Source organism: Taudactylus pleione, unplaced genomic scaffold, assembly GCF_031769625.1.
Source record: "Taudactylus pleione unplaced genomic scaffold, aTauple2 ptg000073l, whole genome shotgun sequence".
Classification (NCBI taxonomy): Eukaryota; Metazoa; Chordata; class Amphibia; order Anura; family Myobatrachidae; genus Taudactylus; species Taudactylus pleione.
This window is the reverse complement of record NW_028284475.1, coordinates 488,767-592,500: the sequence shown is the minus strand read 5'-3', so window position 1 is coordinate 592,500 and position 103,734 is coordinate 488,767. Positions and strand designations below refer to the sequence as shown.

General features: G+C 46.5%; 2 protein-coding genes across 2 annotated transcripts in view; both read right to left on the bottom strand.

Annotated features, from left to right (window-relative positions):
* The window catches only part of CHRNB2 (cholinergic receptor nicotinic beta 2 subunit), a 30,116-nt gene extending 26,759 nt beyond the window's left edge, over positions 1–3,357 (bottom strand). The window contains exon 1 of the mRNA XM_088467526.1: positions 3,077–3,357. Within this exon, the coding sequence (XP_088323652.1) occupies positions 3,077–3,125 (49 nt within the window). The 5' untranslated portion in view covers positions 3,126–3,357. The remainder of the gene's footprint in view (positions 1–3,076) is intronic.
* A 44,518-nt stretch (positions 3,358–47,875) lies between these two features.
* TDRD10 (tudor domain containing 10) lies at positions 47,876–85,853 on the bottom strand. Its single transcript, XM_088467509.1, has 18 exons — positions 85,840–85,853; positions 83,702–83,754; positions 83,180–83,229; positions 80,762–80,832; positions 79,191–79,335; positions 78,110–78,161; positions 77,967–78,022; positions 77,415–77,475; positions 72,355–72,422; positions 68,330–68,400; positions 61,253–61,415; positions 61,125–61,164; positions 53,751–53,808; positions 52,553–52,700; positions 52,327–52,472; positions 49,250–49,404; positions 49,102–49,169; positions 47,876–47,917 (listed from the first exon to the last, which is right to left on the bottom strand). Exons 1-18 carry the CDS (start codon positions 85,851–85,853, stop codon positions 47,876–47,878), a joined length of 1,461 nt encoding a protein of 486 aa, XP_088323635.1.
* Positions 85,854–103,734: the final 17,881 nt, after the last annotated feature.

Genomic DNA, 103,734 nt, shown 5'->3' with positions numbered 1-103,734 from the left:
TTTAAGTAGTATTGCAGCCATGTGTGATCAGGACATGTCACAAGAATTATATACATGTGGGAACATAAATACAGGGATGCTGTATATGGGGGGAGGCGGCAATACAGGGAACATGTACAAGGAGGAACACTATAATACAGGGATGTGGTACAGGCGGGACATCATTGTAATACAGGGATTATGTACTGGGGGGGGCACTGTAATTTAGGGACGATGCACAGGGATGATATACATGGGGGGGCACTAAATAATGTACAGGGAGACACTGTAATACATAGATAATACGGGAGACTGTAATACAAAGATAATGTACAAGGGGGAACATTATGATAGAGGAATGATAGAGGAATGATGTACGAGTATGCTGTACATGGAAGGGGGGGCACACAGGGATAACATACATGGGAGAAGGAGGACACGGAAATACAGAAATACAGGTATTATGTACAGGGGGAGACACCGTAATACAGGTATTATGTACAGAAGTGGATAACTGTAATAAAGGTTTGATGTACAGGGGGGAGACAATAACACTGTAATACAGGTATAATGTACAGGAGGTACAACACTAATACAGGTATGCTGTACAGAGGGGACAACATTGTAATACAGGTATGATGTACAGGGAGGACACTAATACAGGTATAATGTACAGCAGGGGGGGTCACTGTAATACAGGTATGATGTACAGCAGGGGGGTCACTGTCATACAGGTATGATGTACAGCAGGGGGGACACTAATACAGGTATAATGTACAGCAGGGGGGGTCACTGTAATACAGGTATGATGTACAGCAAGGGGGTCACTGTAATACAGGTATGATGTACAGGGAGGACACTAATACAGATATAATGTACAGCAGGGGGGGTCACTGTAATACAGGTATGATGTACAGCAGGGGGGTCACTGTAATACAGGTATGATGTACAGCAGGGGGGACACTAATACAGGTATAATGTACAGCAGGGGGGGTCACTGTAATACAGGTATGATGTACAGCAGGGGGGGGTCACTGTAATACAGGTATGATGTACAGGGAGGACACTAATACAGGTATAATGTACAGCAGGGGGGTCACTGTAATACAGGTATGATGTACAGGGAGGACACTAATACAGATATAATGTACAGCAGGGGGGGTCACTGTAATACAGGTATGATGTACAGCAGGGGGGTCACTGTAATACAGGTATGATGTACAGCAGGGGGGACACTAATACAGGTATAATGTACAGCAGGGGGGGTCACTGTAATACAGGTATGATGTACAGAAGGGGGGTCACTGTAATACAGGTATGATGTACAGCAGGGGCGACACTAATACAGGTATAATGTACAGCAGGGGGGGTCACTGTAATACAGGTATGATGTAAAGCAGGGGGGTCACTGTAATACAGGTATGATGTACAGAGGGGGGAAACTGTAATAGAGGTATGAAGTACTGCAGGGGGGTCACTGTAATACAGGTATGATGTAAAGAGGGGACAACACTGTAATACAGGTATAATGTACGGGGAGGACACCGTAATACAGGTATTATGTACAGAAGTGGGTAACTGTAATAAAGGTTTGATGTACAAGGGGGGACAACAACACTGTAATACAGGTATGATGTACAGGAGGTATAACACTAATACAGGTATGCTGTACAGGGGGAGACACCGTAATACAGTTATTATGTACAGAAGTGGATAACTGTAATAAAGGTTTGATGTACAAGGGGGGACAATAACACTGTAATACAGGTATGATGTACAGGAGGTACAACACTAATACAGGTATAATGTACAGGAGGTACAACACTAATACAGGTATGCTGTACAGGGGGAGACATCGTAATAATACAGGTATTATGTACAGAAGTGCATAACTGTAATATAGGTTTGATGTACAGGGAGGACACTAGTACAGGTATGATGTACATCAGGAGGGTCACTGTAATACAGGTATGATGTACAGCAGGGGGGTCACTGTAATACAGGTATGATGTACAGAGGGGACAACACTGTAATGTAATACAGGTATGATGTACGGGGAGGAAACTAATACAGGTATGATGTACAGCAGGGGGTACACTACAATAGAGGTATGATGTACCGCAGACGGGACACTATAACAGAGGTATGATGTACAGCATGGGGGACACTGTAATAAGAGGTATGATATACAGTAGGGGGGACACTGTAATAAGAGGTATGATGTACAGAAGGGGGGACACTGTAATAGAGGTATGATGTACAGCAGGGGGGACACTGTAATAAGAGGTATGATATACAGTAGGGGGGCACTATTACAGGTATGATGTAAAGCAGGGGGGACACTGTAATAGAGGTATGATATACAGTAGGGGGGACACTGTAATAAGAGGTATGATGTACAGCAGGGGGGACACTGTAATAAGAGGTATGATATACAGTAGGGGGGCACTATTACAGGTATGATGTACAGAGGGGAGACTAATACAGGCATGATATACATGGGAGGGGGACACTGTAATACAGGTATGCTCAACAGTGGGACACACACACACACACACACACTACTAATACAGCAGGGATTATGTAGGATTATGTAGGAGGACGACGACACTGTAATACTACAGCTATGCTCTACAGAGAGGGGCGGGTACTAATACAGGTATGATGTACAGGGGGACACTGTAATACAGGTATAATGTACAGGGGGGGACACTGTAATACAGGTATGATGTACAGGGGGGGACACTGTAATACAGGTATGATGTACAGGGGGACACTGTAATACAGGTATAATGTACAGGGGGGGACACTGTAATACAGGTATAATGTACAGGGGGACACACTAATATATGGGATGATGTATAGGGGGGACAATGTAATACAGCTATGCTCTACGGAAGGTGGGATACTAATACAGGGATGACGTACGAGTGTAATGCTCTACGGGGGGACAGATACACTGTAATACAGGGATGCTCTAGGGGAGGGGGGCACTAATACAGGGATGACGTACAGAAGAGTGGGGGGGGGGTGGGTCTCAGCGCTCGCCCTCCCCGGGGCAGTGTCAGGGTGGGATGATGTGGCCCCCGGTACTCACTCCTCAGGAGCCCCAGCAGACACAGCCGCATGAAGAGAGGAGCCATCATGCTGGGATCACAGCCTCATGTCCCCGGTCCCAGCGCTCAGTACAGGGGCTCCCGTGCTCGCTTCCAGGGGGCTATGCTGCAGCCAGCCGGGGGCTCATACTCGTTGCTGCTGCTGGACGGGGGCTGCCCCTGTGCGATGCTACAGTGCTGCGGGTATCCGCCTCCTCCTCCCCCAGCCCCCGCTGCTGTCACTGGGCGCTGCTGCCGCGCAGACTCCGAGCCCGGCCGCCGGTCACTCTCTGTACCAGGGGGGGTGGGAGGCCTCCTCTATATACACTGTATGATATATACCCCTATAGGAGATCTGTACTGTATGTACATTATATACCCCATATAGGAGATCTGTACTGTGTGTATATATATATATAACCCCTATAGATCTGTACTGTGTGTATATATATATATAACCCCTATAGATCTGTACTGTGTGTACATTATATACCCCATATAGGAGATCTGTACTGTGTGTATATATATATATATATATATATAACCCCTATAGATCTGTACTGTGTGTATATATATATAACCCCTATAGATCTGTACTGTGTGTACATTATATACCCCATATAGGAGATCTGTACTGTGTGTATATATATATATAACCCCTATAGATCTGTACTGTGTGTATATATATATATAACCCCTATAGATCTGTACTGTGTGTATATATATATAACCCCTATAGATCTGTACTGTGTGTATATATATATATAACCCCTATAGATCTGTACTGTGTGTATATATATATATAGTATAAAATGTATACACACATTATACATCCCTATAGGAGGTCTCTGTACTGTGGGTGTACTATATATATATATATATATATATATATATATACACACACAGTATGTATCATATATCCCTATAGGAGGAGACCTGTACTTTGTGTATATACATTATATATCCCTACAGAAGGAGGCCTGTACACTGAAGTGACAAACGTCATGGTATAGATGCCCAGTATTGTGTAGGACGCTCTAGCCAGCAAAGTGCAACAACTGGACGTGGCATGAATTACACAAGTAGACAGAAGACCTCTGGAGAGCTGCTGGCCCATGCCGCCTGGATAGCTTCCCACAGCTCTCAGATATTTGTAGGTGCAGGATCTTGGGTGCAAATGGATCTCTCCACCACGTCCCATGATTGCGCGATTGGGTTCCTGTCGGACGAATGTGGCGGCCACACCATTCTTCTGAATTCTCCTCGACCAATTCTGGACAAATTGGGGCCGATGACACAGTGCAATATCCTGCTGAAATATTCCATGTTGTGAAGGTACATGACGTCCAGGAAAGGCTGAAAATGGTCATCAAGCAATGCAACGTAACAGTTACTGATCAATGACTTGTTCTGGTGGACCAGCGGACCTAACCCATGCCACGTAAACACACCATTATAGAACCACTACTAGCCTGCACATGGCCTTGTTGACAACGGATCCATGGCCTCATGGAGGCTGCGCCACACCTGAACCCTATCATCATCCCGAAACAATTGGTACCATGACTCATCATACCACGCCACGTTGCCAATCCTCCAGGGTGCATTTAGCGATATCACGAGCCCAGGTGAAGTGCTGTGTCTGGTGTCATAGTGCTCACAGGGTCATTCTGGAGGGTCTTCTGCTCCCATATCCCATGGAAGCTAAGGAACGCTGCCCTGACCAGATGTGAATGTGCCTGGCACCTCCTGCATTTAATGTGGAAGTGATTGGAGCCGATGTTGCTTGTCTGTTGCCACGGACAATTCTGGCCAGATGATGGTCATGATAATTAAGCACCCGTGGTCGGCCACTGCGCTGTCCATGGTGGGTGGTACTGCCGTCCATGAGGTATTCCCGGAACACACATAACACTGTAGATTGAGGAATGTTGAATGTCCGCACAACTTCGCAAATGGAATGTCCTATCCGTTGGGCACTCACTATCATGTCCTGTTCAAACGCCGATAATTCACGGCGCCTGCCATGAGCAGCCAAGCCGGTGTTCAAACTGACTAATTTCAGATTACAGCTGCTGCAGGTCTGGGCATTTCCAAGACATCACAGTACGGTGATGCCATCTACCATGACCTTTACATACGGATACCCAATGACTTTTGGCACTTTAGTGTATATCTCTATAGGAGGAGGTCCTGTACTGTGTATATATACACATTAGACTGTATATCCCTATATATATATTCCCATAGAAGGCCTCTGTACTATATATATATATATATATATATATATACACACGTGTGTGTATATATATTTACACATACAGTATGTACTATATATCCTATAGGAGGATGCCTGAACTGTGTATATATAACATCCCTATAGGTGGAAGCATGTACAGTTCGGGGGTTGGGTAGACAGCTGGGATATAAACTACATCCCCAGTGCAGTATATACCCCACCTTCCCATCTCTCGCCCCTTATTCCTGCCCCTGTTGCTTCTGTCTCCAACCTTCTCCTACTGCTCCGCCCATAGCTTCTGTCTTCCTCTTCTCCCAAGGCTCTCGTCTCCCCCCCCATAGCTCCCTCCTTTCCCTACTCCTCCCATAGCTCCCATCTTCTATTGCTTCCTTCTCCCCCCATAGTTCCTTTCCTACTCCTCCCATCTCCCCTCATAGCTCCCTACTCCTCCCATCTCCCCCCATAGTGCCCTCCTTCCCCTACACCTCCAGTCTCCCCTTTAGCCCCCATCTTCCCCATTCTTTCCTTCTCCCCCCAAAGCTCTTGGTTTCCCCTATTCCTTCCTTTTCCCCCCATAGCTTCCATATTACCCTACTCCTCCCGCCTTCCCCTTTTGCTTCCTCCACCCGTAGCTCTCGTCTATCCCTACTTCTCCCATATTACTCTACTCCTTCCTTCTCCCCCCATAGCTCCCTTCTTCCCCTACTCGTTTCCTGCCATAGCTCCTGTCTTCCCCTACTTCTCCCATATTACCCTACTCCTCCTGTCTTCCAATTTTGCTTCCTTCACCCCCCGTAGCTCTCGTCTATCCCTACAACCCATAGCTGATATCTTCGCTACTCATCCATTTCCCCCATAGTGCCCTCCTCTACTCATCCCATTTCCCCCATAGCTCCCTCCTTCTCTACTCATCCCGTTTCCCCCATAGCTCCCTCCTTCTCTACTCATCCCGTTTCCCCCATGGCTCCCTCCTCTACTCATCCCGTTTCCCCCATAGCTCCCATCTTCATTACTCATCTTGTTTCCCCCATAGCTCCCATCTTCATTACTCATCTCGTTTCCCCCATAGTTCCCTCCTTCTCTACTCATCCCGTTTCCCCCATAGCTCCCATCTTCATTACTCATCTCGTTTCCCCCATAGCTCCCATCTTGCCTACTTATCCTGTCTCCCCCCATAGCTCCCATCTTCATTACTCATCTCGTTTCCCCCCATAGCTCCCATCTTCCCTACTTATCCTGTCTCCCCCCCATAGCTCCCATCTTCATTACTCATCCCGTCTCCCCCCATAGCTCCCATCTTCCCTACTTATCCTGTCTCCCCCCATAGCTCCCATCTTCATTACTCATCTCGTTTCCCCCATAGCTCCCATCTTGCCTATTTATCCCGTCTCCCCCATAGCTCCTATCTTCATTACTCAGCTCGCTTCCCCCAAAGCTCCCATCTTCCCTACTTATCCCGTTTCCCCCATAGCTCCCATCTTCATTACTCATCTCGTTTTCCCCATTGCTCCCATCTTCCCTACTTATCTCGTTTCCCCCATAGCTCCCATCTTCATTACTCATCTCGTTTCCCCCATAGCTCCCATCTTCATTACTCATCCCGTCCCCCCATAGCTCCCATCTTCATTGCTCATCTCGTTTCCCCCCATAGCTCCCATCTTCCCTATTTATCCTGTCTCCCCCCATAGCTCCCATCTTCATTACTCATCTCATTTCCCCCATAGCTCCTATATTTCCTACTTATCCCGTCTCCCCCCATAGCTCCAATCTTCATTACTCATCTCGTTTCCCCCATAGCTCCCATCTTCCCTACTTATCCCGTCTCCCCCCCCATAGCTCCCATCTTCATTACTCATCTCGTTTCCCCCATATCTCCCATCTTCCCTACTTATCCCGTCTCACCCCATAGCTCCTATCTTCATTACTCATCTCGTTTCCCCCATAGCTCCCATCTTCCCTACTTATCCCGTTTCCCCCATAGCTCGCATCTTCCCTACTTATGCTGTCTCCCCACATCTTCATTACTCATCTCGTTTCCCCCATAGCTCCCATCTTCCCTATTTATCCCGTCTCCCCCCCCCCATAGCTCCCATCTTCATTACTCATCCCGTCTCCCCCCATAGCTCGCATCTTCCCTATTTATCCCGTCTCCCCCATAGCTCCTATCTTCATTACTCATCTCGTTTCCCCCCATAGCTCCCATTTTCATTACTCATCTCGTTTCCCCCATAGCTCCCATCTTCATTACTCATCTCGTTTTCCCCATAGCTCCCATCTTCATTACTCATCACGTTTCCCCCATTGCTCCCATCTTCCCTACTTATCCCGTTTCCCCCATAGCTCCCATCTTCCCTACTTATGCTGTCTCCCCCATCTTCATTACTCATCTCGTTTCCCCCATAGCTCCCATCTTCCTTATTTATCCCGTCTCCCCCATAGCTCCTATTTTCTTTACTCATCTCGTTTCCCCCATAGCTCCCATCTTCATTACTCATCTCGTTTCCCCCATAGTTCCCTCCTTCTCTACTCATCCCGTTTCCCCCATAGTTCCCTCCTTCTCTACTCATCCCGTTTCCCCCATAGCTCCCATCTTCATTACTCATCTCGTTTCCCCCATCTTCCCTACTTATCCCGTATCCCCCCATAGCTACCATATTCATTACTCATCTCGTTTCCCCCATAGCTCCCATCTTCATTACTCATCTCGTTTCCCCCATAGCTCACATCTTCATTACTCATCCCATCTTCCCTACTTATCCCGTCTCCCCCCATAGCTCCCATCTTCCCTACTTATCCTGTCTCCCCCCATAGCTCCCATCTTCATTACTCATCTCGTTTCCCCCATAGCTCCCATCTTCATTGCTCATCTCGTTTCCCCCCATAGCTCCCATCTTCCCTACTTATCCTGTCTCCCCCCATAGCTCCCATCTTCATTACTCATCCCGTCTCCCCCCATAGCTCCCATCTTCCCTACTTATCCTGTCTCCCCCCATAGCTCCCGTCTTCATTACTCATCTCATTTCCCCCATAGCTCCTATATTCCCTACTTATCCCGTCTCCCCCCATAGCTCCCATCTTCCCTACTTATCCCGTCTCCCCCCATAGCTCCAATCTTCATTACTCATCTCGTTTCCCCCATAGCTCCCATCTTCCCTACTTATCCCGTCCCCCCCCCCATAGCTCCCATCTTCATTACTCATCTCGTTTCCCCCATAGCTCCCATCTTCCCTACTTATCCCGTCTCACCCCATAGCTCCTATCTTCATTACTCATCTCGTTTCCCCCATAGCTCCCATCTTCCCTACTTATCCCGTTTCCCCCATAGCTCCCATCTTCCCTACTTATGCTGTCTCCCCCCATCTTCATTACTCATCTCGTTTCCCCCATAGCTCCCATCTTCCCTATTTATCCCGTCTCCCCCCCCCATAGCTCCCATCTTCATTACTCATCCCGTCTCCCCCCATAGCTCCCATCTTCCCTATTTATCCCGTCTCCCCCATAGCTCCTATCTTCATTACTCATCTCGTTTTCCCCCATAGCTCTCATCTTCATTACTCATCTCGTTTCCCCCCATAGCTCCCATCTTCATTACTCATCTCGTTTCCCCCATAGCTCCCATCTTCATTACTCATCTCGTTTTCCCCATAGCTCCCATCTTCATTACTCATCTCGTTTCCCCCATAGCTCCCATCTTCCCTATTTATCCCGTCTCCCCCATAGCTCCTATCTTCATTACTCATCTCGTTTCCCCCCATAGCTCCCATCTTCATTACTCATCTCGTTTCCCCCCATTGCTCCCATCTTCCCTACTTATCCCGTTTCCCCCATAGCTCCCATCTTCCCTACTTATGCTGTCTCCCCCATCTTCATTACTCATCTCGTTTCCCCCATAGCTCCCATCTTCCCTATTTATCCCGTCTCCCCCATTGCTCCTATTTTCTTTACTCATCTCGTTTCCCCCATAGCTCCCATCTTCATTACTCATCTCGTTTCCCCCATAGTTCCCTCCTTCTCTACTCATCCCGTTTCCCCCATAGTTCCCTCCTTCTCTACTCATCCCGTTTCCCCCATAGCTCCCATCTTCATTACTCATCTCGTTTCCCCCATCTTCCCTACTTATCCCGTATCCCCCCATAGCTACCATCTTCATTACTCATCTCGTTTCCCCCATAGCTCCCATCTTCATTACTCATCTCGTTTCCCCCATAGCTCACATCTTCATTACTCATCCCATCTTCCCTACTTATCCCGTCTCCCCCCATAGCTCCCATCTTCCCTACTTATCCTGTCTCCCCCCATAGCTCCCATCTTCATTACTCATCTCGTTTCCCCCATAGCTCCCATCTTCATTACTCATCTCGTTTCCCCCATAGCTCACATCTTCATTACTCATCCCGTCTTCCCCCATAGCTCCCATCTTCCCTACTTATCCCGTCTCCCCCCAAAGCTCCCATCTTCCCTACTTATCCCGTCTCCCCCCATAGCTCCCATCTTCATTACTCATCTCGTTTCCCCCATAGCTCCCATCTTCATTACTCATCTCGTTTCCCCTATAGCTCCCATCTTCATTACTCATCTCATTTCCCCCATAGCTCCCATCTTCATTACTCATCTCGTTTCCCCCATAGCTCCCATCTTCATTACTCATCCCGTCTCCCCCATAGCTCCCATCTTCCCTACTTATCCCGTCTCCCCCCATAGCTCCCATCTTCATTACTCATCTCGTTTCCCCCATAGCTCCCATCTTCATTACTCATCTCGTTTCCCCCATAGCTCCCATCTTCATTACTCATCCCGTCTTCCCCCATAGCTCCCATCTTCATTACTCATCTTGTTTCCCCCATAGCTCCCATCTTCCCTACTTATCCTGTCTCCCCCCATAGCTCCCATCTTCATTACTCATCTCGTTTCCCCCATAGCTCCCATCTTCATTACTCATCTCGTTTCCCCCATAGCTCACATCTTCATTACTCATCCCGTCTCCCCCCATAGCTCCCATCTTCCCTACTTATCCCGTCTCCCCCCAAAGCTCCCATCTTCCCTACTTATCCCGTCTCCCCCCATAGCTCCCATCTTCATTACTCATCTCGTTTCCCCCATAGCTCCCATCTTCATTACTCATCTCGTTTCCCCTATAGCTCCCATCTTCATTACTCATCTCATTTCCCCCATAGCTACCATCTTCATTACTCATCTCGTTTCCCCCATAGCTCCCATCTTCATTACTCATCCCGTCTCCCCCCATAGCTCCCATCTTCCCTACTTATCCCGTCTCCCCCCATAGCTCCCATCTTCATTACCCATCTCGTTTCCCCCATAGCTCCCATCTTCATTACTCATCTCGTTTCCCCCATAGCTCACATCTTCATTACTCATCCCGTCTTCCCCCATAGCTCCCATCTTCATTACTCATCTTGTTTCCCCCATAGCTCCCATCTTCCCTACTTATCCTGTCTCCCCCCATAGCTCCCATCTTCATTACTCATCTCGTTTCCCCTATAGCTCCCATCTTCATTACTCATCTCATTTCCCCATAGCTCCCATCTTCATTACTCATCTCGTTTCCCCCATAGCTCCCATCTTCATTACTCATCTCGTTTCCCCCATAGCTCCCATCTTCATTACTCATCTCGTTTCCCCCATAGCTCCCATCTTCATTACTCATCTCGTTTCCCCCATAGTTCCCTCCTTCTCTACTCATCCAGTTTCCCCCATAGCTCCCATCTTCATTACTCATCTCGTTTCCCCCATAGCTCCCATCTTCCCTACTTATCCTGTCTCCCCCCATAGCTCCCATCTTCATTACTCATCTCGTTTCCCCCCATAGCTCCCATCTTCCCTACTTATCCTGTCTCCCCCCATAGCTCCCATCTTCATTACTCATCTCGTTTCCCCCATAGCTCCCATCTTGCCTATTTATCCCGTCTCCCCCATAGCTCCTATCTTCATTACTCAGCTCGCTTCCCCCATAGCTCCCATCTTCCCTATTTATCCCGTTTCCCCCATAGCTCCCATCTTCATTACTCATCTCGTTTTCCCCATTGCTCCCATCTTCCCTACTTATCCAGTTTCCCCCATAGCTCCAATCTTCATTACTCATCTCGTTTCCCCCATAGCTCCCATCTTCATTACTCATCTCGTTTCCCCCATAGCTCCCATCTTCATTACTCATCTCGTTTCCCCCATAGCTCCCATCTTCATTACTCATCTCGTTTCCCCCATAGCTCCCTCCATCTCTACTCATCCCGTTTCCCCCATAGCTCCCATCTTCATTACTCATCCCGTCCCCCCATAGCTCCCATCTTCATTGCTCATCTCGTTTCCCCCCATAGCTCCCATCTTCCCTACTTATCCTGTCTCCCCCCATAGCTCCCATCTTCATTACTCATCCCGTCTCCCCCCATAGCTCCCATCTTCCCTACTTATCCTGTCTCCCCCCATAGCTCCCGTCTTCATTACTCATCTCATTTCCCCCATAGCTCCTATATTCCCTACTTATCCCGTCTCCCCCCATAGCTCCCATCTTCCCTACTTATCCCGTCTCCCCCCATAGCTCCAATCTTCATTACTCATCTCGTTTCCCCCATAGCTCCCATCTTCCCTACTTATCCCGTCCCCCCGCCCATAGCTCCCATCTTCATTACTCATCTCGTTTCCCCCATAGCTCCCATCTTCCCTACTTATCCCGTCTCACCCCATAGCTCCTATCTTCATTACTCATCTCGTTTCCCCCATAGCTCCCATCTTCCCTACTTATCCCGTTTCCCCCATAGCTCCCATCTTCCCTACTTATGCTGTCTCCCCCATCTTCATTACTCATCTCGTTTCCCCCATAGCTCCCATCTTCCCTATTTATCCCGTCTCCCCCCCCATAGCTCCCATCTTCATTACTCATCCCGTCTCCCCCCATAGCTCCCATCTTCCCTATTTATCCCGTCACCCCCATAGCTCCTATCTTCATTACTCATCTCGTTTCCCCCCATAGCTCCCATCTTCATTACTCATCTCGTTTCCCCCATAGCTCCAATCTTCATTACTCATCTCGTTTTCCCCATAGCTCCCATCTTCATTACTCATCTCGTTTCCCCCATAGCTCCCATCTTCCCTATTTATCCCGTCTCCCCCATAGCTCCTATCTTCATTACTCATCTCGTTTCCCCCCATAGCTCCCATCTTCATTACTCATCTCGTTTCCCCCATAGCTCCCATCTTCCCTACTTATCCTGTCTCCCCCCATAGCTCCCATCTTCATTACTCATCTTGTTTCCCCTATAGCTCCCATCTTCATTACTCATCTTGTTTCCCCCATAGCTCCCATCTTCATTACTCATCTCGTTTCCCCCATAGCTCCCATCTTCATTACTCATCTCGTTTCCCCCATAGCTCCCATCTTCATTACTCATCTCGTTTCCCCCATAGCTCCCATCTTCATTACTCATCTCGTTTCCCCCATAGCTCCCATCTTCATTACTCATCTCGTTTCCCCCATAGCTCCCATCTTCATTACTCATCTCGTTTCCCCCATAGCTCCCATCTTCATTACTCATCTCGTTTCCCCCATAGCTCCCATCTTCATTACTCATCTCGTTTCCCCCATAGCTCCCATCTTCATTACTTATCCCGTCTCCCCCCAAAGCTCCCATCTTCCCTACTTATCCCGTCTCCCCCCATAGCTCCCATCTTCATTACTCATCCCGTTTCCCCATAGCTCCCATCTTCATTACTCATCTCGTTTCCCCTATAGCTCCCATCTTCATTACTCATCTCATTTCCCCCATAGCTACCATCTTCATTAATCATCTCATTTCCCCCATAGCTACCATCTTCATTACTCATCTCATTTCCCCCATAGCTACCATCTTCATTACTCATCTCGTTTCCCCCATAGCTCCCATCTTCCCTACTTATCCCGTCTCCCCCCATAGCTCCCATCTTCATTACTCATCTCGTTTCCCCCATAGCTCCCATCTTCATTACTCATCTCGTTTCCCCCATAGCTCACATCTTCATTACTCATCCCGTCTTCCCCCATAGCTCCCATCTTCATTACTCATCTTGTTTCCCCCATAGCTCCCATCTTCCCTACTTATCCTGTCTCCCCCCATAGCTCCCATCTTCATTACTCATCTTGTTTCCCCTATAGCTCCCATCTTCATTACTCATCTCGTTTCCCCCATAGCTCCCATCTTCATTACTCATCCCGTCTCCCCCATAGCTCCCATCTTCCCTACTTATCCCGTCTCCCCCCATAGCTCCCATCTTCATTACTCATCTCGTTTCCCCCATAGCTCCCATCTTCATTACTCATCTCGTTTCCCCCATAGCTCCCATCTTCATTACTCATCCCGTCTTCCCCCATAGCTCCCATCTTCATTACTCATCTTGTTTCCCCCATAGCTCCCATCTTCCCTACTTATCCTGTCTCCCCCCATAGCTCCCATCTTCATTACTCATCTCGTTTCCCCCATAGCTCCCATCTTCATTACTCATCTCGTTTCCCCCATAGCTCACATCTTCATTACTCATCCCGTCTCCCCCCATAGCTCCCATCTTCCCTACTTATCCCGTCTCCCCCCAAAGCTCCCATCTTCCCTACTTATCCCGTCTCCCCCCATAGCTCCCATCTTCATTACTCATCTTGTTTCCCCCATAGCTCCCATCTTCATTACTCATCTCGTTTCCCCTATAGCTCCCATCTTCATTACTCATCTCATTTCCCCCATAGCTACCATCTTCATTACTCATCTCGTTTCCCCCATAGCTCCCATCTTCATTACTCATCCCGTCTCCCCCCATAGCTCCCATCTTCCCTACTTATCCCGTCTCCCCCCATAGCTCCCATCTTCATTACTCATCTCGTTTCCCCCATAGCTCCCATCTTCATTACTCATCTCGTTTCCCCCATAGCTCACATCTTCATTACTCATCCCGTCTTCCCCCATAGCTCCCATCTTCATTACTCATCTTGTTTCCCCCATAGCTCCCATCTTCCCTACTTATCCTGTCTCCCCCCATAGCTCCCATCTTCATTACTCATCTCGTTTCCCCTATAGCTCCCATCTTCATTACTCATCTCGTTTCCCCATAGCTCCCATCTTCATTACTCATCTCGTTTCCCCCATAGCTCCCATCTTCATTACTCATCTCGTTTCCCCCATAGCTCCCATCTTCATTACTCATCTCGTTTCCCCCATAGCTCCCATCTTCATTACTCATCTCGTTTCCCCCATAGTTCCCTCCATCTCTACTTATCCAGTTTCCCCCATAGCTCCCATCTTCATTACTCATCTCGTTTCCCCCATAGCTCCCATCTTCCCTACTTATCCTGTCTCCCCCCATAGCTCCCATCTTCATTACTCATCTCGTTTCCCCCCATAGCTCCCATCTTCCCTACTTATCCTGTCTCCCCCCATAGCTCCCATCTTCATTACTCATCTCGTTTCCCCCCAAAGCTCCCATCTTCCCTACTTATCCCGTCTCCCCCCATAGCTCCCATCTTCATTACTCATCCCGTTTCCCCATAGCTCCCATCTTCATTACTCATCTCGTTTCCCCTATAGCTCCCATCTTCATTACTCATCTCATTTCCCCCATAGCTACCATCTTCATTACTCATCTCATTTCCCCCATAGCTACCATCTTCATTACTCATCTCATTTCCCCCATAGCTACCATCTTCATTACTCATCTCGTTTCCCCCATAGCTCCCATCTTCCCTACTTATCCCGTCTCCCCCCATAGCTCCCATCTTCATTACTCATCTCGTTTCCCCCATAGCTCCCATCTTCATTACTCATCTCGTTTCCCCCATAGCTCACATCTTCATTACTCATCCCGTCTTCCCCCATAGCTCCCATCTTCATTACTCATCTTGTTTCCCCCATAGCTCCCATCTTCCCTACTTATCCTGTCTCCCCCCATAGCTCCCATCTTCATTACTCATCTTGTTTCCCCTATAGCTCCCATCTTCATTACTCATCTTGTTTCCCCCATAGCTCCCATCTTCATTACTCATCCCGTCTCCCCCATAGCTCCCATCTTCCCTACTTATCCCGTCTCCCCCATAGCTCCCATCTTCATTACTCATCTCGTTTCCCCCATAGCTCCCATCTTCATTACTCATCCCGTCTTCCCCCATAGCTCCCATCTTCATTACTCATCTTGTTTCCCCCATAGCTCCCATCTTCCCTACTTATCCTGTCTCCCCCCATAGCTCCCATCTTCATTACTCATCTCGTTTCCCCCATAGCTCCCATCTTCATTACTCATCTCGTTTCCCCCATAGCTCACATCTTCATTACTCATCCCGTCTCCCCCCATAGCTCCCATCTTCCCTACTTATCCCGTCTCCCCCCAAAGCTCCCATCTTCCCTACTTATCCCGTCTCCCCCCATAGCTCCCATCTTCATTACTCATCTCGTTTCCCCCATAGCTCCCATCTTCATTACTCATCTCGTTTCCCCTATAGCTCCCATCTTCATTACTCATCTCATTTCCCCCATAGCTACCATCTTCATTACTCATCTCGTTTCCCCCATAGCTCCCATCTTCATTACTCATCCCGTCTCCCCCCATAGCTCCCATCTTCCCTACTTATCCCGTCTCCCCCCATAGCTCCCATCTTCATTACTCATCTCGTTTCCCCCATAGCTCCCATCTTCATTACTCATCTCGTTTCCCCCATAGCTCACATCTTCATTACTCATCCCGTCTTCCCCCATAGCTCCCATCTTCCCTACTTATCCTGTCTCCCCCCATAGCTCCCATCTTCATTACTCATCTCGTTTCCCCTATAGCTCCCATCTTCATTACTCATCTCGTTTCCCCATAGCTCCCATCTTCATTACTCATCTCGTTTCCCCCATAGCTCCCATCTTCATGACTCATCTCGTTTCCCCCATAGCTCCCATCTTCATTACTCATCTCGTTTCCCCCATAGCTCCCATCTTCATTACTCATCTCGTTTCCCCCATAGTTCCCTCCTTCTCTACTCATCCAGTTTCCCCCATAGCTCCCATCTTCATTACTCATCTCGTTTCCCCCATAGCTCCCATCTTCCCTACTTATCCTGTCTCCCCCCATAGCTCCCATCTTCATTACTCATCTCGTTTCCCCCCATAGCTCCCATCTTCCCTACTTATCCTGTCTCCCCCCATAGCTCCCATCTTCATTACTCATCTCGTTTCCCCCATAGCTCCCATCTTGCCTATTTATCCCGTCTCCCCCATAGCTCCTATCTTCATTACTCAGCTCGCTTCCCCCATAGCTCCCATCTTCCCTATTTATCCCGTTTCCCCCATAGCTCCCATCTTCATTACTCATCTCGTTTTCCCCATTGCTCCCATCTTCCCTACTTATCCAGTTTCCCCCATAGCTCCAATCTTCATTACTCATCTCGTTTCCCCCATAGCTCCCATCTTCATTACTCATCTCGTTTCCCCCATAGCTCCCATCTTCATTACTCATCTCGTTTCCCCCATAGCTCCCATCTTCATTACTCATCTCGTTTCCCCCATAGCTCCCTCCATCTCTACTCATCCCGTTTCCCCCATAGCTCCCATCTTCATTACTCATCCCGTCCCCCCATAGCTCCCATCTTCATTGCTCATCTCGTTTCCCCCCATAGCTCCCATCTTCCCTACTTATCCTGTCTCCCCCCATAGCTCCCATCTTCATTACTCATCCCGTCTCCCCCCATAGCTCCCATCTTCCCTACTTATCCTGTCTCCCCCCATAGCTCCCGTCTTCATTACTCATCTCATTTCCCCCATAGCTCCTATATTCCCTACTTATCCCGTCTCCCCCCATAGCTCCCATCTTCCCTACTTATCCCGTCTCCCCCCATAGCTCCAATCTTCATTACTCATCTCGTTTCCCCCATAGCTCCCATCTTCCCTACTTATCCCGTCCCCCCCCCCCATAGCTCCCATCTTCATTACTCATCTCGTTTCCCCCATAGCTCCCATCTTCCCTACTTATCCCGTCTCACCCCATAGCTCCTATCTTCATTACTCATCTCGTTTCCCCTATAGCTCCCATCTTCCCTACTTATCCCGTTTCCCCCATAGCTCCCATCTTCCCTACTTATGCTGTCTCCCCCCATCTTCATTACTCATCTCGTTTCCCCCATAGCTCCCATCTTCCCTATTTATCCCGTCTCCCCCCCCCATAGCTCCCATCTTCATTACTCATCCCGTTTCCCCCCATAGCTCCCATCTTCCCTATTTATCCCGTCTCCCCCATAGCTCCTATCTTCATTACTCATCTCGTTTCCCCCCATAGCTCCCATCTTCATTACTCATCTCGTTTCCCCCATAGCTCCCATCTTCATTACTCATCTCGTTTTCCCCATAGCTCCCATCTTCCCTATTTATCCCGTCTCCCCCATAGCTCCTATCTTCATTACTCATCTCGTTTCCCCCCATAGCTCCCATCTTCATTACTCATCTCGTTTCCCCCCATTGCTCCCATCTTCATTACTCATCTCGTTTCCCCCATAGCTCCCATCTTCATTACTCATCTCGTTTCCCCCCATTGCTCCCATCTTCATTACTCATCTCGTTTCCCCCATAGCTCCCATCTTCATTACTCATCTCGTTTCCCCCATCTTCCCTACTTATCCTGTCTCCCGCCATAGCTACCATCTTCATTACTCATCTCGTTTCCCCCATAGCTCCCATCTTCATTACTCATCCCGTCTCCCCCCATAACTCCCATCTTCCCTACTTATCCCGTCTCCCCCCATAGCTCCCATCTTCATTACTCATCTCGTTTCCCCCATAGCTCCCATCTTCATTACTCATCTCGTTTCCCCCATAGCTCCCATCTTCATTACTCATCCCGTCTTCCCCCATAGCTCCCATCTTCATTACTCATCTTGTTTCCCCCATAGCTCCCATCTTCCCTACTTATCCTGTCTCCCCCCATAGCTCCCATCTTCATTACTCATCTTGTTTCCCCTATAGCTCCCATCTTCATTACTCATCTTGTTTCCCCCATAGCTCCCATCTTCATTACTCATCTCGTTTCCCCCATAGCTCCCATCTTCATTACTCATCTCGTTTCCCCCATAGCTCCCATCTTCATTACTCATCTCGTTTCCCCCATAGCTCCCATCTTCATTACTCATCTCGTTTCCCCCATAGCTCCCATCTTCATTACTCATCTCGTTTCCCCCATAGCTCCCATCTTCATTACTCATCTCGTTTCCCCCATAGCTCCCATCTTCATTACTTATCCCGTCTCCCCCCAAAGCTCCCATCTTCCCTACTTATCCCGTCTCCCCCCATAGCTCCCATCTTCATTACTCATCCCGTTTCCCCATAGCTCCCATCTTCATTACTCATCTCGTTTCCCCTATAGCTCCCATCTTCATTACTCATCTCATTTCCCCCATAGCTACCATCTTCATTACTCATCTCGTTTCCCCCATAGCTACCATCTTCATTACTCATCTCATTTCCCCCATAGCTACCATCTTCATTACTCATCTCGTTTCCCCCATAGCTCCCATCTTCACTACTTATCCCGTCTCCCCCCATAGCTCCCATCTTCATTACTCATCTCGTTTCCCCCATAGCTCCCATCTTCATTACTCATCTCGTTTCCCCCATAGCTCACATCTTCATTACTCATCCCGTCTTCCCCCATAGCTCCCATCTTCATTACTCATCTTGTTTCCCCCATAGCTCCCATCTTCCCTACTTATCCTGTCTCCCCCCATAGCTCCCATCTTCATTACTCATCTTGTTTCCCCTATAGCTCCCATCTTCATTACTCATCTCGTTTCCCCCATAGCTCCCATCTTCATTACTCATCTCGTTTCCCCCATAGCTTCCATCTTCATTACTCATCTCGTTTCCCCCATAGCTCCCATCTTCATTACTCATCTCGTTTCCCCATAGCTCCCATCTTCATTACTCATCTCGTTTCCCCCATAGCTCCCATCTTCATTACTCATCTCGTTTCCCCCATAGCTCCCATCTTCATTACTCATCTCGTTTCCCCCATAGCTCCCATCTTCATTACTCATCTTGTTTCCCCTATAGCTCCCATCTTCATTACTCATCTCGTTTCCCCCATAGCTCCCATCCTCATTACTCATCTCGTTTCCCCCATAGCTCCCATCTTCCCTACTCCTCCCGTCTTTTCCCATACCCCTCCTGTCTCCCGCCATAGCTCCCATCTTCCCCTACTCCCCCGTCTACCCATAGCTCCCATCTTCCCTACTTATCCCATCTCCCCCCTTAGCTCCTGTCTTCCCCTATTCCTCCTCCTATTCCATTTTTACTACTGGAACTGCTCTTTTCACAGCTCATTATTGGTTTCCTCCTCCTCTCTCCCCTGCATTTCCTTTTCTCACTGCAGTTGCTGGGGGTAGTGAATGTGCAAGGCTGGTCGTCAGCTGTTGTGGCCAGCATTGCCATTCTCACCCCATTTCTCTGTACCCATTCCACGTCCGTCCCAATATTTCCCCCGTCTTGGTGTTTCTCTCCTCCTACCACATTTCCCTCTCTCGCTGCCTATGTTCCCCCATCACTCTCTCACCTTGTGCCCCATTTACTCCATACATGGCATCTGACATCCCCACTTACCCCAAACATGGCATCTGACATCCCCACGTAACCCAAACATGGCATCTGACATTCCCATGTACCCCATACATGGCATCTGACATCCCTGCGTAACTCCTGACATAAGATCTGCTTACATCCTCCTTTTATGTGAATTTATGAGCCCCCCCAATACCGGTAAATCTTTGCTATTATTATACCATCCTGGTTATACTACCTCACACTTACTGTTTTGGCTGGACTTGGATGATAGTCTGTTGCTGGAGCCCACGCCAAGGGGCAGGAGGGCACACTTACCTCCTACAGCCCTATTGTAGTGTTCCCGATAGGCTGTATTGAGATGCACATTTTTGGGGTGCTGAAGGGTGCCCTGCACTTCTCCAGGTTATACCACATTGGAACCACCATGGAGATGAGTGGAGCAAAGGGTTGAGGACCCTGCCACAATCCAGCCCCCAGGAGGTGCACACCAATTACAGAAGAGGAGGGTGGACCCTCTGGGCTTCCACTCAATGCCGCCTGCCGAGGTCTCGCTGTGCCTTCACCCTGGTATCACCTGACCTTGCAACGCGGGGTGCATCTCGGCCATCCGGGAGCCGGATCATGCTCCCCCATCACAAGGTGATGGAGATCCACATTGAGGTTGCGACCCACAGTTTGAGAACTTCTGTTGTGGTTCAGACTAAACACCAGAATGGGGAATAAATGTGACCTAAGTCACTTAGATGGTGGAGTGATTGTTGCTGCCAAATGAAGTGGGATATCCTGGGATATACAAACCCCGATATTTGATCAGGGAAACAATGCCTAAAAAGTATATTTTTAAACTTCAGCAGAGGACTGTGGGATTATCAATTGTCAGCACTTCGGATAAATAAAATGACGTGCAGGAAAATGCCACCTTACTGATCCCTTAATAAACCTGGTTCTCGGCGAGGCTGTGTTAAGTCATTGCACTAAAATAAAACCCTGAATGTCATACTGCGACCGTTATCACGCCAAGTAGCGCAGCTAACCAGGGGCCTTTCATCTGACAAATGATAGGAGAGATGTTGTGTAGCAGGGACACTGATCAATACGAGGGAGTAATTGCTCAGTCACTGGAATGTTGTAGCAACTAAACCCAAAAGGTCTAACTCCCATCAATCAATCCCAGTCTATCGGTAATCACTTGATCTGACGGACCAGCCCATCCCGCGGACCTCATTCTGTGTTGCAGAGACAAAAATGAAAAGACGTCGTCCGTTGTGTCCGCACAAATCCAAATTGGTTTTTTCGCTCAGCCTGTTATCTGCAATGCCGTCTTAACATGTAATGGAATTAAAAGATTTAAGCTACAGAAGATGCAATTTAATGAGAATATAAATAGGTTTTTCTCGGTTCTTTAGTCTCTGAAAATCATTTGAGAGCTTCGCCAGCGAGGACTGCTCTTGCGGAATTAGCTTGTATAAAGAGTAAATGGCTGTGCTTTCATGTGCTTATAAATTGCATCTCCTAATACTTGTGCCCTTGCCCTCCTGGCATCAGCCCTCATGCCATGTGCTGGAGGTAGAGGGGAAACAGAAGAGGAGATATGGAGGGCCAGACATTATTATTTGGCTGTCGCAGTGCGTGGGCCTGTTCACTTATTCCTGGCAATGTAAAACCAAAGTCTCACTAGAGGCCTGAGGCGCACGCAATGCCGATGCTCGCGCAGTTGGCCGATGTCATAAGTACTGTGCATGAGCGAGTTGCACTGTGCATGTGTACCGATGGTTACCACAGAGAGACGTAGAACGAATTTGGGCACAAGGATAGTGGATTTTAGTGGGTGTACCTGGGGGGCAACAGAGGGGTGGTTATTCAGACGCGTTTCGCTGACAGCAGCTGCGTCCAAAAATGCAAAGCCGGTCACACAGTCCCTACTCATTCGGCGTAGTTGCACCCACCATAGGGCTGGTGTAATATTCTATGGTCCGCCTAAAGACGCACCGAAACGTTCTTCAACAGGGGCAAGGCGTTGCAAGTGGGCGTCTCAGTTTTGAGGAAATCGGCCGCGGCACTAGCATCAATACGCGTCTACGTCTGTATGAGACTCGGAATCGGGCTTTTAATGTGATACAACACATCGTAACTAAATTCCATATTGCGGGATAGGATTGTGTTGGAGAGGGCTCATGTACAGGCTTTCCCAGTCTTGTAGGAGGGCGGAGAGCGGTTCACCCTCCGGCCCCCATGTCTATAACGTGACGCATTTCACACCTTTCAATTGCATTTTGGTGGAAAAATCGCATTTCTACCACTGCAATGTGAACCAGCGTGCCACCTATAATGCCCAGGGTTCTGATGTCCCCTCTCATGAATCCTGGAATATATTAGTAGTATTTTAGGAGTAAAACACATTGCAATAAAGAAAAAGGATCGGCTCTAATGTGGAAAATGGATTAATCTCTGATTTCTCGTTTTCGCTATATCCCACCTGCGCACTCTCCTGTAACATCTGCCAACCTACAAAACTAGGCGCAGAGTTAGACTCAGGACAAGATACTGTTGTGCCCAGGGCCGATCCCTATGTCTGCACCTCGGGAGGTAGATTAGTGGGAGACCATGTCGCTGTTACCCAGGGTGGATCAGTGACTATTGCATGGCGTGCATGAAAATGCCTATATATTAGCCTGTAGGAAGAGGCGTGCACATTCTGACCTATGGCAGATGCAGTTCCCTGTCCGGGTATACTCTGGACGCAACCCGCATTCCCGGACACTCCCATAAGACGCAGCATCTTGGTGCTTGTTTATAGCCCGCCATCATTACCTCCCTGTCCCAGCATTGTTGGTAGGAGTGCGCTCCTGCTCTGCCTTCCTCCAGCATCCTGTTAGAGTCGGCAGTCACTAGGACCCACCGCAGCTCAGTCCGAAAGGGTCCGACCTCTGACAAGAGCTACTGCGCAAGCTCGGCGCCTGCGCACGTCTTTACTGCATTGCGTCCATAAGTACAGGCTGGACACGAAGAGTCTCACCACAGCCAGAGCTATTTCAGTGCCCAAACATAACCGTAAGTACCTTATATCACCACCGATATATAGTGGGATTCCAGGGGTACCATCCGCCAGTGCGTTTGCCCAGCTCACGCCTGGCGCACTACAACGCCCATCATTGACCTAAGCTCTAGGCTGCTATATTGCACACAGATTGCCTAACGCTGTTACACCTGTGATATCCCTGTTATTTGTTACTTGCTGTTCTACCAGATTACAATAAATCTAAGAGCTGAATAAACGTTACCACGTGTGGCCTAACCGCCACCTATCTAACAGATACATTCTGCAGGATAAGATATCTACCAGTCTGTATTTGGAGCATGGGAGGAAACCGGAGCACCCGGGGGAAACTCAAGCACGGGAAACGAACTCCACACAGAAAGCTCAAGGTTGGGAATTGAATTCCTGAACTCAGGACCTCATTCAGAGCCGCACACAAAATGCGAGCGCTCGCTCTGTATGAGGGTGGCCGCGTGTCAAAAGTGATCCGGACTCTTGGCCGCTTGCTTGGCTGTGGGTTACCACCCACAGCCTTAGCGAGCGACCAGGTTGATGGCCGCGATGGTCTCGAACATCGCGGCTTGCAACGAGACCCTTGAGGTAGAGTCTCGCCTGCCGCAAGCCCCAGAGAGCCGGAAGCTCTCCCACTGACATCACTGGTGATGTCAGTGGGGTCGCCCACAAACGGCAGGTGTTCGCTTGGGAACGCCTCCGTTTGTGAAACCACCCCCCCTGCCACGCCTACAAAACGGGGCGAGCTGTCGATCAACATCGACAGCCACCCCTTTTGTAGTGAGCCCCGGAGCGAGAGAATTTCTCGCTCCGGGGCATGCACACGCGCAGCGCGGCCGCTGCGCGCGCACAGCCAAACATCGACCCGCTTGCAAGCGGGTCTAAATGAGCCCCTCAGTGCAGGAAGGCATTAATGCTGACCACTAAGCCACCGTGCTCGTTTGCAGCCTCTGCAATCTTTAAACAAAACTTATTCACAGCTGTATTAATAATGCTTTCACAGGACGGATGGTATTTAGTGATACCCCAGAGTGTGTGTATGGGGGAAAAGGTTAATGATGAGGAATACCTGACTCTGGACCTGTAGGACCCCGTGGCTCAGGCCGATTCCCTGATAAGGGTATTGATGCACTGTGAATTACATGGTGTACGTTACACCTCTGGACACGCGTGATGGATATTTGATGGATGAGGCCATCTGCTCTCTCTCTCGGTCACCCCCTACTCCCATCCTGTCTGCTGCAAGTCATTATTTAAAGTAATGGAAATGTGCTAAAAAAAAAAAAAAAAAAAAGAGGAACAAATAGTTATAATGACCAGAATCTGTAATTATAATGAGGAGTAAAATGTTTGTCATTTGCTTACGGATTAACAAATGGGGGGTTATGTAGCAGGTTCCAAGATGAAGGAACCAGGGGGATTTCGGGAAGTTTGCAACTAAATTTAAAGCGCCAATTCGTTATTAGGCTAGTTACGCCTTATAACTGGTTGCCACTTTAACTTTAGCGAACTCTCCAAAATCACGCCAGTTCCTTCATCTCAGAACGTGTTCCATTACTCGCTTGGTGGGAGGTGGGGAAGACGATCTGTAAAGGTGAAATTGGTTACACAAAACAAACAGCAGGAGTGAAGTTGAGTACACACTTGATATATATATATATAGCTTTGCGCCCCCTGCCCGCGGCCTCTGCTGCAAGTGTACATGATGCACCAATATATCTGCAGATACATTGGGCATCGGCTGTGCAGCACACAGACATATTGCCAGTACACACTGGTCGACGGGCACGCGGTATATTAGCCGATCAATTGATCAGCCAATGTATCTGCCAGTGTGTACCCAGCATGACTCACTTGTCAGCATAGACCATGTCTTGTCCTCAGCCATCTCATTGTACACCTGCCATACACAGTATATCAGGGGCGGGCAATTACTTCTGCTTGGGGAGGCTAGTTAATAAGTGTAATTAAATTGTGGGGGGTCACTGGTGACAAGTGAAGGTGAGTCAGGTAGACAGAGGTACATATACAAAGCTTGAGACAAAGGAACAAAAACAGACGGGGAAGATTTACTAGACGTTGATTTTTGTAAAGCTGCCGATGATTGATGGCTTTGACCAATGGATTTAAAGAGGCAAATTATATAAATGCTAAAACTGGTTTGTTTACAGCTTATTTCTGTTTCCACTTTAAGTAGTCATGGGAGGCGGTGGGTATGGAAGAGCCAAGGCAGATGGTACAGCAACAGACTATGGCTGTGCGCTCCCGCACTATGGTAATAAGCAGTGCGCGGCCCGTGTCCCCCACTAGGGGCAGGGGGAAAAGGGCCAGCTATATTTTGCCCAACCATGCAGTATACGATCAATGCCATTGCTGCCCAGTATCCCTTCTATATGCTAATGCTGTGTGCAATGTTTTATATCTGTCAATTCGGACCAATGCTTATTATCACGCTTATGTTGTATGCAATGCTTGCTTATCCATTCACGTACGCTTATATATTGTACCTGGAATTGGTTAGGAATGTTGCCAGCTACACACTCCCAAGTGAGAACTAGATGTCATTGGCAAACACATTGTGTATTAGGGAAATGTGCATTTGTGTGTAGACTCCCACCCTTCACCTCTGCTGAGCACAGTCACCCTTTACTCTCTCAGCTCTCAGGTACACGGGTCCCCCGGGGCCCACCGTGCAGGCCTGTGAGTGACACATCCAGTGATCGTGTCAGACTGACCTCAATCCTTCCTGCACTCCCAAAGCTATCACCGGGATTCACTAACACGTGACATTGTCACAGGGGGTGGAGGTCAGGAGGAAGCCTCCCAATGATCAGGAGAGAAGTCCTGGCCCAGCCTCTGCAATATCTCATATAAATAGCACACACTGCCCGCTGCATGATCCTCTGACCCCAGACATGCATGAATATATATATATATATATCTCTCTACACGCCTCCAGCACTCATCTGTATTAGAAGGAATAACACACCGACTACTGCTGATTATCAGTATACTGTCAGTCTCCTGGCGAGACGAATGGCGACAAAAACTTTGGGTCTGCTTCAGAATATCACGTAAGGCGAGCGCAATTGCGGCTGCTTTCCGTGTGTCAGCACTGGCCGCATCTATGTGACCACTGCAGGGATGGGCGCCGAAGATGGATCTTTCAGAATGATCAGCCCCCGATTTATCAATAGGATCAATCCTGAAATCACGATGCTGGCGGCAAGCTTACCTGTTCCTTCACTGCGCACGATCGTTTTTATATTTGCATAACGGTGGGTTTCGTTCTGATGGAAATGAAATATCACACACACGTGACCAATATGAGTGAGTACAAATGAACACACTTTTATTTACAAGTAACAAACAACATACAAAGTATACAGTATACTCAACTTTTGTCTATGTATTCAGATGACACCGGTAATTCATCATCTTCAGCATAAGATGTACTTCATCTTATCTTCTCTCTGGGGAGCCCATCGTTTTCCAACACCCAGATAATTCAATATACATTGCAGGCACCTCTACTGCAGAGTCTTAGGTCCATACACGAGCTAAAGGGTCCTTTGTGTACCTCTGGTTTATATACCCTAAAATGGGGTGTTGGCTTTCCGGATATTAAGCCCATATCAATTACATACAGTGCTAGGTATCAAGCACTCATTGGTCCAGCGTAGCATTGACCAAGCTTATCTCTCCTGCACATGCTCTGTAAGCACTAAGATATATACTACCAGACAAAGGGCTACAGTAATGACGTATCCTAGTATGTTTGGAGATGAACTCTTTCAAAGCTCCTTTGTGTGTAGAGTCTGGACATCACTGCTAATTACCCATAATGCTTAGCATCTCTACACAGCTTACAATGGAATGTGGCTAACTGATAAGAACATAGAAGCTATGAATGGCTCATTATACTTCTAGTTGCAATAGAAATGACAGGTAGAGCTAGGCCTCAATATTTATGGCTTATTTGACCCCAAAAGGTCATTTGACCATTCTATGGAAAAACAGCAACTGTATTAAGACAATCTCATTCTAAACGTCAAGAGGCCTAGCAAGGGGTATATGTGTTTGTAACTTATATGCCTATGTAGAAATTAACTATTTGACCCACTGATTACAATATTTGAACTGCGCATGCCTGAAAATATTATCTTCACAAAGGGTTGGGTATGATATGCCGGTGGCTGAGAAGCCACCGGTCCAAATCGCAATGGCGGAAGCCTGATGGAGTGAAATCCCGACAGTGGTGGTAATTACCCTAACCCTCCCTCTCCCTTGGTGATGCCTAACCCTAACCGCCCCTTCCCGCACCCTCCCCCTGGGGGGGTGCCTAACCCCCCTATCCCCGGGCTGAGTATCATACTTACCTTCAGGACGGTGCGGGGGTCAAGATACCAACGTCGGTCTCCTGATCATCGGGATATCATGGTTGGCATTATGCCGGGCATCGGGACTCCGGCGTTGGATATATCGACGCTCGGGATCCCGTCCGCCGGCATATTCAACATATCCCCTTTACAATTTTTCTCTATATTAAACACATAAATGCCGATCCCGTCCCGATCCACAACATTGATACAGGACCATCGCTAGCTCCTGGGAGCTCCCAATCTAGAGAGAGGGGGAAATGCTGAGACAACGCGATGCCGATATGCACTCAGTTGACCAATGTTTTTTGTACTGCGAGTGCCTCTGAGCCGCACCGCACATGCTCCCCAATTGTCTGCGCACAGAATCGGACACACGGCCTGAGAATTATAGTGTGCGTTCCTGGGAGCTAACGGGGGAGGCAAAGCTGATGCTGGCGTGTAGCTGAAAGTAGCTTTGTTCAAAGACGCACAGCCGTTCACACAGGAGGCCATAGGGCTGGTGCAAGTTACGGCCGATGGTGCGACTAAACACATTGACAGAAACACATTTGGCTTAAGGCGCTGCAAGTGGGTGTCTCAGTTCTTTAAAAATTTGACACGGCATTAACATAAAGACTGCAGCAATATCAGCAGCTTCGGCCACGTCTAACTCTAAATCAGGCCCAATAGGAGCTAGTGCGACTCGGAGTGGTTAAAGGACTCCCGCTGGTAGTACACCCAGGGGGGATCCAGTCACATTGTCGACAGTTACCATGTCGACATATAAAATGTCAAAATGGTTCAACATGTTAACAGGCACAATGTGGGCAATTTCTGAATGCCACCGGTATGGGATGGACGCTGCGGGAGGGTTAGGAACTAGGAGGAGATTAGGGTTAGGCACTAGGGGGAGGGTTAGAGATAGGCAGAAACCCAAACATGCCGCTCCGGTAATCCGCTGTAGCCTTCGGGACAAGGTAAGTGACTGCTGGGCCCCGGGGACATTAGATCAACGTTCTAATCATGTCGTCCAGATATCCATGTAGACATAATGAATGACAACATGGTCACTGTCAACACGCTAAATATGTAGACTTTTTCAACATTCTCATGTCAAGATGATAACAGTTGACCTAACATGCCACATGCCACCCAGAGGTGGGGGTTCATACAGCACGTGAGAGAACGACAGATGGGGGAAGAGTCTGGCCTGGCGTGGGAGAGAGCACCATAAGTGAGGAGATGCAACACAGGAGAAGTCTTGGAGGTGGGAGTGGGATGGTTATCATGGAGGAGGCAGATCTAGGAGAGTGACCAGGTGATAGCTGGATGTAGGAGAGGGGTTGGTGAGAGCTTTGAGGGTAAGTAGCTAGAATTGAATTTTACAGGGAATGTGAGAGCCAGTGCATGGATTTCCAAGCACCTAATGTAAAGCGGTGAGAGAGATTGGCATTTAAGCTGGATTGTAGAAGGGAAAGACGAGCGAGGAGGAGGTCACATAGTGGGAAGTTACAGTAGCCAAGATGGGAGATGAGAGAGTGGATATAGTTTTTTGTATCCTTTATCTAAGGCGGAGGCGACAAGCAAGCACAGTGGAGGTAATCTGGGGAGTTGAGGAGGACACTCAGGCAGCAGATCTGGGGGACAGTGGAGATAGAGATATTGTCAACCGCATGGGAGACTGAAGGAGGCTTTATAACACTGGATAGGGGAAGATGACAGACATATTGATCTTTAGGTAGCATTGAGACATCTAGGTGGAGATGGAGGAGGAAGCTGGACACGTACATTTGTCTGCATAGAGGTGGTATTGGAGGTAAGAAAAGCAGGGGGCCTAGAACAGAGGAACCTCAAAAAAGGCGTGGAGACAGAAGGAATGTTCAGAAGAGACGAGAGAGGACAACACAACTGTATAGAAAACAGAAGAGAAGCCAGGGAAGATGAGTAGGAACAAATGACCCTTCTACTTCTCATAACTATGATGGAATGTCCTGGGCCAAAATGTACTTTCCATAAGATTAGTTTTAAAGGCCCTTTTGAGTACCTTCTTTACTGCATATATATATATATATATATATATATATATAAAAAAATAGTTTTTCTATAGCTCCACCCCCAGTTCCTAAACCTAATATCCCATTAAAATAGCCCTGGTCACATGTAGGTCAGTGAGGGCAGTCTCTGTGGACTGTATGAAGAGGGCGGAAGCCGGATTGGAGAGGGTCGATAATAGAGTCAGGGAAAAGAGGATTAGGCGGCTGTCCAGCAATCCCCCAAGTAATTTGGAAGCCACGGGGAGGGGAGAAATGGAGCGTTAGGTGGAGAGCGAGGTAGGGTTAAGAAATGGCTCCTTGAGAAGAGAGAGGATCATCTGTTTGAAGATGGAAGATAAGCTGACAGTGGAGAGAAACAGGTTGAAAAGACGAACAAGGTTACGGAAAGTTTAGGGTTGAGGGGCAGCAGACACTGGGCGAGTGGTTAATACGCTCTGAAATAGGGACCCATAGCCCAGTGATGTTCCTCCACCGCTCTACCAAGGTCTACTGTTCCTACACCGCTCTACCAAGCTCTACCTAGCCGGGGTGTCCTCAGTGAGGTCCAATTCTCAAAATAGCAGATGGAAACATCACCTGGAATCCCCTCACCACCGCTACCCACCGCTATAGTTCCACCCCTGATCTGCAACAATTCCTGTAGCTGGACGCTCGTACCAATGTGAGCCTTATAGAATGAGTTGTTGCTACCAATATCGTGCAAAAAATAAAAAATTACCATGATGGATTACTCATTAATACACATTAATATTCATAGCTGCCCAGATGATGAATAGCCTCCTGCTGAGGTGGGAATGTAACATACAATCACTTATATGTGGTCTGTGCAGACATATGTGTAACTTGCAGCCGTGTGTAAGTGATCATTATTAGCAATGGCGGCAATCAGACCTGATTGGGGGTACCAGCATTTTCAGCAAATGGAAATGGCATTTATGACGTTAGAGAGAGGAGACATTTCTCCTTCACAGACGACCTTCTGTATGGGCTGCTCATTAATAATGAAGTATCCTCATTTCTCCCATACAGCTGCTGTTGATGAAAGCGTCTCACATCGGCAGCTTAAAGGTGTCTCAATGGGCTAAGCTGCATTATCATCAGTATTACTGTCACAAAGGTGACCATCGGTGGTGGTAACACAGCGCTGCACAACCCAGGCCCCCGGGGACTACACAGCCGTACAAGGGAACCAACAGGCTAATGCAAGGTCTCAGGCTGTGTGCAATGAGAGGAATATTGCAGTGTTTCCTTAGAGAACGTTGCACAGGGTTCCCTCTCACTACATGGCTATCTTCCCAGCTTCCCAGAGAGTGATGCAGAATCTGATACACCTGGAATGTAGAAATGGCTGCCATGCTTCCTGGTAGATTACTCAATTGTCTCTCAACCCCCGACATCCATTGACTAGACACATAGGACACTATCCGCTAACATCCCCCTGGTCTCTTCCATTGATGCATTCAGCCCTTGTCCCGAGACAAGGAGACGTAGCAGCTACTCTTTAGGTTTGTTTCCTTATATTTTAGGAGAAAATATAAAAATAGCTTCACTACCGTTACAGGGGCTCCTGTGTAATCAAGGCCGACGTGACCACTGCAGTTAGTAGTATCTCTGTTTCTGACCTAAGTTCCTTTCATGCAGGCAGCAGTGTGTAATAACTGTACACTATATACTGTACATGGTGTAGGAGGCAGCAGTGTGTAATAACTGTACACTATATACTGTACATGGTGTAGGAGGCAGCAGTGTGTAATAACTGTACACTATATACTGTACATGGTGTAGGAGGCAGCAGTGTGTAATAACTGTACACTATATACTGTACATGGTGTAGGAGGCAGCAGTGTGTAATAACTGTACACTATATACTGTACATGGTGTAGGAGGCAGCAGTGTATAATAACTGTACACTATATACTGTACATGGTGTAGGAGGCAGCAGTGTATAATAACTGTACACTATATACTGTACATGGTGTAGGAGGCAGCAGTGTGTAATAACTGTACACTATATACTGTACATGGTGTAGGAGGCAGCAGTGTGTAATAACTGTACACTATATACTGTACATGGTGTAGGAGGCAGCAGTGTATAATAACTGTACACTATATACTGTACATGGTGTAGGAGGCAGCAGTGTGTAATAACTGTACACTATATACTGTACATGGTGTAGGAGGCAGCAGTGTATAATAGCTGTACACTATATACTGTACATGGTGTAGGAGGCAGCAGTGTATAATAACTGTACACTATATACTGTACATGGTGTAGGAGGCAGCAGTGTATAATAACTGTACACTATATACTGTATAGTGTAGGAGGCAGCAGTGTGTAATAACTGTACACTATATACTGTACATGGTGTAGGAGGCAGCAGTGTGTAATAACTGTACACTATATACTGTACATGGTGTAGGAGGCAGCAGTGTATAATAACTGTACACTATATACTGTACATGGTGTAGGAGGCAGCAGTGTATAATAACTGTACACTATATACTGTACATGGTGTAGGAGGCAGCAGTGTGTAATAACTGTACACTATATACTGTACATGGTGTAGGAGGCAGCAGTGTGTAATAACTGTACACTATATACTGTATAGTGTAGGAGGCAGCAGTGTATAATAACTGTACACTATATACTGTACATGGTGTAGGAGGCAGCAGTGTATAATAACTGTACACTATATACTGTACATGGTGTAGGAGGCAGCAGTGTATAATAACTGTACACTATATACTGTACATGGTGTAGGAGGCAGCAGTGTGTAATAAGTGTACACTATATACTGTACATGGTGTACGAGGCAGCAGTGTGTAATAACTGTACACTATATACTGTACATGGTGTAGGAGGCAGCAGTGTGTAATAACTGTACACTATATACTGTACATGGTGTAGGAGGCAGCAGTGTATAATAACTGTACACTATATACTGTACATGGTGTAGGAGGCAGCAGTGTATAATAACTGTACACTATATACTGAACATGGTGTAGGAGGCAGCAGTGTGTAATAAGTGTACACTATATACTGTACATGGTGTAGGAGGCAGCAGTGTATAATAACTGTACACTATATACTGTACATGGTGTACGAGGCAGCAGTGTATAATAACTGTACACTATATACTGTACATGGTGTAGGAGGCAGCGGTGTATAATAACTGTACACTATATACTGTACATGGTGTAGGAGGCAGCAGTGTATAATAACTGTACACTATATACTGTACATGGTGTACGAGGCAGCAGTGTATAATAACTGTACACTATATGCTGTACATGGTGTAGGAGGCAGCGGTGTGTATTAACTACACACATACATGTTACAGGAGGCAGTGGTGTGTAATAACTGTACTCTACATACCTGTTATAGGAGGCAGCAGAGTGTAATAACTGTATATTACATAGATGTTATAGGAGGCAGCAGTGTGTAATAGCTGTATATTACACAGATGTTATAGGAGGCGGTGGAGTGTAATAACTGTATATTACACAGATGTTATAGGAGGCAGCAGTGTGTAATAGCTGTATATTACACAGATGTTATAGGCGGCAGTGGAGTGTAATAACTGTATATTACACAGATGTTATAGGAGGCAGCGGAGTGTAATAACTGTATATTACATAGATGTCATAGGAGGCAGCAGTGTGTAATAGCTGTACACTACATACATGTTATAGGAGGCAGCGGTGTGTAATAACTGTACACTACATACATGTTATAGGAGGCAGCGGTGTGTAATAACTGTATATACATACATGTTACAGGAGGCAGTGGTGTGTAATAACTGTATACTACATACCTGTTAGAAGAGGCAGCGGAGTGTAATAACTGTATATTACATAGATGTTATAGGAGGCAGTAGTGTGTATTAACTAAACAACATACATGTTATAGAAGACAGCAGTGTGTGATAACTGTACATACATACATGTTACAGGAGGCAGCGGTGTGTAATAACTGTATATTACATAGATGTTATAGGAGGCAGCAGTGTGTAGTAGATGCACACTACATACATGTCGTAGGAGGCAGCAGTGTTTAATAACTAAACTACATACATGTTACAGAAGACAGCAGTGTGTGATAACTGTACATACATACATGTTACAGGAGGCAGCGGTGTGTAATAACTGTATATTACATAGATGTTATAGGAGGCAGCAGTGTGTAGTAGTTGCACACTACATACATGTCGTAGGAGGCAGCAGTGTTTAATAACTAAACTACATACATGTTATAGAAGACAGCAGTGTGTAATAACTGTACATACATATATGTTACAGGAGGCAGTGGTGTGTACTAACTGTACTCTACATACCTGTTATAGGAGGCAGCGGTGTGTAATAGCTGTATATTACATAGGTGTCATAGGAGGCAGCAGTGTGTAATAGCTGTATATTACATAGATGTCATAGGAGGCAGCAGTAATAGCTGTATATTACACAGATGTTATAGGAGGCAGCAGTGTGTAATAACTGTATATTACATACGTTACAGGAGGCAGCAGTGTGTAATAACTGTACACTACATACATGTTATAGGAGGCAGCGGTGTGTAATAACTGTATATTACACACGTGACAGGAGGCAGCGTTGTGTAATAACTGTACACTACATACATGTTACAGGAGACAGCGGTGTGTAATAACTGTACACTACATACATGTTATAGCAGGCAGTGGTGTGTAATAACTGTACACTACATACATGTTATAGGAGGCAGCGGTGTGTAATAACTGTACAGTACATTTATAGGAGGCAGTGGTGTGTAATAACTGTACACTACATACATGTTAAAGGAGGCAGCGGTGTGTAATAACTGTATATTACACACGTGACAGGAGGCAGCGTTGTGTAATAACTGTACACTACATACATGTTACAGGAGACAGCGATATGTAATAACTGTACACTACATACATGTTATAGCAGGCAGCGGTGTGTAATAACTGTACACTACATACATGTTATAGGAGGCAGCAGTGTGTAATAACTGTACACTACATACATGTTACAGGAGACAGCGGTGTGTAATAACTATACACTACATAAATGTTATAGCAGGCAGCGGTGTGTAATAACTGTACACTACATACATGTTATAGGAGGCAGCGGTGTGTAATAACTGTACACTACATACATGTTATAGCAGGCAGCGGTGTGTAATAACAGTACACTACATACATGTTACAGGAGACAGCGGTGTGTAATAACTGTACACTACATACATGTTATAGCAGGCAGCGGTGTGTAATAACTGTACACTACATACATGTTATAGGAGGCAGCGGTGTGTAATAACTGTACACTACATACATGTTATAGGAGGCAGCGGTGTGTAATAACTGTACAGTACATTTATAGGAGGCAGTGGTGTGTAATAACTGTACACTACATACATGTTATAGGAGGCAGCGGTGTGTAATAACTGTACAGTACATTTATAGGAGGCAGTGGTGTGTAATAACTGTACAGTACATACCTGTTATAGGAGGCAGCGGTGAGTAATAACTGTACACTACATACATGTTATAGCAGGCAGCGGTGTGTAATAACTGTACACTACATACCTGTTATAGGAGGCAGCGGTGTGTAATAACTGTACACTACATACATGTTATAGGAGGCAGTGGTGTGTAATAACTGTACAGTACATTTATAGGAGCCAGTGGTGTGTAATAACTGTACACTACCTACATGTTATAGGAGGCAGCGGTGTGTAATAACTGTACAGTACATTTATAGGAGGCAGTGGTGTGTAATAACTGTACACTACATACCTGTTATAGGAGGCAGCGGTGTGTAATAACTACACTACATACATGTTATAGCAGGCAGCGGTGTATAATTGTGCAGACATGTTCTCTGGAATACACTTGGAGAACCAGTGGTGTGTAATGTGAGGCTCCTATATCACCTGCACTACTATAATGCAGCCGTGAGTTTCGTTATAAACATACAATAAAAGCAGCGCTGCGTCACCGCCACGCCGAAGATTTGTATGTGACAGGCCGCTAAAGTTCCTGCACTCGTCAACTTTTTTTTCCCATTTGTTTCATTTTTTTTGCCAAAAAATTAAAAGGTCATATGGGGAATTTTTATGAAAACTGTGCCACAGGTTCCTGTGCAGAAAACGTTACTGTAACCTATAGCAGAAATATCTATCAGTGTTACTGTAACCTATAGCAGAAATATCTATCAGTGTTACTGTAACCTATAGCAGAAATATCTATCAGTGTTACTGTAACCTATAGCAGAAATATCTATCAGTGTTACTGTACCCTATAGCAGAAATATCTATCAGTGCTACTGTAACCTATAGCAGAAATATCTATCAGTGTTACTGTAACCTATAGCAGAAATATCTATCAGTGTTACTGTAACCTATAGCAGAAATATCTATCAGTGCTACTGTAACCTATAGCAGAAATATCTATCAGTGTTACTGTAACCTATAGCAGAAATATCTATCAGTGTTACTGTAACCTATAGCAGAAATATCTATCAGTGTTACTGTAACCTATAGCAGAAATATCTATCAGTGTTACTGTAACCTATAGCTAAATTCTCTATCAGTGTTACTGTAACCTATAGCAGAAATATCTATCAGTGTTACTGTAACCTATAGCAGAAATATCTATCAGTGTTACTGTAACCTATAGCTAAATTCTCTATCAGTGTTACTGTAACCTATAGCTAAATTCTCCAGCAGTGTTACTGTAACCTATAGCTAAATTCTCTATCAGTGTTACTGTAACCTATAGCAGAAATATCTATCAGTGTTACTGTAACCTATAGCAGAAATATCTATCAGTGTTACTGTAACCTATAGCAGAAATATCTATCAGTGTAACTGTAACCTATAGCAGAAATATCTATCAGTGCTACTGTAACCTATAGCAGAAATATCTATCAGTGCTACTGTAACCTATAGCAGAAATATCTATCAGTGTTACTGTAACCTATAGCAGAAATATCTATCAGTGCTACGGTAACCTATAGCTAAATTCTCTATCAGTGTTACTGTAACCTATAGCAGAAATATCTATCAGTGCTACTGTAACCTATAGCAGAAATATCTATCAGTGTTACTGTAACCTATAGCAGAAATATCTATCAGTGTTACTGTAACCTATAGCAGAAATATCTATCAGTGCTACTGTAACCTATAGCAGAAATATCTATCAGTGTTACTGTAACCTATAGCAGAAATATCTATCAGTGTTACTGTAACCTATAGCAGAAATATCTATCAGTGCTACGGTAACCTATAGCTAAATTCTCTATCAGTGTTACTGTAACCTATAGCAGAAATATCTATCAGTGCTACGGTAACCTATAGCAGAAATATCTATCAGTGTTACTGTAACCTATAGCAAAAATATCTATCAGTGCTACTGTAACCTATAGCTAAATTCTCCAGCAGTGTTACTGTAACCTATAGCTAAATTCTCTATCAGTGTTACTGTAACCTATAGCAGAAATATCTATCAGTGTTACTGTAACCTATAGCAGAAATATCTATCAGTGTTACTGTAACCTATAGCAGAAATATCTATCAGTGTAACTGTAACCTATAGCAGAAATATCTATCAGTGCTACTGTAACCTATAGCAGAAATATCTATCAGTGCTACTGTAACCTATAGCAGAAATATCTATCAGTGTTACTGTAACCTATAGCAGAAATATCTATCAGTGCTACGGTAACCTATAGCTAAATTCTCTATCAGTGTTACTGTAACCTATAGCAGAAATATCTATCAGTGCTACTGTAACCTATAGCAGAAATATCTATCAGTGTTACTGTAACCTATAGCAGAAATATCTATCAGTGTTACTGTAACCTATAGCAGAAATATCTATCAGTGCTACTGTAACCTATAGCAGAAATATCTATCAGTGTTACTGTAACCTATAGCAGAAATATCTATCAGTGCTACTGTAACCTATAGCAGAAATATCTATCAGTGTTACTGTAACCTATAGCAGAAATATCTATCAGTGTTACTGTAACCTATAGCAGAAATATCTATCAGTTACTGTAACCTATAGCAGAAATATCTATCAGTGCTACTGTAACCTATAGCAGAAATATCTATCAGTGTTAATGTAACCTATAGCAGAAATATCTATCAGTGTTACTGTAACCTATAGCAGAAATATCTATCAGTGTTACTGTAACCTATAGCAGAAATATCTATCAGTGCTACGGTAACCTATAGCTAAATTCTCTATCAGTGTTACTGTAACCTATAGCAGAAATATCTATCAGTGCTACGGTAACCTATAGCTAAATTCTCTAGCAGTGCTACGGTAACCTATAGCAAAAATATCTATCAGTGCTACTGTAACCTATAGCAGAAATATCTATCAGTGTTACTGTAACCTATAGCAGAAATATCTATCAGTGCTACTGTAACCTATAGCAGAAATATCTATCAGTGCTACTGTAACCTATAGCAGAAATATCTATCAGTGTTACTGTAACCTATAGCAGAAATATCTATCAGTGTTACGGTAACCTATAGCTAAATTCTCTAGCAGTGCCACGGTAACCTATAGCAGAAATATCTATCAGTGTTACTGTAACCTATAGCAGAAATATCTATCAGTGCTACTGTAACCTATAGCTAAATTCTCTAGCAGTGCTACGGTAACCTATAGCAGAAATATCTATCAGTGTTACTGTAACCTATATCAGAAATATCTATCAGTGTTACTGTAACCTATAGCAGAAATATCTATCAGTGTTACTGTACCCTATAGCAGAAATATCTATCAGTGCTACTGTAACCTATAGCAGAAATATCTATCAGTGTTACTGTAACCTATAGCAGAAATATCTATCAGTGTTACTGTAACCTATAGCAGAAATATCTATCAGTGTTACTGTAACCTATAGCAGAAATATCTATCAGTGTTACTGTAACCTATAGCTAAATTCTCTATCAGTGTTACTGTAACCTATAGCAGAAATATCTATCAGTGTTACTGTAACCTATAGCAGAAATATCTATCAGTGTTACTGTAACCTATAGCAGAAATATCTATCAGTGTTACTGTAACCTATAGCTAAATTCTCTATCAGTGTTACTGTAACCTATAGCTAAATTCTCCAGCAGTGTTACTGTAACCTATAGCTAAATTCTCTATCAGTGTTACTGTAACCTATAGCAGAAATATCTATCAGTGTTACTGTAACCTATAGCAGAAATATCTATCAGTGTAACTGTAACCTATAGCAGAAATATCTATCAGTGTAACTGTAACCTATAGCAGAAATATCTATCAGTGCTACTGTAACCTATAGCAGAAATATCTATCAGTGCTACTGTAACCTATAGCAGAAATATCTATCAGTGTTACTGTAACCTATAGCAGAAATATCTATCAGTGCTACGGTAACCTATAGCTAAATTCTCTATCAGTGTTACTGTAACCTATAGCAGAAATATCTATCAGTGCTACTGTAACCTATAGCAGAAATATCTATCAGTGTTACTGTAACCTATAGCAGAAATATCTATCAGTGTTACTGTAACCTATAGCAGAAATATCTATCAGTGCTACTGTAACCTATAGCAGAAATATCTATCAGTGTTACTGTAACCTATAGCAGAAATATCTATCAGTGTTACTGTAACCTATAGCAGAAATATCTATCAGTGCTACGGTAACCTATAGCTAAATTCTCTATCAGTGTTACTGTAACCTATAGCAGAAATATCTATCAGTGCTACGGTAACCTATAGCAGAAATATCTATCAGTGTTACTGTAACCTATAGCAAAAATATCTATCAGTGCTACTGTAACCTATAGCTAAATTCTCTATCAGTGTTACTGTAACCTATAGCAGAAATATCTATCAGTGCTACTGTAACCTATAGCAGAAATATCTATCAGTGTTACTGTAACCTATAGCAGAAATATCTATCAGTGTTACTGTAACCTATAGCAGAAATATCTATCAGTTACTGTAACCTATAGCAGAAATATCTATCAGTGTTACTGTAACCTATAGCAGAAATATCTATCAGTGTTACTGTAACCTATAGCAGAAATATCTATCAGTGTTACTGTAACCTATAGCAGAAATATCTATCAGTGTTACTGTAACCTATAGCAGAAATATCTATCAGTGCTACGGTAACCTATAGCTAAATTCTCTATCAGTGTTACTGTAACCTATAGCAGAAATATCTATCAGTGCTACGGTAACCTATAGCTAAATTCTCTAGCAGTGCTACGGTAACCTATAGCAAAAATATCTATCAGTGCTACTGTAACCTATAGCAGAAATATCTATCAGTGTTACTGTAACCTATAGCAGAAATATCTATCAGTGCTACTGTAACCTATAGCAGAAATATCTATCAGTGCTACTGTAACCTATAGCAGAAATATCTATCAGTGTTACTGTAACCTATAGCAGAAATATCTATCAGTGTTACGGTAACCTATAGCTAAATTCTCTAGCAGTGCCACGGTAACCTATAGCAGAAATATCTATCAGTGTTACTGTAACCTATAGCAGAAATATCTATCAGTGCTACTGTAACCTATAGCTAAATTCTCTAGCAGTGCTACGGTAACCTATAGCAGAAATATCTATCAGTGTTACTGTAACCTATATCAGAAATATCTATCAGTGTTACTGTAACCTATAGCAGAAATATCTATCAGTGTTATTGTAACCTATAGCAGAAATATCTATCAGTGCTACTGTAACCTATAGCAGAAATATCTATCAGTGTTACTGTAACCTATAGCAGAAATATCTATCAGTGTTACTGTAACCTATAGCAGAAATATCTATCAGTGCTACGGTAACCTATAGCTAAATTCTCTATCAGTGTTACTGTAACCTATAGCAGAAATATCTATCAGTGCTACTGTAACCTATAGCAGAAATATCTATCAGTGTTACTGTAACCTATAGCAGAAATATCTATCAGTGTTACTGTAACCTATAGCAGAAATATCTATCAGTGCTACTGTAACCTATAGCAGAAATATCTATCAGTGTTACTGTAACCTATAGCAGAAATATCTATCAGTGTTACTGTAACCTATAGCAGAAATATCTATCAGTGTTACTGTAACCTATAGCAGAAATATCTATCAGTGCTACTGTAACCTATAGCAGAAATATCTATCAGTGTTACTGTAACCTATAGCAGAAATATCTATCAGTGCTACGGTAACCTATAGCTAAATTCTCTATCAGTGTTACTGTAACCTATAGCAGAAATATCTATCAGTGCTACGGTAACCTATAGCAGAAATATCTATCAGTGTTACTGTAACCTATAGCAAAAATATCTATCAGTGCTACTGTAACCTATAGCTAAATTCTCTATCAGTGTTACTGTAACCTATAGCAGAAATATCTATCAGTGCTACTGTAACCTATAGCAGAAATATCTATCAGTGTTACTGTAACCTATAGCAGAAATATCTATCAGTGTTACTGTAACCTATAGCAGAAATATCTATCAGTGCTACGGTAACCTATAGCTAAATTCTCTAGCAGTGCTACGGTAACCTATAGCAGAAATATCTATCAGTGTTACTGTAACCTATAGCAGAAATATCTATCAGTGTTACTGTAACCTATAGCAGAAATATCTATCAGTGTTACTGTAACCTATAGCAGAAATATCTATCAGTGCTACTGTAACCTATAGCAGAAATATCTATCAGTGTTACTGTAACCTATAGCAGAAATATCTATCAGTGCTACGGTAACCTATAGCTAAATTCTCTATCAGTGTTACTGTAACCTATAGCAGAAATATCTATCAGTGCTACTGTAACCTATAGCAGAAATATCTATCAGTGTTACTGTAACCTATAGCAGAAATATCTATCAGTGCTACTGTAACCTATAGCAGAAATATCTATCAGTGTTACTGTAACCTATAGCAGAAATATCTATCAGTGTTATTGTAACCTATAGCAAAAATATCTATCAGTGCTACTGTAACCTATAGCTAAATTCTCTATCAGTGTTACTGTAACCTATAGCAGAAATATCTATCAGTGCTACTGTAACCTATAGCAGAAATATCTATCAGTGTTACTGTAACCTATAGCAGAAATATCTATCAGTGTTACTGTAACCTATAGCAGAAATATCTATCAGTGTTACTGTAACCTATAGCAGAAATATCTATCAGTGCTACGGTAACCTATAGCAGAAATATCTATCAGTGTTACTGTAACCTATAGCAGAAATATCTATCATTGTTACTGTAACCTATAGCAGAAATATCTATCAGTGCTACGGTAACCTATAGCTAAATTCTCTATCAGTGTTACTGTAACCTATAGCAGAAATATCTATCAGTGTTACGGTAACCTATAGCAGAAATATCTATCAGTGTTACTGTAACCTATAGCTAAATTCTCTATCAGTGTTACTGTAACCTATAGCAGAAATATCTATCAGTGTTACGGTAACCTATAGCAGAAATATCTATCAGTGTTACTGTAACCTATAGCAGAAATATCTATCAGTGTTACTGTAACCTATAGCAGAAATATCTATCAGTGTTACTGTAACCTATAGCTAAATTCTCTTTCAGTGTTACTGTAACCTATAGCAGAAATATCTATCAGTGTTACTGTAACCTATAGCTAAATTTTCTATCAGTGTTACTGTAACCTATAGCAGAAATATCTATCAGTGTTACTGTAACCTATAGCTAAATTCTCTATCAGTGTTACTGTAACCTATAGCAGAAATATCTATCAGTGTTACGGTAACCTATAGCAGAAATATCTATCAGTGTTACGGTAACCTATAGCAGAAATATCTATCAGTGTTACTGTAACCTATAGCAGAAATATCTATCAGTGTTACTGTAACCTATAGCAGAAATATCTATCAGTGTTACGGTAACCTATAGCAGAAATATCTATCAGTGTTACGGTAACCTATAGCAGAAATATCTATCAGTGTTACTGTAACCTATAGCAGAAATATCTATCAGTGTTACTGTAACCTATAGCTAAATTCTCTATCAGTGTTACTGTAACCTATAGCTAAATTCTCTATCAGTGTTACTGTAACCTATAGCAAAAATATCTATCAGTGTTACTGTAACCTATAGCTAAATTCTCTATCAGTGTTACTGTAACCTATAGCAGAAATATCTATCAGTGCTACGGTAACCTATAGCAGAAATATCTATCAGTGTTACTGTAACCTATAGCTAAATTCTCTATCAGTGTTACTGTAACCTATAGCAAAAATATCTATCAGTGTTACTGTAACCTATAGCTAAATTCTCTATCAGTGTTACTGTAACCTATAGCAGAAATATCTATCAGTGTTACTGTAACCTATAGCTAAATTCTCTATCAGTGTTACTGTAACCTATAGCTAAATTCTCTATCAGTGTTACTGTAACCTATAGCAAAAATATCTATCAGTGTTACTGTAACCTATAGCTAAATTCTCTATCAGTGTTACTGTAACCTATAGCAGAAATATCTATCAGTGCTACGGTAACCTATAGCAGAAATATCTATCAGTGTTACTGTAACCTATAGCAGAAATATCTATCAGTGTTACTGTAACCTATAGCTAAATTCTCTATCAGTGTTACTGTAACCTATAGCAGAAATATCTATCAGTGCTACGGTAACCTATAGCAGAAATATCTATCAGTGTTACTGTAACCTATAGCTAAATTCTCTATCAGTGTTACTGTAACCTATAGCAAAAATATCTATCAGTGTTACTGTAACCTATAGCTAAATTCTCTATCAGTGTTACTGTAACCTATAGCAGAAATATCTATCAGTGTTACTGTAACCTATAGCTAAATTCTCTATCAGTGTTACTGTAACCTATAGCTAAATTCTCTATCAGTGTTACTGTAACCTATAGCAAAAATATCTATCAGTGTTACTGTAACCTATAGCTAAATTCTCTATCAGTGTTACTGTAACCTATAGCAGAAATATCTATCAGTGCTACGGTAACCTATAGCAGAAATATCTATCAGTGTTACTGTAACCTATAGCAGAAATATCTATCAGTGTTACTGTAACCTATAGCTAAATTCTCTATCAGTGTTAACTATAGCTAAATTCTCTATCAGTGTTACTGTAACCTATAGCTAAATTCTCTATCAGTGTTACTGTAACCTATAGCTAAATTCTCTAGCAGTGTTACTGTAACCTATAGCTAAATTCTCTAGCAGTCTACAAAATAAAAGGTAAACATCTAGTTGTTACAGGTTATTTTGTGGCAAGTTACCTGTGCGCTGGCTTTATAAAGGTCTCTATGGCTACAGGATGGTTACGGGTTGTTGGGGTAACCTGCTGTCAATGACCGCAAGTGCCAACTGTGTACTAGCTGTAGGAGAGTAGAGTCACCGTCACCAGCACCTGGAGCCACTGACACCTGGGTGCCTGGTTATATAGCTGCTGCAGCACCTCTTTCCTGGGTAGCAGTCAGAGCGGTGACTCAGGGCACTGGGTTCAACACAGGACAGCCGGGGCTGAATTAGAATGTCAGCTCTTATGGTCCAGACCACTGGCCTGCAGCCACAGCACTGAGCTTAATAGTGTAGTGCTCTCTGGAATCCCTAGGGGGCAGCACACTATCACGATTCATTACAATCCGTCCTGTGATACCAGAGAGGTCTCTGGTGCTGCTGACCTTTGATCCAAGAAGATTGGCACCAACCACTGGATCACCTGGTTAAGTTTTTTAAATTAAAAAAAAATCTTGAAGTATATGTAAAATAAATGTTAAAGCTACATATATGAATATACATAGCGGCATTGCAGGAGTATTACATGCAGCACGTTTGTGTGGGTACTAGGGCTCGCTACAGTCCACCTTGGCATGTACATGACTAAGCCAAGGTTTAGGAGGAAATACATCAGGTCAAACCTTCCACATGGGGACACCTTTAAGCTGCTGGGGTGAGACGCTTTCATCAACAGCAGCTGTATAGGAGAAATGAGGATACTTCATTATTAATGAGCAGCCCATACAGAAGGTCATCTGTGAAGGAGAAACGTCTCCTCTCTCTAACGTCATAAATCCCATCTGCGCTTGCTCGAAACGTTGGTACCCTTAATCAAATCCGATTGCCGCCATTACTAATAATAATCACTTACACACGGCTGCACGTTACACACATGTCTGCACAGACCACATATAAGTGATCGTATGTTACATTCCCTGTGTAGTGTCTCCTATACACACCCTCTTACACCTCAGCAGGAGGCTATTCATCATCTGGGCAGCGATGAATATTCATGAGCATTAATGAGCCAAGATCATTTTTATTTATTGAAATTTTGCAAAACAAAGTTGTAAGGAAACGAGGTACAGAAGGGAAGAGAGAAGGGGTGGGGTGGGGGCTATGCAAAGTGCAACACCGAAGATGCCGCCGAGAATTCAAATAGGAGTATCTGCTGGGCGAAGGCACCTCATCCCCTCATCCTGAGATAGATACAATATTTAACAAGGAGTAGTTATCTCGTGATTTAATGACTAATGAGGATGCATAACATGTTGAACAGTCCCGAGTCACAGAAGGAGCAAAGAACACTCCAGACCAGGGCGGTGACCGGTAGTTGCAGGTTATGGAGGACCGTGGTCTTCTCAACATTGCTGTCCTCAAAGGTATTCCTGGAAACCTGAAAAAGGATGCAGATAAAAAGCCGTAACAATGCACGGTGTTCTTCAGGTCTTCAACAGGCACGATGAAGGAGGAGACTGTGGGAGTACTTGGGCGCAAAGGCCAGTGACTTGGGTGAATAGTACAGATGGTTCCACCAACTCCAGTACATTTCTGCTCCGAAGAATTCTCCATCAATTTTGCAGAGCTCATCACTCCTGTTCAAAGCCCATTAATGCGAGCACCTATAGATGCGATTTCGGATTTGACCCCCTGGGTGGCTGGCCCGAGTTCCAACTGGAATGTAACAGTCATCTCCTTCAGGACATCGTAGAACTGGACTCTTCAGCTGATGAGCCCTTGTGGAATTCTTCCAGTACAGGCGGAACAGATCCAGAGTGCACGGAGGAGATCTCAGATGGTTTCCGGTGACCGAAAAATGATGCAGGATTTCTATAGATGGACTTGTGGTTCCTCTGTACCATGATTGCTCACCCCAATGAATAAGATGCAGATCAAACATGATGATCGCATGCTGGCAGCATAGCTGGGCTGTGACCTAGGCTGCCTTCTTATTAGTCAAATGAAAACAATATGAAGGAACAAATAGCAGGGTCAGGGACCCCAAATACACGAGGTCACAGGGCCAACTTGGGAAACCCCTCATGCAGGGAGGTAATTAATTACTGCACTGTTGGCCGTCGTGATAAACGGAAGGTTCCCTTGGATACTGGAGGACAGAGTTTATGCTGTGGTTTATGTCGCAGATAAATTCGCAGAGAAGAAAAGACCCCTGCCTCTTGGTATCACAGGGGAAATGGCACAGAAGCAGCCTAGCCAATGACGCCCTTTTGTGGTGGAAGGAGAATCTAGCAGGTGCTGATGCTGTAGGAACCAGGAGCAGCGTAGAAGTCACATTAGGGGTCAAAGTAAATGGAACCAGCAGCTTGAAACTGAACCAGAAGCGGAGAAAGTCCACCAGGAGTGAGAATTGCAGATATCAAGACAGTAGCTGTCACAACAAGATGTATGCTCCAAAGAAAAATAAAATATCCTGAGCGCTGGAACAGACTGGCAGCCTGCAGGCAAGTATACAGCAACAAGGTGATTCCAGTATCCACATGATTTCTATGCTGTTAACGACTGGGCAGAACTAAAGAGCAGGGAGTACCAACGAGGGTCACCAGGAAGGAAGAGGGAACCGGCAGAGGCCACCTGGAAAGTGAATAGGAGGCTGCGATCAGTGGGAAGGACGAGTACCAACGAGGGTCACCAGGAAGGAAGAGGGAACCGGCAGAGGCCACCTGGAAAGTGAATAGGAGGCTGCGATCAGTGGGAAGGACGAGTACCAACGAGGGTCACCAGGAAGGAAGAGGGAACCGGCAGAGGCCACCTGGAAGGTGAATAGGAGGCTGCGATCAGTGGGAAGGACTGCTGAGCGGCCCAGCAGGGGTCTACGGGGAATGTGCTAATGGCAAAAGGCCAAGCCCCACTTGGCTGGGTGAAGAATAAACTATGAAGGGGAGATGTTGCAAGCCCAGGACATCTGGGATGAAAGTTTGAGCACAGACTTAAAAGTACCTACTGCCGGTGAAGGATGATTTAATGCACACTGTGGCAGAGCCGATGACGTCTACTATCAGCAGCCGCTAAGGCAAGAGCCACAACACTTTACACATAGCTGCCAACTGCTTCCAATTCCACAAGGACTTTACGGTGAATAAAGTATGCTGGTGAAATGGTGACTGAGCACCTTGCAGCACGCTTGGCGGACCACCCAGGGACACTGGTCCAAGTTAAGGTGATTTGCTGTGTGCACAAGTTACGGTGGGTGACTCACCTCCTCGGTGTATAAACATGTAATAATAGTGGTGCCAGCAACTGCAGTCATTTCTCTCCTGAGAGTAAAATGGCAGACTATCCAAGATAATGAAATCAGCAGACCAGGCCTGGCCAACCTTTAGCCCTCCAGCTGTTGTGAGACTACAAGTTCCAGCATACCCTCCCATCGATCAGCTGGCAAAGCGTGGGACTTGTAGTTTCAGTTTGCGGCTGGAGGGCCACAGGTTGGCTGGTTCCTGCAGTAGACAATGTGACGTAATCAACGTGGGAGTGATCTTGTAGTTAGAGGGGTGTGTCAGATAACCCGAGGGGGAGGAGTCAAAGCTGTTGCTGGCAATGCTGCCCTCTTGTGGTGACTGCTATAAAATACCTAGGTTAAGTATCTATATTTTAATGAAAATTGATGGAAAAACTTGCTTGACGCTTCATCTTTAATTATGTAGAAATTCCCTGGAGTGTTTCCCTAAGATGATGTCTCCTTTTTCTTACAAATGTATTTAATCTACAGAAATGACTGTATTGGACTTCCGAGGTACAGCTACCATTCAGAATCTTTACATGGCTTCCCCTCATAACCCGAGCATAGTGTACCCCTTGGGCTAAACATGACAGACAGAACCCCAGTAACTGCTATTTACACAAGGTCACTAAATGTTACAGTTCTACATGGAAGTTTTTGGCCCTGGGGAATAACATATCATATGTACCCTATCAGCGGTTCGTAGCGGAACCAGATAGTATTGATGTGCAGTAAGTGATGTATGAGAAGAATGAATCCTGGAGGGCCGGCAGCATTTCCAAAACATTTTATTACGTTAACAGACAAAATTAATGTTCCTTCCTCATGGACGCTCAACAAAATATACTGCAGGGTCCTTGTGGGGAAAGACAGAACATATCAACACAAACGTCTTCCGGAAATGAAAGCGATATTCCAATACAAGGTAAACATGTCCCCCTGCATAAATGCATCAACGAAAGAACCAGGGGCTTTGTACATCCGCAGAATCTGCGTCTTGCTGAAGAACGTCGCCAGCTAATCCTCCTGGATGAATGCGCGGAAATGTAGGATGTGCCGCTGGTGGATAGAGAACAGAGAGAGGCATAAGGGGGTGAGAGCCACAGGCAGCTACTTTCTCAAGTTTGAGGCTTCAAAAAACGCCCGCAAAAACAAACTTTGAAATATAGTCTGCCATGTTTACCCACGTCAGCGAAATGCCTAATTGTGATCCGCATGTTCAAACTGAGCAACGACCTATTGTCTCGTTCCAAATTGGCCATATGCAAAGTGTATAAACTTGTACGGTGACACCGAGACCCGGCCTCTGGAGCAGTCAGGGGGACTGGCCGGTGCAATGGGGAGCTGGGGAGTCTGCGACAGAACCCCTGGCATTATATATCTGCCACACTGACTTCAGGACATCCCCTGTAGCTTACTACACCCTCTCTGCTAATATGATTTACCTAAACCCACTATCATATTTGTGTTGCCTAGTGCCAGTAGGGTCACAGTTACCCACAGCGATGCTGCAAGTATCAATGTATCGCCAAGTCCTAGGACCTTCTTCACTACTTTAGCAAATATTCAATAACCGCACTAAGAGATACTATTTATTTTTATATAATAAACAGCCTATTAAGTTTTCAATGTTGTCCTTGTTGATTGCACATAGACATATAAGGCCCGATTCACAGTTGCAGTCAATTCCATTTAGGGAGGGATCTCGCAGTGTGTACCAGGGCGCGCCAGAGCCTGCACAGACAACGAAGGGTGGTTCCGAGTTGTCGGCGGCTCGGCTGCACCCTCCACTCTGTAGCTTGATGGGTGTTACTTGGCGGCAATGAATACAGGCAGAAATCCGCATTTGTTTCTAAAAGAGTAAAGTGGGCGCCAATTACGGTTGCTTTACATGCAATTCTAAATCGGTCACAATGTATGCAACTACTGCACAAAGACATAGGCCCTTATCTTATCGCCTGAGAGTCGGGATTCCTGGCGAGATAACGGGCGCGAGTCCGGCGAGGTAGCCCATATTTTTAAAAATACTTTGTCAGAATTGCGCGCCTGTGCCTGCAACTCACAGGCGCTTAAACAAGGGTCACAGTGATTAAAGGTCTCCTATAGGGCCATATGTGACTCGCTGAGTGGAACACAGGCATGAGAAAGGAATATCATCTACGCTGGCAGACAGGTGGCATACTTGGGGATTCGTCCTCTGTGACATTTACAGGATAAAAGATATCCGCCACATTTGTAATCACCTGTCTGTAGCAACTGCGGTAGACTCGGCCTTTGACAACGGCTCCTGCCAGGTCAGCGGTGTCGTGCCCTGTAAGAGATAAAGCAGGAGAGCGTCAGGCATCGTGACTCGGTAGTGATACTACCAGGTATAGAAACCCACTGTCTCACCTTGAAGTAAGAGGAATGGCCGAGCCAGGGGAGGGGTGCGCCAATACTGGGCATCATCAAGGGGCTTCAAGATCTCCATGGGCAAGACGTCAATCAGGCCGTAATCCACGAAGAACACTACAGCGTCGTCTGAATCCACATTGTTCACCCAACACCTGTGTGGACAGCAAACATTTACTTTTTTAAAAATAAAATGGCGGATTTTACGTTATACTTACCCATGTTCTCGCCCACAACATGAATGAGACTCAAGAAAGGAGACAACAGGACGGATGTATTTCATTTTGTTAAAAATGTTATCAGACCTTTCAGGTTCCTGAGCGATATGCTCCCGGGGATGATTCAGCTGTTGCACGCCAGTTAAGCCACAGGGTATTGCGCTATTCGGGGCCCGAAGGGACAAACGCCCTGCAGATGCTCTGCGTCACGTCATCCCCTTTTACGCAGCACTATCACACGCTCTGCAAATCTAGCTGGACAAGAAAACTACTACCTTCCCATCAGGTGGCTCCCTCCATCGCTAAACAGGTTACACAACACAGCCTTCCATTGCTCATGTATTGGGTGGGTGATATCACATCCAAAAACAAAATCAGTCCTCTGTGGGAAAATGCTTCTATTCGGATATCAAATGACCCCTCCCATGGTGCCCTTTAATTCCATTCAGTACTAACCAGAATGCTCTGACCACAGCCACAATCACAGGGAGTCATCCTGGGGAGCCTCAAAGTCAATTTCACAATAGCTCCAGAATATCTAGTGTTTCAGCCATTGAACTCTTAGAGCACCCTGTGACAGACAAGTAACGCAGCTGGTTGGATGCCTGTAAGTAGCGTTCTTGTCATTCTGCACCACAGGTTACTCTGCTGGCACTTCAGACTATACTGGTGGGCTCTCTTTAATCACACAGATGTCCTTCGGGCCTCCTGCTTAAATTCGGTAAGATTTGGATGGCACCAAAAATTGCAGTGCTGGGTGACACGCCGTCACACATCCGAGACCTCGGTGGTCTTCATTCCATGATGAATTAAAAGATAAAATATGGCTCTTCCCACAATGGTGAGCCCACGGAGCCCAGCAAAGAAGCGCACTCCCATTCCTGCATGGCAACAGAATTGTTTATTTTCTTGACTGACTGGTGCTAGAATCTCCAGAGCATCCCAGGCTCAGCTGCCAACGCTCTGCCTCACACCTCAATGTGAGTTATTATGGGTGATCATTGCATCCGGACAGGAGGGTTAGGATACTTTCCAGGCGCCTTCGGGATCTTCATCTGCCGGACTTCCGGTGTCGGTATTTCATCTGCTCCGGCGGTATGTTATACCGATTCCCCAAGAAATCCTGAAGCTCAGATATCAGCATTGCCAATCCCCTGCCAGCGGCAGCAGCTAGATGGGCATCCATTCGCTTTACCTTCAAGGACGTTCACCATATTTAAATCTGCTCTACCCACTACTTGATACGGTTTACTACCCTTCTTCTAATTCTAGATGGATACCCAACGGCTGAACGGACAGATCGCCACTCTGAAACGACAGCAGGGTGAAGGAGTGAGCAGGCGGCAGACCGCAAGCCACAGTCTCTCGATCACAGTCTGGGATTAATCCTCCTGCTCACACTCTCTCGTCTCCCTGGAATTGGCTGGTGCTTGGAGAAGAGCCAAATGAGCCCATGGGTAATAGCAGCTAGGGTAGGGAGAAGGTTAGTAAAATGTATCCACGAGATCAGTTTTCTCGAACACGGTCCTTGTGGAACCTTAACAGTGCGTGTTTTCAAGGTATCCCCGGGAATAATTAGCACGAGCTGTAGATCTATTGTGTTAACGCACCTGTGCTCCAGCTAGATGATCTGGAAAACATGCACTGTTAGGTTTCACGAGGACCAGGTTTGAGAAATACTGTACATCCATAGAGCCTGCTCCCTCTGGGGAGCTCAATTCCTTATCCCATATACTGCAGGGCCACCTTGTGAGCCTCCCACTGGAAAGCAGCCTCCTCTTCTGTGTCTGATTGCTGAACTAGGAGCCACGCACAGGCAATCCTTATGGACCTGTCACCTGGATAAGAAGAATTACCTTCTATTTTGCTAAGTTGCCTGTCAGTGTTATGGTGCGTACACACGGGACGATTAAAGTGCACAATGTGGATCATATTATTATCGTTTATATCGTAATTTTTTTTGTCCCTTTCAACCCACTAACGACCTGCGATACACGGGCACGTATGGAGGATAACGCCTATCGCCCGTGCATGCAGGTCAACCTGGTCAATATCGACCAGGTTACTATAGGGACCTGAAATCGTCATCAGTAATACATTTTGGTATAAAAAGGACTAGTAATACTTAATAAAAGACCACAATGAAGCTGTAACTACCGCTGGTGAGCACACGGCTGGGAGACCTGTAAGTAGTCTGTGGTGGAGTTCTCTGTACCCTGGTACCGACACTAATGTGCAACACATTGAAGGCTGGGATAATAAATGCACCCTGTCACAGCCGAGGCAGGTCCTGCTTCTAAGGGGGATAACAGAGCAGCCTCTGTGGAAATATTAAACATTCCAATGCAAAAACAAGAGTTCATTTAGTGGTAATGGGGTTGGAGCAGGCACATTTAGTGGTAATGGGGTTGGAGCAGGCACATTTAGTGGTAATGGGGTTGGAGCAGGCACATTTAGTGGTAATGGGGTTGGAGCAGGCACATTTAGTGGTAATGGGGTCGGAGCAGGCACATTTAGTGGTAATGGGGTTGGAGCAGGCACATTTAGTGGTAATGGGGTTGGAGCAGGCACATTTAGTGGTAATGGGGTTGGAGCAGGCACATTTAGTGGTAATGGGGTTGGAGCAGGCACATTTAGTGGGCTGGGGGGGATTATGCATTGCACAGGGAACATACAGGCTTATGCTCTTTATTAAAGGAACTTTATTTTCTCACCAGCTCTGAGATGGTGCAAAATCCACATTGATTAGCGATTTTCCAAGAACATTCTCAGATGGAGCAAAGAAAACAAAATAAAACCCGTAAACACAAGTGCCAACCGTAAATGTTATGGAGTTTGGACTGTGAAAACGACACCCACCTGCCCAATGTCCCGTTCTCTCCAGAGGTGGTGTACCGCGCCAAGCATCGCATACCATTCTGCACGTTGTTCTTCTTTAGGTATGGTAGCTGCGGTTCTACCTGTGCCAAGCTGTTGCAGAGATCGATCAAAGTGGCATACATCTCCTGTTAGGGCACGAAGTCTCATCACTGACCTGGCAACTGATCCCCTGTGACACCGCGGAACACCAATGACAGCCTCTCACCTTACACATGGGCACAGCCCAGAAGTACGCTGTACCCGGGTGAACGTTGGTGACAAGCAATGCCTGCTCTCTGATCAAATTCATGGGGGACGTCAGCCAGCTGGCATCACTGTAGCAGTCTTTCAGCATGCTGACGAGGAGAGCTCCACTGTATAATAGAATATTGGGTGCCAGTCAGCATACAGAAATTATTCATCCGAGATGCCAAGGTTAAAAACTGCCCTTCCCCACCGAATGGGCAAAATAAAATGAAAATTACAACATATCAAAGCAGTAATAGCAAGAAATAATTATTGTTAATGAAAAAGTCCTCGAGAAATGAGTACCTCTGACTGAGGAACCAGAAGGCATGCCATTATAATTGTCCAAAATTAGCTTTCTCTGGTGGAGATTTATCAAACCTTCTAAAGTGGACCGTAACCAATCAGAAACTAGCTATAATGTAATAGAATGTACTAGATAAATTATAGCTAGGATCTGACTTGTCCTCTTAAAGCTGGGTACAGACAGACCGATATATCATCCATTCAATGGAACGGGCGATATATCAGTAGTGCATCGGCGGATGTGTACAAAGGATATATCTGTGAGCGTCGTCTTTCACAGACATATCGCATCTGCCCCGCAGCACAGCCGATACCAATATATCTGGTTACATGTACAGGCGTCCCGCCGACCACCTGTACACTTGCTGCAGAAACCCACCTGTGACTGACATCTCAGCTGGGCGGGCAAATTTAAATGGCCGTCCAATTGAGATGACAGCGCAGACACATCAGCCAAACAAATGGTAAGTGTGTATGCAGTTTCCAATCGTTAGGTAGGTTGGCTGACCCGTCGACCTGGTGTGTACCCAGGCTTTAGAAGGTTTGATAATCTCCCCCTGACTAACAATCTGAAAATAATTACTTTCTTGCACCCAGTAGGTGGCGCTGTTGTAACTTATAGCGTTTCTGTTGCCCCTATCATTTTCCTATGGGACGTGCACATGACGAAACTGAGCAATTTCGTGCTGCTGGTGAACCAATCGGCAGCGATCTCCTGATCTCCGCACAGTAAGGTGAAATCGCAAGTGAGACATTTTCCAATGAAGAGGAACATGAAGACATTGCACAGGCTTGTGACAAGTCTGCACTCCCTATGTGTATAGACATATATATGTGTGTGTGTGTGTGTGTGTGTGTGTGTGTGTGTGTACCTCATCTCTGGTGGAACAAAGGAGTTTTTGGTGGCTCTCCCATCGGCTGGTCCTTCACCTGATGACAGAGCAGACAACTGTCCATTAATGGCTCCATAAGATTCCATTTATTGCTTATATCCGCTTTCCCGATGCAACTTAGCCATTATTAGCATTTATTAAAATAAGTTTGAAGAATTCCCATGACTCATCCCCATGCATTACTTGCTCCCATTCACGGTTACAGGACTTTCTTCGCGCTACACCCACTCTACGGAATGAACTACCTCGCACAATAAGACTTTCCTCTAGTCTCCAATCCTTCAAGCGTTCCCTGAAAACTCACCTCTTCAGGCAAGCTTATCAGATACCAGAACTTCCCACATAACCTTCATAGCTTCCATATCTAATTACATCCCCTTTTACAGTCCACACACAATCTCACACAGTCTTTCTGTCACATCCTCATGATATTTGGCCGACATTCCGGTGTGACTGGATCATGCAGCCAACCAAGAAACTCTGCATTCTGGCTGGACCAAAATACAATATATAGCACCTATCCTTGTGTATCAATGCCTATTTCCCTATAGATTGTCAGCTTGCGAGCAGGGCCTTCCTACCTATATATCTGTCTGTTATTATCCAGTTTTGTTTTATTAATGCTTACAATTGTAAAGAGCAACGGAATATGCTGCGCTATATAAGAAACTGTTAATAAATAAAAAACAAGAGATATGGTAAGAACTTACCTTTGTTATCTCTGTTTCTACGAAGTCCATAGGGTCCACAGGGTTGACCTTGGGGTATAGCTGGATCTGGATCCATGGGCACCACGCAGTTAAAGCTTTAGCTGCTCCCAGGATGCACTTGGGTCCGTCCTCCTCTATACCCCGCCCCCGGCCACAGCACCTCAGTTGGTAAGCAGCCAAGGCCGGAGGAGGAGACTAAACAGAGAGAAGGAAGACTGGAACACACAAGAAACCATACTCACAGAAATGGGAGACGGAAAACGGGTGACCAGCCACACAGCCCATTTGAAGCCAGGTGCGTCAGGGCGGGCGCCCTGTGGACCCTATGGACTTCGTAGAAACAGAGATAACAAAGGTAAGTTCTTACCATATCTCTTGTTTTCTACTTCAGGGTCCATAGGGGGTCCACAGGGTTGACCTTGGGGATGTCCCAAAGCAGTACAACTAAGGGCGGGGACGCTCCTGTGCTGAAAGGAGTACCCGGCGCCCAAAGGATGCATCCTGAGAGGCAAAGGTGTCAAACGCATAGAACCTCAAAAACGTTTGAATTGAAGACCAAGTGGCCGCCTTACACAGCTGAACAGCAGAAGCGCCACGTCTAGCAGCCCAAGAGGGACCCACAGAACGAGTGGAATGAGCCTTAACAGAGGCTGGCACAGGTAAGCACTCCTGTGCATAAGCCTCACAAATAACGGAACGAAGCCAACGGGCTAACGTTTGTTTGTTGGCAGGCCAACCCCTCTTGTGAAAACCAAAGAGGATAAACAAGGAATCAGACTTCCTAACCGAAGCCGTCCGGTCTACATAAATTCTAAGCGCCCGGACCACATCTAAGGAAGTCTCACCAGCTGAAAGATCAGGGGACTGAAAAGCTGGCACAACAAGTTCCTGATTAATATGGAACTTCGAGACCACTTTGGGCAAAAACTCAGGACGAGTGCGGAGCACCGCTCTGTCCTGGTGAAAAATCAGGAAAGGAGGGCGACAGGAAAGCGCCCCCAATTCAGACACCCTCCTGGCCGAAGCAATTGCCAGGAGAAAAACCGTCTTAAATGTCAGCCACTTGAGCTCCATCGCCTCAAGAGGCTCAAACGGAGGACCCTGCAGGACCCGTAGCACCACCGCCAAGTCCCAAGGAGCCACAGGAGGCACAAAGGGAGGCTGGATCCTGAGAACACCTTGGAAAAAGGTGTGAACGTCTGGTAGTATTGCAATCCGCCGTTGAAACCACACGGACAAGGCGGACACATGAACCTTCAGAGATGCAAGGCGTAAGCCGAGATCCAATCCTGACTGAAGAAATTCCAAGATCCTAGAAACTCGGAACACCTGAGGATCATAATGTCTGGACTCACACCACTGAAAGTAAGTGTGCCACACTCTGTGATAAATCCGTGCTGAAGCAGGCTTGCGTGCCCTGAGCATGGTACCAATAACCGAACTGGAGAAGCCCCGAGACCTCAAGACGGCTGTCTCAAGAGCCACGCCGTCAAAGACAGCCGACCCAGATCCGGGTAAAGGCAGGGCCCCTGAGACAACAGGTCCCGACGCTGAGGAAGAGGGTACGGAGCGTCGATGGAGAGGCTCCTGAGATCGGAGTACCAAGGACGTCTGGGCCACGCCGGAGCTACCAGCACGAGCATGCCGCCGTCCTGCTTGAATTTCCGCAGAACCCGAGGAAGCAGGGATATCGGAGGAAACAGATACGCCAGGTGAAACGTCCATTTCACCGACAGCGCGTCCACCAGACTTGCACCTGCGTCTCTTGTCCTTGACCCGTAAACGGGCAACTTGTGATTGTGACGGGAGGCCATCAAGTCCAGCTCCGGCAGTCCCCACCTGTCCACGAGTAGCTGAAACACCTCTGGGTGAAGCGACCATTCCCCGGGATGCACGTCGTGACGGCTGAGGAAGTCCGCCTCCCAATTGAGGACTCCGGGGATGAAGACCGCCAAGATCGCTGGAATGTGACCCTCCGCCCAAGTCAGGATACGAGACACCTCCGACATCGCTGCCTGACTGCGAGTTCCGCCTTGGTGATTGATATACGCCACCGTGGTGGCGTTGTCGGACTGCACCTGTACCGCCCTTCCGTGAAGAGCGGGGCCGGACGACTGCAGGGCCCTGAATACTGCCCGCAGTTCCAGGATGTTGATGGGGAGAAGTGCTTCTTCCGCTGACCAACGACCCTGAAGCGACAAAGAGCCGGTCACTGCCCCCCAACCCCGGAGACTGGCATCCGTCGTGAGCAGGACCCAGTCCGGGATCCAAAATGGGCGCCCCTCGACCAGATGAGCTGTCTGAAGCCACCAAGCCAAAGATAGCCGAACGTCCGGAGACAACACCAGCACCTGAGAGCGGATCCGGTGAGGTAACCCGTTCCATTCTGATAGAATCAGCCCCTGCAGGGGCCGGGAATGGAACTGGGCAAATTCCACCATGTCGAATGTCGACACCATGGACCCCAGAACTCTCATAGCCGAATGGACCGACAGGCGGCAACGGCTCAGGCAACTGCGTATCCGCAGCTGTAGGGAGGCGACCTTCTCCGGAGTCAGGAAGATCCTTTGCTGACGCGAATCCAGCAGGGCTCCCAAATGAACCATCCGCTGTGATGGAATCAGGGAGGACTTTTTCCAATTTATCAACCACCCGTGTGCTTGCAGGCAAGCGATCGTCAGGTGGAGATGTTGAAGCAGTACCTCCGGGGAGCTCGCCAGCAACAGGAGGTCGTCCAGGTACGGCAGCAGCCGTACATTCTGGTTCCGAAGATGTGCGGCCATGACCGCCATAATCTTCGTGAACACCCTCGGTGCCGTGGAGAGACCAAAGGGTAGCGCCCGGAACTGATAGTGGTGTTGAAGGATAGCGAACCTCAGATACCGCTGGTGTGAAGATGCTATCGGAACATGGAGGTAGGCGTCATGGATGTCCAGGGACACCATGTAATCCCCCGGTTCCATCGCCAGAATGATGGAACGTAACGTTTCCATCCTGAACTTGGGAACTCTGAGGAATTTGTTCAGAGACTTCAAGTTGAGGATAGGGCGATGAGAACCATTGGGTTTCTGCACCAGAAACAGAGACGAATAATACCCCGTCCCTCGTTGTGATAGAGGAACGGGAACAATGACCCCTGCTTTCAGCAAGGACTCTATAGCCTCCTGAACCTGTAACGCCTTGGTCTTGTCCTGAGAAGGACTTGTGCAGAAAAACTGGTGGGGTGGTCTGTGCCGAAAAGACAGGGCGTACCCCTGGGAGACCACTTCTCGAACCCAGGCATCCGTGGTGGTATTGTGCCAGCACTGGGCAAATAGAAGAAGTCGGCCTCCCACTCTGAGGTCCCCCAGAGGGAGGCCCGTCCCATCAGGCCGCAGGTTTATCTTCCTGCTTGGAAGAAGGGCGCCGAGCACTCCAGGCTTGCTACTTGGGTTTAGAGGCCGTCTTACTCGCAGACTGTCTCGGGAAGGACTGACCTTTCGCCTTACCCTGAACCCGAAAGGAACGAAAAGCCGAACTCCGAACCTTAGCAGGCAGTGCCGCCGAAGGGAGGAAGGCCGACTTGGATTTAGCCAGGGTGTCCACTATTTTGTCCAAGTCCGGACCAAATAGTAATTCCCCATTGAAAGGTAAGGCCTCCAGACCTTTCTTTGAATCAGAGTCCGCTCTCCAGGACCGCAACCATAAGGATCGGCGGGCAGACACCGCTGCAGCCGATACCCGCGAGGTCAGCAGACTAGCATCTAAAGAAGCTTCTCCAATGTAAGAAGCAGCGTCCCTCATTTGTCCCAACAACGCCCGCTGGACATCCGGAGCGTCGTCCGGGAAGGTATCTTCCAATGCATTGGCCCACCCCTCAATGGCCTTGGCCACCCAGGAGATGGCCATGGACGGTCGGGCCACCGCCCCGGAGAGGGAGTAAATAGACTTTAAGCAAGTCTCAACTTTCCTGTCCGTGGGATCCTTCAGCGAGGATATCGACGGTAATGGTAAGGTGGCGCCCCGAGTTAAACGGGTGACATGGGAATCCACCGCCGGTGGAGTTTCCCATTTTTTACAATGTGCCTCAGGGAAGGGGTAATTAGAAGCCAACCGCTTCTGAGGAAGGAATCTCTTACTGGGCGCCTGCCAAGCTACCGCCATATGATCCGTCAACTGATCCGACAGGGGAAACACCGCAGAAGCCACCTTAGTTTTTTTGAAACTAGGAAACTTCGACTTAGGAACCGGTGCCTCATCCTCTATAAGAAGAATAGCTCGCACCGCCCTAACTAGTGCTCGCACATTAATGGACGACTTGGTATCCATTTCCTGGACCGAGGCGTCCGAGTCAGTGTCATCAGGGACCTCCCCATCATCTGAGGAACCCTCTGAGTCCGATACCTGAGCAGCCCGTGTCATGAGTGGGCGTTTTGAAATCCTAGAAGGCATGTCAGTCTGCAACATTGACTGAAAAGCAGAGGAAGCGGCCGCCAAATATTGCACGGAGTTGGAGAGCACATCCACCCAGGGTGGAGGAGTCACCATAGGGGCCTGAAAAGGTACCACAGGCTGCTGCGGCACAGGGGAAGCCTGCATATACATAGGCAACCCCGCATAGGGACCCATCGACTGAGACCCAGGAGGACTCCGCAATAACTGCGGGACACCCGAGGAATGGGGGATGGTCGGCTGGGACAACGACCTAGTAGGGAGAGCAGTCGGGACCGACAGACGGTCCGCAATAGACACCAGCACTTGAGAAAACATCGCCCACGGTGGTTCCTGCGCCAGAGAAGGTCTGGATGGGCCAGGAGCCACCTGGCATCGACTACACAGGCCATCCTGTGACAAATCCTCCCTATCTACTCCTGCAGAACAGCGTCCGCAGGAGGCCAACACCGGAGCCACTGAGCGCTCAACCTCCTCGTCTGACATGACAGAATATATTATATATCTGGCACCAGGGTAGAAGTAAAACGCACTCACCGGTGTGCTGAACAACAGCCCACAATATGGCACTGAGTAGCACACAACTGTATGTGACGGACCTCACAAATACGTGATCTATATAAGTGAGGTCAGTAGAAACGCCCCTCCCCCACACACCTGTAGGGCTTGTAGGAGAAGTAAAGGGATAGGTATAAGCTGACAGTAAGTAGAAAATAAGCACAGACAGGCAGCACTAGCAAAAGTCACATACCATGCAGGAAGATATACTCACTGCACCTTTCCACTACAATCAACCTGCCCAGATTCAGTGTCTGGGAGGGCTATAGTGCTGTGTACGCTGTCCTTAATCAGGGGAGAGGTACACAGGGGGACCGGTCCGCGTGCTCCCTGAAGATCTGCGCTGCCACTGTGAGAAAATGGCCGCTGGAGACCTCAGAGGAGGAGTGGCCGAGTAGCTGCAGCTCAGCGACGCCAGACTCCGTGCTGAAAGGCGCGCTGAGCTGAGGGGAGGAGCCGCTGACAGGGAAGGCTTCCTCCCCTGGCTAGCATATTAACCCCAGGGCTTGCCGGCATCCCGCTTGCCATATATCCCTGGTGGTCTAGTGGTCCCACGGGTTATTCCTCCTCAGAGGGGGAGCCCGCCGCCACCGCTAGCGGCCCCCGGTCTGTCCCCTAGGACCGGGGGCAAAGGACTGCATCTGCAGGCAAAACCCGCGAGCCGCCGCTAATCGGCGACTCGCGGCTTACCTTGTCCCCGGCGACTCCGGCAGCAGTCCAGGGAGGGACCCAGAGTCCGGCTAGTACGGACTCTGGCCTCCCGCCGCGATCCCCAGTGCAGTACTGGCGTCGCGGCGCCAGCGGGGAAGGAGAGCGGCAGCGTGGGCGTCTGCATAGACAGCCCGTCGCTGCCACACTAGAGCCTCTGTTTTAAAATAAAAATCTAACAGGCTCTTTTTTTTTTTTTCAAAAAATAGAAAGCTTTTGGGGGCTGCTCCTGCAGCCCCCCTGCGCAGGTGACCCGACTCCGGCCGGGCACCAACTCAAACTGAGGTGCTGTGGCCGGGGGCGGGGTATAGAGGAGGACGGACCCAAGTGCATCCTGGGAGCAGCTAAAGCTTTAACTGCGTGGTGCCCATGGATCCAGATCCAGCTATACCCCAAGGTCAACCCTGTGGACCCCCTATGGACCCTGAAGTAGAAATAAATAAATAATGACTGCATAGGAGACATTAAAGGGAATCCTCTCATGTGGGGTCTGAGGATATTTGGTAGAATATGGAATGGTGTGGCCTAAGATGGTTGCAGCCATTGGCCATGTAAGTAAGCCAAAGCTTATTTAGAATGACCGCCGGAACTGCTCAGCCCAGACCCTGGCCTCGCCACTCCTAGCAAATGGGAACGACACCCCGTTTTCAGGAATGGCTGGCCAGCCCTGCCCAATCCTCATCCCCACAGCATGTGGATCGTGCTGTGGCCGAGGGGTCTTGGGAGCGTATTCGCAGATAGAGAGCTGTACATGTGCCGTGCAGATCCTGAACTTGCGCAAATCTCTAACAAACGGACCGTTTGCGTACAAGTCTGAATCAGACCCATGGTTACGTAAAGCAGCGTAGCAAATGACCCGTGAAGTCCCATTATGAAGCTTTGCCCCAGACGTTATTTTAGCTGGAACAAAGATCAGTCTTGAAGTTCCAGGTAACCTCTAACCTACCTCCATCACCTCCTTCAGGTTGCGGCACAAGCTCCAGAGCCTGCAATGACAATAAGACAATTAGTGATGTGACACACTCACAGTCCTGCCACAATGAGAAGAGCATAGAGAGGAGGAGATCTGGTTACCGGCATCGGGGGAAGCTCGGTTTCCATGTCACTTTCCATCACTCCATTCAGCTTGTCAACCATGGACAGCACAGTCAGACAGGACCCCTTAAACATCGTCCCATTAAGATGAGTCAGTGCCTGGATTACATCCTCACTGGAATTCACATCCACAACGGCACTACTAGGGCGAAAACAAATAATATAAGAATAGTCCAACAGCAGAAAATTAACCAAATTGGGGATAAAATAAAGCATGGACTAGGTTTGACCAAATAATGTGTCTATAGCGCTCTGTAGTGGAGGGCAGCAGTATGTAACAAGTATAGCACCTACAACATGAGTCCATTTAATAGGGTCACACTGTAAAATATTCACAATTATCCACAAAATAATAGTAATGATACCAATGTAAGAAAACAAGTCTTTGCACTGGCTATCGAGCCCCTGGCGTGTCTCGTTCGCTTAGATCCAGCTATTCATGGTCTGCGGGCAGGCCGTATAATTGACAAGACAGTTCTCTATGCGGGCGATATGTTGTTGTTCCTTGCAGATGCTGGCTCTTCGCTAGAACATTTCATGAGCGTCATTGAAGATTTTGGTTGTTTTTTTCGAGACTTTTGATGAACTGGTCAAAGTCTAGCCCTTTTTCCCCTAAATGGTCCCCTATTTCTTTCCCCCTACAATGGACTCTCTCCTTTAGGTATATTCTACTGATTCGGATTTTAGTCGGATTAATTTATTTAAAATGTTTAAATCAGCCTCAATATGTACTACAACATTCCCCTGTATTTATCCCCAAAAAGATTGTTCCCCATATTGACTCTATTCTTTCCTCTTTTGTGTGGGGGGATAGAAGACCTCGGATTGCACTTCAAACTCTTTGCAGACCTAAACTCGCGGGTGGTCTGGCTCTTTCTAATGTAAGATTCTATTATATGGCCTCACAACTCTCACATCGGGTTACCTGGCTGACAGCTGATACTTATACCACTTTGGCGAGTTTCCTTGGTGAGCAGACGGGGTCCTCTTTAGCCCCCTTACAGCTTTTGCTTTAAGTTAAAACTCCGGGTAGATCTCCTCCTTTGCTCCGACAGGCCCAGCTGGTCTGGCGTTATGCACAAAGGTCATTTGAGGATGAGGGTTGGGATCCTGATGTCCCGCAGAGCGTCTCTCTGAGCTGGGCATGCTGGGATCAGAGACCTTTTGGATTTCTCATGGTACCAAAACACTAGGACATCTGTTTCAAAACAGTGTCCTCCATTCCTATGAACATTTGCATGTGGAGTTTGGCTTTCCTCATTCCACCTTCTTTTGATATCTCCAGCTCCGTCATGCCCAGTGTGCCCAGTTTGGATCTGACCCTATATTGTTATCCCATGGCACTCCTTCTCGTAAGACGGTCTCCTTGTTAGAAGTCACCGGTGCGATTTGTCACATTCCAACACTTCGGTGATCTCTCCTACCACTTCCGCCTGCCGAGCGGGAAATGCGTCAACTGTTGCTAGGCGATCGGGAAGCCGCATGACATCACGTATTATTGGGAACACGTGATGATTGTTTGTGGCCCTGATTGGTTCTTCACCTTTTTTATGTCTAGCAGCTTCCTCGCGGCTTTGCCGGCTATAGCGTCTCCAACACGTGTTTTCCGGTTCCTGCGGTATAGATCCTGTCTCTGCATTGTTGTCCCAGCCGCACCACGGTAATTTCAAGCCGCATCACGGTCATTCCAGGCCGCAGCAAAAACTACCAGATGTATCAGTAGCACCAAGTTCACTCCAGGCCGCATCAAAACCACCGGCTGTACCAGCCACATCATGGTCTCTTCAGGCCACCTCCAATTTCCGGCTGTACCAGCCCAATCACGGCTCACCTAGCGCCACCACGGTCACTACAGGCCGCATTCATACTACCGGCTGTAGCTGCCACAACACGGCTCACTTAGCCGCACCACGGCCATTCTAGGCCGCATCAATATTACCGGCTATCAGCCGCATTACGGCTCGCCAAGCCGCATCACAGTCACTCCAAGTCACATCGCGGCGGGCTAAGTCGCATCGTGGCATTAGCTGCATTCCAGCTCTCATCACCATCGCCCGACTCCTAAGTGCACCCAGGCATTACCATCAATACCTGCTCACCTATTACCCCTTTTTATTAGGTGTCACGTTAACCCTGATCTTCCTAAGGACATCTGTGTAAACCTCTCATACCCCGAGTTGAAGTCCAGGTCGGCCACCTAAGTACCGGTGGACGTATTCAGGTCAAAGGGAACAGCGGGTGGCTGTTATTAGCAGAAGACCTCGTTTTTATGGTTCCGAGGGTTTACACGGTGAGTCTTAGGAGACCGTAACACTCCTACCTTTACAGCGATCTCATCTCTCGTAATTTGCCAGATGCCCTTCGTCCCCTTCTAAATACATGGGAACTAAACTTGGGTCTTCTCCAGGATGAGCAATGGACTCAGATACTGGGCTCTGTAAGGTACACTTCCACCTGTGTCCATCTTCAGCAGATCCATTACTTTATTAGGCATAGGTCTTACCGTTCTCCTGCACATATTGATATCAACGCCCCAACTAATTGTCCCAAATGTCAGGCATCTGGCTGTGATTTTTGGCATTTTTATGGTCAATGAATTTTGGAAGTTAGTCTGGTCGGATATTCAGTCTACACTTCCATCATTAGAAGCTAATCTTTGTTTATTTGCTTTAGATTTAGAAGAATTGTTTCATGTTACCATTTATCGTTATGTCTTAGGCCTCTCTACCTTGGCTAAAGTGATTATTGCTCGCTCCTGGTGTGCTCTGGACCCTCCAGATATACACATATACACAAATGGCGAGCGCTGGTGAATGATACAAGTGACCATGAAAGATATGTCTATACTAGCCGTAAGGCTCTTCCTAAATACCATAAACTGTGGGACCGATGGGCTCTTTCGCCATTCTGTCTTCGTGGACCAGCTGGAGATCCCCCCCGGATTGTGTCTTTTCTTTGCAAAAAAAAAAAAATTCTCTCTCTTGTGCTCCGGTATAACTTTCCTTTTTGTGTGTTTCTTCTTACCCTCCATGCGCTGGTTGGGTATGTTCCTGCGCTGGTCTCAGGCTTGGCTTATTCAGGATATCCCTCTGAGTGTATACTTTATTTTATGATGTGTTCTTTGTTGGCACCATATGTATATTAACTATTTTGTTTGTGTATATTATTTTTTTTTATGTTATGTTTATAATTTGTGAAAAATGTAAATAAAAATTATTTGATTTTAAAAAAATCCATAATTTGCCTGCCCGCAGCGCTGGCTCTGTATACTGTGTGATTATACAGGTGTACATGTTATTACCCAGAATGCCTGCCCGCAGCGCTGGCTCTGTATACTGTGTGATTATACAGATGTACATGTTATTACCCAGAATGCCTGGCTGCAGTGCTGGCTCTGTATACTGTGTGATTAGCGCTGGCTCTGTATACTGTGTGATTATACAGATGTACATGTTATTACCCAGAATGCCTGGCTGCAGCGCTGGTACTGTATACTGTTTGATTATACAGATGTACATGTAATTACCCAGAATGCCTGGCTGCAGTGCTGGTACTGTATACTGTGTGATTATACAGATGTACATGTAATTACCCAGAATGCCTGGCTGCTGCACTGGCTCTGTATACTGTGTGATTATACAGATGTACATGTAATTACCCAGAATGCCTGGCTGCAGTGCTGGTACTGTATACTGTGTGATTATACAGATGTACATGTAATTACCCAGAATGTCTGGCTGCAGTGCTGGTACTGTATACTGTGTGATTATACAGATGTACATGTAATTACCCAGAATGCCTGGCTGCAGCGCTGGTACTGTATACTGTGTGATTATACAGATGTACATGTTATTACCCAGAATGCCTGGCTGCAGCGCTGGTACTGTATACTGTGTGATTATACAGATGTACATGTAATTACCCAGAATGCCTGGCTGCAGCGCTGGTACTGTATACTGCGTGATTAGACAGATGTACATGTTATTACCCAGAATGCCTGGCTGCAGCGCTGGTACTGTATACTGCGTGATTATACAGATGTACATGTTATTACCCAGAATGCCTGGCTGCAGTGCTGGTACTGTATACTGTGTGATTATATAGATGTACATGTTATTACCCAGAATGCCTGGCTGCAGTGCTGGCTCTGTATACTGTGTGATTATACAGATGTACATGTAATTACCCAGAATGCCTGGCTGCAGTGCTGGTACTGTATACTGTGTGATTATACAGATGTACATGTTATTACCCAGAATGCCTGGCTGCAGTGCTGGTACTGTATACTGTGTGATTATACAGATGTACATGTAATTACCCAGAATGCCTGGCTGCAGTGCTGGCTCTGTATACTGTGTGATTAGCGCTGGCTCTGTATACTGTGTGATTATACAGATGTACATGTTATTACCCAGAATGCCTGGCTGCAGCGCTGGTACTGTATACTGTGTGATTATACAGATGTACATGTTATTACCCAGAATGCCTGGCTGCAGCGCTGGTACTGTATACTGTGTGATTATACAGATGTACATGTAATTACCCAGAATGCCTGGCTGCAGCGCTGGTACTGTATACTGCGTGATTATACAGATGTACATGTTATTACCCAGAATGCCTGGCTGCAGTGCTGGTACTGTATACTGTGTGATTATATAGATGTACATGTTATTACCCAGAATGCCTGGCTGCAGTGCTGGCTCTGTATACTGTGTGATTATACAGATGTACATGTAATTACCCAGAATGCCTGGCTGCAGTGCTGGTACTGTATACTGTGTGATTATACAGATGTACATGTTATTACCCAGAATGCCTGGCTGCAGTGCTGGTACTGTATACTGTGTGATTATACAGATGTACATGTAATTACCCAGAATGCCTAGCTGCAGTGCTGGCTCTGTATACTGTGTGATTAGCGCTGGCTCTGTATACTGTGTGATTATACAGATGTACATGTAATTACCCAGAATGCATGGCTGCAGTGCTGGTACTGTATACTGTGTGATTATACAGATGTACATGTTATTACCCAGAATGCCTGGCTGCAGTGCTGGTACTGTATACTGTGTGATTATACAGATGTACATGTTATTACCCAGAATGCCTGGCTGCAGCGCTGGTACTGTATACTGTGTGATTATACAGATGTACATGTTATTACCCAGAATGCCTGGCTGCAGTGCTGGTATTGTATACTGTGTGATTATACAGATGTACATGTTATTACCCAGAATGCCTGGCTGCAGCGCTGGCTCTGTATACTGTGTGATTATACAGGTGTACATGTAATTACCCAGAATGCCTGGCTGCAGCGCTGGTACTGTATACTGTGTGATTATATAGATGTACATGTTATTACCCAGAATGCCTGGCTGCAGCGCTGGTACTGTATACTGTGTGATTATATAGATGTACATGTTATTACCCAGAATGCCTGGCTGCAGTGCTGGTACTGTATACTGTGTGATTATATAGATGTACATGTTATTACCCAGAATGCCTGGCTGCAGTGCTGGTACTGTATACTGTGTGATTATACAGATGTACATGTTATTACCCAGAATGCCTGGCTGCAGCGCTGGTACTGTATACTGTGTGATTATATAGATGTACATGTTATTACCCAGAATGCCTGGCTGCAGCGCTGGTACTGTATACTGTGTGATTATACAGATGTACATGTTATTACCCAGAATACCTGGCTGCAGTGCTGGTACTGTATACTGTGTGATTATACAGATGTACATGTAATTACCCAGAATGCCTGGCTGCAGTGCTGGTACTGTATACTGTGTGATTATACAGATGTACATGTTATTACCCAGAATGCCTGGCTGCAGCGCTGGCTCTGTATACTGTGTGATTATATAGATGTACATGTTATTACCCAGAATGCCTGGCTGCAGTGCTGGTACTGTATACTGTGTGATTATACAGATGTACATGTAATTACCCAGAATGCCTGGCTGCAGTGCTGGTACTGTATACTGTGTGATTATACAGATGTACATGTTATTACCCAGAATGCCTGGCTGCAGTGCTGGTACTGTATACTGTGTGATTATATAGATGTACATGTAATTACCCAGAATGCCTGGCTGCAGTGCTGGTACTGTATACTGTGTGATTAGCGCTGGCTCTGTATACTGTGTGATTATATAGATGTACATGTTATTACCCAGAATGCCTGGCTGCAGCGCTGGTACTGTATACTGCGTGATTATACAGATGTACATGTTATTACCCAGAATGCCTGGCTGCAGTGCTGGTACTGTATACTGTGTGATTATATAGATGTACATGTAATTACCCAGAATGCCTGGCTGCAGTGCTGGTACTGTATACTGTGTGATTATACAGATGTACATGTTATTACCCAGAATGCCTGGCTGCAGTGCTGGTACTGTATACTGTGTGATTATATAGATGTACATGTTATTACCCAGAATGCCTTCCCGCAGCGCTGGTACTGTATACTGTGTGATTATACAGATGTACATGTTATTACCCAGAATGCCTGGCTGCAGTGCTGGTACTGTATACTGTGTGATTATACAGATGTACATGTTATTACCCAGAATGCCTGGCTGCAGCGCTGGCTCTGTATACTGTGTGATTAGCGCTGGCTCTGTATACTGTGTGATTATACAGATGTACATGTTATTACCCAGAATGCCTGGCTGCAGCGCTGGTACTGTATACTGTGTGATTAGCGCTGGCTCTGTATACTGTGTGATTATACAGATGTACATGTTATTACCCAGAATGCCTGGCTGCAGTGCTGGTACTGTATACTGTGTGATTAGCGCTGGCTCTGTATACTGTGTGATTATACAGATGTACATGTTATTACCCAGAATGCCTGGCTGCAGTGCTGGTACTGTATACTGTGTGATTAGCGCTGGCTCTGTATACTGTGTGATTATACAGATGTACATGTTATTACCCAGAATGCCTGGCTGCAGCGCTGGTAGTGCTTTATAACTAGACATTTCCTATAGGCCCTTTGCATCATATACAGAGCTAGTCAGTAAGAGCAGTAAATGACATTACCATTTCTCACTGTTCTGGGGTCTCCACACACACAGGGGGTTGTAACTTGCAAACAGCTGTAACAGATCGTCCTGAAATCAGAAGGAAATAAGTGCGAGGTGACGCTCAGACCACACTGACAACCAGTTCATTAGTGAAAAGTGTGAAATCATGTGACACAAGGGTGGGGCCTGGTTACTGAGGGCCGATTAAAGAACTATTCATTAAATGGCCACAAATGGATAATTTAGTATTTTTGGGGAAGGGGGATACATGAAATACTATTGTCAAAGATAAGCAGCAGAACTGTGTATGTCCGGTCATGCCTCTGCGGTCACCTGTCAGTATTTATTCCGCAGAGGTTTGAATAAATCATAGGTCGCAGTGGCCCGGCGTGGCACCCAGAGCTGTATACAGGGAGCCATGACTATAGACGCTGAAAGGCTAAAAGGTGGGGGAATCTCTTGATTGGCTGCCTGGGTTGTATGCAGAAAGGATTATGTCCTAGGTATAGTATATGCACAGTGGTACACACGTACGCCATTCCCAGTGTATATAGGCAGGAAAGTCTCTCTGTATAGGGGACCAAATAAGCCACATACGGAGTCATGTAAAGAGTCTGTGCACCCCTGCCTGATCTGCATGGTGCCCATCGCACGTGATAATGCCATATGTACCATCTCAGCTGTGGCCCAGATGTAGTTATAGCGGATAATTCTCAGAAGGTCATTATACAAGCTGTGCCACAAAACGCACTGTACCAGCAGTGACCCCAATGACATTATGCCAGCTCTGCCCCAGGAATGAATTATGTCAACAGTGCTTTACGTTCAAGGCAACAATGTACAGTACATGATCCTTTCTCACTGGATGCAGAGAAATCTATCAAAGCCCTATAATAACTATGGACACACTCCGCAGAACGCTCCATATAGACACCGTACATAACAGGTTACCCCTATCCTCTAATGTACTTGGCAATCTGCACCCGGAAGACACAGGACACAAATGGAGAGGGAAACCTTGTAGATTAGATCCCTCTCCCCAGTGGTACTGAGGCGGAGGTGACCATATGCCTGTCTGCGGAGCGCTTTCTGCACGGTTTTGCGCTGCGTAAAGGTCAGTGAGGGCTAATGAAACTGCACTGTGGAATTATGTCTGCAGCAGAACAAATGCCATTTCAAAATGATACATATTATAATGCTTTCATGAAGCACCTTTACTCACATACATGTCATAAGTCGTTATATAAAACTACTATGAATAACTAAGTTGTCTTGAAATTCACAGTGAACATAAATATTGCTGTAAACAGAAGTTCATTTTCAATATTAGAAGTCGTGACAATGTCCATGTTAAATTTGGAAAAAAAAGTCACGTACGATAGATCTCTAGCTGAAACAATGGCTAGGTACAAGCTCACGGACCAGCTGAGGAAAGGCTAACGTACACAACGAAGGAGATCATAAGGGGCACTTTGTAGGACTTTCAGAACCAGGACACATATAGAACAGGATAATGGATGGGTTGTCGAACATGGAATGAAATAGCCAGGACAGAATGATTCATGCTGCTCAAAGCCTGGGGGGCTGCAAGTGTCCCCCTGATGGTCCCATTAAGCCACCGCTGCGACACAGTCTATCTGATCCTTGCGGAGCAATGTCTTCGTGCTCAGGCCCAAAATACAGCCACGTTTTCCAAGGACCAGAGCAGGAATGGCCTTAAACCATCGATGATTCAAAATAATAGATTATTTATGGCCGATGTTGAATACCTTTACCATTGATGGCAGAGAGCCAATGGTTCTCTGCCATCCATGTATGAGTGGGAGCTGTTTTATTCTGGCGAGACGGAGCTTAGCCTCGCCCCCCGGTCTGCCTTTGTTTTTTTTTTGACCCGCCGTTCCCCACTGCAGAGGTGGCCATTGAGGGGTGAAAACCATCAATAGCTCACCATAGATAGTTTTTAGGCCATCAATGGTAACCACTGATGGACACCTCTCCAATGGCCATCCCTAGACCATAGTGACCGTGCAAGCAGTGATGTAGAAAAGCCCAAAATACTCCACTACACCAGAATGGAGAAATGCCTCCACACCATCAGTTCCATCCACCACCTTGAATGCACGTCACACGGGTCTTTCGAGTTGAGCAAAGTCTATTTCCACCATACTAATGCAAAACCAGATTGGCCAGAAATCAGCTCCTGAAGAGAGAGCAAACCTTATCCTAGAACAGTCTCTCTCTTATGACGATGGGGACAAAAAGCGGAAGACTGTTTAACACATTTTGTCATTCCATTATTTCTGTCCATTATTCATCTCTTTTGATATTATCAGGAAATGTCTCTTTGGGATTTACAGATATACTAAGCGAAAAAAGTTGAATCCTTTTACCAGTGCCTGGATTTGACAACACAGGAACCCTAGTATCAGAAACATCCCAAAAACAAACAAAACTAACATTTTAAAATAATAAAGTTTTAAAACCTATGACAAGAGGTCGAAATTAATAATTATAATACTGTTAGAATATTAACATGGACAAACATTTTATATAGCATTTGTTTCAGCAATTCTGTAATTAAAACTTTTTAATAGCACTCATATTTTTGCCGCCCAATCGTATTCAATTATAGGAAGTTGAAACATGTATAAGGCTGTGCACCATAGAGAAAGGACAGGACTTCCGAAAAGGTATAGTGCAAGACGGTTACGTTTAGTGCATGCTGACCACACACAAATGATCCTGGAAAGAAACACTATTCATTGTCATTGGTCCACATCAACTGCACACTCAAGGTGGTAGTCTAAAGGGGATATTTGCACAGATCTGTCCACTTCCTTGTGTGTCGCCATCTTGAAATCCAAGGGAACAGGAACTCACCACTCCAGCTAGTCCAGGCTTTAAAAGAAGCCCCTGACCTGTTGTCTTCTAGAAGAAAAGAGTGCAGAAGCCTTGAAGGCCTTCATGTCCAGTACACTATGGTAACTTGGACAAGTAAACTGGCGATCTACTGTACCAGAAATCTGCAGTGAAGAATGACCTTAAAGCACCGTCGGCAGCCGGGGGTCCACTTGACCTGTGGCTAAGGCCGGGGACAGAAGTGTGGTTGGATGGAGCGTGTGTAATATACAACACAGGGTCACACTTTAGAGGACTGTGGAAGCTGCCATTCTTGTAGTCCCAAAGAATACGATACAATGTAGACCAAAGGCAGGCGGTCCTGTGCAAGACAATGAAAAAACCCAGAGGAAAATGGAGAAGCATATGTGGCCATAGGGTGGAGGAGAAATTAGGTTTCTAGGGACATAGATGCACTTCTATGAAGAGTTTGAATTTTGGCCAGTGCTTAAAGGTTTGATGGCAGAGGTGGCCACTAGCTCAATGAGGAGAGCAGAGCGTAAGAGGAAAGTATTGGAGACAGATCCATGGGATAGGAACCGACGTTTGTGAGCCTCAATCGGGTACAGTAGTTAAAGGATTGGTAAGAAGGAGCAAAAGTTCCCATAGATCTGTCTCATCCAATACTTTACTCTCACGCTCTGCTCTCCTCAGTGTTGAGCTAGTGCCCACCTCTGCCATGTGGACACTACATGGCAGAGGTGCAGACCAGATGGGCTACAGCATTGGAGGACAGATTAGGGGAGATGTATCAAGCCTTCTATATAGTGGAAGACAGCTTCTACCGATTATTTTGCAGAATGTACTTTAGAAATGGCAGCTAGTATCTGATAAATTGCTATGGGCCACTTCTCAACTCTCATGACATCTCATAGTCTTGGCAGGGGAAGGCAGCTTAGAGCAGCTCCTGATAGCTCGGCACACCACCATCATGGGCAGGACCTCCCGTCCACATGGCAGCTTAGAAAGGTGGTAAGACAACGAGGTTCTCAGTTCAAACCTTACAAAGAACGGGGGAAATCCTAGCGTTCATAGAAATGTCCATCTTTACAATTGCGAACTCTAGTCATGCCCAAGTGAAAGCGACACGAATGGAGAAGATAACAAACGTGGGTCTATCAGATGCAATAGGATAAAAATTACCTTAGTGACATCTCTTGAGAGGTTGTCCACGTAGAATTTATGCTCCATCTTTCCTGCAGGAAAATGTCCTGTGGTCAGAGAGAACAGCCAGTTAGTAACATTAGGCGTTTACTTCCATATCCCATCACATGGGTAATTGTTACTAGCATATAGTATGGAGTCTGCTGTCAGACAGCTCAGTACATACACGCAGAACCTAATACCTGCAGTGCCTCACCGTAGATGTTAAAATAAGATTTCTGTGCGTAAGTGAAATCCTATTCTCGTAGTCCATTGAGCGCAATGGGACCAAGAGGCACAGAAGCTTGGGCACTTTAAAGCTAACTAAAAGCTCAAACTCCTCCCCCTCTATGCTCCAGGGGCTGCCTTGGAGTCCAGTATTGTTCTAAAAAGATCCTATGAAACAACACTAGTGGTAGCGAACAAGTGGGAAAAACTACTTTCTACAACAAAGATAAAGAAAGAAACAAAACCAAAGAAAGACTATAAAAGGGATTATGTCCAGTATCCCCCTAATGGACTATGCGAATACAAAATCTTATTTTCTCCTTCCATTCATTCACTGGGGGGCACTGGGTTAACATGGGGACGTCCCAAAGTTGTCCCTAAGGGAGGGTTGCCTCAGAACCTTAACTCCAAAAATTAGTGTTACTGGATGCAAAGCTAATGGATCTGTAAGAGATTCTGATGGTATGTACCGAAGACCAGGAGGTCCCCACCGATATGGCGGAATGCGCCCTCACAGTTACAGAAGTAAACAACCTGCTCAGGGTCTGTCAAGACCAACTGCGTGTGGACACTGCAAATGAACCTCACCTCTTAGTGGAGACAGCCAACAGGAAGGCAACCTTCAGACAAGCAACCTATGTACGGAGTTTGCACATGCATCACTACCGTCTGAGGAGTATATGAAACATGTGCCATTACCTCCTACACCAAGCTGGTGATACTAGAACCCCACAAGCGCCTTTGGGGTTTTCCTTGCCTGACCACTCGCGGAAACATTGCTATTGAAGAGGCAAGCACCGTACAAAACAAACCCAAGAGACTGACCAGAGATGCCTTTGAGTCTCTTGTGCTGGAGTGCTCCACTCTGAGGTTCAACCATGATGCCCCTGGCTTTCATTCAGCAGTCCCTACCTGCCCACAAACAGTGTGAAGACTTTCTAGAGAAGTAACAATTCCACTGAGTGACTGCTGGGGAGCAGATTACCAGCCTTCTATCCACCTCTCACAGGCTAATGTTGGTTTCTACCCTGGCAATGTTTGGAAAACAGCACTGAAGAGTCTCCAGTTTCGAGGATGACATACGTTGTAATAATCTCCCAGTCCTAATGGAGTACAAGCAACACCTAGTAAAGTTTTTTCCCCACAGGCCCAAGCGGCGCAATAAATGCAGTTTAAGCCAGTCAGAAAGCTGATTTGTTAGGAGATGGTGAGACTGAATAAAAGTAACTTAATCTGGAACACCATTTTCGGGTGTGCAGATTACATCACCTCAAACCAGAATACAAGTTGCCCAGGGCAGGCATAAAAAGAATAGACACCTGTCCGCAAAGCTAACAGGACATTCCTATTCCTCTTTTTTGAACAACAATTGTTGGTCCCAACTGGCTCATGGCTATTCCGAAGATTTAACAACTGTCAGAGGTCTCACACTACATCTTCTGCTCTCTGCTGCCTAAAGGAATCTTTGCCAAAAGACCTCTTGGTGTGAAACCTTCTGACTCTTCACCTTTGTTGTGGGAGAACTCCTCGGAATCAAACCTCCTAAGTGTGAAATAAGTAGAGATATGGTAAGAGCCTACCCTTGTTATCTCTTTTTCTACAAAGTCCATAGGGTCCACAGGGTGACCTTGGGGTATAGGTGATGCAGAGTCATCTAGGCACCTTACGCAGTAAGTTTCTCTCCCAGGATGCAACAGGTCTCTCTCCTAACAAGCCAAAGGCCGGAGGAGGATAAAAGAGAGAGAAGAAGTCTGGAACACTCTAGAATCACCATTCCCACACAGGAGACAGAAAACCGGTGACCAGAGCGAAGCCCAACTGAAGCACAGGTGCGTCAGGGCGGGTGCCCTGTGGACCCTATGGACTTCGTAGAAAGAGAGATAACAAGGGTAAGTTCTTACCATATCTCTACTTTTCTACTTCAGGGTCCATAGAGTGACCTTGGGGATGTCCCAAAGTAGTACCTTCAAGGGTGGGGATGCTCCTGTGCAGAAAGGAGAATCCGCCGCCTGAAGGAAGCATCCTGAATGGCAAAGGTATCAAAAGCATAATACCTCAAAAAGGTCTGGACAGAAGACCATGTGGCCACCTTACAAAGCTGTACAGCCAAGGCACCACGACGAGCTGCCCACGAAGGACCCATAGCCCAATTAGAATGAACAGTAACAGAGGGACGCACTGGAAGGCCCTCATGAGTGTAAGCCTCGGAGATCGCCATAGGAATCCATCTAGCCAAAGTTTGTTTATTGGCTGGCCATCCCTTCTTGTGAAAACCATAAAGTATTAAAAAAATATATAACTACACTATGGCCCTCATTCAGAGGCGCTCGCAAAATGCGAGCGGTCGCTCTGAATGTGGGCGGCTGCTTGTGTTCTGAAGTGCGGCCTCCTGGTCGCTAGCTAAGCTGTGGGTTACCACCCACAGCATTAGCGACCAACCAGGTTGATGGTCGCGATGGTCAATACCATCGCGACCATCGGGGCTTGCGACGAGACCCTAAGGTTGGGTCTCGGCAACCGCAAACTCCAGGGAGCTTCCTGCTCTGATCGAGCAGGAAGCTCCCCACTGACATCACTGTTGATGTCAGTGCGGCCGCCCACAAACAGCATGCGTTCCTTAAGGAACGCCTCCGTTTGTGAAACTACCCCTTTGCAACGCCTACAAAACGGGGCGAGCTGTCGATCACCAAATTTCTCTCTCGCTCCGGGGCTTGCACACGCGCAGAGCGGCCGCTGCGCGTGCGCAGGGCCATAACATCGACCCGCTTGCGAGCGGGTCTGAATGAGGTCCTATATTCATGTATCCAAGAAATCCGGTCACAACCAGTGTAATAAATTATTTCTGGTATGATATAGGTTCTTATGTAGTCCTTAACAGAAAAATAAATTTCTTGTGATTATACAGAATTCTGTATATAGAATACAGCGCGAGTGGGGATAGTATACTTTGCTCTATGGTGAGTATTGTAATCCAATGGCACGGGATCATTCAATAGTATGCAGTATATAGACAGGGATAGAATTATTGCACATTTCCCATAAGGTAGTTTACACTGAGTATAAATGGTGTAAATATCTGCTTCCCCCTAATATTAATAATAAGCAGTATTACAGTATTTCAAAGTATTGCATTTATTCCCTATAGCGATAGCATATGAATGATATCACATATCCCATTTGGTAGCAACATATAATCAAGGATTTCAACAATTGCGCATCACCCATGAAATAATTAGTACTGTTGGTGCAAAAAATTATGAATTCAAATATTCACCTCTGTATCTGTTTTTGATGCACCTGATAATACAATTCTATTCACATTTCTAGTATTGCATTTATCCTCTCTGGTAACAGGTTACGATGAATAGCACATATTCCATATAGTAGCAACATAAATAGTGACAATATATATCATTTGATTGTAATCTAATGATCGTTCATATAATGTAGAAACATAGGCAATCATCAGTGCTTAAAAATGTAATAGCACGTATCATGTAAGGCAGCCGTATGGAAGTAATCAATTGCACAAGATGTCAATTTGCTATATTGCAGTTCCCTTATTCACAGATCTGCAGACTGGAAAGAACATTTGTACTACATTTTGCACCAAGCCCTATTTGCATGTGTTGATTGTCATCACTATTGCACAGATCCCTGCTGAAAAGGGTCACTGCTTATTGCACATATCCCATTAAACTGCAATAGAGGGCAAAATGAATTGTATGGGACACATGTCCTCAATAATACAAGTGTCCCTAATAATAGTACAATATAAATAAAAGATAGGTGATATCAATCTGTGTGGCAGTACAAAAATTTATTCTTTTGCTACTCAAATCGCCTAAATAGCATTCATTCTGGTTTGCGGTAAGTATCACACTGATTTTCTATCAATTTAGAACCCAGTGTTTTAGTAATGTCTGGTATTCAAAAAATAGGAGATACAAGAATGGTATCTTGTAATGGAAGTTAGGATAAACAAACAATCCTACCAATTATAGCATGTAAGCCATCATGCGCTCGCAACCGGGTCGATGGTTAGCCCTGCGCGGGCGCAGCGGCCGCACTGCACGTGCACAAGCCCCGGAGCGAGAGAGAAACTCTCTCGCTCCGGAGCTCGTTACCAAAGGGGCGGCTGACGATGTTGATCGACAGCACGCCCCGTTTGGTAGGCGGGCCGGGGGGGTGGCTGAACAAACGGAGGCGTTCCTTTCTGTTTGTGGGCGGCCGCACTGACCTCATCAATGATGTCAGTGGGGAGCTTCCTGCTCGATCAGAGCAGGAAGCTCCCTGGGGCTTGCGGTTGACGAGACCCAACCTTAGGGTCTCGTCGCAAGCCCCGATGGTCGCGATGGTCTTGACCATCGCGACCATCACCCTGGTCGGTCGCTAAGCTGTGGGTGGTAACCCACAGCTTAGCTTGCGACCAGGAGGCCGCATTCAAAAAAAAGAGAAGCGCCCGCCCTCATTCAGAGAGCGATCGCTTCTTGCGACCGCCTCTGAATGAGGGCCATATTCCCTTAGACCATGATGTAAAATTACCAAAGGTCATTTTTACTAGGCAGCAGCGTAGAAAATGCCACGCAGAGGAAAGAGGGGTATAGTAGACGAGACGTTTCCAGTCTTAGTGTAGACATTTACAGTGCCCACACTCCTGACTGAGCCTCTATACTTAAAGGGCCTTCAATGTCCCCAAATTGAATGAAATAAAATATGTATGTTGCATAGAGTTTCCCATTAATGGTTGGCTCAGTGCACTTCAGATCATATTAGTTAAAAAATGATTTCAAGGAAAAGGTCCAATTAACTAAAACAATCTGTCCTCTTACCGGAAGCGTTGCCAGATATCTCTTGGTCATTTGGCTCAGATTGTAGGACAGTCTTCAGATCCTGACATATAAGAGACCAGCACATTACAATTAAGCCAATTACGCATAGAAATATACAGTGCTCTACTGGTAGAAAAATAAGTGCAGGGACCCTTGGGGGGGGGGAGAGCGATGGACAATGCAGGCGGTGCTACAGTGGGGGTGGGGTATGAATTGGTTCTTAAGCAATATTTTTTAATTCAAAGTTCGGGCAGTGGGGGGGGTTATTATAACATGTCAATCTAGAACATACAGTGCATCCGGAAAGTATTCACAGCGCTTCACTTTTTCCACATCCTTGTAAGAAGGGGCATACTCTGTCTAGGATACTGATATGTACCGCCAAACGCACTGGGGGTGAGCACAGATTGCTGCATTACGTTTGTCCAATAAGAAAAACGACTCGTTGTTTTAGAAAAGAGCTTGTGATGAAATTTAGTCTTTTCACGTTAAAGACTTTCTTTTACTGTAAGTACTTATGACCAATATAACCACAGTACGGCTGTAACTTACATCAGTCACATAAAACGGGAGATGTCCAACGACGATCTGCTCTTTAACTTTCTTGTCTGGAATGGAAATACTTCAAAATAAAAACCAGTCTTGATAAAAGATCATGTTTTTACATCAGCAGAGCGAGTCTGCTCCCAGCTTACCTTTATCAGGGTGCCCCGCAGTCCTGGCAGAGGCTGGCTTAGACGCCATGTCCTGTAATTACAAAGGAATCACCGGCTGGGAATATTTCAAGAGATATTTAAAATGAAACCAGGGCAGAATCCTGACCCAGCATTGGTCCTCTCGTCCAGTCACTGTCTATCTACAATGACTATAGCATAGTGACTGAATGCACTAAACGAGCACAAGATATTAAAGGGAAAAAAAAGTTAGTATTTCATACCCAACACTTGCAGGTAAAACTAATATGCTATAAACAACACGGAGAGCAAGCACAAGGATCCTGCGTCTAAACATACACATTTATTATTACAATCAAGAGATACAGTATTAAATAATTAGGAAAGGAAAAAAAACATCCACGGACGCAGTTTCCTGGCCTCGCAAGCCGGCCAGCCTGTGTGAGCGAAGGCTTAATCAGCTGGCCGATGCTGTCCGCCATCACAGCCGATGGTTGCGATGGTTATCCCAGCCTGTGATGTCGGTCGCCATGCTGGGATGTCAAAGGCAGCAGGGGGCTGTCAGACACCTCCTGCTGAATCTACAAGGACGACATTGCAAAGCTGCTTGCGTGCTTCCGTCCACTGCTGAATCAGGCCCAAAGCTCTCTATTCCATGTTGTTGGGAAACGTATCAGAACTCCGGTCTCTGAAAAGCTTCAACCATGAACACAGTCGTTTTTCTTGAATTGTTACTGGTCCCACTAAACTTCATGTGCGGCTCTGCAGAGTAGGAAGCTCTATAGCCGAGAAATTCAGTCACATCTCTTCTTACTGAGTGGGCATCCACACATCTGATAAGTTAAGCGAGGCTGTGGGGACAAAATGGCTGGCTATACCCAGTTGCCATACACCAAGTTACGTCTGTTTTCCGGTGAAAGTCTTGCTCCAAGGACACAGCTGGCGCAAATGCATGCCGATTATGGCAGCTATGAAGCTGAGCACAAGGAAATATGTGTCGTGGCCGCATAGATCTCTACAACTAGGCACATTTTCAGCCAGGTACACAATACAAGCGTAATTATGGCCAAGCTGTGTCAGCCCCAACTACAGCTAGTGATACCTGCGAGGCGCCAGGCTTATTCTCACAATTCTTTCCATTCTTGTATGGCTTCAGGATCAGTGCACGGCCATAAAGCAAGGTCCTATCGAGTTTGGAGATGGCTCGCGAGGCGTTCTCCTCCGACGTCAGCTGAATGAACGCAAAGCTGTAATAAAAACAAAACTTATTCACACACCCAGGAAAGACCAGCAAATCGGACATCATGTATCGGAAGCCGAGAATGGTGCAACAGGATTATTATTATTATACCTTTGTGATTCACGTAAGATAAGAAATATCCCAAACAGACGCGTGAAGGAGAAACCAGTTGGAATCGCGCGGATGGATTAATCACTTTATCAATTACCCATATAGAAAAGGAAATATTATAGACAGCAGTGCAGATTTTCCCACATGTATTCAACAGACTATTATATCTATTCCTGCTCACGAGCTAGTAATCACTGGAGGTCGGGCTCCCCAATCTTCCCAAGAGCATACAGCTGGGTACACACCTATACAATCGGACAGATCCTCTGATTCCTGATCCGTTCATTCGACATCTGAAGAGCGTGTGCGCACCAATGATCGTGTTTTAGCGGAAGAAAACTGATCGCATCTGAAGATCAGGTATTACAGGCCTCCTAATATTCATCAGATGCGATGGCACAATATCGGACAAACCGGCAAGTGTGTATGCGTTCGCTCTCAGCCATCAGCTGCCAAAGTATGCAAATTCCGCGATTGCATGGCAAGGCATTAGCTCGCCCACTATGTCTTGGCGTGCGATCGCCATGTGTATGTAGACGCCCACCAGCCTGTCTTAAGACGCCCACTTTCCCTTAGAAATACATGTCAGCTCCAGGAAGTGTATTCAACAATCGGTAACAAAGTACCATCGGACCCATAGGCAGCACTTGTGGCTGACAAAACCCTATCGCATGCGAGTGCTTCAGTGTGTAACACAGCCATGTGATGTGTATTATGACGCTTCGCATTCGCATGGACTGGTTCACGCACGCGCAGTGCGACTTATACGCATGCGCACATTGCAATCATCGGCAGGCTACGTGCGAACACATCCTAGCGAGCGGGTCTGAATCAGGCCCTCTGTCCGATGCTTCGGCTCCTGCAGTTGGGACCTTTTCAGCAGATGGTTTCAAGAAATGAGGAATGGTAGATTGTAATAGTGTGTACGCAAGAATTTGTAAGTTCAGCTGCACTTTCTATTGTTACGTGTAGTTGTAAGAAGAATCGCATCTCAAGTGTGATTGTGCAAGTGTGTACCCGGCTTAGGCCGATCATTCCATATGGCCCAAATTCTCTCCGGTTTTAAGAGGCAGCTCCTATACACAAGCACAGCATATCCTAACAGCAAAACTGTGGCAAGGCATGTTGGGAAGTGTAATTCCTCAGCAGCTGGATTACCACAGGTTGCCTACCCCTACATTATCAGTGACCAGTGTAACCCATTCCCAGGCAGACGGGCTAGAGTCCAGGCAATCAGCACCAAAGTCAGCAGTAATATAATAGAGATATAAATGCTAGGGTGCAGGTAACACTACTACTGGAGTTCTGTATATAAACATTACCATTTCTGATCACGCCGGACCATCTTCATATGTACGGGCTTGTAGTCTCTGAAGATAGCCAAAACGTCATCCTGAAACAGAACATATCCAACCTTTATCGCCACAGGAAAGATCTGTCTCAGCACACACTGGCCGTTTAGTAGTATAAAGTCATATACTGTGCAGAGGAGCTTATTATATATTGGGATAATGGAATACTAATGTCCCAAGCGCTTGAAATCGAGTGGTGCAGCAGGAGGACCTGTCCCAACAAAGCTCAAGATCCAATCAAAGATCCTACAGCAAACATTTTACAGTCTATTGGAATAACAGGGGACCCTGTAAGAACAAAGCTTCTATTCTAATGGTTACATGAGAAACTCTGCCCGAATCTACACCGTTTTAAGAGTTGAATGCAAGGGGACATAACCCGTACTCTTATTGGGTTACACTTATACTCCTTTCCCAACAAAACCCCAGGTCCGACACAGGATTTTGCACATGGGTCAGTCCTGGCTGAGACCCCATATACACAGCACTTTCAACCTGGGTTATTGCCTGGTAGGCCCTTTTCACACTAAACCTGGGTCTGCCCTAAACTTGTGAGGTCATAAGTGGGTGGTGACTGCCCCACAGCTGCCAATCAGATCATTTTAGGCATGATACGGGTCGGATAACAGAGGTCGGACCGTCCTCACCGCCCCGTACCCGGGTCGTTACCGTGTCCAACCCTGCTCGCTGCCTGGCTTGGATTGCTGGGGCACTTGACCCGGGTTATTTTTCAAAGACCTTTTCCCGCCGAGCCACGACCCGGCAATAACCAAGGTTATTTTGGCGATGTGAACGGGGTATGAGAGGCCCACGAGAGACTATCACACAGATTAAGTTAAGCTGCCGCCTGTATTTACATCGGGACACAATTTCTGGAGCAATGTTCATTTGTTGAAGCCTTTCGTGGCACCTTGTGGTGCACCAACCGCCTGCACAAGGTCTAACAGTCAGTCCACCAATACACGAAGACTGGCGACATCACTGAGGTAGGAGGCACAGTGATGCCTCATTTTTGGCATTCTGAAAAGGGAGTTAAAGGGTAAACTGAGGGAAAAATACAGTCGTCCTGGAAAACGTAGCATTTCTAGCGTGCTGGTATTAGCACATCGTCAGTAGTGGGTGGGAATAATTAGCGGTGAATATGATACCTAATCCCAGTTGCACTTTTTTGTCACGTTCCACTATGATCTTTTATTTCTGAGGCGCAACAAGCGACCCGTAGCAACATACAAGGGGGTAGATCTATTCACTCCGCAGGCAGCTTGCTCAGTGTTTGGACAAACGCACATTAGAAAACAATACAAGCTGGAGAACAGGCAAAGCCTTGCAGATGGCCCTGGCTGTAACACAGAATTACAGGCACCATTCTGCTTCCTAGTGTACCAAGTCTGTGAACAAACATTGGGCCTGATTCAGACCCACTCGCGAGCGGCTGTCCGCTCGCAAGTGGGTCGATGTTCTGGACTGAGCATGCGCACGACGGAGGGAGCTCCGTCGTGCGCATGCGCCAGACGCGACGAGCGAAGGAAAGTCCTTCGCTCGTTGTGTCCGATCAAAGGGGGCGTGCTGTCAATGTTGATTGACAGCACGCCCCCTTTGGTAGGCGTGCCGGGGGCGTGCCTCCCTGACGGGGGCGTTCCCACGGGAACGCCTCCCGTAAAAAGCCGGCCCACTAGTGATGTCAGTGGGAGTGATTTTGGCTCTGATAGAGCCAAAATCACTCCGGAGCTTGCGGTTGAAAACCTCAACCGCAGGCTCCGGCTCGCAATTTCGATGGTCGCGATGGTCTCGACCATCGCGGCCATCAAAATGCACGCTCGTATAGCCTGTGGGTGGTGACCCACAGCTATACGAGCGTCCAGAAGGACGCTCCATTTTCATGGAGGCCGGCCCTCATTCAGAGCGTGCGCTCTGCTCAGAGCGTACGGCTCTGAATGAGGGCCATTGTATTTTACTGAGCGATCCCACAAGCATACGGGTTCAGGTCCATTTACATGTATTATGGGGTTATCACTGTCAACGCGTTTTAAAGATCAAGAGGTTAAATAAAACCTGTCTGTACAAGGCCTTAGGTGTGGACAAGACCTTTAGTCTTCATTCTAGCAGCCTGCACCTGTCACAACTTGTGCAGTTCCTCTTTCCTGCCTGGGGTGTCGCTCTCTGCTCTGCTGCTTCTAGCACGCTCAGCTGATGCAACAAACTGCTGAGATACAGACCAGAGTGTGCTAGAAGCACCAGAGCATAGAGCAACACCCCAGGCAGGAAGGAGGAACTGCACAGGCTGTGACAGGTGCACTGTGCTAGAATGAAGATTAGACCTTTACATTCCGGCTGCCTTACATTCTCATTCAGTTACTATATCAGGCTTCCTACCAAAAGTGGATTTACCTCTTTTACATCATAAGGAATGTTCCCAACATAGACTTGGTTACGACCATCTGATGAATAGGAGAAGGAAATTACATTTAGAGAAAAAAATTAAAAAAACACACACACAAAACACACCCAACCACGAAGCCTTCAGTCTGGAGATATAATAATAAAAAACTGTCCCAAAAAGTTTACAACCTAATGGTATAATCGAAAATTCCATCCAAAAGCTCCCAAACTGGTGTTCTAGCTGGAAACCCTGTGCAAAAGAGTCTGCAGTCTAGTGGCACAATGAAAGACCTTATATCAAGAAGCTTGCAATATAGTAAACCCTGGGTTAAGGAGCTTGCAATCTAATAGGAAACTGTCCCCCTGTAGTCTCTATTCCAATCATTTTAGAAGAATTATTGCATAGTCTAAATTCTACATATAGTTTTAAAATCTACTAAAGGCATTACTATCAATAGCAAACACATCCTAATAACTAACACTACAATACATTCTAAAGTAAGAGGCACCAGGTAAACACCGAACATTTACCTGAGTCATTGGAAAGATCCATTTCTTTGTATTTTGCACTTTCCACCTGAATCCTGGGAAATTGAAGACCTAGAGCAAATAAAACGCAGTTTCCTGTATGAAAAAAGGTCCAATGCCTCAGTCACAGCGGATAGCCAGAGTCACTGTACAGTAAAACCAGCTGATAAACGTTGGAAAAAACAATGTACTTAAGATGGATTTATGAATTTTTTTTTTCATATTAAGAGGGCCGATTCAAATCAGCGAGAGTTAAAAACCGCCGGGAAGGAGGTGCGAAGAGAAATCAAACAAAGTACCGTCCGTGAGGCTGTTTGCCGGCTTAGCGCAGCGGTAACAGCCTTGCGGACGGCACTTTAGTCAGAGAATGGGGGTTCCAATTCAAGGGCGAAATTCAATTAGCCACGGGTTTTACCGAGCGGCTTCAGCACCCAGGTAACGCGTCCAGAGCTATTCAATTAGCAGCATGCGGTAAGCCTGCAACAAGCCCCTAGACAGTTGAGAGCAGAAATTTGGGTTAAGTGCTGCCCCAGGGATAGTGGCGGCCACTTGTTGAATAGTTCCGGGATCTGAAGCCGCAAGGTAAAAACCGCAGCTAATTGAATTCCCCCCTATAACTCTCAGCTTGTGACTTCCTGCTGCTTCCATTCAAGTCATGTCACTGGCCCTGTCCTCACTACCACATCACTCATCTCCTGATATACTCTGTGCTGCTGGGGACCCTGCTCCTCCCACTATATAACCCTGTGGCTTCCTGATGCCTCCATTCCTCTCCTCATATCATGTCACTGCCCCTGTTACATGCAGCCCTGTCCTCCCTAACACATCACTCATCTCCTGATATACTCTGTGCTGCTGGGGGCCCTGCTCCTCCCACTATATAACTCTCAGTCTGTGACTTCCTGCTGCCTCCATTCCCCTCCTCGCATCATGTCACTGCCCGTCACATGCAGTCCTGTCCTCACTGACACATCACTCATCCCCTGATATACTCTGCACTGCTGGGGACTCTGCTCCTCCCACTATATAACTCTCAGTATGGGGCTTCCTGCTGCCCCCATTCCCCTCCTCACATCATGTCACTGCCCCTGTCACATGCAGCCCTGTCCTCACTGACACATCACTCATCTCCTGATACACTCTGTGCTTCTGGGGACCCTGCTCCTACTATATAACCCTTAGTCTGTGACTTCCTACTGCTCCCATTCCCCTCCTCACATCATGTCACATGCAGCCCTGTCCTCACTGTCACATCACTCATCTCCTGATATACTCTGTGCTGCTGGGGACCCTGCTCCTCCCACTATATAACCCTTAGTCTGCGAGTTCCTGCTGCCTCCATTCCCCTCCTCACATCATGTCACTGCCCCTGTCACATGCAGCCCTGTCCTCACTGACACATCACTCATCTCCTGATATACTCTGTGCTGCTGGAGGACCCTGCTTCTTCCAATATATAACTCTCAGTCTGTGGCTTCCTGATGCCTCCATTCCCCTCCTCACATCATGTCACTGCCCCTGTCACATGCAGCCCTGTCCTCACTAACACATCACTCATCTCCTGATATACTCTGTGCTGCTGGGGACCCTGCTCCTCCTACTATATAACTCTCAGTCTGTGACTTCCTGCTGCCCCCATTCCCCCCCTCACATCATGTCACTGCCCCTGTCACATGCAGCCCTGTCCTCACTGACACATCACTCATCTCCTGATATACTCTGTGCTGCTGGGGCCCTGCTCCTCCCACTATATAACCCTTAGTCTGTGGCTTCCTGCTGCCCCCATTTCCCTCCTCACATCATGTCACTGCCCCTGTCACATGCAGCCCTGTCCTCACTGACACATCACTCATCTCCTGATATACTCTGTGCTGCTGGAGGACCCTGCTTCTTCCAATATATAACTCCTCAAGGTTGCGGCTATATGCCCTTCAGCTAAAGGACCCTGACATTATTTGTTACTATCCACGTGGACATCTATTGGGAATAGTAACCTGTGGCGAGCAAAGTGAGCCACCATGCCCGAAGCATGGAGAGCGAAGCTGGCCTGTGAGGGTACAAGCTCTACTTTTGGTGGCCCCATACTACATTTGAGACAACATAACAGCATGGACCTTGCCACTGCTAACAAGCTCACACACCTGTGCAAAGCCATCCTTACAGGTAGGTCAGACAGTGTATTAGGTGTGACCGCAGCAGGTTGCCAGGGACGCAATTATTGATGCTAGATTCAGACGTGTGTGTGTGTGTGTCTGTGTGTGTGTCAGACAACTTTATCCTCAGATACACACAGATATACAAGTGCCGTATATCAGCATAGTCTGCTGTACTAGACGCATCCCATTATGACATACACACAATTTCAGACAAAAAATATACCCTGCACTAGCGGTGTAGCACAGGACCTGGCGGCTTACTCACGCCAGGCAAGTCTGCGTGGCGTATTGAGGCTAGATGTATGAGGACTCATCTGTAATAAGGGACTCATTCTCCCTACATAATAATAAAGATGTAATAAGGGGCTCATTCTCCCCACATAACAAGGTAGGGTGTAATAAGGGGCTCATTCTCCCCACATAACAAGGTAGGGTGTAATAAGGGGCTCATTCTCCCCACACAAGGTAGGGTGTAATAAGGGGCTCATTCTCCCCACATAACAAGGTAGGGTGTAATAAGGGGCTCATTCTCCCCACATAACAAGGTAGGGTGTAATAAGGGGCTCATTCTCCCCACATAACAAGGTAGGGTGTAATAAGGGGCTCATTCTCCCCACATAACAAGGTAGGGTGTAATAAGGGGCTCATTCTCCCCACACAAGGTAGGGTGTAATAAGGGGCTCATTCTCCCCACATAACAAGGTAGGGTGTAATAAGGGGCTCATTCTCCCCACATAACAAGGCAGGGTGTAATAAGGGGCTCATTCTCCCCACATAACAAGGTAGGGTGTAATAAGGGGCTCATTCTCCCCATATAACAAGTTAGGGTGTAATAAGGGGATAATTCTCCCCACATAACAAGGTAGGGTGTAATAAGGGGCTCATTCTCCCCACATAAAGTAGGGTGTGATAAGGGGCTCATTCTCCCCACATAAGGTAGGGTGTAATAAAGGGCTCATTCTCAGCACATAAAGTAGGGTGTAATAAGGGGCTCATTCTCCCCACATAACAACAAGGTAGGGTGTAATAAGGGGCTCATTCTTCCCACATAATAACAAGGTAGGGTGTAATAAGGGGGCTCATTCTCCCCACATATATAACAAGGTAGGATGTAATAAGGGGCTCATTCTAACCACATATATAACAAAGTAGGGTGTAATAAGGGGCTCATTCTCCCCACATAACAACAAGGTAGGGTGTAATAAGGGGCTCATTCTCCCCACATAAGGTAGGATGTAATAAGGGGCTCATTCTCCCCACATAAAGTAGGGTGTGATAAGGGGCTCATTCTCCCCACATAAGGTAGGGTGTAATAAGGGGCTCATTCTCCGCACATAAAGTAGGGTGTAATAAGGGGCTCATTCTCCCCACATAACAACAAGGTAGGGTGTAATAAGGGGCTCATTCTTCCCACATAATAACAAGGTAGGGTGTAATAAGGGGGCTCATTCTCCCCACATATATAACAAGGAAGGATGTAATAAGGGGCTCATTCTACCCACATATATAACAAAGTAGGGTGTAATAAGGGGCTCATTCTCCCCACATAACAACAAGTTAGGGTGTAATAAGGGGCTCATTCTCCCCACATAAGCTAGGATGTAATAAGGGGCTCATTCTCCCCACATAACAAGGAAGGGTGAAATAAGGGGCTCATTCTCCCAACATAATAACAAGGTAGGGTGTAATAAGGGGCTCATTCTCCCACATAACAAGGTAGGGTGTAATAAGGGGCTCATTCTCCCCACATATATAACAAGGTAGGATGTAAAAAGGGGCTCATTCTCCCCACATATATAACAAGGTAGGGTGTAATAAGGGGCTCATTCTCCCCACATAATAACAAGGTAGGATGTAATAAGGGGCTCATTCTCCCCACATATATTACAAGGTAGGATGTAATAAGGGGCTCATTCTCCCCACATATATAACAAGGTAGGGTGTAATAAGGGGCTCATTCTCCTCACATAAGGTAGGGTGTAATAAGGGGCGGCTCATTCTCCCTACATAATAACAAGGTAGGATGTAATAAGGGGCTCCTTCTCCCCACATAACAAGGTAGGGTGTAATAAGGGGCTCATTCTCCCCACATAACAAGGTAGGGTGTAATAAGGGGCTCATTCTCCCCACATATATAACAAGGTAGGATGTAATAAGGGGCTCATTCTCCCCACATATATAACAAGGTAGGATGTAATAAGGGGCTCATTCTCCCCACATAATAACAAGGTAGGGTGTAATAAGGGGCTCATTCTCCCCACATATATAACAAGGTAGGGTGTAATAAGGGGCTCATTCTCACCACATATATAACAAGGTAGGATGTAATAAGGGGCTCATTCTCCCCACATATATAACAAGGTAGGGTGTAATAAGGGGCTCATTCTCCCCACATATATAACAAGGTAGGGTGTAATAAGGGGCTCATTCTCCTCACATAAGGTAGGGTGTAATAAGGGGCGGCTCATTCTCACTACATAATAACAAGGTAGGATGTAATAAGGGGCTCATTCTCCCCACATAACAAGGTAGGGTGTAATAAGGGTCTCATTCTCCCCACATAACAAGGTAGGGTGTAATAAGGGGCTCATTCTCCCCACACAAGGTAGGGTGTAATAAGGGGCTCATTCTCCCCACATAACAAGGTAGGGTGTAATAAGGGGCTCATTCTCCCTATATAATAATAAGGATGTAATAAGGGGCTCATTCTCCACACATAACAAGGTAGGGTGTAATAAGGGGCTCATTCTCCCCACATAACAAGGTAGGGTGTAATAAGGGGCTCATTCTCCCCACATAAGGTAGGGTGTAATAAGGGGCTCATTCTCCCCACACAAGGTAGGGTGTAATAAGGGGCTCATTCTCCCCACATAACAAGGTAGGGTGTAATAAGGGGCTCATTCTCCCTACATAATAATAAGGATGTAATAAGGGGCTCATTCTCCCCACATAACAAGGTAGGGTGTAATAAGGGGCTCATTCTCCCCACATAACAAGGTAGGGTGTAATAAGGGGCTCATTCTCCCCACATAAGGTAGAGTGTAATAAGGGGCTCATTCTCCCCACACAAGGTAGGGTGTAATAAGGGGCTCATTCTCCCCACATAACAAGGTAGGGTGTAATAAGGGGCTCATTCTCCCCACATAACAAGGTAGGGTGTAATAAGGGGCTCATTCTCCCCACATAACAAGGTAGGGTGTAATAAGGGGCTCATTCTCCCCACATAACAAGGCAGGGTGTAATAAGGGGCTCATTCTCCCCACATAACAAGGTAGGGTGTAATAAGGGGCTCATTCTCCCCACATAACAAGGTAGGGTGTAATAAGGGGCTCATTCTCCCCACATAACAAGGTAGGGTGTAATAAGGGGCTCATTCTCCCCACATAACAAGGTAGGGTGTAATAAGGGGCTCATTCTCCCCACATAACAAGGTAGGGTGTAATAAGGGGCTCATTCTCCCCACATAACAAGGTAGGGTGTAATAAGGGGCTCATTCTCCCCACATAACAAGGTAGGGTGTAATAAGGGGCTCATTCTCCCCATATAACAAGGTAGGGTGTAATAAGGGGATCATTCTCCCCACATAACAAGGTAGGGTGTAATAAGGGGCTCATTCTCCCTACATAAAGTAGGGTGTGATAAGGGGCTCATTCTCCCCACATAAGGTAGGGTGTAATAAGGGGCTCATTCTCCCCACATAACAACAAGGTAGGGTGTAATAAGGGGGCTCATTCTCCCCACATATATAACAAGGTAGCATGTAATAAGGGGCTCATTCTACCCACATTTATAACAAAGCACGGTGTAATAAGGGGCTCATTCTCCCCACATAACAACAAGGTAGGGTGTAATAAGGGGCTCATTCTCCCCACATAAGGTAGGATGTAATAAGGGGCTCATTCTCCCCACATAACAAGGAAGGGTGTAATAAGGGGCTCATTCTCCCAACATAATAACAAGGTAGGGTGTAATAAGCGGCTCATTTTCCCCACATAACAAGGTAGGGTGTAATAAGGGGCTCATTCTCCCCACATATATAACAAGGTAGGATGTAATAAGGGGCTCATTCTCCCCACATAACAAGGTAGGGTGTAATAAGGGGCTCATTCTCCCCATATAACAAGTTAGGGTGTAATAAGGGGATAATTCTCCCCACATAACAAGGTAGGGTGTAATAAGGGGCTCATTCTCCCCACATAAAGTAGGGTGTGATAAGGGGCTCATTCTCCCCACATAAAGTAGGGTGTAATAAGGGGCTCATTCTCCCCACATAACAACAAGGTAGGGTGTAATAAGGGGCTCATTCTTCCCACATAATAACAAGGTAGGGTGTAATAAGGGGGCTCATTCTCCCCACATATATAACAAGGTAGGATGTAATAAGGGGCTCATTCTACCCACATAAAGTAGGGTGTAATAAGGGGCTCATTCTCCCCACATAACAACAAGGTAGGGTGTAATAAGGGGCTCATTCTTCCCACATAATAACAAGGTAGGGTGTAATAAGGGGGCTCATTCTCCCCACATATATAACAAGGAAGGATGTAATAAGGGGCTCATTCTACCCACATATATAACAAAGTAGGGTGTAATAAGGGGCTCATTCTCCCCACATAACAACAAGGTAGGGTGTAATAAGGGGCTCATTCTCCCCACATAACAAGGAAGGGTGAAATAAGGGGCTCATTCTCCCAACATAATAACAAGGTAGGGTGTAATAAGGGGCTCATTCTCCCCACATAACAAGGTAGGGTGTAATAAGGGGCTCATTCTCCCCACATATATAACAAGGTAGGATGTAATAAGGGGCTCATTCTCCCCACATAATAACAAGGTAGGATGTAAAAAGGGGCTCATTCTCCCCACATATATAACAAGGTAGGGTGTAATAAGGGGCTCATTCTCCCCACATAATAACAAGGTAGGATGTAATAAGGGGCTCATTCTCCCCACATATATTACAAGGTAGGATGTAATAAGGGGCTCATTCTCCCCACATATATAACAAGGTAGGGTGTAATAAGGGGCTCATTCTCCTCACATAAGGTAGGGTGTAATAAGGGGCGGCTCATTCTCCCTACATAATAACAAGGTAGGATGTAATAAGGGGCTCCTTCTCCCCACATAACAAGGTAGGATGTAATAAGGGGCTCTTTCTCCCCACATAACAAGGTAGGGTGTAATAAGGGGCTCATTCTCCCCACATAACAAGGTAGGGTGTAATAAGGGGCTCATTCTCCCCACATATATAACAAGGTAGGATGTAATAAGGGGCTCATTCTCCCCACATATATAACAAGGTAGGATGTAATAAGGGGCTCATTCTCCCCACATAATAACAAGGTAGGGTGTAATAAGGGGCTCATTCTCCCCACATATATAACAAGGTAGGGTGTAATAAGGGGCTCATTCTCACCACATATATAACAAGGTAGGATGTAATAAGGGGCTCATTCTCCCCACATATATAACAAGGTAGGGTGTAATAAGGGGCTCATTCTCCCCACATATATAACAAGGTAGGGTGTAATAAGGGGCTCATTCTCCTCACATAAGGTAGGGTGTAATAAGGGGCGGCTCATTCTCACTACATAATAACAAGGTAGGATGTAATAAGGGGCTCATTCTCCCCACATAACAAGGTAGGGTGTAATAAGGGTCTCATTCTCCCCACATAACAAGGTAGGGTGTAATAAGGGGCTCATTCTCCCCACACAAGGTAGGGTGTAATAAGGGGCTCATTCTCCCCACATAACAAGGTAGGGTGTAATAAGGGGCTCATTCTCCCTACATAATAATAAGGATGTAATAAGGGGCTCATTCTCCCCACATAACAAGGTAGGGTGTAATAAGGGGCTCATTCTCCCCACATAACAAGGTAGGGTGTAATAAGGGGCTCATTCTCCCCACATAACAAGGTAGGGTGTAATAAGGGGCTCATTCTCCCCACACAAGGTAGGGTGTAATAAGGGGCTCATTCTCCCCACATAACAAGGTAGGGTGTAATAAGGGGCTCATTCTCCCCACATAACAAGGTAGGGTGTAATAAGGGGCTCATTCTCCCCACATAACAAGGTAGGGTGTAATAAGGGGCTCATTCTCCCCACATAACAAGGTAGGGTGTAATAAGGGGCTCATTCTCCCCACATAACAAGGTAGGGTGTAATAAGGGGCTCATTCTCCCCACATAACAAGGTAGGGTGTAATAAGGGGCTCATTCTCCCCACATAACAAGGTAGGGTGTAATAAGGGGCTCATTCTCCCCACATAACAAGGTAGGGTGTAATAAGGGGCTCATTCTCCCCACATAACAAGGTAGGGTGTAATAAGGGGCTCATTCTCCCCATATAACAAGGTAGGGTGTAATAAGGGGATCATTCTCCCCACATAACAAGGTAGGGTGTAATAAGGGGCTCATTCTCCCTACATAAAGTAGGGTGTGATAAGGGGCTCATTCTCCCCACATAAGGTAGGGTGTAATAAGGGGCTCATTCTCCCCACATAACAACAAGGTAGGGTGTAATAAGGGGGCTCATTCTCCCCACATATATAACAAGGTAGCATGTAATAAGGGGCTCATTCTACCCACATTTATAACAAAGTACGGTGTAATAAGGGGCTCATTCTCCCCACATAACAACAAGGTAGGGTGTAATAAGGGGCTCATTCTCCCCACATAAGGTAGGATGTAATAAGGGGCTCATTCTCCCCACATAACAAGGAAGGGTGTAATAAGGGGCTCATTCTCCCAACATAATAACAAGGTAGGGTGTAATAAGCGGCTCATTTTCCCCACATAACAAGGTAGGGTGTAATAAGGGGCTCATTCTCCCCACATATATAACAAGGTAGGATGTAATAAGGGGCTCATTCTCCCCACATAATAACAAGGTAGGGTGTAATAAGGGGCTCATTCTCCCCACATATATAACAAGGTAGGGTGTAATAAGGGGCTCATTCTCCCCACATAATAACAAGGTAGGATGTAATAAGGGGCTCATTCTCCCCACATATATAACAAGGTAGGATGTAATAAGGGGCTCATTCTCCCCACATAATAACAAGGTAGGATGTAATAAGGGGCTCATTCTCCCCACATATATAACAAGGTAGGATGTAATAAGGGGCTCATTCTCCCCACATATATAACAAGGTAGGGTGTAATAAGGGGATCATTCTCCTCACATAAAGTAAGGTGTAATAAGGGGCTCATTCTCCCCACATATATAACAAGGTAGGGTGTAATAAGGGGCTCATTCTCCTCACATAAGGTAGGGTGTAATAAGGGGCGGCTCATTCTCACTACATAATAACAAGGTAGGATGTAATAAGGGGCTCATTCTCCCCACATAACAAGGTAGGGTGTAATAAGGGTCTCATTCTCCCCACATAACAAGGTAGGGTGTAATAAGGGGCTCATTCTCCCCACACAAGGTAGGGTGTAATAAGGGGCTCATTCTCCCCACATAACAAGGTAGGGTGTAATAAGGGGCTCATTCTCCCTACATAATAATAAGGATGTAATAAGGGGCTCATTCTCCCCACATAACAAGGTAGGGTGTAATAAGGGGCTCATTCTCCCCACATAACAAGGTAGGGTGTAATAAGGGGCTCATTCTCCCCACATAACAAGGTAGGGTGTAATAAGGGGCTCATTCTCCCCACACAAGGTAGGGTGTAATAAGGGGCTCATTCTCCCCACATAACAAGGTAGGGTGTAATAAGGGGCTCATTCTCCCCACATAACAAGGTAGGGTGTAATAAGGGGCTCATTCTCCCCACATAACAAGGTAGGGTGTAATAAGGGGCTCATTCTCCCCACATAACAAGGCAGGGTGTAATAAGGGGCTCATTCTCCCCACATAACAAGGTAGGGTGTAATAAGGGGCTCATTCTCCCCACATAACAAGGTAGGGTGTAATAAGGGGCTCATTCTCCCCACATAACAAGGTAGGGTATAATAAGGGGCTCATTCCACCCATTTAATAAGGTAGGGTGTAATAAGGGGATCATTCTCCCCACATAACAAGGTAGGGTGTAATAAGGGGCTCATTCTCCCTACATAAAGTAGGGTGTGATAAGGGGCTCATTCTCCCCACATAAGGTAGGGTGTAATAAGGGGCTCATTCTCCCCACATAACAACAAGGTAGGGTGTAATAAGGGCCTCATTCTTCCCACATAATAACAAGGTAGGGTGTAATAAGGGGGCTCATTCTCCCCACATATATAACAAGGTAGCATGTAATAAGGGGCTCATTCTACCCACATTTATAACAAAGTAGGGTGTAATAAGGGGCTCATTCTCCCCACATAACAACAAGGTAGGGTGTAATAAGGGGCTCATTCTCCCCACATAAGGTAGGATGTAATAAGGGGCTCATTCTCCCCACATAACAAGGAAGGGTGTAATAAGGGGCTCATTCTCCCAACATATATAACAAGGTAGGATGTAATAAGGGGCTCATTCTCCCCACATAATAACAAGGTAGGGTGTAATAAGGGGCTCATTCTCCCCACATATATAACAAGGTAGGGTGTAATAAGGGACTCATTCTCCCCACATAATAACAAGGTAGGGTGTAATAAGCGGCTCATTTTCCCCACATAACAAGGTAGGGTGTAATAAGGGGCTCATTCTCCCCACATAATAACAAGGTAGGGTGTAATAAGGGGCTCATTCTCCCCACATATATAACAAGGTAGGGTGTAATAAGGGGCTCATTCTCCCCACATAATAACAAGGTAGGATGTAATAAGGGGCTCATTCTCCCCACATATATAACAAGGTAGGATGTAATAAGGGGCTCATTCTCCCCACATATATAACAAGGTAGGGTGTAATAAGGGGCTCATTCTCCTCACATAAGGTAGGGTGTAATAAGGGGCGGCTCATTCTCCCTACATAATAACAAGGTAGGATGTAATAAGGGGCTCTTTCTCCCCACATATATAACAAGGTAGGGTGTAATAAGGGGCTCATTCTCCCCACATAATAACAAAGTAGGGTGTAATAAGGGTTCATTCTATCCACATATATAACAAGGTGGGATGTAATAAGGGGCTCATTCTCCCCACATACATAACAAAGATGTAATAAGGGGCTCATTCTCCCCACATATATAACAAGGTAGGGTGTAATAAGGGGCTCATTCTCCCCACATATATAACAAGGTGGGGTGTAATAAGGGGCTCATTCTCCCCACATATATAACAAGGTGGGGTGTAATAAGGGGCTCATTCTCCCCACATATATAACAAGGTGGGATGTAATAAAGTGCTCATTCTCCCCATATGATAACAGGGATGTAATAAGGGGCTCATTCTCCCCACATAATAACAAGGATGTAATAAGGGGCTCATTCTCCCCACATAACAAGGTAGGGTGTAATAAGGGGCTCATTCTCCCCACATAATAACAAGGATGTAATAAGGGGCTCATTCACACGAGGCTGAATTTAGCTTCTTATTCGAGCTCCAGCTTCTTATTCAGAACATGTTATATTAAAACATTTCAATCAAACAGAATCACTAAGCTTACATTGTATAAACAATATATGGAATGTATTACACAAATCTCAATTGTATTTTGCTTGACAAATAAAGCTTTGGGCATGAAATAGCGTGGTAAAGTGGGCACAGGGACCAGATTTTCTATATTTGAAGTAGCTGTAGTTGTGTAAGGGTTAACTAGCCTTGGGCCACAAATGTGACACTTGGAATCCACAGAGGGGGGTCACTTACATATGACCCACATGCAATTGGCCTTGCCCAACAAGGTTTTAGGCATGAATTAGGGTGGTAAAGTGGGCACAATCACCAATTTATATATTTGTAGTTGTGCAAGGGTTAAATAGCCTTGGGCAACAAATGTGACACTTGGAACCCACAGAGGGGGGTCACATACATATGACTTTTTGAATTGGCCTTGCCCAACAAGGTTTTGGGCATGACATAGGGTGGTAAAGTGGGCAGCCTATTTCATGATAAAAAGCTTGTTGGGCAAGGCCAACTGCAAGTGGGTCATATGTAAGTGACCCCCTCTGTGGGTTCCAAGTGTCAAATTTGTTGCCAAAGGCTATTTAACCCTTGCACAACACAGCTACTTATACAAATAGCATTCCCGCTAAGCTGTTTTAGCGGGGCGCGGCTCCCTACCCTCCTTCTGGAGGGCAAAAAGCACTCTGCCCTCCAGAAGGAGGGGAAAAATTGCCCTGCCCTCACAGCCTTCGGGTGACATCTTCACCCGCGGGTCGCAGTGTCCCGCGGGTGGGGAAATGTGCGGTGACCCAGTCACCGCCGGAGTATAGACGCCGGGCGCATGCGCCCAGCATCTATTCTTCCTCTCGGCAGCACTTGGGGGCTGCCCGGAGTGTCCGTAAGTGCCGGGCACGCCCCCAAGAGTGCTGAAAGAGGGACGCGTCTTATAGATATGCCCCCTTTTCAATGGTCAAGCCCCCTTTTCGGGTGCACACGCACGGAAGTGCCTTCTCTAGCTCCTGCGCCCTGCCTGCCGCCGGAGCTAGAGTGAACACTATACAAATATAGACAATCAGGTCCCTGTGCCCACTTTATCACCCTATTTCATGCCCAAAACCTTGTTGGGCAAGGCCAATTGCAAATGGGTCATATGTATGTGAACCCCCTCTGTTGATTTCAAGTGTCACATTTGTTGCCAAACGCTATTTAACCCTTGTACAACGACAGCTACATATTCAAATATATAAACCAAGAGATATGGTAAGAACTTACCTTTGTTATCTCTGTTTCTACGAAGTCCATAAGGTCCACAGGGTGACCTTGGGGTATAGCTGGATCCTGGATCCTCGGGCACCACGGAGTTAAAGCTTTTAGCTGCTCCCAGGATGCACTTGGGTCCGTCCTCCCCTATACCCCGCCCCCAAGCCACAGGCACCTCAGTTGGTAAGCAGCTAAGGCCGGAGGAGGAGACTAAACAGAGAGAAGGAAGACTGGAACACACAAGAAACCATACTCACAGAAATGGGAGATGGAAAACCGGTGACCAGCCACACAGCCCATTTGAAGCCAGGTGCGTCAGGGCGGGTGCCCTGTGGACCCTATGGACTTCGTAGAAACAGAGATAACAAAGGTAAGTTCTTACCATATTTATTGTTTTCTACTTCAGGGTCCACAGGGTTGACCTTGGGGATGTCCCAAAGCAGTTCAACTAAGGGCGGGGACGCTCCTGTGCTGAAAGGAGCACCCGGCGCCCGAAGGATGCATCCTGAGAGGCAAAGGTGTCAAACGCATAGAACCTCAAAAACGTTTGAATTGAAGACCAAGTGGCCGCCTTGCACAGCTGAACAGCGGAGGCCCACGTCTAGCAGCCCAAGAGGGACCCACAGAACGAGTGGAATGAGCCTTAACAGAGGCTGGCACAGGTAAACCCTCCTGTGCATAAGCCTCACAAATAACGGAACGAAGCCAACGGGCTAACGCTTGTTTGTTGGCAGGCCAACCCCTCTTGTGAAAACCGAAGAGGACAAACAATGAATCAGACTTCCTAACCGAAGCAGTCCGGTCCACATAGATTCTAAGTGCCCGAACTACATCTAAGGAAGCCTCACCAGCTGAAAGATCAGGTGACTGAAAAACTGGCACAACAAGTTCCTGATTAATGTGGAACTTTGAGACCACTTTGGGCAAAAACTCAGGACGAGTGCGGAGCACTGCTCTGTCCTGGTGAAAAATCAGAAAAGTAGGGCGACAGGAAAGCGCCCCCAATTCTGACACCCTCCTGGCAGAAGCAATTGCCAGGAGAAAAAGTCTTAAACGTTAGCCACTTGAGTTCCACCGACTCAAAAGGAGGACCCTGCAAGACCCGTAGTACCACCGCCAAGTCCCAAGGAGCCACCGGAGGCACGAAGGGAGGCTGGATCCTGAGAACACCCTGGAAAAAGGTGTGAACATCTGGCAGTGTAGCAATCTGTCGCTGAAACCACACGGACAAAGCAGACACATGAACCTTCAGAGAGGCCAGGCGTAAGCCGAGGTCTAAACCCGATTGAAGAAGCTCCAAGATTCTGGAAACCCGGAACACCTGCGGATCATAGTTTCTGGATTCACACCACTGAAAATAAGTGCGCCACACCCTGTGGTAAATCCGCGCGGAAGCAGGCTTGCGTGCCCTAAGCATGGTACCAATGACCGAACTGGAGAAACCCCTAGACCTGAAGACGGCTGTCTCAAGAGCCACGCCGTCAAAGACAGCCGACCCAGATCCGGGTAAAGGAGGGCCCTTGAGACAACAGGTCCCGACGCTGAGGGAGAAGGTACGGAGCTTCGATGGAGAGGCACCTCAGATCGGAGTACCAAGGATGTCTGGGCCACGCCGCAGCTACCAGCACGAGCGTGCCGCCGTCCTGCTTGAATTTCCGCAGAAACCGAGGAAGCAAGGATATCGGAGGAAACAGATACGCCAGGTGAAACATCCATTTCACCGACAGTGCGTCTACCAGACAGGCGCCTGCGTCTCTTGTCCTTGACCCGTAAACGGGCAACTTGTGATTGTGACGGGAGGCCATCAAGTCCAGCTCCGGCAGCCCCCACCTGTCCACGAGTAGCTGAAACACCTCTGGGTGAAGCGACCATTCCCCGGGATGCACGTCGTGACGGCTGAGGAAGTCCGCCTCCCAATTGAGGACTCCGGGAATGAAGACTGCCGAGAGCGCTAGAATGTGACACTCCGCCCAAGCAAGAATGCGAGACACCTCCGACATCGCTGCCCGACTGCGAGTTCCTCCTTGGTGGTTGATGTATGCCACCGTGGTGGCGTTGTCGGACTGCACCTGAACCGCCCTTCCGTGAAGAGCGGGGCCGGACGACTGCAGGGCCCTGTATACTGCCCGCAGTTCCAGGATGTTGATGGGGAGAAGTGCTTCTTCCGCGGACCAACGACCCTGAAGCGATAATGAGCCGGTCACTGCCCCCCAAACCTGGAGACTGGCATCCGTCGTGAGCAGGACCCATTCCGGGATCCAAAAGGGGCGCCCCTCGACCAGATGCGCTGTCTGAAGCCACCAAGCCAAAGACTGCCGAACCTCCAGGGACAACACCAGCATCTGAGAGCGGATCCGGTGAGGTAACCCGTTCCATTCCGATAGAATCAGCCCCTGCAGGGGCCGGGAATGGAACTGGGCAAATTCCACCATGTCGAATGTCGACACCATGGACCCCAGAACTCTCATAGCCGAATGGACCGACAGGCGGCAACTGCTCAGGCAACTGTGTATCCGCAGCTGCAGGGAGGAGACCTTCTCCGGAGTCAGGAAAATCCGTTGCTGACGAGAATCCAGCAGGGCTCCCAAATGAACCATCCGCTGCGCAGCGCTACACGCGGCTTACCTGGCCCCTTGTGTCCGGCAGCAGTCAGTGGGAGCTCCCGGAGCCACGCTAGTACTGACTTCGGGGTCCCGCTGCGATCCCCAGGTCAATACTGGCGTCGCAGCGCCAGCGGGGCTGTTGGAGCGGCAGCATGGACGTCCAGATAGACAGTCATGCTGTCGCTCTGAAGATAGTAAAAAAATTAAATAATAAAATCTTCTTTGAAAAAAATTAAAATAAAGCTTAGGGGCTGCTTATGCAGCCCCACTGCCCAGGGTGACCCGACTCCGGCCGGGCACCAACTAAAACTGAGGAGCCTGTGGTCGGGGGCGGGGTATAGAGGAGGACGGACCCAATTGCATCCTGGGAGCAGCAAAGCTTTAACTGCGTGGTGCCCGTGGATCCAGATCCAGCTATACCCCAAGGTCAACCATATGGACCCTGAAGTAGAAATAGGTGATTGTGCCTACTTTACCACCTATTTCATGCCCAAAAGCTTTGTGGGCCAAGCAAAATACAATTGAGATTTGTGTAATAAATACCATATTTTGTTTATACAATGTAAGCTTAGTGATTCTATTTGCTTTAAATGTTTTAATATAACATGTTCTGAATAAGAAGCTGAAGCTCAAATAAGCCAACTTCAGCCTTGTCTCATTCTCCCCATATAATAACATGGTGGATGTAATAAGGGGCTCATTCTCCCCACATAATAACATGGGGGGATGTAATAAGCGGCTCATTCTCCCAATATAACATGGGGGGATGTTATAAGGGGCTCATTCTCCCAATATAACATGGGGGGATGTTATAAGGGGCTCATTCTGCCCATATAACAACATGGGGGGGATGTAACAAGGGGCTCATTCTCCCCATATAATAACATGGGGGATGTAATAAGGGGCTCATTCTCCCATATTATAACATGGGGGGATGTAATAAGTGGCTCATTCTCCACATATAATAACATGGGGGATGTAATAAGGGGCTCATTCTCCCCATATAATAACATGGGGGATGTAATAAGGGGCTCATTCTCCCCATATAACAACATGGGGGGGATGTAACAAGGGGCTCATTCTCCCCATATAATAACATGGGGGATGTAATAAGGGGCTCATTCTCCCATATTATAACATGGGGGGATGTAATAAGGGGCTCATTCTCCACATATAACATGGGGGATGTAATAAGGGGCTCATTCTCCCCATATAATAACATGGGGGATGTAATAAGGGGCTCATTCTCCCCATATAACAACATGGGGGGATGTAATAAGGGGCTCATTCTCCCCATATAATAACATGGGGGATGTAATAAGGGGCTCATTCTCCCATATTATAACATGGGGGGATGTAATAAGGGGCTCATTCTCCACATATAATAACATGGGGGATGTAATAAGGGGCTCATTCTCCCCATATAATAACATGGGGGATGTAATAAGGGGCTCATTCTCCCCATATAACATGTGGGGATATAATAAGGGGGTCATTCTCCCCATATAACATGGGGGATGTAATAAGGGGCTCATTCTCCCCATATAATAACATGGGGGATGTAATAAGGGGCTCATTCTCCCATATAACTATTATATAAGGCATCCCCAAGTTTCAAAGGAACTACAGGTCTCCGCCTATACCCCCTGCTGCTTGGCTGTGGAGGTATGATGGGACTTGTGGTGCCACACCTGCTGCTAGCTTCCTCCGGGTCTCTCTCTCCTCTCTTCCCGCCAATTCCTCCGGTAAGCGGCGCGTGGCACCGGCAGTCTCTCCCCTCCCCCGGCCTGTGCAGTGGCCGCGCGGGGTGCGCATGACGTGACTCGTGCCCGACCCCGGCGGTGACGTCATTACAGGCCTTTTCCCGGTCACAAGATGGCGGCCACTGACCAGCCCACTCCCACCGCAGCTACAGACCGGTAGCCAGACCCCGGGGTATGTGGGTGGTGGAGAAGCCGTCCGGTCTGTGTAGTGACAGAGACTTTCCCCATTACCAGAGGCCGGGTGATACTAGTGACAGACTCCCCCCTCCCCCATTACCAGAGGCCGGGTGATACTAGTGACAGACTCCCCCCTCCCCCATTACCAGAGGCCGGGTGATACTAGTGACAGACTCCCCCCTCCCCCATTACCAGAGGCCGGGTGATACTAGTGACAGACTCCCCCCTCCCCCATTACCAGAGGCCGGGTGATACTAGTGACAGACTCCCCCCTCCCCCATTACCAGAGGCCGGGTGATACTAGTGACAGACTCCCCCCTCCCCCATTACCAGAGGCCGGGTGATACTAGTGACAGACTCCCCCCTCCCCCATTACCAGAGGCCGGGTGATACTAGTGACAGACTCCCCCCTCCCCCATTACCAGAGGCCGGGTGATACTAGTGACAGACTCCCCCCTCCCCCATTACCAGAGGCCGGGTGATACTAGTGACAGACTCCCCCCTCCCCCATTACCAGAGGCCGGGTGATACTAGTGACAGACTCCCCCCTCCCCCATTACCAGAGGCCGGGTGATACTAGTGACAGACTCCCCCCTCCCCCATTACCAGAGGCCGGGTGATACTAGTGACAGACTCCCCCCTCCCCCATTACCAGAGGCCGGGTGATACTAGTGACAGACTCCCCCCTCCCCCATTACCAGAGGCCGGGTGATACTAGTGACAGACTCCCCCCTCCCCCATTACCAGAGGCCGGGTGATACTAGTGACAGACTCCCCCCTCCCCCATTACCAGAGGCCGGGTGATACTAGTGACAGACTCCCCCACACCTCTCAATACCAGAGGGTGATAGTGACAGACTCTTCCCCCCACCCCACTACCAGGCGGGTGTGAAGTGAGAGACTGACAGAGACTGTCCCCACCTTTTACAGAGGGTAATGGGGAGAGTGACAGAGACTGTCCCCACCTTTTACAGAGGGTAATGGGGAGTGACAGAGACTGTCCCCACCTTTTACAGAGGGTAATGGGGAGTGACAGAGACTGTCCCCACCTTTTACAGAGGGTAATGGGGAGAGTGACAGAGACTGTCCCCACCTTTTACAGAGGGTAATGGGGTGTTACAGAGACTGTCCCCACCTTTTACAGAGGGTAATGGGGAGAGTGGCAGAGACTGTCCCCACCTTTTACAGAGGGTATGGGGAGAGTGACAGAGACTGTCCCCACCTTTTACAGAGGGTAATGGGGAGTGACAGAGACTGTCCCCACCTTTTACAAAGGGTAATGGGGAGTGACAGAGACTGTCCCCACCTTTTACAGAGGGTAATGGGGAGTGACAGAGACTGTCCCCACCTTTTACAGAGGGTAATGAGGAGAGTGACAGTCTGTCCCCACCTATTACAGAGGATAATGGGGAGAGTGACAGAGACTGTCCCCACCTTTTACAGATGGTAATGAGGAGAGTGACAGAGACTGTCCCCACCTTTTACAGAGGGTAATCAGGAGAGTGACAGAGACTGTCCCCACCTTTTACAGAGGGTAATGGGGAGTGACAGAGACTGTCCCCACCTTTTACAGAGGGTAATGGGGAGAGTGACAGAGACTGTCCCCACCTTTTACAGAGGGTAATGAGGAGTGACAGAGACTGCCCCACTTTTTACAGAGGGTAATGGGGAGAGTGACAGAGACTGCCCCCACCTTTTACAGAGGGTAATGGGGAGAGTGACAGAGACTGTCCCCACCTTTTACAGAGGGTAATGGGGAGAGTGACAGAGACTGTCCCCACCTTTTACAGAGGGTAATGGGGAGAGTGACAGAGACTGTCCCCACCTTTTACAGAGGGTAATGAGGAGTGACAGAGACTGCCCCACCTTTTACAGAGGGTAATGGGGAGAGTGACAGAGACTGCCCCCACCTTTTACAGAGGGTAATGGGGAGAGTGACAGAGACTGCCCCCACCTTTTACAGAGGGTAATGGGGAGTGACAGAGACTGTCCCCACCTTTTACAGAGGGTAATGAGGAGTGACAGAGACTGCCCCACCTTTTACAGAGGGTAATGGGGAGAGTGACAGAGACTGCCCCCACCTTTTACAGAGGGTAATGGGGAGAGTGACAGAGACTGCCCCCACCTTTTACAGAGGGTAATGGGGAGTGACAGAGACTGTCCCCACCTTTTACAGAGGGTAATGGGGAGAGTGGCAGAGACTGTCCCCACCTTTTACAGAGGGTATGGGGAGAGTGACAGAGACTGTCCCCACCTTTTACAGAGGGTAATGGGGAGTGACAGAGACTGTCCCCACCTTTTACAAAGGGTAATGGGGAGTGACAGAGACTGTCCCCACCTTTTACAGAGGGTAATGGGGAGTGACAGAGACTGTCCCCACCTTTTACAGAGGGTAATGGGGAGAGTGACAGAGACTGTCCCCACCTTTTACAGAGGGTAATGGGGTGTGACAGAGACTGTCCCCACCTTTTACAGAGGGTAATGGGGAGAGTGGCAGAGACTGTCCCCACCTTTTACAGAGGGTATGGGGAGAGTGACAGAGACTGTCCCCACCTTTTACAGAGGGTAATGGGGAGTGACAGAGACTGTCCCCACCTTT

Bases quoted from the DNA above. Each gene is read 5' to 3' on its own strand.
- TDRD10 (XM_088467509.1), bottom strand. The intron at 53,809-61,124 runs GTAGGTTAGAGG...CTCTGTCATCAG, and splicing joins ACCTGAAGGAGGTGATGGAG to GTGAAGGACCAGCCGATGGG. The intron at 47,918-49,101 runs GTGATTACAAAT...TCTATCCACCAG, and splicing joins ACCGCAGTTGCTACAGACAG to CGGCACATCCTACATTTCCG.